This window comes from Zingiber officinale, chromosome 5B (genome assembly GCF_018446385.1).
Source record: "Zingiber officinale cultivar Zhangliang chromosome 5B, Zo_v1.1, whole genome shotgun sequence".
NCBI lineage: Eukaryota > Viridiplantae > Streptophyta > Magnoliopsida > Zingiberales > Zingiberaceae > Zingiber > Zingiber officinale.
This window is the reverse complement of record NC_055995.1, coordinates 2,153,996-2,298,174: the sequence shown is the minus strand read 5'-3', so window position 1 is coordinate 2,298,174 and position 144,179 is coordinate 2,153,996. Positions and strand designations below refer to the sequence as shown.

The 144,179-nt window shown below is 40.0% G+C and overlaps 8 protein-coding genes, 3 long non-coding RNA genes and 2 pseudogenes across 15 annotated transcripts; 7 read left to right on the top strand and 6 right to left on the bottom strand.

Moving 5' to 3' along the window:
- Positions 1-6,248: 6,248 nt before the first annotated feature.
- On the top strand, positions 6,249-16,451 carry LOC121983906 (kinesin-like protein KIN-7F). Of its 2 annotated transcripts, XM_042536594.1 has the most exons (15): positions 6,249-6,383; positions 6,829-7,085; positions 7,276-7,365; positions 7,443-7,543; positions 7,646-7,759; positions 7,832-7,913; positions 7,991-8,058; positions 8,163-8,228; positions 8,335-8,456; positions 10,634-10,961; positions 11,532-11,636; positions 11,718-12,614; positions 15,532-15,637; positions 15,734-15,860; positions 15,963-16,451. In XM_042536594.1, exons 2-15 carry the CDS (start codon positions 6,851-6,853, stop codon positions 16,276-16,278), a joined length of 2,757 nt encoding a protein of 918 aa, XP_042392528.1. In that variant the 5' UTR covers positions 6,249-6,383; positions 6,829-6,850; the 3' UTR covers positions 16,279-16,451. The 2 variants fall into 2 exon arrangements, with proteins under 2 accessions (XP_042392528.1, XP_042392527.1); XM_042536593.1 differs by having other exon boundaries at positions 15,532-15,860.
- A 91-nt stretch (positions 16,452-16,542) lies between these two features.
- LOC121983907 (Golgi SNAP receptor complex member 1-2-like) lies at positions 16,543-19,962 on the bottom strand. The gene is made up of 6 exons (XM_042536595.1): positions 19,727-19,962; positions 19,454-19,644; positions 18,184-18,273; positions 18,042-18,113; positions 17,796-17,925; positions 16,543-17,027 (listed from the first exon to the last, which is right to left on the bottom strand). The coding sequence occupies exons 1-6, from the start codon at positions 19,833-19,835 to the stop codon at positions 16,930-16,932; spliced, it is 690 nt and encodes a 229-aa protein (XP_042392529.1). The 5' UTR covers positions 19,836-19,962; the 3' UTR covers positions 16,543-16,929.
- Positions 19,963-45,686: 25,724 nt separating this feature from the next.
- On the top strand, positions 45,687-46,507 carry LOC121983905. The gene is made up of 2 exons (XR_006112732.1): positions 45,687-46,060; positions 46,137-46,507. It is a non-coding gene; the product is annotated as an uncharacterized LOC121983905 (long non-coding RNA).
- On the bottom strand, positions 46,334-65,267 carry LOC121983904. Of its 4 annotated transcripts, XM_042536591.1 has the most exons (12): positions 64,925-65,266; positions 63,871-63,946; positions 63,664-63,771; positions 63,002-63,118; positions 60,627-60,995; positions 48,244-48,557; positions 48,060-48,159; positions 47,930-47,989; positions 47,370-47,456; positions 47,075-47,215; positions 46,655-46,995; positions 46,334-46,473 (listed from the first exon to the last, which is right to left on the bottom strand). In XM_042536591.1, the coding sequence occupies exons 1-11, from the start codon at positions 65,008-65,010 to the stop codon at positions 46,666-46,668; spliced, it is 1,788 nt and encodes a 595-aa protein (XP_042392525.1). In that variant the 5' UTR covers positions 65,011-65,266; the 3' UTR covers positions 46,334-46,473; positions 46,655-46,665. The 4 variants fall into 4 exon arrangements, 3 of the variants coding, with proteins under 3 accessions (XP_042392525.1, XP_042392524.1, XP_042392526.1); XR_006112731.1 differs by lacking the exon at positions 46,334-46,473 and having other exon boundaries at positions 46,563-46,995; positions 47,355-47,456; positions 63,664-63,723; positions 64,925-65,267; XM_042536590.1 differs by lacking the exon at positions 46,334-46,473 and having other exon boundaries at positions 46,563-46,995.
- Positions 65,268-67,990: 2,723 nt separating this feature from the next.
- Positions 67,991-69,314, top strand: LOC121987199. The gene is made up of 3 exons (XR_006113436.1): positions 67,991-68,117; positions 68,336-68,744; positions 68,894-69,314. It is a non-coding gene; the product is annotated as an uncharacterized LOC121987199 (long non-coding RNA).
- Positions 69,315-71,813: 2,499 nt separating this feature from the next.
- Positions 71,814-72,905, bottom strand: LOC121987973 (E3 ubiquitin-protein ligase ATL4-like). The gene has a single exon (XM_042541671.1). The coding sequence runs from the start codon at positions 72,903-72,905 to the stop codon at positions 71,814-71,816; it is 1,092 nt and encodes a 363-aa protein (XP_042397605.1).
- Positions 72,906-85,834: 12,929 nt separating this feature from the next.
- On the top strand, positions 85,835-88,960 carry LOC121983903 (annotated as a pseudogene).
- Positions 88,961-90,472: 1,512 nt separating this feature from the next.
- On the top strand, positions 90,473-93,208 carry LOC121983901. Its single transcript, XM_042536588.1, has 7 exons — positions 90,473-91,075; positions 91,148-91,234; positions 91,306-91,524; positions 91,615-91,779; positions 91,860-91,913; positions 91,996-92,142; positions 92,637-93,208. The coding sequence occupies exons 1-7, from the start codon at positions 90,875-90,877 to the stop codon at positions 93,024-93,026; spliced, it is 1,263 nt and encodes a 420-aa protein (XP_042392522.1). The 5' UTR covers positions 90,473-90,874; the 3' UTR covers positions 93,027-93,208.
- On the bottom strand, positions 91,754-92,137 carry LOC121983902. Its single transcript, XR_006112730.1, has 2 exons — positions 92,029-92,137; positions 91,754-91,921 (listed from the first exon to the last, which is right to left on the bottom strand). It is a non-coding gene; the product is annotated as an uncharacterized LOC121983902 (long non-coding RNA).
- A 6,704-nt stretch (positions 93,209-99,912) lies between the features above and the next one.
- On the top strand, positions 99,913-100,305 carry LOC121987972 (annotated as a pseudogene).
- Positions 100,306-114,480: 14,175 nt separating this feature from the next.
- On the bottom strand, positions 114,481-117,192 carry LOC121983900 (threonine synthase, chloroplastic-like). Its single transcript, XM_042536587.1, has 2 exons — positions 115,456-117,192; positions 114,481-114,728 (listed from the first exon to the last, which is right to left on the bottom strand). The coding sequence occupies exon 1, from the start codon at positions 117,111-117,113 to the stop codon at positions 115,461-115,463; it is 1,653 nt and encodes a 550-aa protein (XP_042392521.1). The 5' UTR covers positions 117,114-117,192; the 3' UTR covers positions 114,481-114,728; positions 115,456-115,460.
- Positions 117,193-122,191: 4,999 nt separating this feature from the next.
- On the bottom strand, positions 122,192-123,106 carry LOC121987971 (zinc finger MYM-type protein 1-like). The gene has a single exon (XM_042541670.1). It carries the CDS (start codon positions 123,104-123,106, stop codon positions 122,192-122,194), a length of 915 nt encoding a protein of 304 aa, XP_042397604.1.
- A 2,843-nt stretch (positions 123,107-125,949) lies between these two features.
- LOC121983899 (guanine nucleotide-binding protein subunit beta-like protein A) lies at positions 125,950-129,241 on the top strand. Its single transcript, XM_042536586.1, has 2 exons — positions 125,950-126,879; positions 128,909-129,241. Exons 1-2 carry the CDS (start codon positions 126,004-126,006, stop codon positions 129,005-129,007), a joined length of 975 nt encoding a protein of 324 aa, XP_042392520.1. The 5' UTR covers positions 125,950-126,003; the 3' UTR covers positions 129,008-129,241.
- Positions 129,242-144,179: the final 14,938 nt, after the last annotated feature.

The following is a 144,179-nucleotide window of genomic DNA, read 5'->3' as shown; positions in this document are numbered from 1 at the left end:
TCAAAGACAGATCAACTATTAATTTTATTCGTCATAAAGTAAAGTTGACGAGATAATAAAATTAATGAATAAAATCTCCTCTTCGATTTTGTATACGTCCACACTATCGTGGCATACAAAATTCATGGGGATTTTTAAGGAGTTGATCTTGACCAAGTATTTTTGTGATTCTTAGGATTTAAAATGTTTATCAATCCCCTAGTAGTCATACTATAAGAAAGACTTAGTAATCTCAATTGTACTGATTGGAAATAGGATTTGGACATTAAGGTAGACTGTCTTCTTAAAACTAAGAACAATATAGGTGTATTTAATTCATTAGTTGAAACATGTTTAGTGGTGTTATCTACCAGAACCTGGAGTGTAGATACAGATGTCATTAATCATGTCCGCAATTCATTGCAGGGTTCCAGGAAACCCAGCAACTAAATAAAAATTAAAACACCGTCCACATGGGCACTATTGTAAAAATGGTAGCTGTTGCAGTGGGAGATGTTTATCTTTTGATAAGAACAAAACATGGATTTTTGAGTAATTGTCTTTACGCACCAAGTTTAGAAAGAACTGGTTTTCAGTTTCTAAACTATTCAAAGAATTTGATATTCTGCCTCTTTTAATAACAAAGTTGTTATTAAGAAAAAGAGGGAAGTTATCTGTTCTGGTACGTTGGTTGGCAATTTATAAATCCAATAACTCTCACTATGCAACAAATAGAAATTAGTAACACATCTTCTAACTTTAAGAGAAAGTAACCTTCGAAAATGAACCAATTATATCTTTAGCTTCTAAGGCTAGGTTATATTAACTTGAGTAGGATTCATTGGTAGCTGATGAACTTTTGGGTTCATTAGTAGTGGAAATCTTTCCAACCTACGAGTCTTACTTGGAAGGAAAAATAACTAAGAAGCTTTTAAGTCTAAGGGGTATGGAGTCAAAGATATATTGGAATTAGTTCATTCTGATTTGTGTGATCCTATGAGCATCCAGGCAAGAGGTTGTTTCAAATATTTCATCTATTTTATAGACAGCTATTTGAGATACGGATATATTTACTTGATGTGCCGCAAGTCTAAGTGCTTTGATTAGTTCAAAGAGTACGAGGCTGATGTGGAGAAACGACAAAGTAAAAGTCACTATGGTAAGAACATAGTGGCAAGTACCTCTTGGGAGAATTTAGGAGTCACTTATCAGAAGTAGGGATTCAATCCCAACTAACTGCACCTGGTACACCCCAACAGAATGGTGAAGAAAAAGGAAGGTATAGGACTCTTATGGAAATAAGTAGATTGATGAGTTATTTAGAATATTACCAAAATCATTTTTAGGATATACTCTGAAAACGGAAGTGAATATAGTACCTTCCAAAGTCAGAACTCTCTACTCATATAGAATTGCTGAATAGGCGTAAGCCTATTTCGAAGCATATTCGGATACGGGTAGTCCAGCACATATGCTGAAGAGAGACAATGATAAGTTGGACAAGAATTCACTTGTTTGTGGGTTATCCTAGAGAAATGAAAGTAGGTTTATAGTCTTAAAAATCAGAAGGTCATTGTTAGCATCAATGACCGATTTTTAGAAAAGGACTATGTAATAAACCACGTGCCCATAAGAAAATTTGTTCTTAAGGAAATATTAAAAGGCATGTCTAATCTAGTACCAACTGTACAAGATGAGATATCACAAGGAAACTGCAACACGTATCACAAATGATACACAATTGCAGAAAGTGCCTTGTCGTAGTGGGAGGGTTGTTAAGCAACCTAAAAAGATTCATGTTTTGGGAGAGTTTTTGGACTCGATCCCTGGAGGACATGAACCTGATCTCCGGACATATGACGAAACACTCCAAGATAAAGATGCAATATCTTGGCAAAGAGTAATGAATAACAGAATTAGAATATATATATTCTAATAAAATCTGGAAGCTTGTAGAACCACCAAATGGTGTAAAAGCCTTTGGGTATAAAAAGGTCTATAATAGGAAAAGAGGGATAGACAGGAAGGTAGAAACTTTCAAAGCAAAGCTAGATGAAAAAGGAAACTTTTTCACTGGTAGCCATGCTTAAGTCTATCCGGATTCTTTTATCTATTTGGTAAGTGGATGTCAAGACAGCATTCCTTAATGGAAGTCTTGAAGAAAGCATTCATATAAAGCAACCAGAAGGGTTCATTGCAAAGGGCTAAGAGTATCTTGTGTGCAAGCTCAATCAGTCTATGGACTGATACAAAGCTTCAAGGTCTTGGAACATCCAGTTTATCAAAGTAATCCAGACCTTTGGATTCATTTAGTAACTGGATAAGTCTTGTGTATACAAAAGGTGTGATGGAAGCGTGGTGGTATTTCTTGTACTATATGTAGATAACATTTTTGGTAGTTGGAAACAATATCAAAATGTTGTCAGAAGTAAGGGTATGGTTGTCCAAACAATTCGATATAAAGGACTTGGAAGAATGTATATATTCTTGAGATCAAAGTAATAAGGGATCGCAAGAAAAGAATATTTTACTTATTCCAAGCTTCATACATCAGAAAAATCCTTGCTCGTTTTAAGCATGCAAAACTCCAAGAAAGGTTTCTTACTTTTTAGGATGGAGTAACTTTATCTAAAGATATGTCTCTGTAGACATCAAAGGAAATAAAGGCAGTTCTTTATGCTTCGGCTATCGGAAGCCTAATGTATGCTATGCACGAGATCAGAAATCTGTTTTACCAAGGGCATAGTTAGCAGATATCAAAGTAACCCTAGACAAGGACATTGGACTGCAGTAAAGCATATATTAAAGTACCTTAGAGGCGCTAGAGATTATATGCTAGCTTACAAGGCAGTTAATTTGGTCCCTGTGGGTTACACGGATTTTGACTTCCAATCGGATAGGGACAATAATAAGTCGACCTCGGGGTTTTGTGTTTACTTTAGGAGGAAAAGTCATAACTATGGAAGAGTGATAAGCATAGGTGTTTTTTCTGGACTCCACTATAGAAGCAAGCCTCGAGGTAGCCATAAAAGTCGAATGACTTAATTACCTCAAGATAGACTTAGATATGATTTCTAGTTTGTCCAAAGATTATTACAATTTATTGTAATAATAATGGTGCAGTAACAAACTCGAAGAAACCATGAGTCTATAAGGCAAGAAAACACAATAGAGCGCAAGTACTACCCAATACAAGAAATTGTATAACGAGGAGAAGTTGTTGCCGCCTAGATTGCATCAGATGATAACCTAAGGTCCTTAAGGCAAGAGCTTTTTGAAAGGCCTGGGAATCAGATGTATGGCAGCAGATATGACAGCTTAGTCTTTTAGTATAAGTGGGAGATTGTTAGAGTGTATACTAAAAGCCTAGCTTTTGGTATGAACATTTATCTAGAAATAAGAATCACATTGGTCAAATGTCTACATTTATGATAAATGTAGTTGCTCAATTAATTTATATTGTAGATAACATGGTGTGTGGTGTCACACACAGAAGATCATGTTATCGGTTCCTTATAAATTATAAACAGTGGCTCACGACCATGATGGAAAGGAACAAACCATTTGAAGGTCGTAGTGTAATTAGGTGTTAGTTTATCTTAACTATATAATTACACTAGTACACTTAGAGTGTATTGAGTAGGACCATTTGAGGTCGTTTCTTTTATACTGACTTTATAAAGAAACAAAGACCTCGGTTATTATGGAAGTGTGTGCTCTTAATCCTAATATAATAACAAGCACATATATTTGATATTTATTTCTTTAATTTATCAATGGGTGAGATTTAGTTCGATGAATCAATAAGCTCAATAAGTTGAGAAATGATATCACTTATAGTGTGTGTTGTTGATTATAGAAGGAAACTGTGTCCTAGTAATCTAGGTTGAGAATGTCCTCAAGAGGAGCTCATAAGGATTGTCATGTTAAACCCTGCAGGTGGACTTAGTCCGACATGACAATGAAGTTGAGTGGTACTACTCTTGGAGCTAGATATTAATTAAGTGAGTTGTCAGTAACTTACTTAATTAGTGGACATTTGTTATCTTAAATACAGGGAGACTAACACACTCATAATAAGGAGCCCAAAATGTAATTTGGGATTGGTGCGGTAGTTCAATAATAGTTCTCTAGTGGAATGAATTATTATTGATAAAATTAAGTTGTGTGTTCGGGGCGAGCACGGGATGCTTAATTTTATCGGGAGACAAAAATCAATTCCTCCTCTCGGTCCCTATCGTAGCCTCTTAATTATAGAGTACTATACCCACCTATAGCCACCTTCTTACCCATCCTATAGGGGCCGGCCAAGCTAGCTTGGAGACCAAGCTAGGGCCGGCCATGGGTATGTTCATGGGTGAATTCATGTGGCCGTCCCTATTAAAATAAAAAGGAATTTTAATTTTAAAATTTTTCTTATGTGGATAATATAATTTAAAAGAGAGTTTAAAAATTTAAATCCTTCCTTTTATAAGATTCTACAAAAGATTAAGAGAAGAGTTAAAATCTCTTTCCTTATTTGTAGATTAAAAGGTTGATTTTAATTTTGGTAAAAACTTTCCTTTTAATTATATTCATGATTTAAAGAAAGTTTAAAAATTAAAAATTCTCTTTTATTAGTTTCTACAAAAGATTAAGAAAAGATTTAATATCTTTCCTTATTTGTAGATTGAAAGGAGATTTTAATTTTTAGAGATAACTTTCCTTTTTGGAAATTATCCACATGTTTAAAAGAAAGATTTTAATTTATAAAATTTCTTTTATTAACCAATCATGAAGGATTAAAATTATTGGAGAAATTTTATAAATTTCTAGAAACAAATTAGGAAGTTTTAATTTTGTTTTAATTAAAACTCTCCTTGTTTTGGGGAGAAGAGTGGCCATTATAATTTAAAAAGAGAAAATTATTTTAATTAAATAAATTTTCCTTTTCAATGGCAAAAGAATTAAGGAAGTTTTTATTAAATTTTCCTTATTTGCCAAGACCAAGGATTATAAAAGAGGGGGTAGAGGAGGCTTCAAGGCTAACGACTCTATTCTATTTTTCCTCTCTTTTCTCCTTGGGTGTGGCCGACCCTTTCTTTCCTCTCCTCTCCTTTGTGTGGCCGAAACCTTCTCATGGTGGAGATAGCTTTGGTGGCCGGATCTAAGAAGGAGAAGAAGGAGAAGCCTCTTTTCTAGCATCCCTTGGAGCATGGTGGTGGTGGCCGAACCTCTTCATCCTAGGAGAAGTTTTGATGGCCGAAACTTGTAAGGAAGAAGAAGGTGCTTGGTGGTTCTCATCTCAGAAGATCGTTGCCCACGCAACGTCCGAGGTTAGAAGAGGAATACGGTAGAAGATCAAGAGGTCTTTCTAAAAGGTATAACTAGTAATTTTTGTTTCCGCATTATACTAGTTATTTTTGGAAATAATACTAAATACAAGAGGCATACGATTCTAGAGTTTCGAATTTGTTTTCGATATAGTGTTCTTTTGTTTTTCTTTCCCTTGTGATTTGATTGTTCTTTTCAGTTAACCTAAAGTTATTTTAGGAAATTAAATATTAGTTTTCCATAAAATGTTTTGTCTAGTCGGTGGTGGTTGCTCCCATATCCAAGAAGGTCATGTGCCTCGCCACGTCAGTACTGGGAACCAATTATGGAAATTAATATTTAATGGAATTAATAACTTAAGGTGATTTGGGTCGAACGTGTTAAGTTCCGCAGGAGACCCAAGTCAAAACTTAAAAGAACGAATAGATTAAGTTTTGGATCAAACGTGTTAAGTTCCGCAGGCGATCCAAAATTTAATTTAAAAGAACATATAGTAGCTAGGAAAAAATTCAAACCTTTGTACGAAATTTTTGTAGCGAACGAATATTTTTTATTACATTATTGGGATATTGTAAAAAGAAGAAACATATATTTCTTCAAAATCTAACGAAGTCTCTCCCAAGCCACCTGCCATTCTACTGGATAAAGCGCAGGGGTCCCACTTCGCACCTGCCCGCATAGGTATTTACGTGCGGTACTCGCACCCACTAACAGGTACTATCTTCTTCCCCCCAAACATACCCGTCCGACTGAACAGGATGCGGTCCCCACATTCAGTTAACCACTAAACATCCACGGAAACCGACAAAAACAAAAACAAAAATCTGATTAAAAAAGAATTATTAAATATTTTTAGATCTCCATAAAAAAAATTATTCTTTAATTTAAATATTATTTTTTTTTAGTTAGAACCAATATCCAAATTACACGAATAATTCTGGGTGGCCGGCCGAGCCTCGAATTTAAACCTCCATTGCATCAGAACCCAAGGTAGCGAAGGCGGTTGCTGCTACTTCACCGGAGCGCAGAAGAGACGAGGCGGTTTCGGCCACGAGTTCTTCTTCTCCGAAGCCCGAGAAATCTCGTCGTTTGTAAGATCGAATAAGCTCTTCTTTCAATCGAAAGCTACTTCCAAGGGACATGTTTTTGATTCTTCCTAGTAGGCTGTCTGGGATGCCTGCCCCTGTCCATGACCTATCTGCTGATCCCTGTATCCTCGTTTTATGCCCAATGCATCTTCTTGTTCTGCGCGCTGGTTCTGCCGGATTTCGTTCACAAAACCCCCCTTCTAATTCGTCCTCACAGTGAAAATGAGTCAGACTGATTTAGTTTCTTTAAGCCGGCGATTAATCGAGCAGGATGTTTAGAATGTTTACTGTTTGGAAATAAAAAATAGGACCTTTCAGTATGTCAGTCTTGATCTGGCTCCCTATTTACAGCGACTCCTCAATGAGCCTTCACCTTGAGACTTGTTTGTTCTCAACCATTTGTTGGCTATTTTTTATATATCTATGGCTTTTTGCTAATGGTGTACAGGTGTAGAACTTAGAGGCGAGGAATGGGAGCGGTCGGCGCAGAGGAGCTGATTGGGCGGGAAAAGGTGGAGTCGGCTTCTGGTGACGGAGGTAATGGCAAGGCGGAGAAGATTTTTGTTTCGGTGCGATTGAGGCCACTGAGTGAGAAGGAGATGGCATCGAACGATCCTTGTGATTGGGAGTGCATCAATGACACCACTGTTATCTTCAGAAGCAGCCTACCGGAGCGGTCTATGAGTCCCACGGCTTACACATTTGGTGAGCTTGATTCGTAAACATTACTTTTCACTGTCGTTGTTGCTCCGGCTAGTGAGGTTCTGCACATTCTATTGGATATTATCGCGGCCTGTCTATTTTGATTTCTGACGATATACATTTTTTGCCTGGCATGGTCAATGATGAAGTTCTTGATAATAATTTATTTTCACCTTATGATTCTTGCTAATAGACAGAGTGTTTCAAAGTGATCACACCACCAAGCAAGTGTACCAGGCAGGGGCTAAAGATGTTGCTCTTTCTGTAGTTAGTGGTGTTAACTGTAAGTGGACTGGATTCAATCTGTTTTCTCAAAATTGATTACATAAATGTTAAGATTTTGGTATGCATGCTTTCCAGCTGCTATTTTTGCTTATGGTCAAACAAGCAGTGGGAAAACATACACAATGACTGGGATAACTGAGTATGCTGCACAAGATATATATGAATATATTCATAAGGTAGTGCAGATTATAGTATTAGCACTCTATCACCTAGTTGTAGACCTGCTGCTCTATGGTTCTGGAAGAAAAATCTGACTTAATAGTTTGGCCTTTTTTCAGCATGATGAGAGAGCATATGTGCTGAAGTTTTCAGCAGTAGAGATCTACAATGAGGCTGTAAAAGATCTATTAAGTACAGATTCTTCTCCCCTAAGGCTTTTGGATGATCCAGAGGTGAAGTTTCTAATCTTGTTTGTGGTTCATTTCCCCTAACTGAAGGGTTGAAAGAAAATGTTTCTTTTGCAGAAAGGAACAGTAATTGAGAAACTTTCAGAGGAAATTTTAACGGACTGGAACCACCTTAAGGCACTCATTTCTGTGTGTGAAGGTAACTTAGGCAAAGTTCAGGAATATCACTTTTGCTAGCTCAGATTTAATAACTTGTACGGTCTTTATTTTCCTTAGCTCATAGAAAGATAGGGGAGACATCTCTAAATGAAACAAGCTCCAGATCTCATCAAATTCTTCGATTGGTTTGTTATTCTCTATTTTCATAATTTCGTTGAGACATAAGAATGTCCCATCAATACTGCTTTGGGAGTCATTGATATTTCCTTTGATGGACTGAAACTTGCAGACTATTGAAAGTTGTGCTCGAGAATTTCTGGGAAAAGACAATTCAAGTACACTCGTAGCTAGTGTGGTAGGCTGATAAACTTTTTATTGTGTTTTGTTTATACATCTGTAGACGGTTCATATGTATTACAGGGTGTTTATTTTGGAAAGCTTATTCTATTTGTTGGATGCAGAATTTTGTTGATCTAGCAGGGAGCGAACGTGCATCTCAGGCATTATCTTCTGGTACTAGGCTTGAGGGTTACCACATAAATCGAAGCTTGCTGACACTTGGATCTGTTATTCGCAAATTGAGGTTGTTGAACCTTGTCTCTTCAGTCTTTTCTTTTCCTCTGAATTTTTGTTGGTTTCACTCCTCTGAAGTTAAGTTGCCTTTCCTTTTGACATGCCTCATTAATAATTTTTGAGTTATTCGAATGCTTTAAGACCTGCCATATTGACTTTCTTTGTTTATATTTATCCATGCTGGTTGATTCAGTTTTTTGAATATCATGTGATCCATCCAGAAACCAGACTTTATTTTACTTTTTAAGATTATTATTTGTTTTACCTAGGAGAAGAGCTCTATATAAGGTAGATCAATCCTTGGTGGCATTGAAGCATTATGGCTAGTGCATGTGGAACCGGAAGATGCATCCTTGGTAACAAAGTGAATTGAGGATGAGATGATGGAAGTTCTGATCATTATATCCTATCCCTTCACTAGGGATATTGCTGCAATATAGAACAAGATGGGAATTGCAACAAAGAGAATAAGAGCGTTGCGAAAGCATCAGGAGATAAAGTGGGAGGTGGTGGTGATGCCGAAGAGAGGGGAAGCCAATGTTGAAGGGAAGAGGTGGTTCAAGCAACAAATCAGTGAGAGAGAATGAGCTGAGTTGGCTTTGGTACCAAGTTAGGGGAAAATTTTGTTAGGACCTTGGCGACCGGCTAGAGGGGGGGTGAATAGCCCTGCAAAATAAAACAAAAAGACCTTCCTCTACTTATAGCTTTATCAAGATAAACACTCGCATAAAATAATTAACAGACTAAAAAAAAAGAGGCACAAAGAAATTACTTGGTTACAACCGGGGAGATTGTTAATCCAAGGAAGTTAAAAGCGCACTAAACAAATTCTCCTTCAAGCGGAGAAGTCTCTTACAACGTTGATGGCTCACAATAACAAAGCTAGAATCAAGTAGAATCAATTATAAGTGTTTTCTAGTGTTATTCTTGTTCTGGGACCAGGGTTGTATTTATAGTCTGGTCGGGGCACCTGGAAGGGTTCCAGGCGCCTGGAGGGGGATAAAATTTTATTTCCGTCGCAATGGATCGCGTTTGACGCGTTCCAGATAAAAATTCTGGTCCGGGAGCCCTGAAGGGTTCCAGGCACCCAGAGTCCGACTAATCCGGGCACCCGGACCAAGAAAGTCAGCATCCTGTTGACTTTCGGTCCCGGTATTCCACTCTTGTTCCACTCGCCTTGGTCTGAGTCTTCCACTCCGACTCCGCTCGTTTGTGTGATCTCGGCCATCTGGAATAGGGCTCACCCGAACCCAACTGAGCAACCTTCCGCTCCTAGCTTCTCATCCCCCGGAATCGCTGTGTGCTTCCTTCTCGTCGGCCGACGTATTCTTCCGCAACGCCTCGTCCGTCGGATGCACTGACCTCGTCGGCTCTCTCCCGTGTCGTCCTTCTCGCTAGCTGCGTTTTTTACTTGTCTCCTCGAGCAATCTTCCGTTCCGGCTTCTCGTCCCTCGAAAACACCGCGTGCCTCCTCGTCCGCCCGCGTACTCTTCCGCAGCACCTCGTCCCTCAGATGCACCGAGCCCGTCGGGTCTCTCCCGTACCATCCTTCTCACTAGCTACGTCTTTCGCTCGACTTCCTGTGCTCCTAAGTTCTTGTACACTTAGACACAGAATTAAAAACCAGGACCTAACCTAACTTGGTTGATCACATCAAAACTACCTTGGGGTACTAACAAATTCTCCTGTTGATCGAAGAGAATAAAACTTATTAAATAAAATAATTGTCTAAAATATGAAAATGAAACTCTAATAACGATATGCCCAATAAAATTATAATATTCATTTACATGATAAATTGTAAATATGCAAATATGTATAACTATATATGGTACCCTTAGCTGAATATGCAGTCCCAATCCCCTTCAATACTTGTGATAGGTATCTACCATTTCACGAAACCTTAGGCAAGAATTCCTGTCTATGCATGCAAAGTTATGCTATATTATGCTAGTATTTAAAGATTGAACATATGATTAATAGTGTCGAAATTGACAAGCTATACTTGTGCACTCTCAATGCTTTTTCGAAGTGAACTGATATTGTGGATTTGATGATCCATAATTTGGTCATTTTCTAGAATGTCAATAACACTTAAAATTGATATACTTTTCATTTGCAACTTGCAACTCTCCTTTTATTAGTTCATAACTTGATCTACCACTGTACCTGTCTCGGTTTGCACAGCAAGGGAAGAAATGGATACATTCCTTATCGGGATTCAAAGCTCACACGGATATTGCAACCATCACTGGGGGGTAATGCAAGAACTGCCATCATTTGCACAATAAGTCCTGCAAGAAGTCATATTGAGCAGTCCAGACACACTCTTCAGTTTGCCAGTTGTGCAAAAGAAGTAGTTACCAGTGCCCAGGTGAATATAGTTATGTCAGATAAGGCATTAGTCAAACATTTGGAAGAAGAACTCGCAAGGCTGGAGAATGAATTGAGATATCCAGGGATATCTCCTACCGTTGAAACAATGCTGAGGGAGAAAGACCTAAAAATTCAAAAGGTAATAAATAGTCTTCTAATTTTTCATTCAAACCTGCAAATACACTGTTATGTATGATACATGCTTTCGTATACTTATCCTATGAATACAATTCTAAGTTGGTACAGTTTGAATAATTTCTTTGTATTTCTCTCAATTGTTTGAATCAGTTGCATGGATCATTGTTCTCCATTGATCTACACAGAGTGCATGTTTTTAAAATAATATATAGTGGAAGCCCTCACTTCTTTTATGACAATGGGTTCCAAACAGACCAAGGTAATAACTCCTAAGACTCTCACCAACTAAGCTAGCTAACATAGGGTCCATGCTTGTCAGTCTAGGATAGATTGGATCTGTCTTTCCCATTGAAATATGATGCTCCAGCTTTCTTTTCGTTTGTCAATAATGTAACATTTTCAGACTAGAAAGTGATTAGAATAGAACATGCATTCATTTTGGGATATTCTGGTAACTTAAGAAAAGCCATCTATATTTCGATAATATTACATAACAGAAATGATAATAATTTGCTCAGTACATGGCTGCAAGCTTAGAAATTAATTGATGTTGTAATATATATTTTTGTAGATGGAGAACGAGATAAACAAGTTGATCCAGCAATTGGATATAGCTCATTCTCAACTAGAAAATTCGCCGCAAGTTATTGGAAAGGATCCTTCTTCAAGACCATGGGTGTCTATTCTTCCTTCTGTCCAAACTTAACTTTTATCATATTTAAGTTTTTTTTAAATTTATTTCTCATTTTTCTTCCAGGAGGAGCCAAGCAGTACCTCACCACTCAATGGACATTATGTGGGTCATTATTTACCCCCAATGTCTGAGCCATCAGATAGCACTGATCTCTGTACTGTTTCTGCCACCTCAAGATTTGTAGCTTCATACAACCAGAGCTGCTTGCAAACAGGAAACTACACAAATCCATCACCAAGACACTTAGGGCAAAATCACAAGTTTATCGAGTCAAATGGGAATCAAGGTGGTCAGTGGATTGGTGAAAACTTCAATGATGAATTTGAGCAATTGTATCAGGATGTTCACTGCATTGAAGTGAATGGTGCGCATATGAGCGAAGATTCAGAGTCCATCTTAACTGAAGGAAGCAATAGCCTCCAACGGTTGAGTGTCACAACTCCAGAGCACATATATGGGAATTGTGAACCAGAGAGACAAAGGGATCTGGATTTTATGAATGCCAATCCTGTCACTTTGGAACAACATCTTCAGAATGTAAAGAAGACACTTAGCAGCTTTGTCGAAGCACATCCAAATAGATTCCATCCATGTTCAACATTGCAGGATCCTAGATCTAAAGATGTTCCATTAAGTAGAAGTATAAGTTGTAGGTCAACACTGATGAGCTCTCCAACTTGGCTCAAAGTAGATAATACATCACCTACTATATCTTTAGATGGATTCCATGGAAGGCCTGAAGAATTACAAAAGAAAGGATTTGCCTGGAACTTCAGAGATACTATTAGAAAGTTATCAGCAAGAGGATCTCAGAATTCTGGAGATAGCACATCTTTTAGTGTTCAAAAGCTATTGAACACAGAAGCTACTTCCAGTGGCAAGATGGACAGATCAGTTGACTACACAGAGCTCAATGAAATGGTTCAAGTTGATGAACAAAAACAATCAACTATTGATCAGGTATGATATCCATGGTGAATGAGTAGTGTTATTTTTATTGAACACTTCATGTTTCATTACACAATGTCACCGTGTACGTATTATTGTTAGGATATAGCCCACCTCATTTTTGTTTTTGTTGACTACATAACTTGTTTTCTTAGGGGAGATTCCCTAACTATTTAACATAACAGTAGCATCAAACATGCTATTATGCATTTAGTGTGTTATGATATATAGACTTGCAAAATAGCAAGGAAATTAAAAAAAAATTAAGGTCTTTGATTGTTTTAGTGCATTATGGTATATAGACTTATATTAAGACACTTATTACTATGCATAATAGCACGTGATGCTATTCCCACGGTCTCTAAAGTTGTGTAATCCCTAATCAATTGAGAGTCTTTGATTATTTTGCTTTATTCATATTCTTAGGATAGTGATATGACAAATTGAGCCCTAGCTACATTTGCTGTAGCTACAAGTGAACGTGAAGACACTATATTTCTTGGTTTCTTCATCATTACCTCTTGAAACCTAATTCATCTTTTTTATGAGTTCATAATATCCTTGTTATTTATGAAGGTTCAGTTGACACCTCAAAGCTCTTTGAGATTCCCATTAAGGTCATAAATTAAGAAGATGCTTGTAGTTATACCAAAGAATGTAGAAAATTCTTCCTCCACACACAGGTTATGACTTATTTCATGTAGATAGATGGGTGTTCAGAGGCTTGTTCCAGATGTGAGAATAAAATGCTCAAATCTTTGCATGAAGGAATGAGGATTTATTAAAAGATGGTGGTACCAGAAAAAAAACAGCTTATCCTCTTGATTGTACTCGTATGTTCATTATCTGGTCTGCATAAATCAATTCATCTCTTATCCTTAACATTTCACTATGGAGAACCGTGAATTAGACAACAACGACAACAACCAAGTCTTATCCCACTATGTGGGGTAGGCCATATGAATCCTTTTACGTCATTGAACTCTCTTACTATATCATCTATACTTAAATAAATTTTATCTTGTTTTATTATTGTTAACCAAGTCTTTTTTGGTCTTCCTCGTTTGATATGCGTGTTTGTCATAGTTTCATATCACCTAACTGGAGCATTAATTGGTCGTCTAAGTACACGCTCATACTATCTTAAATGCGTCTCTCGGAGTTTTTCCTTAATAGATACAACTCCGACTTTCTTTCTAATGCTCTCAATTCGTATTCTATTCATTCTCATATGTCCACTCATCCACCTTAACATCCTCATCTCTGCAACTCTCATCTTTTGCTCATGTGTTCGAGTCATAGCCCAACATTCAGCTCCATATAACATAGCAGGTCTAACTACGATTTTGTAGAATTTTCTTTTAAGTTTTAGAGGTACTTTATGGTCGCATAAAACACTCAACACTCTCCTCCATTTCAACCATCCTGCTTGTATTCTATGTAAGACATCTTTCTCAATCCCTCCATCATTTTACAAAAATGATCCTAAATATCTAAAGCTCTCGGTTCTGGGCAACTCGTCATCTTCTATCTTAACAATTGTCTCATTATATCTAATATTGTTAAACTTAAATTCCATATATTCTGTCTTTATTCTACTAAGCCTAAAATCTTTCCTTTCTAGTGTTTTCCGTCAAGATTCTAGTTTAGCATTTACTTCTTCTCATGTTTCATCTACCAAAATAATATCATCTGTAAACAACATTGACCACGGTACTATGTCTTGAATGTGTGTAGGAAGTTCGTCCATAATTAGTATAAAAAAATAGGGACTTAGAACTGATTCTTGTTGTAATCGTATCTTTATTGGAAATGCTTCAGTTACTCCGTCTGAAGTTTTACTCTAGTCGTTATATCCTCGTACATATCCTTAATTAGTTCAATATATGTTATGCTAACACCTCTCTTTTTTAGAATTCTCCATATAATTTCTAGACTCTATTATAAACTTTTTCTAAGTTAATGAATACCATATATAGGGGTGTAGCTATATAAGGCTCAGGAGGTGCGGTCGCACCCCTTGGAATTCAAGGAAAATATTAATACAGTGGGAAAAAAATAACAAAAAAAAAATGTATAGTCATAAATTTTAAAACTTTCTCGTCTTTTTAGCAAAAAAATTCCAATTAACACCCTTTCAACCTAACCCATTTTCCTCTTTTCCCAAGTCAATTTTTTTCTTTATCCCTTTTTCTTCTTCTTCCTCTAATCCCGAATTTTTATTTTCCTCTCTAATTTTACCCACAAAATCTTTTGCGACATGTCGCTACCGTTATAGCCCAAGTCACTATCGTTAGACACCGATTGCTACCATTGCCACTGTCATTTGTTGCATGGTCATTATTTTCATTTGGCTAACGTCGTCGCTTCGCCAATGCTCCATAAAAAACACACCTTTTAATTGAGGTGAAATTTACTTAATTGATTTCTTTCGCTTAGCCGACACCGTTGTTTGCTGCCAGCATCACCGTCATCATTCACCGACTCTGTCGCTTTGCCCCTCCTGAGTGAAAATCCTAGCTACGCCACTGACTCCATATGTAGATCTTATAAACCATGAATTAGAGATGCAAATTAATAACACATCTATAAAAAAACAAATAAATCTTTAAATTGCTTGGAACCGAAGATTGTGGCATCTTACCATGTTATTGTAAATTCTTTGATCTTTATTTTGTGCACATATTTCTGAATGTTAACACTTTTGTTTTGCAGAACTTTTTCCATTGGTAACTGCCATCTAAATTGGTTTTAAATTTCTCCTCAATACCAAATAGTCATTTCCCACAAAATTTCCTTTTGATGCGAAGATGATGAAACTAAATTACGGGTCGTGTTATATTTAGTATTTCCAGTGAGCAATGAACATGAACTGAAGTTGCGGTAATCATTTTAATAAGCTTCCTTAATATTTTTTTGCCCCTCTCAGGATACTGGAAAGAATGTGTTTCAAGAATTGGGAGCCAAGGATACCGCAAAGTATGTGGGTCAGAAATCAACTCTAGATTCACTGCAACCTCCTACATTATGGCCTCGTGAGTTCGAGAAAAACCAACAAGAGATAATTCAGCTTTGGCATGAGTGTCATGTTTCCTTAATCCATAGAACTTGCTTTTACATGCTATTCAAAGGTGATCCAACCGATTCTATTTACATGGAAGTGGAATTGAGGAGATTATCCTTCTTAAAGAGCACAGTATCTCGACAACACATCGATAAGGCATCAACAGTCGGTCAACATTTTACTTCTGCGCCAAGGTTATACTGAATGTGCCACTTTTTTTTCCCCCCATTCTCTTGAACATGTAAAATCATAGCTATAATTGATAACTAAAACAAGGTTGGCTTCCCCTCTGACAGTTTAAGATTGCTTCGACGTGAAAGGGACATGCTTTGCAGGCAGATGGAAAAGAATTTGTCTGGTGCTGAAAGAGAGAGCCTGTATGCCAAGTGGGGAATTGAATTGGACTCGAAACAGAGAAGACTGCAGCTTGCTCAGTGCCTATGGTCAGAGCCCAATGACATAGAGCATGTTAGGGAGAGTGCAGCCGTTGTGGCAAGCTTGATTGGACTCCTGGAACAAGGGCGTGCCCTCAAAGAAATGTTTGGCCTTGCATTTTCACCTCAAAAATCTAGTAAAAGATCCAGTTGGAAATATGGATTGTCATACCGTTAAGTAGCTTTTGTTTTCTTTTTGCTAAATCGTTAATTCTTTTCCTGTCTGAATGTTCTGCCGATGGGAAAATAGATACAGTTTACCTCCTTTTGCGATAAATGGTCAGTGGTACTTTACTGCTCCTTGTTGTTTTATTAATGGCAGCAAGTTTCAGTGCTGCGACCCTCGCAAAATTAACAATGAAAATGGTTATGTTTCATTTAGGTCAAATTTCGTTGGCTCTTGTAAAAGAGAGCGTGGTTCATAAGTACCTTTTATCACTGCTTGTTGAAATTTATCATTCTAAATTCACTATAAAAAATTGTTCAGTGCTGACGGTGCCATCATTTCAAGCCACTCAATTCTTTCGTACTCAATAAACAAACTATAAATTGTATCCAATGCGTCAACAAAGATTTGAAGTAGGAACAAAATTTCCATGAGAAATTGCCAGAATCTTTACTCCATGAGACTGCTATAATCTGAATCCATGCTCTGATAAGAACCCTCGGACACTCAATTCAGAAATCATTTGAGAACTTGAAACACCTGATCCATTGACTAGCAAATGTGGGCCTGTTGAAGATTGCTTCTGCAAGCCAATCCTAATTCTGAAACCACTACAAATAGGCCCATGTTTGGAGTTGACTGAAATACGAAGGTAATAAGATATCACTTGGAGAACCAGTAAATGACGATGAATAATGTACATCCTGCAATGACAGCAGAGAGAATTATCGTGTCCTTTGATTTCTTCCTCTTTATCATTCCTGCAAAACACAATGAATATCAGTTATCCTTTCCAAGTTAACCTGCGTCTCACTTTCATTCTAGAGGAGATGTTATTCTCCCATGATGTTATCTTCTTCTTTCAAACATGTGCAACCTAATTCTCTAATTTTATCAGCCATTGAAGCTCCACCTAATTTCTTTTGAAAACTAAATTACCTAAACTTCTAATAATCCTCACCTATAAGATATTTTAGATAAAAGAACATATCAACACAGCCTTTCTTTTTCTATAATATGGTCATAAGAAGACTAAAAAAATTTGATCAATTATAAGAATGAATACATTCAATTAAATTTCATTTGACAATCATGATCTTAATCACAAATAATTTATGTTTATCATCTGTCAAAAAAATAAATGTAGCTCATTTTAAATACAATTTTTAACTAACTTTTGAATAGCATAGTTTTTCCATGTAATATAAACAACTAAGTGTGTCCTAATCATAGTGTTTCTTAAAATTTATGCCTACATAATGTTGGACTGTTTGTTTAATACAATAATATAGGGAGTTTATCACTACTACTTTTAAGGATTTATAGTCCATAACTCCATATCATGTCGGACTGTTACAATAATATAGGAGTTCAGCTGCTTTCTATCTACTTGCATGCAAAGATCATGCATAATTCTGATCATACTGGCCATTTGCAAATAGACATTATAGTTCAAATTGTTCTACACATTTAGTTTATTTAATTTCAATAAATTTGTAGGAAGTCGTTACTTGAGGAAAGATAAAGACCTAGTATATTGCGAATCATCGGGAATCTGTCGCTAAGTTGCTTTACTTTTCCCTGAATGCCACTGAAAGTACTTCTCTGAGCTAACAAAATACCCTTCATTTCCTCAGCTTGACTGGTCACTTCATCAATCTAATAAATGAAAGAAAGCATTCAAAATATTTTCCTCTTCTATATACAAAAATAATAAAAATAAAATAAAATACAATTGCTACTACCATCTTTGAATATTATATAAATCCACTTACCTGAGAAATACTTCCATGTATAGCAGCACGCTCTCTCAGTAAATTTGGTGCTGATTGTGTGCTGCCTGATGCCTGCTCATTAATAGTTAGCCAACATAAGAATTGGAATTTGAATTTTCTCTAGTTTAAACTAGAAGGAAACCTTGTGTTCATTTATATCATTGCGCACTGAAATAAGTAGCTCGGCATGCTCCCTCATCGACATTATGTTACCCCTTGTTCGCTTGAACTCCTGATTAATGCAACGAACGTGAAGTTGGTGAAAATTACAGTCCTAACAAGGTAAGAGGACTGACTACAGGTGAAGTTTTCATTCTTGTCAGCATCACAATTTTATAACCATACATAATTCATATTTTGAGCGTCTAATTTCATAAAGTTGACAAGATACGGGAAAAACTAGCCAATGTACTCAAAGCATGGATTTTCCATAGGGCAGCAGATTGAATATCCAAGAACTATGAATAGAAGAAACAAGTTATTTACTGATAGTTTTCATGCTGAATTCACAAGCATCAGCAAGAATATTTAATTCTTTAGCCAGTGAAAGAAATGAGAATAAACAGTTCCTACTATGCACTGATATCTTGCACAAAATCAATCTGTTTAATCAAAAATTGAGTGAACGTACAAAACATATGCAATAGTATGCCAAACCAAATGTGTCATGATCACCGCAAAAAATTAAAATAAAATCTAATTGCACAAGATTTCAGAAGGAAATATCAGTCCATATTCGACTCTAATTTAAAATTTGCTGCTTCACCAAAGAAATATAACTTGCTGTCAAATGTAAACAACATGCACCTTATTCCATCAATCTTATTTTCCTCAGACCTTAGTCCTACAACGAGGGCATTTTTGGTGTCCTAGCAAGGTAGTATATATCTCTTAGCACCTTGTTTGAAAACATAATGAAACAATGAATCCCTAAAAGGAAAAGGGTTCAACTAACATTGTTAATGCAATATGGCTAAACTCTTAAACTTGATCAACAGTGCTTTTTTATTTTTACAAATTTAATGGCATAGCAATATTGGATGAAGCACAATACGCCAAACCATGAGTGTGATGTAAATTGTAAAGGCACATTCCATTCTTCTTCTTCTTCTGTTAACAAGGGATGTTAGGCATACAAAACTTCCCTTTCCAACCTCCGATAAGGTGTTCATGCGATGGTTCAATTCGAATCAAAAAATAATTTTTTTCTAAACAAGTGAGTGTCAAACTCTCCTATTCGCTCGCCTAAAAAAAAAAGATTATGGATCCTTTTGCTTACTTCATCAATAACCCTAATCACAAAAAAGGGATAGGCCAATGATTCATTTCCTTTCAAAGGAATAGACTTCGATTAATTAGAAGGAACCAAAAGAAGAAAAAAACGCAATAACGAAAATGACATGGAATTCAACCTGGGTGAACTCGTGAAGGATATCCCTATGCCTGGTGAGTTTCTGGGCCACAGAGGTCGTTGGCGCGGCCGCTGAGGCACACCTGCTCATCGCCTCGTTCACTTGCGTCAGCCTCGCCAGCAGCATCTCGATCTCCATCTCCATCGACTTCCAGTGGGAATCGCTCGCAGGGCTTCTCGGATCCGAGTAACCTACAACCATTAACGGAAGCAAGTGCAATCAAAACCAAGAAACGAGAAGGGGGAGGGGGGAAAGGACGGGGTTCAACCCCACCTCCGAGCTTCGCGTAAGAGGAGAGGCGGACGTCGAGGTCGCCTTCGATCCGCCGTGCTTCTCTCCGCAGCTCGTCCCAGTCGGCGACGGGCGACGCTGCGCCTGCCATAGCGTTGGCCGATCTGTCTCCCGTCGCGTTATATCGATTTCGGTCCCGTGCCCCAGATTTGTGGCTCTTCCTCTCTCTTCTCGCTCGGGCTGTCCAACGAAATAGGTGAGGAACCAGACGCGCTAGCCGACTTTTTAACCCGCTTTGTGGTTCGACTGCCCCCAACTGATATTTTAGGGTGTATTAAACTAGACTTTTAATGACTCTTCTAAAATTTAAAATTCTAGATATATTGAAATTAGATTTTTATAAACTCTTTATAAATTTAGTGATATTCAAAATAGATTTTCAAAGAATTATAAAAAATTATGTGGTATTCAAACTTGACTTTTTAAACTCCTTGAAAGTTTAAAGGTATCCAATAATAGATTTCCAAGGATTCTTAGAAAATTCTTTAGTATATATTTAAATGCCTTAGTTATTACCATAAAAAGTAAAAAATTATCTTCCATTTTACCTAGAGATTTTGACAAATTTTAATCGCACTAAACTCTCTCAAGACGTCTCGGGTTGTCTCCTCTCACGATAAAAAAAACCTCCTCTCACGACCAAAAAATTCTCCTTCAAAAGTATGATTGTTACTGTTTCGATTGTTCGTCTACAATTTTTCTCTTATTTCATAACGATTGGTACTGTTTCAATTGTTCGTCTATATATCTACAATTTTTCCTATCCCGATTGGTACCATAAACCTATATATCTGTCTACCGTCTCTAACACAATCTCTAACGATTAGTATATACTTTTTTCAACTCTATGGGTCAACGTAAGTAAATATTGAATTATTATATGAATAGTGGAGCAAAATTTTTTGTTTGATTTCATTTTTTAATGGGTGTTTGATTTTATTTTTTCTTTTACAAAGCACAATTTGTATATGGAAAATTAATAGTAGTATTTATTATATCTCTAACGATTACTATTATATGAATAGTGGAGTAGAATTTTTTATTTGATTTCATTTTTTAGTGGGTGTTTGATTTTATTTTTATTTTATGGAGCACAATTTGTGTATAGAAAATTAATCGTAGAAACTTCATGTAAAATATTTTTCTTTTGTGGTTCATAGGTGGTTATTTTTGCATCATTCTAACTCAAAATCGACTTTGAAATGTTGCTGGTTTTGGATTTATATAATTTGGGAAAAATGGAGCAGCTGCTCTATGTTCTGTAATTTCCAATATTCATTTTAGCAAAGAACAAAGGATCAAAGAAAATATCAATTATTTATTAATTTTTATACATGATGGCTTGCTTTTATAAACATGTGCAAATATCTAACCGAGAATGTATGAACTTTGAGGCATTAGGGAGAGCATATAAATAACATAGTATTTTATTTTCATTGAAGGAGTAAATGAAAATCTTATATAATTTAATAGTGAAATTAATAAATTAAGAAGCATTTGATTGTTGAAATTTTCTTTTTCTGTTTAATTGGTTGCATAAGCCAAACTTTTATTATAAAATAGCAAAGAATATTGTTATATATGTGCTCATCCACCATTTTTCTATCTTATGCATGCTAAAGAAGTACTATCAATGGGAGATTCACAAGCAAAATATAATATATGGACTGCGGAGGAGAGCAATGAATTATTAAGACTTATGGTTGATGCTGCAATGCGAGGATGGCGTGATAGGAATGGTGTGTTGAACAAAAGAACGGTGGAAATAAAAATACTTCCCACTCTTAATGCAAAACTTGGGTGTGAAAAGACTTTTGCACAGTATCAAAGCCGTTTGAAGTGGTTCAAACAACGATATAAAAGTCTTGCAAAAAAAAGTCAATAAGAGTCTATGAAATTCTGTTTATAAAAGTCTGTGGAATTCTATTAAAGTCAATAGAAATCTATCAACTCTATAAAAATCTATTATTTTAAAAACTCATTAAAAGTCATTAGAAGTCTAGAATGAATACACCCTCCTTAGATTATTCTGGGCTACCCAGGACCTACACTGTTTTAGTATTTAGTTTTAAAATTATTAAATTATATATCTAATTCTATTTTTATCTCGGTTATGACAGATAGAATTAAAGATATCGGATATAAAATTAGATTTTATGTATTTCTTTAATTTTTTTTATTATATAAATATTATCAAATATAAATTCGACTAAATTATAATGAGAGCAATGATTTTTTAAATACGAATATATCTGAAAATTAATTTATCTTCAAAAAGTCACTGTTCTAAATATATTAAGTCAAATTGATATTTGAGAATATAAATATAATTAGAACAACTAGATGAATTTATAGGACCTAGTTTCATATCATTCTGAGCTATATAGGTCTATTAACCAATTTTGACAGAAACTCTTTAGGTTCATTCGACCAAAATCGGTTGGTGAACCTAGGTCCTATGAGGTCGTCTAATTTTTATGATTATATTCATTCCCTCAAATATCAATTTGACTCAATATATTGAGAATAATATTTTTTTTAATATGAATTAGTTTTTTTTAGACATATTCGTGTTCAAAAAATTACTATTCTGAATATATTAGGTCAAATTAATATTTAAGAGCGTGAATATAATCAGAAAAACTAGACGAACTCATAGGATTTAATTTCACGTCATTCTGAGTCCTCTAGGTTCATTAATAGATTTTGGTCAGAAAAACCTAAAGAGTTTTAGTTAAAATTGACTGATAGACATAGAAAACTCAGAATGATATGAAATCAGATCTTATATATTTGTTTAATTTTCTTAATTATATAAATATCCTTAAACACCAATTTGACCTACTATATTGAAAGTAGTGATTTTTTTAATATGAATTGATCATTTTTTAAAAACTATAAAATTAATTGATTTGACTATTGTAGCAGTCGACTGGAAATAATAATAGGGGTAAAAATAAAATTAGGTACGTGATTTAATAATTTTAAAACTAGGATCCATGATTGAATATTTCAAAAACTTTACAAACATTCACATCCTAATAACAAGTAAAGAAATAATTAAATTAAATTAAATATTACTTTATACTAATATGAATAACTTATGGAACACCACATCATATGTCCTTTATGCCAAAATAATAAGGATATTGCCATATATATTATATTAATATATTCATTTTAATATTAACATTCATTATTTATGATCTTCCACTCATTCATCTTTATTCTTATTTTATATTAAATAAATATAATTTTAATTTTATTTACACAATTTAAATGATTATTATTTAAAATAAATATTAATAATAATTTTAAATATATTTATTACATAAAATAATTTTTTCTTATTTTATGAGTATCATTTATTTAAAATTAAAATATTATTATAAATTTGAAATAAAAGAGTACAACCTATAAAAAAATCACACTTATATAAAATTAAAAAATAATATTTAAATTAAATGTAAAGAGAAACTATAAAATACTAATTCAAGGATTATTATTGTAATATGATCATATATGTTCAACTAAGTTGGTATGAAGTTGGTAATGCACATTACTGTCACGTAGTTCAGAATTTATCTGGAGATAATCATAAAATTCTCGATTTGAGCTTTGGATGGGTTGTGACGATTTGTCACTTTCATTGTTGTACCAATTTATCACGTGACCCCTCCTTATCTTCAACAAACATGTTTTGTAAAATAATGCATGCTAACATAATATACCTTTTTCTGTACCAATAACGAGCTAGAATTCTGACAATTATCCATCAAACTTGGAGCGCCCCAAATATTCATTCAGCATCTTTTCTTACAACCTCTTGTCTTTCCTTAAACAACCTCCTCTTGGGATCCTCTGGGCAAGGAAAAACCTTCATGAAAGTAGCTCATTCCAGATATATTTCATCTGTTAGATAATACCCCTTCGTATATTGAGTCTCATTGACCATGAAATTAATCTCCAAAGTATTTCCTTGCAAAACGTTATTGAATATGGGAGATTCATACAACACATTAATATCATTACATGAACCTACGATACCAAAGAATGCATGTTATATCCATAAGTTTTGAGACACGATCGCTTCAAGCACGATTGTTGGTGATCTATAACCTGTTGTAAATTGGTTTTTCCAAGCAACTAGATAATTTTTCCATTCCCAATGCATGCAATGGAAGTTTCCCAACATTCCAAGGAAGTTGTGCCTCTCATCATGCATTTGAAGAAGATGTTGAACATCATCGGTATTAGGCATTCTCAAGTATCAATCACCAAATAGTTCAACCACATAATTGTGAAACTTTTTTTTGATGAAAAGGTAAATATATATCATCAAAATGCACAAATATACAAAAGTGATCGTAGAACCTCTTATGTCATGTCTGATGAAGTATCAGATCTGGAAGGGGTTGATTCACTTGAAAAGACACTTGGTGGTTGATTCACTCATCCATAGATACTTGTCAAGATAGTCGGTTGGGACTCTAAGCTAATTGTCGAATCACAGTCGTACATTTTTATAGTGGTGACATGCCTTTTCTTCTCACAACATCGTCCCTCTACTGAAAATACGATGAACAACTCTCAAGTGCTTTCACTATATGACAAAATAATTCTCTTTGCATGCGAAATCGTCTTCGAAATATTTAATCTGGATACACCGAGTTTTTGGAGAAATAATCATTAAAGAGCCTCGCATGCTCGGCTTCATGATTTCTTTGGATGAACCTTCTTCTTTGCCGCATCTTCTTATTACTTTGATATACTTCAATTATTTGCCATCTTTGTTAAAGTATCAATGATATTAGCTCATTCCCTAGATCATAACCTTCACCAATAACTTCAACTTGAGCTTCGTTTTCACTTGTCGAGTCAGAGCTAGTGCTACTTGAATATTAAGATATTTTGGCGAAAACGAATTCAAGTCTATGTGTTTGCCAAATGGTATGTTCTTAGAATAAAAAATATAACTGTAGAGCATAATGTGTCTATATTTTTTTTTTCTTCTCAATGATTATATTCCAACGGATATATTATAATGACTACTTTGTAACAGTGATATTAATTGACTAAGAATTGTACATTAATTGAAAAAGTACAATAATAGAAAATTACATTAATTGAAAAGTAAATTAACTAAAAATTATAATAAATGAAAATTACATATTCCATCTCTTAATCTTGACAAAGATCTTCGTGGGTGATAAGATACTCCTGTGTCATTTGCGAAGTATCCTTCGAAAGGATTACGTATTCCTTTAGCTGAACTTTGGCTAAGAGGCAGCTTTTGCTTTCATCTCCTCAACTTCGAGTTATTTTTGTGCTATTTCAACTTCAGCCATTTTAATAAAAGGTAAATCTATTATCTTAATGGCCCCTAGTGTCAGCCCCACAGATATAGAGGGAGGTAAATACAGGTACATAAGCATTAGACGCATGGTGGGGTAAACCCTAGATCATCAGTTCCTAAGAATCGACCCCTGACCATTACGCTAGAGATACTATGCGTCCATCGTCTACACTATGCCTTGGGGGCAACTTCAGTCATTTTTTATGTTTGTATACTCAATAAACTTTGCAAACATATTGTCCAAATTTATCGTCATACTTTCAATGTCTGATTTTTTTTGTCTTTTCCCTTTCTTTTTGCTGCCTTTTGACTCATTGGATGAGTTTCTTCTTCGTTTAGGTCTACATGTAGACTTACATCTTTGGTTATGTTGGGACACTCAGGGAGTTAGAGAAGGGGTGAATAGCTCACTCACTTCATCGATAATGCTCTTTTGCATCGAAAAACACAAAGTAAGCTCCCCAATGATAACATGAAAAATTTACTTGGTATCCACCTCAATGAGGTAACTAATCCAAGGATTCATACACGAGCATACTCTCCACTATGAAATATACTCCTTCTTGGAATAATCTGGAGCTGGAGAAACTTTGTACAAACTCATACAAGAGTATAACTCAAAACAAGAAGTAAATACACAAATACAAATGAAAACCTCTTCTTACTTGATCTCTTGTAGCTTGTAATCACCCCTTGAAGCTTGGAAGTGCAGCAACACTTATATCCAAGAAGATTCAAGAACCGGCGACAATGGCAGAGAAGATGTACGTGAGAGCTCTTTGTGCAACGGTCACGAAAAACCCTTTTCTAAGGCTTCTTCGGTCGTCGTAATTAATTAGGTATTCTCCTAATCTCTTACCACGTCAGCAGCTCGATCTGAACCTGCAGAACAACTATATTTTTGAACCTTAAGTATTTACCCAAATAGCTTAAGCAAGGCGTAATCGATGTCATAAGTGATTAAGCAATCTTACTTAATCGCTTACCAACATTTCTGTTTCTTCATATAATAACCTTAAGTGATTACCCTAATAGCTTAAGAAGTGCGGAATCGATTAGCCTAATTGATTCCACTCTCTTTTGCTTGATCGCTAGAGACGTCGTAAGAAACTAAGCTTCCCTGCTTAATCACTTACCCTAGCTTCTGTTTTGAATAGAAAGTATCTTAAGTGATTATCCTAATCGCTTAAAGACTACTGAATCGCTTACCCTAAGCTCAGCACCCTTCTATTCTCACAATTTTGAGCCTTAAGTGATTAAGCTAAAGCTTAATGCTTAAGATCTGCTAAATCGATTGTCCTAATCGATTTGGCAACCCTAGCTCCTAAACTTGAGTCCTAGGGTTCTTTACCCAACATCCAATCACCCTTGACCTGCTGGGACTTTTTCACTAAGTATCCAATCAATCCTTTGACGCACTTGTACTTTTCTCCTTATACCAAGTGTCTAATCGACCTTTGACCCACTTAGACTTTCCACCATATATCTGGTCAATCCTTTGACTCACCTAGATTTTCCACTGTCTGGCTTCACTCATCAGGACTTACTCACTGCTCAGCTTCACTCACTAGGATTTTTCAATTGTTTGGCTTCACTCACTATGACTTTTCAACTATTTGACTTCACTCACCAGGACTTTCCATCTATCTGGCTTCACTCACTAGGACTTTCCATAAACCTGACTTTAGGGGTGTAATCGAGTCGAGCCAAGCCGAACTCTTGGATGTTTGAGTTTGGCTCGTTTATAATCAAGCCGAGCTTGAGCTTTATTTAACGAATATATTCATGGCTCACGAGCTTATTCGAGCTTTTATCGAGCCTAAACCAACTTAATAAATATAAATTATAAATTTAAATATTCATTAAAAACTAAATTATATATTTTAAAAAAATTATAATATTTGGGTTAAAATTTATAATTTTATTCTAATAAATAAATTTAATATATTTGTCTATGTTTTTCATAAGTAGGGTGTAAAATCTATAAATTCAATATCAAAACTATTATTTTTTTATTTAAAAGTTAATTTATGAGCTTAACGAACATGTTCACGAGCTAACGAGCCAAATATTGTGAAGCTTGAGCTTGGTTTGTTTATCTTAACGAGCATCATTAAACAAGCTCAAACGAGCTTTTATCAAATCGAGATTCGAATAACTCATGAGCGGCTTGGCTCATTTACACCCCTACCTGACTTCACTCACCGGGACTTACTGTCCGTCTTCACTCACCAAGATTTTTCAATTATTTGGCTTCACTCACTAGAACTTTCCATCTGCCTGGCTTCACTCACCGGGACTTTCCATCTGCCTGGCTTCACTCACTGGGACTTTCCATCTACCTGGCTTTACTCACCAGGACTTTCCATACCAAGTGTCCGGTCCTCCATGACCCACTTGATTTTTCTTCTTCTATCAACCATCTTGTTGGCCTTGCCCTTGTCTAACCTCCAGTTAGAACTTTCCCAATCAAGTATCTGGTCAACCTTTGACCGTCAATCTCTTAGATGGATAATTACACCAGCAATCTCCATATATTGTCAAATATCAAAACTTAAACATTAAAACTCAAACTTGAGTCAACTCAAGCTGGTCAACTTTGACCCAGGGGAAGTTGAACCAACAGGTTAGATGAGGTGTGAGGTCCTTACCTTCTTCATGCCAATAAGGTGATCAATAAATTGTGGAGTAAACATTGGATGGTCTTTTATAATTCTCTATGTTGGTCCCAATGGGCCGACAAGAGAGGGGTGAATTGCCTGTTAAAAAATGAACCTTTCTCGTCTTTCAACTCAGATTAGTAGCAACGATATAATTATAGCAAGTAAATTAAACAACTACAAAATGAAAGAAGACACTGTTGGAGCAATCTAGGTGCCCTAGGTTTTGATGTTTAGGCAAAGGTTTAAGTTAGGTTTATTGCTGTATTTGATATGCTTTGTGAGTGTGCAGGATACAGGTATAACAAGAAAAGTCCAAGTGTAATCTTGGCAGAGGAGAAAAGTCCAAGGATGAGTCTTGGCGGTGTAAGTCTAAGTATGTAGTCTTGGCAATGTAAGTCCAAGTGTGACTTGGCAATGGATGAAGTCCTGGAGGTGAGGAGCCTCTTGGCAAAGGAAGACCCGACAATAAGGACAAGGTCGAAGGAAGCTCCAGAAGGCAAGACGTGAAGGATGGGAAGATATCCGAGGGATACAAGGTTGATGGAGGAGGCTAGAAGGCTAGGTCTAGGTTGGTCGGCCGAGGACGAGTGTTGAGTGATTGTACTCGGGGTAAAATCTTATGGTTTTAGGATTTACTGTAGCAGCACTGTTGTGGCACTGTAGCAATCGAATGGTTACTGTAGTAGTCGACTGGTACATTATAGCAGTCGACTGGTAGTCGACCGTTGGGTAACGATCAGCTTCACTTAAAGTACCAGTCGACTGGTGCATACACCAGTCGACTGGTAGCCGGAAAATAACTTAGTATTTTCCTCTCGAGCTCTATTTAATAGAGCTCGAGGCGCTTGGGCATGGTTGACGAAAATAGATTTGGTTAAAGCCTATTAGAGTCTCCCAAGCCTTCGCGTGATCGGTGTGCTTGTATTCAAGTGTTTGTGACGAGGTTTCTCCACTGACAAGGAGCTTGAGCTAGCCGGAGATTTTCTGGGGAGTCATCCACAGACGGATCGGAATCGTCCACCTTACGGACAGCCGTGGAGTAGGAGCTTTATCTCCGAACCACGTTAAATCAAAGTATTAGGTTTGCTTTCTCTTGTTAGTATTTGTTTTTGTATTTCCGCTGTGAACTAACCTTATAGGAAGCAATCGATTTGGGTGAGACGCTATTCACCCCCCCCCCCCTCTAGTGGACGTCAAGGTCCCAACAGAGACAAGGAATTTTACTTGGTTACAACCTAGGTGGTTGTTAATCCAAGACAAATAAAAAGCACTAAAAGTCTGCTTCGATAAAGGTGGAGAAGCCTTTTATACTCATTGAACGCTCAGACAATTGATAGGAAATGAATACAAGAGTTGATATCTATTTCATATCTTTAGGGGTCTTTTTATAATCCTTGAAAAATTCTATCCGGGGCTGGAAGGCGCCTCCAACAAGCTAGAAGGCGCCTCCAGCACAACAAACAAGGATAAAACTTTATCTTCACCAACGGCCAATTTTTGCCCAGTCTAAGGCACCTTCAAGTGATTAAAGGTGCCTTTCCTAAAGGCTTGAAGGCACCTTCCACCAAAAAGGCACGAGGGTGCCTCCAACAGCATTGGAGGTACCTCGAGCAACTTCAACAGCTCAATTTTGCTCTTCCGCTGCTCCGTTCGCTTGGGTGATTTCGACCAACCGGAATAGAGCTCACCCGAACTCATTTTTCAACCTTCTCCTCGAGCAACTTTCCTCCTCGGCATCTCATCCCTCGGATTGCCATGCGCGTCCTTCTCATCCGCCGATATACTCTTTTGTAGCACCTCATCCCTCGGATGCACCGAACCCGTCAGCTCCCTTCCCGCGCCATCCTTCTCGCTAGCTACATCTTCCGCTTAACTTCCTATGTTCCTAAGCTCCTGCATACTTAGACACAATGATCAAATACAAAGACATAACTTAACTTAGTTGACCACATCAAAATTACCACGGGATACTAACAATCTCCCCCTTGTTGATGTGCATCAACCCAAGTTAAAGTTAGGGTCTTACAGAATAATAACAGGTTGCAAAAAAAAAAATCTTGCAATATAGAGAATTAACTAAGTTAACAAAAATTGCAAAAAGTTGAAAAAATAGTAAAAACATACTTACTCCCCCTTAACTTATACTTATCTCTCTCTTTGATCACATCAAAAAAATATATAAAACACTTTTTTAGAGGTATCTTAAAAAAAATTATAATCATTAACCATCTTAACAGTTAGATAATTAAATATTAATTTTAATAATTGGCTTCTAGCTGTGATGAGACACTAGACCTTCTTGAGTATTGGAACAACAACCACTTCTAGACAAAGTCTTTTAAAGAAAATAAATATTTAATTTTCTTTCTAAGACTTCTAAGTGTTTTTTTTATTTTATAAAAATTGAATGATCACATTTTAATCTAAGTATAATCTTGGAACCCAGTGCAGGTTCCTATCTACTGGATTTACTGAAAATTTGGGAGGTACGTAACTTTTGGGGATTTTTTCTATTTTATCCCAGGTGTTTTCTAATGTACCAATTTAGCCTACCATACTTTCTAAATTTTAGTTTTTGAAAGTTATTCAGTTTCAAACATGCATATTAATTTTTCAAAATTTCAATTTGTATTTTCAATTTATCGTTTTCTAACTTTAAATTATCAAATAAATCTAAGGGGCATGCATTGGCTAATTGTTTTTTCAAGTTTATTTTTTTTTTATAATTTTACTAAATCCTTGTAAAGAATCTTAATAAATTGAAATGACTTTTCAGGAGATAAGGCACGTGCCTGACTTATCTCGTATTCTGATGCTCCCCCTTCATCACAGCTTTCCTCTGATAATCCTCCCCCTTCATCAATGCTCATCTCTAAGCTGCTTTCATCTTCCTTTTGATGGTCTGCTATTAGGGCTAGTCTGGCATAGGCTTCAACTTCGAATTCTAATGATGTTGTTTCATCCCACGTCGGCTTCAAGGTTTTGAGCTTAGATTTCATTAGTCTTTTGCCCTTGTCCTTCTCCTTTTTCTTTAGTTCTGGGCAGTCGTCTTTAATATACCCTTCTCCTTGGCAGTTGTAACACCGGACCTTCATTTTGCTCCAAGTTTGTTTCTTTGCCTGCAACTTATTAAATTTATTAGATTTAATAAATTTATTGAATTTTCTTACCATTAGGGCTGCTTTGTCTTCATCGATTGATGCTTCAGAGTTTGGATCTTCCTTCTTGGCTTTCAAGGTAAGATTGTGTTTAACTTTTCGATTTCTTTAGAATCTGCACATTGAGCTTCATGAAGTTCAAAAGAAGAAAACAAATTCTCTAGTGTACCAACGTCGAAGTCCTTAGAGATGTAGTATGCATCTACTAAGGATGACCATTTTGGAGTTCTCAGGAAGGTGTTAAGCATGTATCGGATTGAATCTCGGTTCATTACCGATTCTCCGAGATTATTGAGCAGAGTGATGAGTTCTTTGATCCGTGCTTGGAGTTGCGCTACCTTTTCTCCATGGTTCATCTGTAGGTTTGTTAGATGGGTTTAGAGGATGTCTCACCTTGCTAACTTTACTTCTGAAGTACCTTCCTGAAATTCTAGGAATTTTTCCTAAAGCTCTTTGGTGGATTCATAGCTGTCGATTCGATTGACCTCCTCGGGCGGAAGGGCGCTCAGCAGATGGAACTCTGCTTTACCATTCACCACGAAGTCAGCTTGTTCTTTCTTCATCCATAAACACTCTTCTTTTCCAGCTCTATATTAGTCCTTGGGGATTATAAAACTATATTTCATAATAAACAGGATCTCAAAGTCTGTTTTAAAAAATACCTCCATTCGGTATTTCCATTGCACGAAGTCTCCCTCAAACTTTGGTGGATGAATGCTTAAACCGGCCATCGTTTCGTTGCTTTAGTGGCGACTAGTCCTTTCTGAAGTGACCTTGCTTTGATACCACTTGTTGATCTCGGTGGACCGGCAAGAGGGGGGTGAATTGCCTGTTAAAAAATGAACTTTTCCCGACTTTCAACTAAGATTAATAGCAACAGTATAATTATAACAAGTAAATTAAACAACTACAAAATGAAAGAAGAGACAAGGAATTTTACTTGGTTACAACATAGGTGGTTGTTAATCCAAAACAAATGAAAATCACTAAAAGTCTCCTTCGATGAAGACGGAGAAGCCTCTTACACTCGTTGAACGCTCAGACAGTGCTAGGAAATGAATACAAGAGTTGATATCTATTTCCTAACTCCAAGGGTCTTTTTATAGTCTTTGGAAGATTCTATCCGGAGTTGGAAGGCACCTCCAACAAACTAGAAGGCGCCTCCAACGCGGCGGGCGAGGATAAAACTTTATCCTCGCCAACGGTCAATTTTTGCCCAATCTAAGGTGTCTTCAAGTGATTGAAGGCTTGAAGGCGCCTTCCACCAGAAAGGAACGAGGGCACCTCCAGCAGCATTGGAGGCACCTTTAGCAGCTCCATTTTGCTCTTCCGTTGCTCCGTTCGCTTGGGTGATTTCGGCCAACCGAAATAGCGCTCACCCGAACCCATTTTCAGGCCTTCTCCTCGAGCAGCCTTCCTCCCCAACTTCTCATCTCTCAGACCACTACATACGTCCTTCTCATCCGCTGGTTTACTCTTCCACAGCACCTCGTCCCTTGGATGCACCGAGCTCATCGGCTCCCTTCCCGCGTCATTCTTCTCCCTAGCTGCGTCTTCTGCTCGACTTCTTGTGTTCCTAAGCTCCTTCATGCTTAGACACAAGGATCAAATACACAGAACCTAACTTAACTTGGTTGACCATATCAAAACTACCACAGGATAGTAACACTCCATGCATGTTCGAGATTAAATGCAATATCGTTATTTTCCTCACGATATTTTCCATACACAAGCCGTAAAATATCCTTAACACTATGATTGCTATATTATGCACTATAAATACTATTGTAATTTACTTTAAAGCAATATACCTTTTTTGTATGTATAGTGATATGAGTTATGATGGATCGGCCTAGAAAATGAAGTAGAGGTCATGGTCGAGAAAGATAAGAGGGGTATATAGCTGAGTGAATGTATGATTAATAGAATAATAAATGACCAATTAAAAGGCTTTTTCAGGCACTCGGTTAGGCAAAGTCTGACCGAGCATAAAAGTATTTAGCCTTATAGAAGCTTTTAGTATATTACCAGCCGAGTGAAGGTCGAGCGAGTACCAATGTACTTACACACGCTTGGCCTAATAAAGCTCATCCTAATGTAAAGGTATTTAGCCTTATAGAAGCTTTTAGTATATTACCGACCGAGTGAAAGTCGAGCGAGCACCAATGTACTTACACGTGCTCGATCGGACAAAGCCCAGCCGAGCATAAAGGTATTTGGCCTTATACAACTTTTAGTATATTACCGGCCGAGTGAAGGTCAAGCGAGCACCAATGTGCTTACACGCGCTCGACCGGACAAAGTCCAGCTGAGCATAAAGGTATTTGGTCTTATATAGCTTTTAGTATATTACCAGCCGAGTGAAGGCCGAACGAGCACCAATGTGCTTACATGCGCTCGGCCAGACAAAGCTCGACCGAGCATAAAGGTATTTATCCTTATACAACTTTTAGTATATTACCGACCGAATGAAGGCTGAGCGAACACTAATGTGCTTACATGCGCTCGGTCAGGCGAAGCTCGACCGAGCGTAAATGTATTTAGCCCTATACAACTTTTAGTATATTAACGGTCGAGTGAAAGCTGAGCGAGCACCAATGTGCTTACATGGGCTCGGCCTAACAAAGCTCGGCCAAGCGTAAAGGTATTTAGTCTTATAGAAGCTTTTAGTATATTACCGGCCGAGTGAAGGTCGAGCGAGTACCAATGTGCTTACACGAGCTCTACCAGACAAAGTTCGGTCGAGCGTAGAGGTATTTAGCCTTATATAGATTTTAATATATTACCGATTGAGTGAAGGCCGAATGAGCACCAATGTGATTACATGCGCTCGACCAGACAAAGCCCGACCAAGCGTAAAGGTCTTTAACCTTATAAAGCACATAATACATTCCTGGCTGAAACATGCTTAACAGAAGGTATTCTTAATATATATACGACTGGCTTGAATGACCAGCCGAAACATGCTTAATAAAAGATATTCTCAATATATATGCAGTCGGCTGAGACATGCTTAACAGAAGGTATTCTCAATATATATATATATATATATATATATATATATATATATATATATATATATATATATACAGTCGGCTTGAATGACCGTCCGAGGCACGCTTAACAGAAGGTATCCTCAATATATATATATATATATATATATATATATATATATATATATATATATATAAGCGTGCCTCGGACGGTCATTCAAGCCGACAGCATATATATATATATATACACACACACGACCGGCTTGAATGACCGATTGAGACATGCTTAACAAAAGTACATAAGTATGGCAGCCTAGCGAATTTGGTCGAAAATATCTTCTAGAAGCTTCTTTAGTTGTAGTGACGTGTTCTTATGCATACTTTATCATGAATATGAGTCACAAACAACAAAAAAGGTACATATAGGGTACAAAAATTATTCCTTAAAGGATTATTACACGAAGTCTAGAGGATGACTTCATCTTCTAACAAACTCTAATAAACTAGGGACCACCTCATGACTACGAAGGTTATATGAGGTAGTATAAAAAGGAGGATTCTCTCCGTTGGCAAGGTAACCAAGTTCTAACATCCAAAACTTTGTTTCCAAGTACTTGAGTTACTTTGTTTCTTCTTCTTCTTCTTCTTCTTCTTCTTCTTCTACCTTCAAGAGAGGAACTGACTTGAGCGTCGGAGGGTCTAACCAGGGATCCCCACTCTAGTGCTAGGTCACTAACTCTTTGTTGGCTCATCTCACTGTACATAGGATCGTTGAGGAACTCTTCTGGATCTTCAGAAGTTCATCTTCATAAGAAATCACTGTTCATCGAGGTCAGCGCACCACCTCGCAAGCTTCAGATAGGATCATATAGCATTGTGCTAGTGTGATCGTATGACACTTGCAATTTTATTAGGTGTACCTGAAGGACAATTCTCATTGTAATAGCTTTCAACACGCCCCCATAAAGCATCAACCTTCTGATTATTGTCGATGATTGGATCATTACTGATAGTGACAAACGATCTCGCTAAAACCTCATCTTCAACCTCACTCCATATTGATCGCTTTCTTCTACCCGTAGTGCTAGAATCTACCTTCACCAAATTTGTGAGTTCAATTAGGGATTCATGATCAAACAGTTAAGTCTCTGGAACAAAAATCGAAGTAAACGGTTCATTTTCCATCAGAGAAGTAAAAAAACATACCGGTTGCATATGGATTAGATAAATAATTTTGTAGATACAAATTATTTGGATAATTTGATGGATATGGATCATATAGATTATTTGGTGGGTATGGACTATGTGGATAATTTAGTGGATATAAAAAATATAGATAATTTGGTGAAATTGTAAATTTTGGGAAGAAATATTTTCTTCCAACAATTTTTGGTAATTTATGAAATTTCTAAAAAATCCTCGATTATTTTCATTTATTTTGAAGGAAAATAGCATTATAGAAATAAATATTCAAAATAAAATTGAGATGATGTAAATAGTCGAGAGAAGATTTTTAGAGGGATTTAGATATTTGAATGATTGAAATAAGTTGTGTAAGGTAATGAATATTTATAGATGAAATTTTGATTTTTTTTTTTTATTAAAATAACTATTAACTAGTCATTTAATTTTTTTTTATTTTAACCTCATCAAAAAATACTTTGGCAATAAAATATCATCAATTCAATTTTATTTGGTTGGTTTTTAATTTTAAAATTTATAATTTATAATTATTTTTAATAAACAAGCATGGGAGGGTCATGGGAGGGCATGGCCCTCCCATCTCATGATTTGAACCCATATCCAGTGAGCCAACTTTGCGACCACCCTCACACCCTCCCATCAAGAATGGAAAGCACATGGTGGGTTTCTCTCTCTAGTGTGTGCATTTACACACTAGAGTGAGAATTTTTTTTATAAAAAAAAATATTTTGAACGTGTTCAGTTATATGATGTTCTGTGAGTGTTAAACACCCACTGATATTGGTTTTAACATCAATTGAATGTTATAACACCCAACAAATTCCACCAATGTAGAAGCCTTAAAAGAATTATATACAGCAACTGCTCCACTTTTGTAACCATGTTAGAGCTAGTAGCGAGTCTAAAAAATTCATATAAAAAAATTATAAAGCAGATAACCAAACTTGGGTGACTAATTCGGTTCTATGAAAATTTTTCATTGTCGCCAGGATAAATCAGGAAGCACTCATGGTGGGGGCCCAGAAGCCAGTATCCCGTGGTTACATGTCCTATTTAAAGGAAAAATTCCTACAAATGTGTCATAGCTGGAATCAAACCGTGAATACTTGAGTGATAACTTGGTACCCTTCCATTGTACCATAGCCTCTGGGGCCCGAAAGAATCATATGAGCAACTATGAGAAGATTATAGAATTTGATATTGAAAATCTAAATCAATCTGATGCGGATAGATTTTCCTTCTTTGAGGCTCTGAACTACCAGGCTTGCCACCAAGTTGCGGATTCTTGCTAGCAAAGTTTCTTCTACTTCACCTTAGGCTACTCTTCAATAGCAATTCAGCGAGACTGAGCAATACCTCCCATATGAGAAATTAATACACATCAATGGGGGTTGGTGGGGTTGGTAGTACCGGTTTTACCCCTTCGATGCTTAAGTCAGCAAAATGCGGAAAAACATGGTTTATCTTCTCTAAGAGAAAGGCTTGAGCTAGGAGAGAAAGAGTCTTCCGCGGAGAAAGAGTTGTTAATTACAAGCCGCCGGAACAATAACCTTATGTTGGGGAAGGGATTTTAGTAGAGTAAAGGGAAAAAGAAGAATAGTATTCAGGGGAGTCAACCACCACGTTGACTGGGAAAAATTCATAGAGTCCGAGGTGGAGTTGAAGAGAGAAAAGAGCTTATTTGGCCAACATGTAATTGGTTATATAATTCGTAATGAAGTCGCCACATAAGTTGTTAGTCCAGTTATCATCTATCCCCTTGGGCATCGTCCATCAGGTGAGAAGGAGTGGGTTGGACATGCCTTGTCATGTGTTAGGGGAAAGACCTAGTGTCACTGCCATATCAGTTGCCACCCATCCCTTGTGTGTTGTCCATAAGGTGAGAGGGAGGAGTGGGTCAGACATGCCCTGTACGTGTTAGGGGAAGAATCTTCTTCCACTGCCATGTTAGTGAATGGACTAGAGTAGGAAACTTGTGGTTGGGTTAACTTTGGATTTAGACAAAACATTACCCGTCACTGGCACACATCATTTCTTTCTATTAGTATCTGACATTAATCCTCTATTTACTTGGAATGATAAATTTAGAAAACTGAGGAAAGTTTTTCGCAATGAAAATGTTTCATTGTTTATTTAGTAAGAGATGATGGATTATTTATTTCTTTGTTGTTTACTTGGTATGAAATAATAGATGGACGGATTTATGAATTCGTCCACAGATTGATTTTTAGACTTTTTTTATCTGCCCAAATCGGAAGAAGCAAAGTCATTTCTCTCTCACCCTCAATCGCACGAGCCATTGGTGTCATGTCCACCTCCTCGTCACCGTTGGCATCCTACACTCGAAGCCTAGAATGTCATTTTTGTCTCAAGCCTCTCTCAAGTCCCAACTCAGGTTCCTGTAATTCTCTGGCGTCGAGCAACCTCGCTCCCTCATGCATGTCTCCTCCTAAGGCGGATTTAAAGTATGACCTGGTCCAACACGAAGAAGAGACTGTGAACGTTGAAGCGTCCAAGGCAAGCCTTGAGAACATAGGCGGCTACGTAGATGAAGGCGATGGCATTTTTGGAAACCAAATACTTGAGCAACGTTGTTGAGAGAGCATTGAGGGAAATCAAAACAGAAGGGAATCAAGTAAAACCAAGGATGGTAATTGATTTGGTATTAACCTGAATCCGGAGAGATGTCATTGAACTCCACCTTGTCGTAGACATTGTTGTCTTGCCTCTCGGTGGCCATCAGCCACAGAGGCAACAACAAAGAGGAGCACTATGAGACTGAGAGAGAGAGATCCAAAGACCTGAAGCATCTCATATTCCAAAAACTCACTTTGTGGAATAATGAACGAGATGGAATGCCTCTATACAGTCAATGGGCATCCGCTCTCTAACTCTAGGTCGAGGAGGTCCACAGGCGCATGCACGGGCGACGGAGAGAGGAGGGTGATTTCTTGTTCAAGTCTCTTCATTATGGAGGCGAGATCATGCACATCCGCTTCCACTCCTGCCTCTGCCTCTGTCTTTGCCTCTGCCTTTGCCTCTGCCTTTGCCATGCTCAAGTTATTTTTTCCCCCTTTCGCGAGTTTTTCTTTTTTCTTTTCCTTGAGGATTCTCTTCTCTCCCGTCTTCTTTCCTTTATTTTCTCTTCCTTCACATGAAAGGATTTTTTTTTCCATAAGAAATCCTTTCCTTTCTCAATCCACACCTCATAGTAAACAGATCCTAATTACAACTAATAAGAATAATTGAATCTATTGATAGAAAGAACCCAAATTCTGACATGAATTCCTCAGCCTGTGGCGTAGTCACGACCTAAGAATCAACACCACCTGGGGGGGGGGGGGGGGGGGGTGCTAACTAAAGAGATGTGAATGCAAATGATAATTGTTAATGAGAGTAATAAGATAGAATGATCAGAGGGGTTATAAGTTAGAGGGCACATTTATCGACGACATAAGACAGTCGAATCTAGGAGAGATCTCCATAAGTAGGGAGGATCTCATAGCCTAGGATAGATGGATCTAGAGGAGATTTCCACAAGCAAGGAAGCTTCACAGCCTAGGATAGTCAGGTCTAGGGGAGATCTATGCAAGTAGGGAGGCTCTCGCAGCCTAAGAAAGACAAGTATAGGGGAAATCTTCACAAGCAAAGAGGCTCTCGTAGCCTAGGACAGAAAGTTAAGGCATTCCCTAATCAGGGTGTTTCTATGCTACGTTAGTTGACGGATGATGTACTCATAGGTATTGTTCCCAAGTAGTGACATCCAAAATTGGGGGAGCCTAGGTCTTTCCAGGGATGTACCCAATGAGGTTGTTCCCAAACTGCAACATTCGACGTTGGGGAGACCTGGGTCTTTCCGGAGATATAACCTATGGGATTATTCCTAAACTGCAACATCTGAGGTTGGGAGGCCTGGGTATATTAGTGCGGGAAGCATCCGACGATCGAACCTGTGTTTTGATTATGTCAAAGGGTCCAAAGTTAAGTTGTTTTTGTTGGATCATGAAAGTTCGTTAGAGGGGGGTGAATAGCGATTAAAAACAAATCATAGTGAGTACGTAGTGGAAATAAAAAGCAATGCTAACACAAACCAATTTTACTTGATTCGGAGCTTTTGTCGACTTCTACTCCAAGGCCCGCACTCGTTGAGTACTTTCATTGGGAAATTACTAATAGTTCGTAAATAGAATTACAATATCAAGTACAAGAACTATTAAAAGATAATACCGACAACAACAAGGACGCTGCGAAGCCTTATAGAATTTTTTCAGAATTTTTAGAAATTTTCTGGAAATTTTTCGGAGCTCATGCGACGTATTTTGAGGGGACGAAATTACGGGTACAGATAAGGCATGTTTGAGATACCAGTTTAAATGAGGAAATATTTAATTATTTATATTCCTTTTCTTATTATTTTTCCCTAACGCCGATCCCGACCCGAGTTCCTCACCTCTCCCGAACCTTTTCCTTTCTTCCCTTCTTCCTCTGTTCTTTCTCGCGGACAACACTAAGGCGACGGGCAACAAAGTTCTACCTCCGATGATCGTCGACGTCGACTGGTAGCATGTCGCTGGAGCTTGCTAGAGATCGAAGCTCGGATCATCCTGATCTCTTCTTCTTCTCAACTCTTTCCACCCGAGCCCTAGGTTTTTCTGTCGCCGAGTCCTCCCTCTCCTCTCTCACGCGATGCCGACACTGCCGAGCTCTCCCTTCCTTCGCAAAGCCGTCATCGCCTTGGCTTGAGGACAGATCGACAACGCCGTTGATCGAGGGAGTGCGTAGGTTCCCTGTGCTCTGATTTCCCCTGGATCGTCGCCGACGTCTAAGGTATAGCCGTGCCCTAATTTTTGTTTTGGTGCCGTGGGATCAAGCTAGAGCCATCCGATCACCGGCGTGAGGTTGCCTTAGGGCTTCGAAGGTAAGCAACCAGCCCTAATTTTTGTTCTGGTGCCCTAAGAGCTCCCACCTCCCTGCACCAGCCAGTGGGGACGCCACCTAAGACCGAGCAATCAAAGTCAACCCCTGGCCACCGTGCCACTGCTAGGGACCTTTGGACGTCATCGCATTGTCAAAGAAGAAGAGTTAGGTAATGAATTTCCTTACTCTTATACTATTGACCTACTCTCTCAGATTTGGAGATGTAATCTATGTGTGATTGATTATGTTAATTAGAGTCAGATGGTAAGGATATGTTGATTAACTTTCAAGTATTGAATAGGTTGGGTGGAGCTAATTAGAGTTTTCTAATTAGATTAAGATTAGGTTTTGTTAGGTCTCTAAATCATTTTATGCATTTTTTAACTTACTTTTGGACAGCGAGTTAGTTCTTTTGATGGAATTATACATCTATGATGCTTAATTTGGGATTGTAGCCTACTTTTTGACCAAAGAAGTCTAGATCAATGATAGATTGTTCACCTTACGGGTTAGGAAAATTTTACAATTGAGCGCTTCTTGTTATTTTTCTTTCTCCATCCTTTTTATGATTTTCTTCCTATTGATTGTGAGGTTCATGTTCTCTGCAAGATTATTTTTATGGTGCAGTTTTTTTTCAAAAAAAATATTGTACTGATGACATGACCATATATATGAGTGAAAGGTAAGTATTTGTTTGGTTTAGCGGCGAAAATATTACACCACTAATGAACAGTTTTATTGTGGTGTTGTTTGGTTATTCATTGAATTTTACCTCTGCATGCATGATATTATCTCGTTCTTTGAATGTCTCAACATAAAGATGAAATTTTTCAGCTATTTTTTAGTTCACGAACAGAAGCTCATTATTGTTGAAATTCCCCTTTCTACTGTCATTAGGGCTGTAAATGAACCAAGCGTTCGTGAACAAGCTTGGTGTTCGGCTTGGTAAGAGCTTGTTTATGTTCGTTCAATATACATTAGATTAATTAAACAAACAAGCTTGAACAGCTCGTTAAGCTAAACAAACAAGCTTGAACACATATGTGTTCAGCTCGTTAACGTTCGTGAACAATGTTCGTGAACAATGTTCGTGAACAATGTTCGTGAACAACGTTCGTGAACAATGTTCACGAACAATATTTATTAATAAAATTCTTTTCAATATGATAAATAAATAATAAAATAAAATAAATAAATTTAAATTATCAATCTTAATAACCAATTAAACAATTAAAAGTTTCAAACAATCAAACAAGCTTGAATTGAGAGCTTGATAACATCTAAATGAGCCAAGCTCAAACCAAGCTCAAGCCAAGCTCGAACCAAGCTCAAGCCAAGCTTGAATTGAGAGCTTGATAACATCTAAACGAACCAAGCTCAAGCCAAGCTCGAACCAAGCTCAAGCCAAGCTTGAATTGAGAGCTTGATAACATATAAACGAACCAAGCTCAAGCCAAGCTTGAATTGAGAGCTTGATAACATATAAACGAACCAAGCTCAAGCCAAGCTTCAAACAAGCTCAAGCTCATAAAAAATAAATCAAGCCAAGCTTGAACACTCATTTCAAAAGCTTGGTTCATTTTAAACTCGGCTCGGCTCGGTTATCTTATCAAACAAGCTTGAACACCCCAAAGCTCGGCTCGGCTCGGTTTGTTTACAGCCCTAACTGTCATCATTTTTAAAGTCATAATTCTCAGACCTTTGGATTGCCTAACTATGCTACTGTGGTTTATGAAATAGACAACTCTTATTTGGAAGCTTACACTCAAATTGACAACAAGTTAAAGTATGTACTTGTATGTTTTACACTACCAATCACATTGCTTGTGTTTGCATATCACTTGACAGTCTTTAACACGTGTCTCTATTCATCTAGTTCTAAGGATAAATAATTAGTTTTTTTGTGTTCTTGTACCATATAAGAGTTTTGTGTTTTTTCTTTCCCATTTACATTGAGTTTTTGAAAATCAAACTTGGCTTGTAGTGATAGTATCAAAAATTATATCAGTATACTTTATCTAAGTGATTGTTTGAACAGTTTTATAGCATGCATCTTGACAATTAATATAATTTTGAAGATCACTATCAAGGAAGAATGTTCAAAGGAAAGTAAAGGCTAAGGAGAAGAAACCATATACTCCTTTTCCTCCTCAGCTACCAAGCAAGGTGAAGTTATTGTTGCAATCTGTGAACATTAAATCTCATATTAGACCTTCACACTTATAGATCATTAGTCCTTTTATTTTCCTTTACTAGTTTGAGAAAAAAGAATTATTTTTTGTTGTATTGCAATATCTGTAGTGCTGCCTCTTCATCGACATCTAAGTAGAAAATCTCATTCATTTCCTTCCTCATTTTCTTAATTAACAATGCTTATAGTCTACCTTTGATGTAATCACCCACGCATATTCTATGCTTGCAGCTAATGTATTTGTTCTTTGGTCTTATTTCTAAAGTTCATTTCTTCCTCTTAGGAACATCATGTGTTGACAAGTAATGACCCTATTAATATTTCAGTTTCTGTACATGGTGATCTAGAAAAGCTTACACTTATTACTTCTCTAAATCTAGAATTAAATCGTAAGTTAGATTAAATTACAGTTACTTTATCATTTCTTAGTTTTTTTTCTAACTTACATTTGCAATATTTGCATCTTGATTCATTCGATTATGTTCAATTTGTATTCAACATGAAGCTAAAAGGTGTTTTGTACATATTAAAGGCTCTTTGGTGGTTTTTTCAGTTTCAATCTACTGCTCTTTTTAGCATCTTTTTTCTTGCTATAATGTTATTCTTTAAGATTATGTTGCATTGATTTCTAAAAGTTGCATGACATCTCTCTACTCTGCCTTCAAAACTAACGATTTATGTTGTTTCAGGTAATTACTGCAGTCATTCCTACTATTGTTTCAAGAGGTTACCATTTATATTACATAGATAACGCTTTTTGCACTTCTGTTAGATGACTATATCAAATGGTTTTTATGATTATGTAACATTTATGCAGTGCAATTAGAATCACGCGTACAGTTTAGTTTCTAATTTGTAATATATATCTTTATTTGAATAGGTGTCCTCAAGAGTATTGGGAAGAATGCCGACAAGCTAAAAAAATGGAGAGACTTTAACAAATTAAGGAGCACTAGGAGCAGCAATCCCTCTTCACCGACATCTAAGTAGAAAATCTCGTGTTATATTGTTCTACCTTTGTTTTAATAGTGTTATCATTTTGTTGGTTGCTTATGAAATTTTGTTGGTTGCTTATGAAATTTCTTCAGAATATTATAGATATTATTTTTGAATGTTAAAAAATTATATATTAAATTTTATTTTGAAATTTAGTATTTTGAATGATTTATAATATTAGAAAATTGTGTATTAATTTTTTTTATTTTTTATCTAAAAAAGACAATGGTTTTTCACCGTTGTCGTAGATAGTTTAAAACTGTTGTTGAAGACCCTGTTATTAAAGGTAGACGCTCAAAGACAACGGTGAAAAACTATTGTCTTTGGGCACCCCTTTTAACAATACGATATTTAACAACAACTCTAAAGGGGCTACGACAACAGTGAAAAATCGTTGTTGTTAGGCTTTTTTCTTGTAGTGATCCTGGCATCACTTGGGCCTAAACTAAACCTCAATTTCAAATCTCGACATCATCCAAGCATCAGTCTCAGTTTCAGCTACCGACATCCTTTGTCTCAGTCTCAGATCCCAACATCATCCAGGTCTCGGTCTCAACTATCGACACCTTCCACGCCTCGGTGTTAGATCCTTGCATCTTCCATGTTTCAGTCTCAATCGTTGATTTTGTCTATCCTCAAGGTCACTCAACCTCGACCTCATTCCGTCATCATTGGGTTAGGCCTACACCCTATGATAGTGCGTACGTGGAAGCGGCATAATTGCCTCATTGCAGACAACGATGAGGAATATTCCAGAACACATGTCACCATGTGAATGGAAACATGGTTATATGGTTGTCAAATCTGGTCTTTTAGATGTTCTCCTTCCAACACGCGACGCTTGATGAAAGGAAGGGCAACCAACGACTATTAGATCTGGTCCTCCATCAACCCATATAAGGATGGTGCGACATCCAAAGTGGAGATGCTCTATATAAACTCCCGAGAAAGTAAGTACAAGAGACTAATTTGAGCATCGGAATGGACTACCGAGACTCCTCGGCGCCAGTCTAATCCTCTTTTGGAGTGTCTTTCATATTCTCTCATCTCCCTCACAGAAGATCTCTAGGGAACGTGTGAGTCAATCCATTCGTTGACTGATTGCTCGACCATCCATGGTATTTGACCTAAACAAAGATGATTACGGAAGTGGAGATCGATGGCAGAGGGATTTGAGCAGCTGTGAGAGGATTATAGAGTTAGATATAGAAAATCTAAATCAGTCATTGCACTTTTGCTGATAGCTAGTGTCATTCCCTCCAAAGTCAATCACTAGCTGGGATTTGATCACTTCGCTCTGTTTTCATTACCGAGATAAAGAAAAATGCGAAGGAAGACTAAAGGATGCATCTGTGAGTCTCTTCCCTTTCGATCAAATGGCGGACTTATGGATGTCGCTCTCTATGCTCCGTGTGCCTTCACCTAGACAAGTAGAGAGAATGACATATTTGTCATGGAAAAGTTGTGGTGACCAGACCAGAAGAAAGGTCGTATCTAGGAAGATACCCAAAAGACCAGACTTGTAAAGCACGCAGCCATACGATAAGATCCAAACTAGAAGTTAAGGAGATCATCGACTCTGACTCAACGTTGACAGGTTTGATTTCCGGAATTGAACTCGCCTCTAGCTACATCACAATCGATAGACCGTGAAGATGACGAGGAGCATAGGCAATCCGTGAAGTGATTTCCTGACTTGTTGTATGTTGAGAATTTTAAAAATGATTATCTCAGCCGCCATGGACATCAGCTCTGACGCTAGCTTGAAGCTACCGCCTGCACCTTCCTTCTTAGCGTGTTCTTCTTGTACTCCCAAGCACCGATCGATGACTTAGAACGCACAATTTCCTCTGTTCTATCAACACCAGTCCAATTCAAATATCTTTATGTACAGTTAGTGACACTGATGTATATCTATATAGGAAGAAACCCTTGCGTCTCTTCCACTGTGATTAACAATATCCACCAAGTATACTTCAAATTCTTATCTACACCATCAACGTCAACGTCAACGGCACGGCAATTCTTATCCAACTCTTGCCTTTGTGGCCGCCGGTGATCTTTGGGTGTGGCGCCGACGACATCTCCGCCTCCACGAGCTGGTTTAGCTGGAAATCGGGGTTGGAGCCGTAGAGGGCCTGTGCCCCCTTTATGTCATCCACCTTCAGCTCCACCTTCCTCGTCCTCGGGTGCAGGCTCGGGAACATCACTGCTTCCCTCGCTGACGTGTGGCCTAGCCCCAGCACGTGCCCGATCTCGTGCGTCGCCACCGATTCCAGGTCCACTGCCTCCGCCGCCTCCACCTGCCTCAGGTCCACAGCCCACCACTCCGCCGCGTCCAGGTGCAGCCTCCCGCTCTCCGGCGAGAACGCGTGCGCCAGCACCCCCAGCTGCCCGTCGAAAGGCTCCCCGTCGCCGTGGTCGCCGCGGTAGAACCCCACCCTCACGTCCGCCGCCCTGTAGTCCGCCGTCTCCACGAAGCGCACCGGAATCACCTGCTCCCACCGCGCGAACGCGCGCCGCAACGCCGCCGCCACGTCAGCGCGGCTTATGTAGGTAATGGTGTGCGCCGTCGACAGGGCGTAGGTCAGCGTCAGCGGCCTCTGGCCGGCCCAACGCGGCTTGCCGGGGAAGAAGGTGAACCTCTCGGTCAAACCGGTTCGGTTCGGCGCCGTCGCGGCGACCGCGTCAGGGACGCCGCAGCGGGGGGTCATCAGTTGGGAGAGCGTGGCGGCGTCGAGCTTGCCGGTGACGGGGAGGCCGTGATTAGTCTGGTACAGAAAGACGGCGGACTCGAGCCGGGCGTCGAAGGCGTCGGAGTCCAGCTCGGCCCGATCAGGTAGGGTCAGATAACCGAACCGGACCAGGTACCGCTTGAGGCCGGAGAGTCCGCTGACGTGGCTGCCTCGTTGCAGGTCCAGGAGGTGGACGAAGGAACCCCACGCGTCGTTTGTAGTGACGGATTTGAAGACGGTTCTCTGTTCGTCGTGTTGGAGCTGATCGTGGAGGGGTCGAAGCGCCGCCGAGAAGGGAAAGTAGAATAATAAGAGAGGCAGAAGAAGGGGAAGACGAGGAGGCATGAGAATAGAAAGATAAGAGGAGAGAAAGATTTGGGGTTTGGATTCTGATCGACGGAGGAAGAATCTAGAGACACACTTGATGGTTAATATGGTTGGAATTGTGTTCGTCGATGCTGACTTCTTAGTTTTGTCGTTGACTCCTCAATCATGTGATCCTTCCTGACCTGGTTAACTGTCTTAAACAACATCGAATCAGATTCACAGTATGCATTGTTGCACCAATCAAAAATACTTCTGCAATAGACTTGAAGTAAATGGGACTGAGAGCAACTAAATTCACTAATATGATTGAACTAATTGCGGTCGCCAGTTCGTAGACATATTGATTATTTAGATACGAAATACTACGTTACCTACACCGTCGTCACAATTTACAGGGGGTTTCTACGGATTCGCTCGTGAGAGCATAACGGAATCTCGTGTCGTAGGGCAGCCATTCGATGACTTGCGAGGCCTTCCTCCTGCAGTTGGAATCTACACACCTGTGGATTGCATCCTGCTGCTTCTTGTCCATGCTCTCGCACACCCACATGAGAAGAGAGTCATAGTTGGTGCATACCTCTTTAGCGTATCTATCGAGGACTTTTGGCAGAAAAACTTTGTTAGATTTCTTGACCACAACGTGGGATCGAAGGAATTCCTTCTTGGCTTTCTCCAGCTCCTCTGTCACATTCTTGGCACTGTAGACTCTTAGCTGCAGCAAGATTGAATGAGTGTGTGAATTTATATCTTGAATGACATGAGCAAGCGAGCGAAGTGAAAAAGATGATTACGATGGGGTCCGAGGAAGCTCCGGTGCAGATTGCAAAGAAAACAAGGGGATGGCAACTAGGGAGACCCATTTTGGACCAGATAAGCTGCTTGTCTTCCCCAGATTTCTTCCTCGTAGCATTTGAGAGTATAGTTTCAAGCCACTGGTGAAGAGAGAAGACAGTGATGTGGCTAATGAGTGATCATACTAAACATACAATTTCAGAGTAGATCAATAACGACAGTTAGAAGTTATTGGCACGATGAAGTTGATGATGAAGAATATTGAATTTCTAATCATACAAATTAAGATCATACACGACCCATCCGAGATGTCCGGCAACCCAAAATGGAGTACTCAATGCAGTTGGCAGTAATGACTTGCCCTCCAATATTATATGCAGCCTGAAAATGCACAGAAATGAGTCGGGTGCAAAAAAAAAAAAGACATAAAAATGGTGTTTGCACTTTTTGGTGATTCCATGAATGGTTCACACGATATTTCGAATAGATGAAATATGAATATGTGCTTCGAATTCTAAAGTAGACATTCAATTCTGTATTTTTAGAAAGAGAAACTCATTTTAATGGGCATATTCTAAGAATTGCATCACTATTTTGAGGAAATCTAATCTAGGAAAAGTAACTTCTGCTTGAAAATTGCACTGAGAGTTGAAAACAAACCATATACAGAAACAATGTATATTGCAATGCAGAAAGCAATGCTCAAGTTATATTTTAAGCAAAGAATGAAACGGAATGCTATCTTGCTAGTGATTTAATGCTTACAATCTAAGCGTTAGCAATTAAGCTCGAGGAATATCAAAATAGGAAAGAAAGTTGAGTATGGTTCTATGAAGAAGTGCGTCTTTCAGTACCTTATTAAACAAAGCAACTCTTCTCAGAGAACTACTTGGAACCCCATACACCAGATATGCCTGCAAAAGAACAAAGATGGAATGCAATTCTTTTGTGTTGAGAGAAGCAAGAGTGCTAGGCAATACTTACGTGCATTATAAGGGAATTATAGACATTGATCCAAAATGCCAATTTAGCACTGTTTTCCATAACACTCAAGTCAACTCTTTCCAACTGTTCCACCAGAAATCTAAACTTAAACCAGGAATTAGATTCTTGAACAATTGAGTAATGGCAAATCATGCAGATTCAAGAAATCTTACAACAAAATTACCTGTAGTTGCTTATTGTGTAAGATGCACGGGGGCAACGTTTGTCTAATTTTATTGATAGCACTTCGATGATGGATCTGCTAGGCCATTCATGCTCCTCTCTAATGGCTTTTGGACCAAGAACGCTGCTGGTAGATGATCTTTGCAAGAAAGGAGCACGAGATTTACTTGTCTTCTCACATGAGCCACTGCACATCAAACAATATACTGAAGCCATGCACCTGACCATTTCTTCAGATATTCTGCATGGACACTGGTAGAGATGATCTTTCAACGTACGTGCTAAATTACTCCTTCCAGAAGTTGATAACTTCTCCTGGAAACAATTATAGTGTTAGAGGAGGTTTTTCCCCATTTTTTAATAAAAAAATGTGTACTCAGCTTCTGGTATAATATTAAAACCATCCTGAAGAATTTCAAAAGTCCATAATTGGATATATGGTGCGGGTTCGAGAGAGCAATCTTCTTGAAACTATAACTTTTGACTTGAAACTTGGAACTTGGAATCAGACTTTGTTTGTGCTCACGCGTACAGAATTGAGAAATCTACGTTTGTTAGAGGGGAACCTGTAACGCCAAGTTTCAGGCCCAAAAAACACCGTTTAGGCCCTTTTCTAAGTCTCCGAACATATTCTTTACTATTTTTAATAATTTACATTTTTATGGTATTTGAGATATTTTTCATATTTATAGGTTAGGATTTGTCTGTATAAGTGTCATGTTTAATATTTTGAAACAATTTTTTATTATTACTATTTCTAGCTACCATCTCTTGCTTGGAATATGGTGTTCTCCTATTTCCTGGTATTCCCTTCCAAATTAACAAGTTGTAGAAGATCGCTTCCCGATATTCGTGAGTGAATCAACGGATTCGATAGTTATCCACTGTGTCAGTTTGGTATCAAAGTTGAAACTAATCTTGTGAAGTCATGCTGCCAAGGAGACAACAATGTGTTGACGACATCAATATGGAGCAGGAACTTGCTATTGGCGAACAGATGGAATGGATGAAATTGGCTCTAGAAAGGATGGCTGCGATGTTTGAAAATCAAGATAGAAGAAAGCCAATCCGACGCCATCATCAGGCAAACTCGGATCTAGAAACGGGTGACAGAGAGGAGGATGATTCTGAAGAGGAGATTCCCCACAGACAACGCAGAGCAATATGGGAGGACGATCACAGGCGTTTTCTAGAAACGGGTGACAGAGAGGAGGATGATTCTGAAGAGGAGATTCCCCACAGACAACGCAGAGCAATATGGGAGGACGATCACAGGCGTTTTCCTTGATTGGCTAGCCTCTACGGAGGAAATCTTGGAGTTTAATGAGGTGCCTGAAGATAAGCGTGTGCCCTTGGTCGCAATTAGATTGCACAGAAGAGCAATTGCATGATGGCAACAACTAAAACTGACCTGAAACATATTAGGTAAGACAAAAATTACCAACTAAGAGGCGGAAGAAACTCACGCGGGAAACCTTTTTGTCATACAACTTACAGCGATTGGTGTATCAATGATTGCAGAATCTGAAGCAAGTCACCCGCTCAGTAGAAGATTATACCTCTGATTTTTTTCAACTAATTGCAAGGAATGAAATTCATGAAACAGAAGATCAGTTGGTGGCGTGGTATATCGGGGATTTGAAATACTAGATCTAAAATATTGTCAATATGTTTAACCCTATTTCTGTATTTGCTACACACCATAGGACATAGTTGTGAAAAAACATGCATGTCAAAATAGTGGAATTTTCCCTATAAACGCTGCTAGTGGGGGTCCAAATAAAATATTGGTTGTCATAGTGGTGTGGGAGTGAACAAAGATATTGGGCAATTTAATAGAGGAAGTGACAGAAGCGGCGATCTAAAGTGTTTCAATTGTAGAGAGATCAGACACACAGTTAGGCTCTAGCAAAGAAAGCATTGTTTATTGACAATGAAGATTGTGAAGAGGAAGAAGTAGAGGTCTCAGGAGACCCAGTATATAACGACGAAGCCGTAAACGAAATATTGGTGGGAGGAGATGTTAGGACTGCATTGGTGGTTCGACGCTCTTGTTGACAACGAAGGTGACACCGGACAATGATTCGCTTCGGAGTAATATCTTTCACTCAACTTGTACCTGTAGGGGATCTAGTGTATGGCCGGCTAGAAAGGGGATTGAATAGTCGGTGCCCCCAAGTTGATAGCTTCCTACACTTGTCAGTTTGCGCAATGGAATAATACAAAATAAACAAGCTGAAGACTAAGGAAAGAACAAGCAAACCATTACTCGTTGTTTAACGTGGCTCGGAGATAAGGCTCCTACTCCACGACTGTCCGTAAGATGGATGACTCCCCGACAAACTCCGGCTAACTCACGTAGCTCCTGTGGGTGGAGAAACCTCACCACAACTCTCACAAGAACACTTGAGACGATAGGGCACAGGTAGACAATTAATAGGGGTTAATCACCTCTATTTCGTCAACCTTAACCAAACTTCCAAGCCTTTGTTATATAGGCCACGGGTTCGAAAACCCCGTCTACCAGTCGACTGCTCCACACTAGCCGAGCGAACAGAAGCATTCTGTTCGCTCCCAGTCGACTATACCAATCGATTGTCAGTCGACTATACCAGTCGACTGTCATTTCCATCAGTCGACTGTTACCCCGAGTATTGTCTCTCAGCACTCGAACCCTCACCCTTACGACTCACTTGACTCTTCGTTGCAGCCTTGACCTCTTGCCTTCAAACCTACTTCCTTTGGCTCTTGTCCCTCGGATGCACCCAAGCCCGCGGCTCGTCCTAATGTCATCTTTCGCGTATGCCTCGAAGTTGCTTCCGTCGGCCCTTGTCTTTGCTGCCTTGTCCACGATCCCTCGGATGCTTCATCCTTCACCAGCCCTAAAGCCATCAACCCGAGTCATATGTGTATCTTGCAAACCTGCACAACTCAAACACACAAATCAAATACAAGGATGAACCTAACTTAAACTCTTTGCCCAAACATTAAAACACATAGTCGCATGGACCATTGGAATTGCTCCAACAATCTCTCCTTTTTATGTTTAACAATACGTTTAAGTTAGGGAAAACATAATAACAAATAAACATACTAAAAACAATAGACTTACGTTGCCAAGGATACACACTTGGACTTACACCGCCAAATGGACTTATGTTGCCAAGGCTACATACTTGGACTTACACCGCCTGATACACACTTGGACTTACACCGCCAAATGAACTTACGTTGCCAAGGCTACACACTTGGACTTACACCACCAAATGGACTTATGTTGCCAAGGCTACATACTTGGACTTACACTGTCGGATACACACTTGGACTTATACCGCCAAATGAACTTACATTGCCAAGGCTACACACTTGGACTTACACCGCCAAATGGACTTATGTTGCCAAGGCTATATACTTGGACTTACACTGTCGGATACACACTTGGACTTACACCGCCAAATAGACTTACGTTGCCAAGGCTACATGCTTAGACTTACACCGCCGAATGGACTTACGTTGCCAAGGATACACACTTGGACTTATACCGCTAAATAGACTTACGTTATCAAGGATACACACTTGGACTTATACCGCTAAATAGACTTACGTTATCAAGGCTACACACTTGGACTTACACCGCCAAATGGACTTACGTTGTCAAGGCTACACACTTAGACTTACACCGCCGAATCAAAAAATGCAACCATGCATTGGAACCTATCACAAGGCTCCCCCTACACCTATGCATATGTTCCCCATTGAGTTAGGAATTTTACCACATGACTATTTAAGAACCTATCACAATGCTTCCCCTACACCTAAGCTCCCAATCTAATATTTTCACCACCACAAAGGTATTTTCAGGTTTTCCCAACTAAGCCTCTTCTCCCCCTTTGTCTAATATCAAAAAGTTCCAACAATATCCCAATTGTCAGAAACTTGATCACTGAACTAACCCTAAATTCATGTATTTATACCCCATGGATCTCATACACCTATATGAGTTGTTTCGATCAAAACCCAATGCTGAAAACAGTTTCAGGCTAGTATCAAGCGATTGCCAGAAGCACCACTCGACTGCCCTTATCGAAACAAACCGACAGAACTATTATGTGTTCAATAATCAATGTTACTAGTCGACCGGTAACTGTACCAGTCGACTAGCACCCTGATTTCAGCCCATTTCAGCATTTCTGATCCAATTTCAGAAATGCACCAGAAATTTCACAGACATCCAAAAATCCCCAAATTTTATAGAGAGGTTTACCCATGTCTACTTGGGAAAAACACATTCAAAAATGTATCTATAATCAATACCAAGATTGACACAAAACCCAAAATTAGCTAAATGGTTAAATTGAACCTTGACCTAAAGTCCTAATTTTGCCTTCTTCTTGATGTATTTGCTCATACTAAATCACAATGCATCCCTAACATTGATTTATATGGCATCTATACATCCAAAATCAATTATCATGCAATATGACCCCAATGTCATATTTCCTTGCATGAAACATAACCAAATTGTGTCAAATCCCTAAGGTTGAGACTCAAATCCGTCTCCAAACCTTTTGGCACATTTCATGACCCAATTTAATCCCAAGTAAAATCCACTTAAGATTCATTTACCATGGGTCCCAAATTGGCTCTTTGAGCTCCCCCTAGATCTCTTAGCCTTAGCCACCTCCCTAAGTGACTCATCCACAATCGCTAGACCACATCGGTGCACCTCCGGTGGCACTTGGCCTATAAACCTAACCTTTTTAACCTTGGACATCATGTCTTTGGTTAATTTCTTCTTACCATTAAATGTTTTTCCCTTGCCATTTATTGACTTCTTCTTGATATAGTCATATGCAACCCTAGCATAAGACTTTCCCTTAGCCTTAGAGACACTAGATCGGTATCCTAAACCTGATCTATCATTGTTGGGTCTTTGACTACCCAACACCATACTCAACCCACTAGATCCAATCGTGAATCTGGCTAGGGTTTTCTCCAATTGATCAAGCTTTGCCTTCAAAACTTAATTTTCCCTTTCTAGGTTCCTAAACCTAGAATCAACATGTCCACATTTGACATTCCTAGACCTACCCTTCCTAGGCATATGTCTCCCCTTCTTAGGATTAATGCCTAAGTTTTCCTTAGGTCTACCATTTCTAGTGTTATCATGAATGGGTCTCCTAAAGTTATGATCTACATTGACCCTATTTTTATCATAATATCTAAAGCCAAAGTTATGCATTGGCCAAATAATGAAAATTATTTCTAACATGCATGAAAGAATTCAAATTTGAATTACACTTTAACTTGGGGTATAGTTCCCTTACCCTTGAAGCTCCCCCTTGACTTGAGTTTTTCTTCTTCTCCTATTTCTTCAATTACTCCAACTTCTTGAGCTCTTTCTTCTTTGGGCATTTTTTGTGGTAGTGTTCCATTTCACCACACGTGAAGCATCTAATGTGCTTCTTCTCCTTCTTCCTACAACTCAAATTAAATTCTAAAGAAATTGAATTGAGTTTAGGAGATATTTTCTTCTTACCCAATGGACACCTACTCTTGTAGTGTCCCTTCTCATTGCACCCGAAGCACACAATGTGATCCTTTGACTTGTCTTCGGTGGAGATGTTCACTAGGTTGACTACTTCCAACACCTCTTCTTCATCCGTCTTGGCTTCTTCTTCAACCTTTGAGAATGTTTCCTCATCCACACTTGCGAATGGTATTTCTTCTTCCTTCTCCGCCTCAGAAGTTGAACACACGTCATCTTCCAGTTACTCCTCCATTTGAACCACCTCATCCTTTTCTTCAGATTTTTCTTCCTTTTGTTCTTATGTAGGCATAGGTTCTTCCCAAGGAATCTTCTTTATCGTGCTCCACAAATCGTGGGCGTTCTCTTATTCACCTACATGGCTCATCACATCATTAGGCAAAATATCAATCAAAGTAAATATTACCTTATCATTTGCCTTTGATCGTGAGGTTTGCTCCTCCGTCCAATGACGTGGTCGGAGTCTCTTTCCTTTCTTGTCTCTTGGGACTTCGAATGGCTCCTTGACCACCATCATGATGTCCCAATCCGTATTGAAGAAGACCTCCATCTTCATCATCCAATACGTGATGTCCCATAAGCCTCCTCCTTCAAACTTTAGAGGTGTTATCAAGTCGGCCATCTTCTTGCTTCCTTGGCAGTTAGTCCAATAGAGAGCGTCCTCGCTCTGATACCAATTTAGGGTATGGCCGGCTAGAAGGGGAGGTTGAATAGTCGATGCCTCCAAGTCGATAGCTTCCTACACTTGTTAGTTTGCGCAGAGGAATAATACAAAATAAACAAGCTAAAGACTAAGGAAAGAACAAGCAAACCACTACTCGTTGTTTAACTTGGTTCGGAGATAAGACTCCTACTCCATGGTTGCCCGTAAGGTGAACAATCCCGATCCTTCGGTGGATGACTCCCCAGTAAACTCCGGATAGCTCACGTAGCTCTTTGTGGGTGGAAAAACCTCACCACAACTCTCACAAGAACACTTGAGATGCTATGGCACAGGTAGACTACTATAGAGGTTAACCACCTCTATTTCGTCAACCTTAACCAAGCTTCCAAGCCTTGGTTATATAGGCCACGGGTTGGAAAACCCCGCCTACCAGTCGACTGGCGAAAGTGTCAATCGACTGTCCTCTGTGGAGATTTGACCGTTACAACCCAACGGCTTGATACCAGTCGACTGGTGAAAGTACAAGTCGATTGCTCCACTGGCCGAGCAAACAGAAGCATTCTGTTCGCTCCCAGTCGACTGCCCAGTAGACTGCCCATTCGACTATACCTGTCAACTGTCATTTCCATCAGTCGACTGGTACCTCGAGTATAGTCTCTCAGCATTCGGACCCTCACCCTTACGACTCACTTGACTCTTCGTTGCAACCTTGACCTCTTGCCTTCAAGTCTACTTTCTTTAGCTCTTGTCCCTCGGATGCACCCAAGCCCGTGGCTCGGGACTCATTCTTCGCGTATACCTCGAAGTCGCTTCCCTCGGCCCTTATCCTTGTTACCTTGTCCACGGTCCCTCGGATGCTCCATCCTTCACCGGACCCGAAGCCATCAACTTGAGTCATGTGTGTATCATACAAACCTGCACAACTCAAATACACATATCAAATACAAGGGTGAACCTAACTTAAACCCTTTGCCCAAACACCAAAACACATGGTCGCACGGACCATTGGGATTGCTCCAACAGTATTGTCATGGGTGAGGTATGTCGCTTTGTGATCGATACAGGAGACTGTGAAAATATTGTGTCTACAGAGGCTATGTAAAAACTGAAAATCCAGATTGAGAGACATCCTAAACCCTAAAAGGTGGTGAAGTATCAATATCTACGAGGGCTCTTATCCATTTTCTATTGGTCTGAAATATAAGGATGTTTGGTGTGATGTAGTAGCGATGGATGCATGCCACTTGTTAGGTTGACTGTGGCAATATAATAGAAGCATGCATCATGATGGGCAAGCCAATACTTACAGTTTTGTGTACGAGGGAATCAAAATTGTGCTCCTACCTTATAGACAGTCGGTGGAACAACCCAAACCTATAGGTGAAGTTGCTGCTTTATTGTCTCGGGCTCAAGTTGATGAGGAGGCCGAATCTAGCACTATTCTAGAATATGTGGCTCCATTGATTATCAAATTTACTGAGCTTTTTCCCACGGAGTTACCAAATGAAGTCTCCTTTGTGCAGCATCATATTGATTTGGAGCCCAGAGCGACACTGCAGAACAAAGCACATTACAAGATAAGCCCATGCGAGCATGAGGAGCTGAGAAGAATTGTTGGTTAGGGATCATATCAAAAAAAGTATGAGCCCTTGTGTTGTACCTGCCATTTTAATACCAAAGAAATACGGTTCTTGGCGTATGTGTGTAGGCAGCATGGTCATCAATAAGATCACTGTAACGGTACCGTGTTCCCATTTCTCGATTAGATGATTTGCTTGACAAGATTATTGGATCTGTTGTGTATATGAAATTGAATTTGAAGAGTAGGTACTATCATATTCGTATCAGGCATGGAGATGAATGAAAACGGCTTTTAAGACTAGGGAAGGGTTGTATGAATGGCTAGTGATGCCTTTTGAGTTATTAAATGCCCCTAGCACTTTCATGCAGGTGATGAATCAATTGTTGCGGTCATTTATTGGGAGGTTTGTTGTAGTTTACTTTGATGATATTATGATCAATGCTGTAAATGGCGATAAGCGGTGGCGGGGCAGTTAGTGACCGCCTACCCCATCGACTGCCTAGGCGATTGAATATTTTTTACTTTTTTTATACATAATATTATAAATAATTATTATTCTTTATAATATTTACTTTTAATCAAATATATTAATTAAAAATTAAATATTTAATCTAAATATTTAATATATATATATTAAATTAATAGGATAATTTTATTAGGTTTTAATTAATTCTATTTAAATTATCCCAATCATAGTTAAGAGTTAATCAAAATTATTAACATAAAGTAATTTAATTAAATCTTAACTTACAACTTACCCATGTACTCTGTTTCAGTCGAGCGACGAGTTTGACACATTACCGGGATCGCGCGATGAGTTCTGACGCATCACTGGGCCTGAGCAACGTGTCAAGGCCTATTGCTAGGTCCGTCACCGAGCTCGGGCGACAGGTCCGGCCTTGCGTGACGTATCCGGATGCGTTGCAGGGCTCGGACGGCGCGTCTGGGCTCACGCAACCCATCTGAACTCATCGTCGAGCCCAAGCCATGCATCCGGACATGTCGCAATGGCGAAACGATAGCAGCGGCGACTCCAGGCATGGCGGTAGCAAAAAAGGTGAGTTACCACCTAAAGCACCGCCTTAGGTGATGCGGTTGATTCCTGCCTCCCACCTAGGCAGCCGCCTTGACTGCCATTTAGAACATTGATTCTGATATATAGTGCAACCCCTGAACAACATTTCCAACATGTGCGGGAGGTTTTTAGCGTGTTACGTTGGGAGAAGTTCTATATTTCTATGAAGAAGTGTATTTATATCCCTAAGGTGTTATTTTTAGATTATGTGATCTTAGGAGCAGGTTTAGAAGTCGATGAATCTAAGGTACAAGCTGTGAAAGACGGGCCTCCACTGATGACCTTAACCGAAGCAAGGAGTTTTCACGATTTGACCTCGTTCTACAGACGTTTCATTACTTCTTTCAACACTATCATGATTCCCATAACATGGTGACAAAAGGCGATCTGCTCGCCTCCAACGCCTCCGCCAGACCGTCCCTAGGCTAACACGGAAGAGATAAATCACGGGTGACTACTAGCCTTAGCAGTTTAATAGCATATGGGGGAGGGCAAGCACCCGGCTACTATCATGACTCCCATAACATATTGCATGAAGGGTAGCCGATTTGAGTGGACTGAGGAGGCGGATTCAGCTTCCGATTGATTAAAGAACAACTCACAACGACACCAATCTTAGTGCTTCCGAATTTTTCTCATCCTTTCAAGTTACGCACGGATGCTTCTAAAGTTGGTATTGGCGCGGTACTCAATCAGAACACTTGACTTATAACACTTTTTTAGTGAAAAGTTACCTGGAGCAAAACTGAATTACAATGCCTATGATGTTAAATTTTATGTTGTCGTGCAAGCAATGAGACATTGGCATCATTATTTATTTCAAGCGAATTTATTTGGTACATGGATCATGATTCATTGAGACATCTACACCAGCAAAACAAAGTGTCGCCTCGACATGCGAGGTGGGTTGCTTATTTGGAGCAATTCACCTGTGTGGTTAGACATAAAGCACGAGTTGTTTACGGGTGATAGATGCTTTGAGTCGCAAGAGTAGCTTACTGGTTCCTATGTGGATTGAGCTATCAGGTTTTGACTCTTTTTGTGATTTGTTGGCGGTTGATGCTTACTTTTCAATGATAATGTAAGGTCGGGAAGAAAACAAAATTTTTACTACATTATGGGTTCTTGTTTAAAGGTAATCAATTATGCATTCCAAATTGTAGTCTCCGCTTGCAAATAATTAAGGAGTTGCACAATGAGGGGTATGTTGGCCGAGACATTGCAATTGTTAAGACTTCCTACTTCTGGCCTTCACTACGGCGTGAAGTTGAGAAATATGTGCAGAGTTACAAAATTTGTCAAGTCTCTAAGGGGATAGCCACTAATGTAAGTTTGTACATGGCCTTGTCGATCCCTTCTCGACCTTGGGTTGATATTAGCATGGATTTTGTGCTAGGCCTACACGTACCCAGCGAGGTAGTGATTCAATCTTTGTTGTAATTGATAGATTTTCTAAGATGGTTCATTTTATTCCTTGCAAGAAGACTACAGATGTTATGGTAGCACAGCTGTTCTTTCAGGATATCTATTGTCTTCATGAATTGCCAACGTCCATTATTTCATATAAGGACACTCGTTTTTTTAGCCATTTTTGGCGTAGCTTGTGAAATATGGTTAATACACAGTTGAATTTTAGTAGTGCTTATCACCTCAAACAGACGGGCAGACCGAGGTTGTGAATAGGTCTCTTAGAAATTTACTGCATTGGTTAGTGTGGAGACCATGTGAAAAGTTAGGACCAGAAGCTGTGTTAGGTGGAATTTGCTCACAACCATGTCGTGAAACGTAGTACTGGTTTCAATCCATTCTGATTTATTCAACTCAGCCTCATGGTCCACTAAATTTGTTGACATTGCCTAATACGGGTCCAATACATAGAAGGGCAGACTTCGTCGATTGTTTGCAGGAGATCCATAAAACGGTACACGATCATTTGTCCATCTCTAATTCCAAGTATAAAGACAAAGCAAACCAAAAGAGGCGATACTTGGAGTTTGAAATTTATGATCACGTGTGGGTGGTTTTAATGAAGGATCGTTTTTCCACTAGAGATTACAACAAATTATCAGCCAAAAATATTGGTTTGATAGAGATTATTGTGAATATTCGCACTGCCAATGTTTTTTATGTGAAGTATTTAATTCTCTTCCATGGTTATTCTTCTAACGATGAAGTGGTCGACAATTCGAGGGTGAATTTTCTCCATCTTAGGGAGAATGATGCGGGTTCGACAGAGCAATCTTCCAAAGACTTCGTCTATGCTCACGCGTATAGAATTGAGAAATCTACGTTTGTTAAATGGGAACCGCAACCGCCAAGTTTCGGACCCAAAAAGTACCATTTAGTCCTTTTCGAAGCCTCCAAACATATTCTTTACTATTTTTAATAATTTTTGTTTTATGATATTTAAGGTATTTTTGATATTTCTGGTATTTATAGGTTAGGATTTGTCTATATAAGTGTCATGTTTAATGTTTTAAGATAATTTTTTATTATTGCTATTTCTACCCGTCATCTCTTTCTTGAAACGTGGTGTTTTCCTATTTCCTGGTATTCCCTTCTGAATCAATAGGTTGTAGAAGATCGCTTCCGGGTATTCGTGCGCGAATCAACAGATTCAATCCAATGTGTCAATATATAATCCGGCTTATCATAGGTCAGATGGAATTTACATGGAGAACAGGGAACACTATGTTGTCAGTGCACAATCATGAAGTATTTGTATATTTAAAAGCAATATTGTAGGTTCATAATGGCTAGCTAGAGAAAGAGTGCAAAGCATACTCAAATGAAAAGATTACTTCAATGTACGTGTGTGTAACAAGAATAATCGTGATAGCGAAAGTGAAAATATAATGTGAGCAGAAATGTGAAATCATTACAAATAATGCTAACACAATTACTTAGCGTGGTTCACACTTCTACTTTACAACCTATAATGTGTACGGTGCGTCACTCCTCGCAACAATCCACTAAACCACTCTTTCACAGAAAACAAAAAGATAAGCTTCTAGAAATAAGGATAACACCTCCCATGTAAACACCTTGACCTGCACCAATGAGATTTCACAAGCTCACCACAAACTTAATCCTCACCAAGATTTCTCTTACAAATAATGATTCTCGCTTATACGTAAAGAAAAAAAGTGCAAGAACAAGGGAAGAGGATAAATTACCAAGGGCTTGAGAAGTTAGAATCTTTCTAAGCTTTATCCAAGCTCTTGCATTCTCTATGGGTACTTGATCAACATGAACACAGGAAACTGATGCAATAAAAATAAGTTTGATGCACCAACTTATTTATATTCTTTGTTGTATCCTTACACTTCACATTCTAGGGTATATGTTATTTACAATTGGGTCCCTAACAGAGCATAACTAGGATTGACCTTGGTTTTGATACTTAAACTTCTTCGTGGCTTGATGGAATATATAAAGGAACTAAAATATATAAGCAACAAAGTTTCTTAAGAATTATAGAAATGGAATCAATCTAATTAGACGATTAATCGTACCTTTAGAGTGTCAGCAAAGCTTATTCCATCATAGAGATTCATGTTTTCTCTCAAAAATGGATCATGAACAAACTTTGGTGGCTTAAGTAAAACATTACTTCGTCCAGACTCTCTTATTGAAGTCAGAACTTGAAAAGGTTGCAATCTGAATTTCTTTGAGGAGCAAAAAGAACTTGATATTATACTAGGATGCTTCCTGGATCCAGTCTTTGGGTTTGAGTGTGCAGGAGAAGTCATGCCAGAACTATGAGCTGATGAAGGTTGACTAATACATTGATCAAAGATGCTTCTGTAGAGAGACAACACGTGTTGCTCACGATTTACTATTTCTTCTTCAAGCAGCTCAATCTCTGCAATTAATTCCCTAGTCTAAATGAAACAACGAGTCATTTATTTTGTACAATTAACAAATGCATAAACAATGAAAAGTCAGAAACAATCCTAAGCTAGTAATCAGCTACTGCAGTTATGAATTTTCGCCATAAACAAGCTAATATCAGCATATTAGAAAATCATCTTTTGGTTGATTCAGATGCTACAAGTAACCAACAATATTCAAGTAAACTGAATCACTTTCTGATAATATAATGTCGTGCTTTGAGTATGGAATTAGTTGTAGACTCGTATGTTAACATCTCATAGAGCATTGACAAAGGTGGTTCTGCAAATAATAATAATATTTTGAATGAAAGGCAGAAAACCTACAAAAATTAATTCAATATAAAAAGGCGTAGTGTACGGTGAGAGAGCAAGTAACAAGGCCAAGATCCACAACCACACATTTGTGAAGTTCTTTTCAACAAGCTCTTTCAAGTATTGAGACCAATCTGTAAGTACCCCGTGGTAGTTTTACCGTGATCAACCAAGTCATGTTAGGTTCTGTTATGTTTGGATGCCCTGTGTCTGAGTGTGCAGAAACTTAGGAGCACAAGAGGTCAAGCGAAAGACACAGCTAGCAACAAGGACAGCACGGGAGAGAGTCAACGGGCTTCGTGCGTCCGAGGGGCAAGGCACTGTGGAAGAGTACTAGCGGACGAGAAGGAGGCACGCGACGTTTCCGAGGGACGAAAAGCCGGAGTGGAAGGTTGCTCTAGAAGGCCGAAAAATAGGTTCGGGTGAGCCCTATTCCGAATGGCCGAAATCACCCAAGCGAGCGGAGCCGGAACGAAAGACCGTACGAAAAGTCAACTTCAGGTTGACTAGAGTCCGAGTGTCTGGAGCCATTCTGGGCCAGAGTCCGGGCGCTCGGAGCTACTCCGGGCACCTGAACCAGCTTGGTCCAGCCGAGGCACCTTGGCAACGCGCCCTTGTGCGAAAGCAATCTGGGCGGCCAGAACCCTTCCAAGCGCCCGGACCGGAGATTTTATCCAGATCCGTTGTGACGCGATCCGCTGCGATGTGGATAAAGTTTTATCCACGTCCAGGCGCCTAAAACTCTTCCAAGCGCCCCGATCAGGGCTATAAATACAGTTCTAATCTAGTAGCTAAACAACAACACTTGTAAACATTTTACTTTCAATTTAGCTTTGTAATTGAGTGCTTTCACTGCTGTAAGAGGTTTCTCCGTCCGAAGGAGACTTTAGCAGGCTTTCAAACGTCTTGGATTAACAATCTTCTAATTGCAAACCAAGTAAAATCTCTGTGTCTCTTTCTCTTGTTAATTTGCTTGTTATTTCCTTTTTTGTACAAGTGTATATGTTGATAAAGCTATAAGTCGAGAAAGGTGTTTGTATTTTTTTTCAGGCTATTCACCCTCTCTAGCCGGTCGTAAGGGACCAACACAATCAAGAGCCAATTTTATGTCCCAATGCTTCCCAAATGCATGCCATAATTAACAATAAAAAAAGAAGATGGATATCAAAATCATAACCAGAGGGCAAACTAAATCATGCACATCTTAGATTATAGTTTTATATATCAAGTATTAACATGGATAACATACAGTTACTGGCTATTCCACTTATGATCACTCAGAGAAGATGGAAGTTAAATTTTATATGACAAACTTTTACAGAGGGAAATCAGGAATCGAAATACAACAACATAAAAGTTCTTTTAAGACATTTAGAAACAAGTATGAATTTCATTGTAAATAAAGGTTAGCAACTTTCAAGCTTTCCCCAAAGAAAATGAATTAAATCTGTCCTATGATTTGGTTTCTAAACAAACTAATGTATGGAGGAACCAACATATCATGTCTATGATCAGCATTATTGCTGATCGGTCGCGTGAAGACATTTAGGATGTCAAAGGTAACTTATTTACATTTCCAGAGAGCAATTGCATGAAAATTACATAAAAGCATTTGCCCTAATGAAAGCTTTGCTACCATCAAATATAAATTGTCTAAACAAGTGAAACTTATAGTTCATCACCTGAGCTGAGAAATGTCTATGTCCTGGAGATAAAGTGCTAGAAGCTCGACCAATCGCCTTCTCCAATAGAAAGCGAGTAGATTTTTCTTGATGCAAATGCATCTGGAGTTGTTTGATCTGTCAAAATGCAAAAGACTTCAGGACATCTGGAGCAATAACTTGAACTTAATGTTTGTCTTTAAAGGTTAAAAATGTTATAATTATATGAAAATCCATGAAGCCTCACATCTCTCTTAACTCGGAAACCACTAGCATATTAATTATATTAATAGAAGGTAGTTCATGGCATCAAATTCTACAAGAAAGATTAATGCAATTGTTTGCTGCACATACAAAACTGCTTTTCTTATTGGATTACTGAAGCTAACAAACTAAGCATGATCTCTAGCACCATGCATGCCTTGGATTTTTTTTTAATACACAATAAACAATGACTTACTGAGGTTCAACATACAAAGATTGTCATGAAATTATAAATCCTTTTGAAAATCAAGTAAAATCGGTTAGCCAGATACATTGAGGAAAAAAATAAATAAAGTAAAACATGGGCTATTTTTCCTAGTTAGAAGTTAGAACGTACTTTTCTCAGTTTTGTTAAGATATTTGCACACAGAAATTTATTTCAAAACTAGTAGTCAAGCACGATTGAATATAATCCTTACATCATCTTCCAAGGAGACTCTACTGTTCCTCGTAGTATTTGTAGCACTTTCACTTGAATTCTGAAAATTTCGATGAGAGTTCATTATATTCATAACATTATTTGGGTCCTGAGAGGAAAGAAAGATGGAAAGGAAAATTTTTATTTGATAATCATAGTTGATCAATAAATCTTAAAGATTTTAAATATAATTCAAAATGATAAGTACCTGAATGTCAGCACGCTCTTTCGGCATGCTGTGTGAATTTACATGTTTGTTGAAATCCAGGTTTCTATCAGAGGCACTAGAAGAAAATTCATCGTTACAGAAAATAAATTTCGAATGGACATGATTAATTGTAGGAATGATTCTTGAAAGAAGAGCATATGCAAATGCTTGTATGTTATATTTAGCTGGTAAATGTTGGATTCTAGGGTTTCTCTTCTGTTGTTCCCCTCTCTCTTTTTGTTCATTTATACCATTTTATATGTTGGCATCTGAATTTTGCTAAGGACAAATGAAACATAGACAATACTTGAAAAACAATTATTTTTGTTATTTTTCTCTGTCGCGATTTCTTAAACCATAACTGGAAAAAAAAAATATGGAGGTCAATATAAGTTCCTAAATGCATTAATCTCGAGCACACGGTCATATCGAACTTTCAAGTCATTTGAAATTGAGTCATCCAACTATTTGGTCCCTGATCCATAGACTACATACTCTAAATTCTCTCCAACAATAACGACTTCCAATTAGAACCTCTGTATCAAAGTTTCATTGTGGTACATCTCAAACATGCAAACTTACTCAACCAGCATTTAAGATGCTATGCAAAGAAGAAAAAAAAAAAAAAGTCTCACATTATTGTTAAGGTTCCATTTAATGTCAAGCAAGGTTCACATTAAAGACCTTATTCAGATGTCAAACAGAAATAATAGCATGGAAACCCCACACTACCAAACTACACGCTTACTGATTTGAGTGCTATCAACAGGAAGCTAAAGACTTGTTCGCAAGACAGTTCAAAGTAATTTTTTCAAGACACAAATTTAAAAGCAGACTCAGATCTAAAGCCACTAAAAGAGCACAGAACTAAAAACTTTGTTTCTTGTGATCATGAACTCCACATCATCGCTAAGTTCTAAAATACTAAAGCAAATTTAGTATTTAAGCGACAAGTAATTATTTCAATTTTTCAAAAAAAAAAAAAAGGTCACATATCTCATGTAGACTGACCAAAGAACCCTTTACAAGAGAGATTTCAGAATGCTAAGCATACCTCTTGGAGCGCCTGTGGTGAGTACCAGAAGTAGCAGGGGAGGCTTTGGAGGAAGAAGCTAAGCATCCTTGGCTCTTCACATCCATCTCTCCCTCCTCCTCCTCCTCCTCCTCCTCTTGTGATCCCACTTTCCTCTCTTTGCTAGGGTTTCGTCAGCATGCCGATGACGGTGAAGCAACTAAGTAGAGGCCTCTCATTAATGATGTCGTCCTTGAGATCGTGGGGAACGCGAAATTAATTGTGAGCATGAGCAAGAAAGGGATCTCGCAGCCGAATCGCCGAGACGACTGAATGCTGCCCGAGAGCGGGGCCAGCGGGTAGTTGGAAGAGTTATTAAAACAGTTAATGTGGGGCAACGAACGAGGTCGATTATTTGTAGAAGATTCGCATTTATAATAAAATCGGATCAGATTTTTCATTAATAAGAAAATTTTATAAAAAAACTTGAACTATGGTTAGATTAAAATAAAAAATAATAATTAAGTTATTTTCATTATTATTATTATTATTAAAACACTTTTTTTATAAATAATTTAAAGGACAAAAATAAAAGGGCATGTTACAATTCAACGGCTGTTTTTCCAAAAACAAACAAAAAATAAATGGGCATTCCTTTATCTCGAAATTATCATGTGATCCAGCCTATTATAGAATTTATGGGGTAGTTCCTAAAATATGTAAAAGTTACTGAATACCATAACAAGTAATTACTATAATATATTTAGGATAAGTTTAAAATTTAGAAAGTTGTTACAAAGCTACTCAATAGTACTAGTGTAAGTTTTGAATTTATAATTTTGGGTTTAAGATATCTAATATTATTTTATTAAAATAGCTTCTATAACTATTTTAAAATTATTTTTGATGAGTTTTAAATAATTTTAATTAAATTGATAAAATAGGATTTAGATATAATAGTATTCATATATTTTATGTCATAAATTCAGGGACGATCTAGGATTTTAGATTTGGAGAGATCATATACTAAGTGACCAAAATAATTATTAAACACATTATATAATAATGACATCTCTAAATTTTTAAAATGTATAATGTATATTTAATTAAAATGTGAAAAATAAAGAAGAAAAAAATTTAAAATTCAATCTAAAGATTCGAACTTTAGAAGTGTGTTAAAATAAAAATTAAATTTACCATTAGACTAACTATACATATTTTTCAAGTTGGGATAAAATAATATATATACTAATAAAATTCAAAAAAAAAAATCTCTATAAAAATATGTTATTTAAAAAAACTTTTGGGGCTTAAACTTACACTAAATATATTATAACAGGAGTAGTTTTTACAAGTTATAGTGGTTATCAAATAATTTATATAAGGTATACATTTTAAATCCTAAATATGTTGTAGTAATTATAGAGTTCCTCTACACATTGTAATAACTATGAAGCAGCATTCACGCTCCCAGATGTAACATAGACGGTGGGCGCATGATATCTCTGGCGTAATAGTCAGGGATCGATTCTCAGGAACTGACGACTTGGGGTTTACCCCCGTCATGCACATAAGGCATGTGTATCTGTATGAACCTCCTTCCATATCCGTGAGACCGACACTAGGGGCCGCTAAGATAGCGGATCTATATTTTTTATGAAGTAGAATCCTCTTACCTCATCATACGCCCATGATCTGTGTACCTATATTTATCTTTCTCTATATCTATGGGGTCAATACTAAAAGACCGCTAAAATAACGAATATACATTTTTTTATGAAATTACATCCCTATATTATAATAACTACTAAATAACTTCCACACATTGTAAATTATAAATATTAAGTTCACCTTAAACACATTATAGCTACATGCTATAAGGGTGCGTTTGGTTCGGGGTTATTCTTGATAACCTTGGTTATCCATCCAATGCTATCAACAAAAACCTTGTTTGGCTTAGATATTCGATGATTCCCGAGTAATGTTCCATGCCCGACACGTCAGCAAAAGGGTCATGCAGCCCGGAATCGGAAAACCTCAGAAAAACTAAGATTTTTCTTGATTCCGGGGTTAACGAATTTTTTTTACCAAAAATATCCTCCGATAAGAAAAAAACATGGAAAAATGTAAAAAAAATATAAAAAAATATTAAAAAATGTAAAAAAAATAAAATAAATGTTTAAAAAAATTTTAAAATTTTTGTAAATAAATAAATTTTAAAAATAAAAAATTTCAAAAAAATACAAATTTTAAAAATAAAAAAGGAAAAAATTAAATTTTTTAAAATTTAAAAAAATTAAAATTTTTTAAAAATTTAAAACATTTTAAAAATTAAAAAATAAAATAAATAAATTAAAATTAAAATTTTAAAATGTAAAAAAATAAAAAATATATAAATATAAAAAATATAAAAACATTAAAAAAAAAAAAACACATAAAAAAGTAAAAAAATATACAAGAAAAAGAAAAGTAAAAAAAACATAAATAAATAATAATAATATGTATAGTTGATTTTGTAACTAAGGGTAATACGGTAAAATATTAAACTAAGGTATTCATTAAAACCTTCAAACAAATAAGTTTTTGTTACATTATCTAGGTTAAACCAAACAACATTTGATTATGTTTTATTCACCATAACCAAAATTATACATGATAACTTGAATCAAACACACCCTAATAATTATCTAACAACTTTTATATGCTATAGAAATTAGCCAATTGTTATTATTAGAAGGTATTCCATGATTTCTATAACAACACTTGTTAAAGGATAATTTTGAAGTAAATTCATGTCTATTTTTTTTTTAAAGAAAAACAAAGGAGGCTCAGTTGATATTTCTGACCGTTTTAATTTTTGCTCCAATTCAAATGATTGTTTAGAAAGAAAAAAAAATATTTTAATAAAAAGATAAGTCCATTTTGTGTTTAGTTGGTGCATTTTTTTTTTGAAAAATATGTTTTTTTTAAAAAAAAATAACTTTTGACATTTTTATTTTTCAAAAAAATACTATATATTATTTTAAAAAATAAACATAAAAAATACAAATCAAACATTATTTTTCAAAAATAAGTATTTAAAAAAAAATAAAAAAACACACACACAACCAAACACGCACCTCTGATCTGCAGCCACGGATCGTACCAACGGCGACCTCGACGACCTTGGAAGACTGCCGCATCCTCGAATCATCCCTAGCGCGCCGTCTCCGATAGAGAAGGAAGATCCTTTCTGGTATATCGATTCCTCCTTCGTTATTGTCCGATCAGTTTTCTCATGAGATATTTTCCGGTTAAAATCGAATAATTTATGGGTATGCAGTCACTTCATGGCACTTGGCTAATACCGAATGTTTTTTTTGTTTTTTGCTACAATGATCGTTATCGACGATTCTTTTGTGATGAGTTTAGTATGATTTTTTGTTTTGATTGTTTTTTTTTTTTTTGCATCAGCTTATTGCTGTGGTACGCCCACTAAAAGAGGGCGCTTTTAAGACTGCACATTGAATCTATTCATGGCGTGAGATTTTAGTTGATCGGATTGAGTGAAGTGCAAAGCTTACAGTTAATTCCATGCTCAGCTTTTAGCTGCCGCGACAATGGCCTTCTCTGCTGCCTTCTACCGTGCCGCTTCCATTGCCTCTCAGCTGCCCGCTCCCTTTCCAGGAGTCTGCACCCTCGCCTCTCGGCCGTTATCCATCCCCCCTGTTTAAGGAATGTCATCTCAGAGAGAACTGCATGGTCCCTTCCTTGTACTGCATATTTCTCTTCTGTTACAACGAAGCCAGCCTCCGACTCCAACCTCCTTCAAGGCGTCGACTCTGAGATCAAGTGCGCACTGGAATCTGACGGTTATGACAGGGTGTGTCAAGCCAGGAATATGTCTTCTTTAGGAATTCAATCCAGTCTCAATCAAAATGTCGCTAATTTATTCTCTCTCTTTAAAAAAAAAACAAAAACACATTTCTAGCCAATTAATTCATGTTGTTCTTGATATGTGCATGGGTTTAGCGGGTGGAGGAGATACCAGGTGGCTTTGGCTTTCCTTTACTCTGAAGAGAAACTATCATCGAGAGAGAGTATCGAGGTCATAGTTTCCATGCCTAGCCTTGTCGCTGGTGAGGAACTAGATAATGAACCTGACAACAATGATGAAGACGGTGATCAATCGGAGAGACCTAGTCAATCTAGCATCCCACTCACCGTTGTCGTATCTAAAGGAATTAAGGAAAGGGGCTAAGTTTGGAGTTCTCATGTGCTGCCTATCCTAATGAAGTTACCATTGATAGCATGTCTGTCAGAGAAAACAAAGAATCTGATGATGAGATGCTTGTCTATGAAGGACCTGATTTCAAATTTGTATTCTTTTCCTTCATTTTGTTATTTTGTATGATTATATTTAGGAACAACAATACAATATTTTTTTTGTGCAGTGATCTGGATGAGAATCTGCAGAAATCCTTTCACAAGTATCTAGAGATAAGAGGAATTTCTCCTTTGACAACCAATTTCCTGCATGAGTACATGATAAATAAAGACAGTAGTGAGTATTTGTTGTGGTTGGAGAATTTGAAGCGGTTTATCCAAAAGTAGAATATTTCAAAAAATTTCAATAGATTTTCATTTAATATAGTCTTATCCCGAACTCATGATTCTTTATCAAGTTTTACTACCAATGTGTTGTATGAGTTGTTTCTGGATGGTTCAGTGTAGGGAAAGATGTTACTTGACAAAATCAATTTAGCTCAGCAATCTGGTTTTAACAGTGAAATACATTGCTGAGTTTTCTTCTTGTTTCTTGGTAATCATGTTGCTTTCTTTTATGGACCATATATTCAGTACAAGTGGAAGCATTTTCCTTCCATCTCTGCTTTTGTTCTAATTAAAGGACACAGTCTCTCGTGCTAATCATACAAATTAAACTGAATTGAAAAGCCTACAAGCTAGCACTTAAAATGGTATTTGTAAACATTTTATACAGATTCTTAGCCAAAAAATTAGCAGTTTTTGGTCTCTAAATTTGCTGATGCTAGTACTAGTCATCTTTAAAGGCGTGTAATAGCAAGGTTTTATGTTTATGAATCTCAATTCTGTGATGTTGTTATACTACATCTCTTAGATGGTGTGGATAAGACATGTAGATGCATAAGAAATAACATACTTCTGTGGTATCTCTAGGGTTCTACAGATGAGCATTAGCAATATGACAAATATCTAACTTATGTAGCACCAGTTATCTTTGTTGGAAAAACTGCATTTGCCAGTATTATATTCCTTTTTGAACTTACTGAAAGCCTGATGTTTTAATTGGATTCTTTTTCTTTAAATAAAAAAGAAATCAAGAAAAGACAAACTTGATTGGTTTTGAAAATATTTTGTCTTTTAATAAGTTTACCAATGATCATTTTTTTATTAGGACTCACGTAGCTCTTCCTCATCAATGTATCATTTATCCTTGAGCTATGAGTTAAGGTATGTGCAATCTCTGAATATAGTGCTAAGGTACCAATAGCTTCCTCTCATCCCGGATGATAATGAGTAAGTTGATAGGATTTCATATTCTCCGTACTTATCCTCATTTATTATATCTATACCTATACTTATCCCCATACCAATCAGGTATTTAACTTTCATACACATCTCCATACCCGTTGGAGTTTCGGGTATCCATATCCTATCCATCATCCTATTATTCCCTACCATTCTCATTTAAAAAAATATTTCAATGTACTTGTCAGCTCTTCCTCGTCTCGCGCTCCTTCGATCAGATGAACATTTTTCGTGAAAAAGAAGATGAGATGCGTGTTGATAATAGGATAAAGAGATAAACTAAGTTTTTTTTTCTAAGACGGAAAACGGGCTTAAGTTTTTTCTTTCCCAATAAAATATGAGGCTTATAAATAAATAAATAAATAAATATATCGGGTATCGGATAGGGTATGGGTAAGATTTTACCACATCCGCCTCCATACCCATACCCGAAATACTCATATCCAAATACTCATTTACTATAATCGGGTATAAAAATTCCTTCTATATCATTCTCCATTCGGATTGGATGTCAAATTATCCATCGAATTCAGATGAAATTACCATCTCTACTCTCATCTCAAGATAATGCAACAATGCTTCTTGAAACTAGTGTTAATGATATGAAGGCCTACTTGTAATCATTGATGCTTGAAGTTTGTTGGTTTTGGTGTTGTTTTATTGTTTACTTATGTGGAGGGGCTGTGCTGTCAATCTTTATGATTCCAGAGATTCAGGCATTAGTTAGATCATCATTGACTAGTGATTAGATGAACTACTCATTCATTGCATAGATTGGATTAGGTAAGTTTTACTCTGTTTTTAATTAGTCTTTTTTTTCTTCAAAAGTCAGTAAAGTAGTCTGTCTAAAAGTCACCTGCAAAGTAGTCCCTTATGAGTTTGGTCATCTGAACTTTAACCTCTTCCATTGACACTTGAGCATATAATCTATTTGACTAATTTATGGTTGAATGCTAGATTTTAACTATCCTTAATAACTATTTCTTTTCCATTTTCAGGAATAAGTTGGGTGAATTATTGAATGTTATTTAGCAGCATATTTTATCGCATAGAAGCACATAGTTGGGCAGTTGGTGCACTGCCACTAACTCCCGTCTGATGGTCCGCATAATCACCCAATTTTCTATAATTATTCCATAAAGTGGAACGATACGAGTTCATTTTTCCATTTTAAAAAACAAAGCGGATCCGGATAGCGGTAAAGGTGAAGATGACCCGGATTGATTGATTGCCTGGATCGTAGCCGTCCAATTTGGTTACCGAGGGCATCGTCGTAATTTTCTTGAAAGAAATGGGCGTCTTCGTTTCGGGGCAAATCCCAGATCCCTTCCAAATAAACGTCTAAGGAATCTTCTGCGCGGAGATTATAAGGGATTGACTATCATGCCCCTACGATCCACCGGTAGACGGCGGAGAGGCGGTCCTCCTCCTCCTCTTCCTCCCTGTTCCAGAAGAAAAGTCGTCCGCCTTCTCCGCCGGAGTCTTCCTGGTGGTCGATCGACAGACCGGACTGACGGAACGACGAGGCGGCAGATCGGAACGAAGAGGACCGAGTTGAGAGTCCTCGGTCCATGGAACCCATCAGATTCCCCCTCCATCCTCCGCTGCCCGTGGCCGCCGGGATCTCATCCCTCAGCGGAGATGGCGCCCTGGAGACGGAGGCGGATGCTTCGTAGTCCACCTGCGTCCAGATTCGCGCCACTGCCGTCTCCACATCGTCTTCCATTGGGTCATCGATTGACGACCCGATCGAGAACAAGAGGCGGCGGGGCGGCGAAGCTAGAAGAGGGGGGAGGGATATGCTCCACGATTCGTCTCGTAGCGAGCTTCCTCCTTGGCTGGCGGTGGTCGACATCTTGACGGGAAGTGCCGCCCCCGAAGGTGGCGTCGGCGGCAGGAGGACGGTGGCGCGGCAAAGAGGGCAGGACGGGGAGTTCTGGATCCAGGTGTCGACGCATTCGGCGTGGAAGGCGTGGCCGCAAGCGGGGAGGCGGCGGATGTCTTCGTCGGGGAGGAAGGGGAGGAGGCAGACAACGCAGTCTGGGGAGGATTTGGAATCGTCGGAGAGGGAGGAGCTGAGCTCGAAGAGTGGTAGCTGTGAGTCGATGGGCGCCGCGTTTTTGTTTTTCTTCTTATTGGTTAGCTCGCCGGAGGTGGGGGTGGATAAATCGCGGCGAGTGAGGACGGAAGCCGAGGCGACGGATGAGGAGGAGCGGCGGAGGCGGCGGCCGAGGCGGATGAAGAGGCAAGCGACAAAGCTGAAGCTGGCGACGGCGGTGATGATGAGAAGCGTCGAGCCCAAAGATATCGAAGAGGAGAAGGAGTCGGCGGGCGGCGGAAAGTTGTTAGGATCGACCGCCAGCGGCAGGGGATCGATGAGAACGATCGGTGGCGGAGGCGGCGGAAGGAAATCATCCATGGCGGAGGCGGAGGCGGAGGCGGAGGCGGAGGGGAAGGCACAGGCTTCGGGCATTAAATACGCATATAGGATGCTTCTGCTTCTTCACTTATTCGACAACCACTTTGCCGTTTACGTACTAAGCCGCATTTTACTTACTTCCTCTCTGATAAAAATATTTATACATGAGAGAGACAACCATCAAAATTCAAAATGATCCAAAACAATTTAAAATTTTATTTTTAAAATGGATATCATTTTTATAAATTTAATATATACTTATTTATTCAAAATTATAACATAAGCCTATGGAAATTTTAAAAGGAAAATTTAATGAGAAATTGTTCTAAAATTCCATGCAAACCTAAATATTTACATTCAATACCTGTGTCAGACTTTTTTTTCTTACTGATACTGACCAAAGTGATTTGCTCAAATTGATACGAAATCGAATTAAATTAAAATCCTCAAATATTACTTATTTCTTTCTTAATTATCGACACACTCTCTCTCTTTACTTCGTGCCTCCGTGATTATGAATCATCGACGATGCAATCCATGACTTCTCCTCTAAACCATCAGCGACAACCTGACCTCCCCTTACTTTGATCCTAAAGCATCTCCATCGACGTTGAAGGTAGAAATTGGAGAACCGACTGAACTCTACTTTCACCTTCAACCCAAGAATCATCGATAAGTTATAATTTTCTGTCCTAGATTTCGACTAATTTATTATTCTTGTGCGGAAAATCGAAGCTTTAGATCATGGGTGTTTTAATTCATGGGTATTTTCGATTTTGTAAATTTGAGGTTGAATAAAATTTGATTTCTGCTTTGGAATTATAAATTTATGAATAAGTTTGTATTACATCTTTTTCAATTTAAAGAAAGAATGAGATATGTAGATATTTTATAGTGATTATAAATAAATAGAGTATTATACCCAATTTAAGTAGTATGTTGTTCAAAATTTGTGAGGTTGAATAAAACTGGGTTCGTGAATGAGATAAGATTTGGAGTTTAGTTTTCTAGTTGGGTTTGTGTTATTTAGATGAATTAATAACAAATTTTTATTGTTTAGTTCTTGAATAGAAAAATTCTTAAATCATTAGGAAATCTGTGGAAAAAAATTCTTGAATTGTATATGAATGAACATTTGATCTTCAGTTTATATATGATTGAATCGAATGTTATATTTTTATGGATTAGGTTAAAATGGATTCTAAAAGTGAACTTTGCTACCTTGCATTTTTAGATAGTTGTAAGTACAAGAATCAATTATTTGTGATTTCAATTTTTAGTGGTTATAGTTTGATGGATATATATGTGAATTTTGGTAAAAAAAAATGTGCTAAGATTACTCCCAAATCTATAATTCTACAATAGCTAGCTCCACAACATAAGATGTATACGTCTTTGAACGATAATGATAATGTACTCAATATGATATATTTTCATATATGTATGAAGCTAAGCATGATCAATTTGAGGGTAGAGAGTAGAAACGAACATGTCGACGACAACCTAATTTTAGGGAGGTAACATATATTATATCCCTCTTCATATTATGGTTTTGATAATATTATATGTTACATCTAACACAAGTGCATATGATATAGTTAAGTTGACACTATTAATTGTATCAAACTGATAAGGGTTGAGGAGGAACATACACAATCAAAGAGTGATGAGGAAATCGAACAGACCCCCGTCGCATAATACTATAGATGCTTGGATTAATTACATCCATGGTGAAGGACAAAATTTCAAGGATACTGTTGATTTTAGAAGATGTGTTAAAAATTATGCTGTTGCTACAAGACGTTCATTTATTTATAGAAAAAATGATCACGAGAAGGTACTCGCTATTTGTAGGGAAAGAAGTTGTGGATGGAGAATTTATGTTTCAAAATATAAAGCTGATAGTATATTTGGGATTCGAAAATGCAACCTCCGACATACATGCGGTGAGAATAATCTGCGAAGTAGAGGACATCCTAAAGCCGATGCAACTTGGATTGCTAATGTGGTGAAAGATAAATTGAGAGGAGAGTCATCTTATCGTGCTTGTACAATTCAGAAAGACTTGTAAAAAGATTATGGGATAGAGTTAGACTACCGTACCATAAAGTGTGGAAAGGCAGGGAGTTAGCGATGCATGATATCCATGGCACAGAAAAGGAATGCTACGATATACTAAGATAGTATTATCCTGATATTTGAGAAACAAATCCTGACAATGTTGCTAAGTACGAGAATGATTTCATAACATATAAATTCAAATGGTTATTCATTTGTTTTTATGATGTGCAGTTGGCTTTCTTACTGGTTGTAGGCCATTGATTTTTTTAGATGGGACTCATATAAAGAATAAATATAAAGGTTGTATCCTAGTTGTTGTGTCAAAGGATGCCAACGATGATCTTTTCATAATTGGTTATTCTATAGTGGATGCGGAGAATGACACTAATTGAGAATGATTTTATTATCATTTGAGAAGTGTCCTAATTTGATGTCAAAGCATTTCATTCAACGAGTTCACTTTTTTCTCCGACCGACATCTAGGGATTATGAAGGCAGTTGAGTAATTATTTGTGGGTAGTTATCATTTCTATTGTTTGAGGCATTTAGTGAATAATTTTGTGAAACAAGTAAATAATTAATTACTTACTTTTGTCCATATACATGTTTTGAATCTAAAATAATTTATTTGTCTCATTCTAGGTGTTGCGAAGTTATCCAAAACATAACAAAATACACTGGTCTTCGGTATTTAAGAAAGGTGCATGTACTCCATCTTTACAAGAGCATGAACAACATATAAATAATATCATCGACTCTATGCCACTTGCGAGAGGGTTTATTGTACAATTTCATCCTCAAAGTTGGGCAAATACTTTATTTCTTGGTGATAGATGGGGTGTTATGAATACTAACATAGCTGAGTTTTGGAATAATTGGGTTAACCAGCTTGTTATCCCCCTATTATAGCTATGGTAGACCACATATGTATACAGTTCATGAACATAAATGCACCGGCGATGTGAATCAAAATTGGCGATGGTTAAAGAATTAAATCCAAGAAAAGAGAAGGCTATTGCTAGAGTATATCTTGAATCCTGAAATTTGATAGTGCATTGGCTATGTAATTGAATCCTGAAATTTGATAGTGCATTGGCTATGTAATTGAAGGTTTAAGGTAGTTGATAGTGAAAAATCCGTTGTTATTGATTTAATGGATAAGAATTATTCATGTAGAGCTTGGAAGATCAATAAGCTTCCATGCAAGCACACTTACACCGCTATTGAGTTGATGTCGTTGTCGTTGTATGATTTTTGTGACAAATATTTGAAGACTGGAATGTATCGTCAAGCATATAAATGAATTATTAATCCAATCCCAACTTTTGATATTAACGAGTCAAATCTTGATGAAGGAAATATAATAACGTTCCTAATGTGCGCATATCAGCCAGGTCGTAGGAGGACTAAGAGGATATCATCTCAAATTGAAAGACGTGCGTCAAAGTATAATCGTTATCATCAGAAAAGTCATAACGTAACTAAAAAAAACTATAAACTAATTATTGTTTCATTAAAATGATGTTTAAATGTTTAATTTATCATTTGATAGTAATATATAATACTTAATTTATTTGTGCGTAGAACTAATACATTTTTTGCGGAGGGTACGGAAGGCTCCGGCCGCCGCCGAAGCCAGTGGGGCTCGTTAAAGGTGAGGGCTTTATGATTGCGTTTCGTTTTAATTTCTCGTTTATTGGATAAAGTTCAGATTTTGATGAGTGATTTGGTTGGATGTGTTGGATATTGGGGCCTAAATGGACCAATATGATTGTGAGGAGGAAAAATCGGAAGCCATCAATTGTTGAAAGTCGTAATTGACTTCAAAATTGAAATCTACGTTTCGCGTAGATAGATTTAGACTATTAATTTGCTCAAAACCGATTAAGGGTGAATGAGAAATTAATGTTCAAAGTCGGCCCAAAATAACGTTGGTTATTCATTAAGGAAATGCAAGGGAGAATAGTCCCACATCGGAAATTTCCGATGTGCATTCCTTACTTATTAATGATGTTGAGTTATTGGAGTTAACTCAGAAAAGTACCAGGTACTCTCTGCTCAGGGGCGAGCAGGTGCTCGCACCTGTGAGCCCGCCACCCGCCACGTGCGCACGTGCGCAATGAGCGCTTTGTAGGCGCACTTTGCACTTTGTAGGCGCACTTTGCACTGGGCGCTTTGTAGGCGCACTTTGCACTTTGCACTTCGCGAGGAGCATTGAGGAGCTTAAATTTATGCTCCAGGTGACATTACAGTGCCTACATGGCACTCGGGTGACGTGTCAGGCTAGTACCTGATATGGCAGTGCCTATGTGGCATCCTCGTGGGCAAAGGGAGATGACTGGACAGTTGGTTGGGCGAACGGATGGCAGCCGTTGATCAACGTTGATCAAAGAAGTATGGTGGATCGCTTGTGATGCGATCTAGAGCGTTGGATCACAATGAGTCACGATCTGACGGCTTGGGATGAGACATGATCTGAAGCATCGGATCAATGGATCCAGATCCGATGGCTGATAGATCTGAGGGTCACAACTCTTAGATCTGATGGATGAGATTAAAGGGGCTATGTGAAGGGTTATAACTCTTCAGTCCGGACGGCCCAGATTAATCCACCCAAAGGTCACACCCCTCCCTAAAGCCTCTTCCTTCTGTATAAATAGAACCCTCCAGATTGGAATCAAATCACTCAACTTAATCTTCTTTTCCTCAAGTATTCACTCAATCATCTTTTGCATTCAAGAGTCCAAGAAGCCTACGAGAAGATTCGCTGGTCTCGGAAGTCGGAGTGCTACGATTCCGAGACGATTGTCGTCGTTGTATCTTGGGAACGAATTGCAACAATCCGTTAAGTACCGTAGTGGAGCAATATCGTTTACGGAGATAGTGTCGAACACTAGCCTCGACGATCAGTTTGCATACTCCGAAATTTACCGGAAACAACAGTCGTAAACGATATTCCGTACAAACTGATATGGCTACCAACGACGTTCCAACCGCCATTCCGACCGCTGTTCCGACGGCCGTTCCGACCGCCGTTCCGACATCCATTCCGCACGGAGAAAAGCCGGAGAAATTCACCGGAGCCGACTTCAAAAGATGGCAGCAGAAGATGCTGTTCTACTTAACAACGCTAAACCTTGTACGGTTTTTGCGTGAAGACCCGCCAGTCGCTACGGACGGTAGCAAGGCTGCTTGCGATACGTGGACGCACGGAGATTTTCTGTGTCGCAACTACATTCTCAACGCCTTGGACAACACGTTGTATAACGTGTATTGTTCATTGGAGACAGCGAAATCTTTGTGGGAATCGCTTGAGAAGAAATACAAGACCGAAAATGCCGGACTGAAGAAATTCATCGTCGGCCGGTTTCTGGATTTCAAGATGGTGGACTCAAAGAGCGTCTCATCTCAAGTCCAAGATATGCAATTAATACTGCATGATCTGGACGCCGAAGGAATGAAGCTGAACGAGTCATTCGCAGTTGCTGCGGTAATTGAGAAGCTCCCTCCGTCATGGAAGGATTTCAAGAATTACCTAAAGCACAAGCAAAAGGAGATAGGGCTGCAAGACCTGATCCTGAGGCTACGAATAGAGGAGGATAATCGAAAGTTATCCGACTGCAGAGGAACCAAGCGGACTATAGACGATATGTCCAACCTGGTCGAGCCGAACGCTAAAAAGCCGAAACAGTTCAAGAAGAAGGCACAAGCAAAGAAGTTCAAGGGATCCTGCTACAACTGTGGAAAGGCAGGACACCTGTCCAAGGACTGCAGACGCCCAAAGAAGCCAACCAAGGGGCCAAAGGATGCTGCGAACCACGTCGCAACCTCTCTTGAGGACTTGGATCTCACTGCGGTTGTATTTGAAGCCAACTTGGTGGATACCAACCCGAAGCAGTGGTTCATTGATACTGGAGCAACTCGTCATATCTGTTCCGATAAGGCGATGTTCTCCAAGTATACTCCGATAAATGGCAGGAAGCTCTATATGGGTAATTCCACGACGTCGCCAATTGTCGGACTCGGAAAAGTTGTTACGAAGATGACGTCCGGAAAGGAGCTAACACTCATTGATGTACTCCATGTTCCCGACATCAGTAAGAACCTAGTTTCTGGAGCGGCACTAGTTAAGGCCGGATTTAGGCTAGTGTTCCAGTCAGACAACTTTGTACTTACGAAGAATAATATCTTCGTAGGAAAGGGGTACCTAGAAAAGGGTCTATTCAAAATGGTTGTAATGCCTGTACTCCGAAATATTGATGGTAATAAAATAAATGCTTCCAACTATGTTGTTGAGTGTTTTAATTTGTGGCATGATCGACTCGGACATGTGCATAATAATACTCTTAAACGTCTCGTCAAATTAAATTTATTACCAAACGTCAATGTTGACGGAACACACAAATGTGAAGTGTGCGTGGAAGCAAAAATGACGAAACTACCTTTTCATTCGGTGGAAAGGTCAACGACTCCTCTAGAGTTAATACATAGTGATCTATGCGACTTGAAATTTGTGCAAACTAGAGGAGGTAAAAAGTATTTTATTACTTTTATCGATGACTGCACAAAGTTCTGTTATGTCTTTCTTTTAAGAAGTAAAGACGAAGCCCTAGAGGCATTTAGAACTTATAAAACAGAAGTTGAAAATCAACTTGACAAACGAATTAAAATAATTCGTAGCGATAGAGGTGGAGAATATGGTGCACCGTTTAATGAATTTTGTTCAGAATCGGGCATTATTCATCAAACAACGGCACCTTACTCACCTCAATCGAACGGTGTTGCCGAACGTAAAAATCGGACACTAAAAGAGATGATGAATGCCTTGTTGATAAATTCAGGCTTACCTCAAAACTTGTAGGGGGAAGCAATATTATCGGCAAATCACATTCTCAACAAAATCCCTCATAAGAAAAGTAATAAAACTCCTTATGAACTATGGAAAGGCCGCGAGCCATCGTACAAATACCGAAAGTGTGGGGTGCTTGGCAAAGGTCAAGTACCTAAACCAAAGCAAGTAAAGATCGGACCTAAAACGTTCGATGCGGTATTTTCGGATATGCCCATAATAGTAGTGCATATCGTTTCCTAGTTCACAAATCGGACATTCACGATATTCATGTGGGAACAACCATAGAATCTCGGAATGCAATATTCTTTGAAAACGTATTCCCAAATAAGAAGGAAATGTTGAAAATGATAACAACGGAAGTTCAAACGAGAATGTCGCTACCGAACTTAGCTGTTATAAAAGAACTATTGACGATCAAAACAAAGAGCCACGTCGTAGCAAACGGGCTAGAGTTGAGAAATCGTTCGGGCCGGACTACATGACTTTCATGTCAGAAATGGAACCAAGAACATTAAGTGAGGCTCTCTCTAGTCCCGATGCTCCAATGTGGAAAGAAGTTGTCAATAGTGAGATTGAGTCTATCATGAATAATCATACTTGGGAATTAGTAGACCTTCCTTCTGGTAATAAACCATTAGGTTGTAAGTGGATACTAAAACGCAAGTATAAAGCTGATGGATCAATTGACAAGTATAAGGCCAGACTTGTAGCCAAAGGGTACAAGCAAGAGGAAGGCCTTAATTACTTCGACACCTACTCACCGGTGACAAGGATTACGTCCATACGAGTGCTAATAGCCATTGCAGCACTGTATGACCTTGAAATACATCAAATGGATGTTAAGACTGCGTTCTTAAATGGTGAGTTGGAAGAAGAAATTTATATGGAGCAACCCGAAGGATTCATAGCTCCAAGAAATGAGAAAAAGGTGTGTCGACTTGTTAAGTCGTTATACGGACTTAAGCAAGCGCCTAAACAATGGCACGAAAAATTTGACAAAGTAATGCTGTCAAACGAATTCAGAATAAATGAATGTGACAAATGCATTTATGTCAAAGACACACCCAAAGGCTATATAATCGTCTGTCTGTACGTAGACGACATGCTAATAATGGGTAGTAATCATGATGTAATCATGATGTAATCATGACTACAAAGAAAATGTTGACCAAAAATTTCGATATGAAAGATATGGGTCAAGCAGATGTTATATTGGGAATTAAAATTCTCAGGACATCAGAGGGGATAGTTCTAACACAATCCCATTATGTAGAATCAGTATTGAAAAGATTCAATGCGTACGATCTTTCTACTGTAAAAACACCTATGGATCTAAGTCAACACTTAGCGAAAAACCATGGTGAGACCATATCGCAGTTGGAATACTCTCGGATAATAGGCAGTTTGATGTATCTTACAAACTGCACACGTCCGGATATTGCCTGTACGGTCAACAAGCTGAGTCGTTTCACCAGTAATCCAAACGATGCCCATTGGAAGGCATTGATGCGAGTTCTTAGATATTTGAAATATACTATGAACTATGGATTACATTATGGAAAATATCCCGCTGTGTTGGAGGGATATTGTGATGCTAATTGGATATCAGATACCAAAGACTCCAAATCCACTAGTGGATATGTATTCACGATCGGTGGGGGAGCAGTATCTTGGAAATCCACTAAGCAGACGTGCATTGCTCGGTCAACTATGGAATCCGAGTTTATAGCACTAGACAAAGCAGCTGAGGAAGCTGAATGGCTGCGGAACTTCTTGGAAGATATTCCGAGCTGGGAAAAACCTGTACCTGCCGTACTGATCCACTGTGATAGTCAATCGGCGATTGGAAGGGCACAGAGTAGTATGTATAATGGGAAGTCAAGACATATACGTCGTAGACATAATACCATTAGGCAGTTGATCTCGAATGGAGTGATTGCAATCGACTATGTTAAGTCCAAAGATAATTTGGCAGATCCTCTTACGAAAGGGTTGAGTCGAGATCAAGTATACTGCTCATCAAGAGGAATGAGATTAAAAAATCTACAACTGAAAACGACTGAAGTGGAAAACCCAACCTTGTTGACTGGAGATCCCAAGATCTTAGTTCAATGGGACAACAAAGTTTCAGAAGTTGTGGTTCAGCACAGAAGATAGTTTATCTCTATCCCAATCCTAGGATGAATTTGTGCTGTCCTACCTCATGTAGTGAGGTTAAGCTTATGCTTTTAGTGACTTCTATACCTTATAAGGTGGAGTATGGTAGGATACTCTTGATAGAAGTGTCACCTATGTTTGTGTGAAGACAGGCCGCTTCAATGAAACACTCATGAATCCAAGATGGTGTCCATGGCCAAAACGGAACCAACCATGAGAACCTAAAGTATGTGAGATAGGTCTCTGTGTGGGTGTTATTGTCTTAGTATACACAAACAGCTGAGCAGTTCAAGACATCACGTTCACTGCGCAGCCTAGTATACTCGATAGCATTCCACTACGGAAGGTTCAAAGCCACAAGCTACCTCTCCCGATGCAGTGACTTATCGATTGGACTCTTGTAAAGTGTCAGCATGCATACACGCATTACATTAATTTCCATTCATGTGGGGGATTGTTGGATATTGGGGCCTAAATGGACCAATACGATTGTGAGGAGGAAAAATCGGAAGCCATCAATTGTTGAAAGTCGTAATTGACTTCAAAATTGAAATCTACGTTTCGCGTAGATAGATTTAGACTATTAATTTGCTCAAAACCGATTAAGGGTGAATGAGAAATTAATGTTCAAAGTCGGCCCAAAATAACGTTGGTTATTCATTAAGGAAATGCAAGGGAGAATAGTCCCACATCGGAAATTTCCGATGTGCATTCCTTACTTATTAATGATGTTGAGTTATTGGAGTTAACTCAGAAAAGTACCAGGTACTCTCTGCTCAGGGGCGAGCAGGTGCTCGCACCTGTGAGCCCGCCACCCGCCACGTGCGCACGTGAGCAATGGGTGCTTTGGGCGCTTTGTAGGCGCACTTTGCACTTTGTAGGCGCACTTTGCACTTCGCACTTCGCATCGTCGCGAGGAGCATTGAGGAGCTTAAATTTATGCTCCAGGTGACATTACAGTGCCTACATGGCACTCGGGTGATGTGTCAGGCTAGTACCTGACATGGCAGTGCCTATGTGGCATCCTCGTGGGCAAAGGGAGATGACTGGACAGTTGGTTGGGCGAACGGATGGCAGCCATTGATCAACGTTGATCAAAGAAGTATGGTGGATCGCTTGTGATGCGATCTAGAGCGTTGGATCACAATGAGTCACGATCTGACGGCTTGGGATGAGACATGATCTGAAGCATCGGATCAATGGATCCAGATCCGATGGCTGATAGATCTGAGGGTCACAACTCTTAGATCTGATGGATGAGATTAAAGGGGCTATGTGAAGGGCTATAACTCTTCAGTCCGGACGGCCCAGATTAATCCACCCAAAGGTCACACCCCTCCCTAAAGCCTCTTCCTTCTGTATAAATAGAACCCTCCAGATTGGAATCAAATCACTCAACTTAATCTTCTCTTCCTCAAGTATTCACTCACTCATCTTGTGCATTCAAGAGTCCAAGAAGCCTACGAGAAGGTTCGCTGGTCTCGGAAGTCGGAGTGCTACGATTCCGAGACGATTGTCGTCGTTGTATCTTGGGAACAAATTGCAACAATCCGTTAAGCACCGTAGCGGAGCAATATCGTTTACGGAGATAGTGTCAAACACTAGCCTCAACGATCAGTTTACATACTCCGGAATTTACCGGAAACAACAGGATGGACATCGACTAAAGAATGATTTTGTTCTTGTGGAAAAGGAGGAGAGCGGCGGAGGAAATGATGGCGACTGGGAGACCGTCGTCGGCAGGAGGAAGCATCCTCAAAAGGTATCGACTTTTTTTGATACGACTGGTTAATCCAGTAGCTAGGAGCATTGAGCAAGAGTACATGGCCGATACAGAGCATGCTGCAAATGTAGAACCAACAAGAGAGGAGCTCCATGACCTCTCGAAAGCTTGCAGCAGATTGTGGGAACTCTATATAAATCGACTGGTCCCCGGCAAAGACTTCGAGATCGAATGCGGCAGAGGAACCAAGGTCTACCGAGAGGAAGACATGGCAGCAGGGAGCCTATTCACCTGGTTGAGTAATTCTGTCCTCAGACGACCTACTTATTCTAGGTTTTGCTCTCTTCTTGATAACTACAATCCAGATGAAGGATACAGAGAAGTGGTCACCTCAGAAGAGAAGCATGAGGAAGCTGCATTTATAGAGGAAATTAGCAGGACTGCCAAGTTTGTGAGCAAGTTGCATTCAAAGAACTGATTTCTCTGAATTACTTCAACTGATCTCCACTGTGTGATCCGCAGCCAGACTCCGAGACTCAAGTCCTGTCGATTCAGTTTGAGTGGAACGACAGTCTGAAATCTGTCTCCACTGTCCTTGTTGGTGTCAGCCCGGAGTTTGAGATTGCGCTTTACACTCTCTGTTTCTTCGGTGGTGAAGAAGACAACCATCTTCAGCTAGGCCCATATTTTGTCGACATAAAGTGCTATCGACTGGGAAGAGACGAGATTGGATCGGCATTTCCCGTAGCTGAATATTGATTATGCATGAGTTTTTCTGTTGTATCAGATGGAATTGCTGCGAAAATTTTAACCTTTGTTTTTGCCAGATGATTGTGTTAGAATTTATATTGAGCTTTAGTATGTTAATAATGGGGAAGAAGAGAGTTTTACTAGTGATTTTCATGATTCTTCTATTAAAAAATAATAAAAGAGGTTTTGGACATAAGTCAAAAGAGTGCCTTTGTTGTCCCACTTTGATTTTTTTTTAAATTTTTTTTATGAAAAAGATTTTTCATGTCATATAAAATGACACAATTATCTTTTACTATACTATACTGTTCTTATTATTATCTCTATTATATTTTCTACCTAAATCCTTAACCTAAGATATATTATATTAGTTACTATTCCATAGCTATCATATAATTGTAATAGTTACGGTTTCGTAGCTATTATAATATGAGAAAAAAAATTTAAGACTAAAATTATTTGGAGCCTTCGAAAAGGCTTTAAATGATATTTTTTGAGTTGAAACCAAGCTATTACGGATTTCAATTTGTAATCAATTATAGATCTTTGAATGAGTTTCGATTTGATATATTACGTCTTATAATTTAATCCAAGTCAAAAGTTATAATCTCTCAAAATTTAAAATTTAACCGTCACATTGTGGCAACTATGGTTTTGTATCTACTACAAATAAGCTGCCACATAATTATAATAGTTATGGTTTCGTAGCTGTTACAAATGAGTTATCACATAGTTATAGTAACTACGGTTTAGTATTTGTACAACATGAATGCTAAACCCTCAACTTTAAGAAATTATAATTTTTTTACTTAAGTTGAATCACCGGACATGCAATATATTAAATTAAAGTTAATTCATAGATCTACAACTGGTTACGAGGTGGAACCCATAATAACCTAGTTTTAGACTCAAAAAATATCGTTTAAATTTTTTTGAAAACTCTAAATAATTTTAGTCTTAAATTATCTTTTTTTTTCATGATGTAACAACTACGAAATCATAGTTATTACAACTATATAATAGTTTAGTTATAATAGTTATGAAATTATAACTGTTATAATTGTATAGTATCTATGGACACATGACGATTAGAAAATATCTCAAATTAAGCGGAAAATATAAAAAAGAGATTAGGATAGAGTATAGATAATAATAATAATAATAATAATAATAATAATAATAATAATAAAAAGATATTATTGTTAATTTGACGTCCTAATTAATTATTTGCTAAATATCCTCTAATGATATATTAGCTGCAGCAATGTGGATAAGACAGGTGGGAGCTTGTGGTGCTGTGGTGGTCCTGCACTTGTTTTCCTTGAACCCAACCAAACCCTTTTTTTTTTTTTTTTTTTTTTTAATCTTATCTCATTCTGTCCTTCTGCTCCAATTTCTTTCGTTTCCCATCTACTCGCTCCATAGTAGGTGAAGGTAAGTTCGCTTTACCCTAATACAGCCAAGTTCTCATGATCTCTCTGTTCGGTTGTTATTGAGCTGTCCGTGATAGATCTTGCGCTAAGGGCTCCTTTTACGGCTGGAGACAGCCTGCTGATCTCGGCAAGAGGGCTTTGAGATTGGGAATCTTCTTGTCCTGTGCTTCCTTGGCGTTGATTTAACTTTCGTGTTCTTTTTTTTTTTTTTGATGTTCAGTTCTGATTTCGGTAATCAATGTGTTCGTAGCAATGAAAAAATGCTACTTTTTAAGTGTGGTGTTCTAAGCAATATTTCTGTGTTACAATTCTTTTCTTTGTTATCCCAAAGGATTTAAAAAAGAAAAAAATAAACAACTTTTGAAGGATTATCCTTTTTAGATTTGAATCAGATAGCTGAGGAATTTGTGTCTTGGGGTTGAAGTAATTGACTGATAGGCTACAGTGAATTTTTTTTGTTTAATTTGATCTGTGGCTAGACAATCATTTCGTCTAAGGCTTACATTCTCGACAACAGGAATCATGCAGAGGGCATTTCAATCACTCGGTTTGCACGGAAATGTTCTTAAACGAGCTGTTCTTCAACACATCCGTGTCTTGAACCCTTCAGTGCTACCCACTATGTTTTCCCGCTATGAGTCTGTTTCTCCTGCGCAATTGGAAGAGCATGGATTCGAAAGCACAACTATCCTGGATATTCTCACAGTTAAAGGGAAGCATGCTGATGGCTGATGCTATCAAATCTGTATGTCCATGTGACAATCCTTGTTTCTTTTTGGTTATTTGTTGTGGCAACTTCATAGGAACGTGAGTACCGGAGTAGACATATAGATAGTCATTACAGCCTTTCGGGGAATGCCATCTTTCTTTGAGTAGCTTTACGCAAATTAATACTTTGATGCTCTTCTAGATGACACAACACAATGTTGGAGCTTTGGTGGTGGTGAAATTTGTGGTAGAGAAATCGATTGCAGGGATTGTTACTGAGAGAGGTAATTGTTAGTCAGTGCTTTATTTTGTTTATTGTAAAATGGTACTTGAATAAAAATGTTGCTTGCAGAAGATTGATTTGCATTTGCTCGAACCTACCTTTGCATGCACAAACCTAAATATTTATGTGCCAACATAAGAGAATTCGTAAACCGTATTACCATGTTTCCACTCAATGGCACCAGCGAAATCAATATCTGAAGGGAATAAGAAACCCTGACAGTTGGCTTCTTTCTGTACATTCAATTCAGTAGATATTCAGAAGTTCCTTAGTTGTTTCAGTTTCTATTTCAAAATATGTTCTCCAACAGTTACTGCAATTATGTGGAACTATTATAATGCTATCTACTGCAAATCAAATTCATTCTACTTCAAATTATGATAAGCTTCGATGTGTCTAGCAATAAAGATGGTGATTTTTTTGTTTCGTGCTTTCATTATTCAACTTAACATAGATATTATAGTTTTCAAATTTTATGTCTCAAATTTGAAAATTGTATATCAAATAGTTAATTTGTGTTTGTTTTATACTTTTTATCTTTGTGAATTGATGCAAATCAACTGTCCGATGCTTAATGAGTGTTTTCCAATTCCATGCTTCTCGACACTTCGTTAATTGTTAATTGAAGAACTGCTTTCTTCCACTGAGGAAAGGGATTAAGAGCAAAAATATTTGTGGAAATTGGCATAACCAAGTGTTGTTACAAATGGGTATAATTAGGGACTACTATCGAGGATAGACTCATATATATATAACAGAGTATGGACAACTGAGTTTGAGTCTTTTGAGCATCCAATAAGAACAATTGATTCACAGACAAATTTATTCTGCCCTTATTCAGAATCAGTAACCAATTTTAATGATTCTTTTTTCATTTATGCGTTGCAATGTAATTGTGATTCTAATATTTGATTGCTTTGTTCTTCAGATTATGTACGTAAAATCATTGTCCAGGGAAGATCTTCCAAGGAAACTAAAGTCGGCGACATCATGACTGAAGAGGTATAATTGGAGAAGTTGCTTTGCATTCTCTTGCTGTCTATATACATACAAAAGCATAGTATACTTGACAACCTAGCTCATTCTTGGTTCATCGGCACAATTCTTACGCCCTCAAACCGTGGATCTTAGTTTATGGACACCGTAAATTTCTGCATTGCTTCACTTTCCAATCTCATGCAAATTCTTTTACTTGTATTCAGAATAAACTTATCACTGTGACTCCGGATACTAAAGTTCTGCTAGCAATGCAACTGATTGCAGGTTTGCAATGTCTTCTAGCTGAGTTTATTTAGCTCGACTGACTGAAACAGTGAATTGCAACCTCTTCTATTTGTAGAGAAACGAATTAGGCACATTCCCGTGGTTGATGACAAAGGACTGATTGGAATGGTCTCCATTGGTGATGTGGTTCGAGCTGTTGTTAGTGAGCACCGCGAGGAGCTGAACCACCTCAATGCTTACAGCCTACGGACAGCGGTTTCCTGTGAGTTGGTATTTCTCTAGTCATACAAACCTTCCTGTTTCCGAATAAATCTCCTTGGATACTTGAGATTTGGCCTTTTCAATATGCTTTTGAATAAAAACACTAGGAGACTCGGTCGAAGTGAATTGTCGGAAAATGTTGGAATTTCTTTTCAACAATGTCTCAAAAATTTTGAACAAGGCTGAGCTTTCCAGAACCTCATTTTTCATAGAACTGCCGCCGCCTCTTCCCTTCGTCCACCGTTGCCTCCATCGACCTCATTGGTATGGCGCAAGATGACTCATTTGGTCATGAAGTCCGATAGGGAAGTCGTCGCAAGACACAGACATCTTCTACATGATCCTGCTCTAGGTAATAGTCTATATATACAGGCACTCTGAATCTTAGAATTCTATAATGGATTGTGCATGCTTTCTACCTGGACGAAGGAGCATGATGATGGAGATACTCATAGTGTTGATGCAACATGGAACCATTTTAAAGTTGCTGGAGCAAAAGTGGTGTGGTCGGCCATGCGCAATCTTTTGGCGTGCATTAAATTATGCCAATGTTTCAGTTCATTTGGGCTCCTGTCTATTTATAATAAGATTGTTAGTGCGTTTATGTCACTGATCTTTAAACCTTTGCTAAAATGTATAGATTGCATTTCCAAATTAGATTGGACATTTCATTTTTTTTTTTTATTTTTTTTTGGAGGAAAGAACAAAAGAAAAAAAATCAAAATTTTTGTTTAAAACACAAATAAAAATGCATCTATCTATAAAATAAGATATTGTTTATATCGAGATTCGAATTTTAGATTTCATGATGATAATATCTATGCGCTAACTATTAAAGTATTCAGATGGGATAATATAAATGTGTTAGTTTTTACTTCAAAATTAATGGAAAACACCTACTTTTGAGTCAATAAAATTATGCAAATGGATTTTTGTGTTCTACTATCTTAAATCTCCAAATGGGCAGTGGTCAATCTATGGCAAATCTTTCTGAATAAAATCTCTGAAAGATAAGATCTCTCTTGAAGATTTCCCAACAGAAAAAGCTACTTTGTGCTGCCATACGATACTGATCAGTGGTCTAATTAAAACGGAGAGGTTTGGTCAAAAGTTCACGTTCATCATCTCTTCGCTCAGCAGAGAAAGAGACAATAAGCAGGCATGTGACGACGAACTCGAGCTTTAGCTCTCTGTTGCTTGCTTTTCTTCTAATTGCAACTCTCTCTTAATTATAATTATAACTAAGAGACTTTCAGCGAACAGAGAGAAGGTCTAATTACGAAGCTTCATTAATAAAATTCTTGGACAGAGCTACGCTTTGCCCATAAGCAACGCAGTTGTCCTAGTTCCCAGGTTTATCGATCAGCGCATATAACAAATTTCCCAGGTTCAAATTTATTCGATAGATAGATGAATTAGAGAGACGACAGTCAAGCTATCTTCTGATTAGTAGGCAAAATTTAAGCACCTACACTATTAGAAAAAATACTGATTATTTTTCAATTTCAAGTTCTTCCCAGATGGAAGGATCTGAACCATGATTCTTGATTTTGTCTGCTATTCAAACCTGCAAACTGAAGAAGCATTTTAATCTTCTAAACAAAGGGAAATTTGAATAATTATTCACCTATTAAAACATAAAATTTCCTCTTTTTTTTTCAAACAGTTCAACTCCACAAATGCACTGTACACTGATGCAGCCAACTCCACTGCGTCCCCCAGCAATGGGGAACTAAAAGCAGAATTAGGAATGTTCCATCAAATCTAAGCTAAATTGTACAGGAGGGATTTGGCATTCTTTTCAACAATTCAGTTATTTAAATTTTATCTAAACGATCTTCCCGGATCACTTTTATATATATATTCAAAAATTAATTTTTTAAATATTCATCCGACTCTAAATTCTTTTAGATGATTTTACCAGCCTCTAAAAGATCTTAACAATACCTGACACATGGACCTCCAAGGAAACAGTGACTGACACAGAACATCTAGGAAAATGAGAAAAGAAACATGGAGAAATGACCATAGGGCGCATTCAGACCTCAAGTGTGGAGTTGCCTCCTTTAAAATCCAAAAGAAAGGAACCCTAATTAACGAAAAGAAGAGAAGAGAAAGATGGAAATAAAAGATATATATACATAAAAAAAGCCAAAGATTCTGGGCATCGTTAGTTGTATTATAATGCCTTGGCCTCCTGCTTTTACTACACCTATCAATAAAATACATCATTTAGACACGAAAAGAGGAGGAGAGGAAAAGAGCGTGCTCGAGACACTTTAAGCATGGCGTCTTGATTACACCTCCCATGGCTGCAACATCCATCGATCATGCAAGCGGCAGAGCTCAGCATGAAGGGAGGGAGGGAGGAGGGAGGAGGGAGTGATGGTGCTGGGAGTTAGTGCATTATAGTTAATTGAGGAAACTTGGGAGGTTTCGTAGTGGCACCAATGGGGGACAACTAGTTTAGTGGCACAGGGCGTAGAAGACAAGGGGCACCCATGTACCAAGATAAAGACAGATATAGAACAGCAACAAGAAGAAGGTCCAAAGCTCCAAAATTCCACAAAAATGGCTGCTAGCCACCACAACTCCCTCCCAACTGTATTTGTCCCCATTCTCGCTCTCCTCCTCCTCCTCCTCGCCGCCGTCAGTCCCGTCTTCTCGGAGTCGAACAGCACGGTTTTCCGGCCGGGGGAGGAGATGAGGAAGTATAGGAGGATAAGAGCCCATCTTAAGAGACTGAACAAGCCTCCTTTGAAAACAATTGAGGTTGTTCTGTTTTTCCTTTACTTTACTTTATTGTTCTTGCCGCAAGATCTCACCTTTTTGGCTTGTTGACAGAGTCCCGACGGGGATCTCATTGACTGCGTGCTCTCTCATCTTCAGCCTGCATTTGATCATCCCAGGCTCAAAGGGCTGAAGCCTATGGTAAGTTTTCATTAGCATGGTTCTTGCCATCCTTCATCTGAAGAACTCAAATGGTTTTCCTGAATTTGCAGGATCCGCCGGAGAGACCAAAGGGCCATGCCCCTGATGACACCGCGGCCGCCGGAGACGAGTTCCAGTTGTGGAGGACGTCCGGCGAGTCGTGCCCTGAGGGGTCTGTTCCGATCAGGAGGACCACAGAAGAAGACATTTTGCGAGCCAGCTCCGTGAAGAGGTTCGGCCGGAAGCCTGCCGTGACAATGAGCCATGATTCCGAAAGCAACGACCATGAGGTCAGTTTTGTGTTCTTGATTATTCCTCACTTTCTTCCTCCGAAAGCATTGGATTTGTGCATGAACAACTCATACTTCACCCGATCGCAGCACGCGGTTGGTTATGTTGTGGGAGATCAATACTACGGTGCAAAAGCAAGCATAAATGTGTGGGCACCCAAAGTGACAAGCTCCTCTGAATTCAGCTTGTCACAAATTTGGATCATCTCTGGATCTTTTGGCACCGACCTCAACACCATTGAAGCTGGGTGGCAGGTACTAAATTTGGCTTAAAAAGAACTATGAACTTGAATAATACTGAGAAAGACATCTCTGTGCTCTTCTTCCTGCTTCAGGTGAGTCCGCAGCTCTATGGTGATAGTTCTCCAAGGTTCTTCACTTACTGGACTGTAGGTTCCTGCATATCTCAATCAATTTGATCGCAATTAACTAGATATTTTATACATTTAATCACTAAATGAAAATTTTCAGACTGATGCATATCAAGCAACAGGATGCTACAACCTTCTGTGTTCAGGCTTCATACAAACCAACAACCTGATAGCCATTGGAGCTGCCATTTCCCCTGTTTCAACACCCAGTGGTGGACAGTTCGATATCAGTCTCTTAGTGTGGAAGGTAATTTGCTAAACTAATTCCTAGTTCTTCAGTAAAAAGGAAAAAAATAGAAATTAAATCTGGGACTGTGATTGAATACATATCCACCAGCTACTACCTACTTCCAGCTACCTTAACTTAATGGCCTCTTGTCCAGACTTGCATGGCCTTAAATGCCTTTGGTAAGTGAATTGAAGTTGTCTGAAACGGAAACTAGAAAGAAAGGCATGGTCAGTGGTCAGTAATGATTTATCATCCACCTTTATGCTAATAATAATTCAAATGTTAGATTTGTAGGTAAATTCTTTGCAGATTTTAAGTTTTATCCTTTAGGCAGGTGAGGAAGCACGTACCAACTCTTTCACTGTGCAAGTTTTCATAATTAGCTCAGAACAACCCAGGACAAAATGAATTGAATGCGGCTTAATAATTCTCTGAAAATAAAGGTTAACTTGATGTGACATGAATTGTAATTATATTAGAGGTTAATTAGCGTATAAATATGTGGTTAACAGGATCCGAACCACGGGAACTGGTGGTTGGAGCTGGGGTCGGGGACGCTGGTGGGTTACTGGCCGTCGTTCCTGTTCAGCCACCTGTCGGAGCACGCGAGCATGGTGCAGTTCGGCGGCGAGGTGGTGAACACGCAGCCGATGGGGGAGCACACGTCGACGCAGATGGGCAGCGGGGAGTTCGCCGGCGAGGGGTTCGGCCGGGCGTCCTACTTCCGGAACCTGCAGGTGGTGGACTGGGACAACAGCCTGGTGCCGGCGCCGAACCTCCGGGTGCTGGCCGACCACCCGAGCTGCTACGACATCCAGGGCGGCATCAACGCCCTGTGGGGCAACTACTTTTACTACGGCGGACCCGGGAGAGACGACAACGACGACGACAGCTGCTCTTGAATTAAGACAATTATATATATTCATAAGCATTATTAATATATACACATGCAACCCCAAGTCTTCTTTCTTTCTTTCTTTTTTGTTTTTGTTTTTTACTTATGTGATTTATTGTTTGATCTTGTGATGGATGCAACCAAATCAATTAAGGTCGTTTTACATCTAGCTAGATAGATTTTGGTGAATTCACTTAGCTTTCTAGTTTTTATCCTTTTTACTCCCTTCTTTGGATTGATGTGGATTTGCCAGAAGTGTATACACAACTTCAGGAGCAGATGTAAATTTTGAAGGATATAATGGAATTAGTGATACTTCAAAGTTGGTGTGCCAGTTAGTTAGTTAATTTCCAGCAGGTTAGTGGGGATTCTTCTTGTAAGTCGATCTCCATTTCGTTCTCTTCATTTTCTTACAGAATTCATGATGCTGCCACAAGGATGAGAGAGTGAAAATTGATAGGTGCCACCGTGCCAAGATCCTTAGTTCAGCAGATGAACAAATAGTTAAAGGTCAAGGAAAAAAATTTTACCATGCATTTTGTTGGTAATTATTCTTGATAATTTTGATTATCTATCTAAGATTAGCAACAAAAATTCTGTTTGATTTAGATAATTGATGATTCCCGAATAATATTTCATGTCCGATACATGTCAACAAAAAGAACATACAATCAGAAATTGAAAGTTTTTCTTAATTCTGAGGTTAACTATTATTTTTTTACCAAAAATATCTTTTGATAAAAGAAAATATGAAAAAAAATATATATATAAGAAAATAAAATAAACTTTAAAAAAGAAAAACACGTAAAAAAATGTAAAAAAAATCGTAAAAAATAATAAACAAATGTAAAAAATAAAAAATAAAAAATAAAAAACGTAAAAAAAATTAAAAATAGGAACAGCATAACAAAAATTAAAAAATTTCAAAAAACGTAAAAAATAGAAAAAATGAAGAAAAAAATAAAATAACGTAAAAAAATAAAAACCATAAAAAACAAAAAAAATTAAAAAATGTAAAAAAAAATAAAAAATGGAAAAATGAAAAAATGAAAAAAAAAATAAAAAATAAAAAAACTTAAAAAGAAATATTTTTTAAAAAAAATGTAAAAAAAAAATAAAAAACACATAAAATTAAAGAAAAACATGAAAAAAACATAAAAAAGATAATAACAATAACAATAATAATAATAATAATAATAATAATAATAATAATAATAAGTATGATTAATTTTATAACTGAGGGTAATACAGTAACATATTAAACTAGGTTATCCATTAAAATATTCAAATAAATAAATTTTTATTGCATTACCTAGATTGAATCAAAAAATATTTGGTTATGTTTTATTCCCCATAACCTTAGTTATATAATTATCTGGTAATTACATAACTAAGATTATACATGATAACTTGAACTAAACACACCCTTAGAATGAGTTTAGTTTAAAATTATTATAAATAATTTTGATTATCTATCTAAGATTATCAATAAAAATCATATTTGATTTAGGTAATGAACGATTCACGAGTAACGATCCATGCCAAAAACATTAACAAAAGGGGCATGTGATCCAAAATGCAATTCCTTTGAAAAAGTAATTTTTTTTTTATTCCAGAGTTAAAAAGAATCAAACCGCGGTCATCAAGCAACAAGCGGTGCTAGCTCAACATTGCCATCATTCCCTCGTGTGGAACACTCACCAAGGGCCGGAGGTGACACTGAGTTGGCACCGCCGTTCCTTCATGCTGAAGGCTCGTCGGAGGGCAAAGGTGGTAGGTGGCTCACCGACGATCAAGCGCGAGCTGCTACACAACCGATCGTCACATGATTGCGTGCGCAAGGGACAACAATTTTTTATTTTAACTTTTGTTTTTTTTAAATAAAATCAATTGAATCAATCAACTCCTAGTGATAATTAAGATAAACTAAATAAACCTTATCTAAAGCTTAATAAAATTATCCAGAAAAAAATCTAAAATAAAAAAATTCTAAAATGTTATTCGAACTTATTTATTTATATATATCACCATTAATAATACTAATATTATTATATATATTTCATTTTGCTTTATTTTGTTAAACTAAGTTGTATACTAAAAATTTCAAATAAACAAATTTTTATTACATTACTTAAACTTGAACTAAACAACATTAAATTATACTTTATTCCGCATAATCTTAGTTATGTGATTACTTAATTATATAACTACGATTATACATAATAACTTGAATTGATCGTACCCTTAAAGGCATGAATCAAGGAGTAAACAAGTATTACATGAACATTATAGTTTCCGCTTCATCGAAGTAGCTTTGACAGCAAGGTTGCCGAGGTAGATACTATAGAAGCTCCAAACCATATCTTGCATTTTGAATCTTTCAGAATATGTCGACAATGTCATATGCAAATCTGAATTTTGTCAAGGTTATTACAGAAAGTGGAGATCTAACTATGCATAGCTTTTGGTGGTTGACAAAGAAGTAATACACGAGGCAGTAATATAGTGGAAGAACTTACTCTATATACACCAGCAAACTACAAGGTCAAACTTGCTTAGTATAATATAAAAACAACCACAAGTTTAGTAAGGTTACAGAAGCAACAAGTAGATTAGTAAGGTTGTGAATTCTCACATAATCTCCTGAGATTACAAAAGCAGAGATCTATCATTGTTATCTATAACTTTGGTCTCATTCTTAACCTTTACATTCATCTACAAATTGGTTGCTGAGTGAAAGCTAATAAGTGCATTGAATATCTCAGATCAGGTATCACATGAAACAACTTTTGCCAAGATCAACAAGAATGGAATTTTTCATCTCATCAAAAAAAGAAAAACTAGAATGGAATTTAAATGAATGGCATGGTGGAATAAACGCATACTCTCCTATACCAAAAATGAAAAACTAGAAAAGAAAACTAACATTATTGTGCAAATCGTGGGAAATTACAAGTATCTGAGAGAGTATATTTGAACAACCAGTGACATAAGGATACGCCCAGGAGAGAACGAACGACTGCGACAGAAGGAAAAAATGGAATGAAGGTTTAATCAGTAAACACATGAGCAAAAAAAGAAAGGGAAACGTAGGCATTTGTCAAGCACATTAAAAATGGAAAGAAAATAAAAGAACTGGCTTTTTCTAAGAAACAGTGTACTAGACTTGTGTAATTCAAGAAGTTACCAGAGGAAAACTGTCAAAAATTGAGCATAATCATTATTCCATGATCAACCTTACAACCGATGGGACTGCTACCATCTGCCATAGGCATGGGCTTGCGTATTTTGGAAGTACATGGTTAGGATTCAAAGTTTAGGAGTTAACAATCCCATCAAGTTGACAAAAAAGCCTAATTCATAGATATGACCTTCAATTCCATTCTTGATAGCTTATAAGGTATTAGCCTCTTCATGAGGCATAACTCCATTACGGCCCTGACTAGATTTTGCTTACAGTTAAACTGGTGAGTAACTTAAAACAGACCTTAGTTAATATCATCTAGTAGTGAAACCAGGCAAGGTATTCCAATGACTGACACATATAATTTGTTTTTTCTCAACTTTCAACCAAATCATAAACATTGCTGAAAGTGTTGCCACGAGGTACCTAGTTAGTTAGAGGGTGATAGATTTATTACAATAGAGCGGAGATTAATTTCCAGCGGGAGCATGCCCTCGAAAAAAAACTCCTCCCATCCCCTAGCCACTTGGCGGACAGCTACAAGTTGACCCCGTGATTTATCTCCCTTCGTATAACCTGGAGATGGACTGTGAAGGGTGAACGTAATTACCTTTTGTTACGATACACACATTGCTAAAAGTGATCTTGTTATCACAATCTACATAGAAGATGCAGACCAAAATAAGTTCCCTGTAAGAAATTTCAGTAATTAAAAAAAACAATTTTCTCCACTACAACTTCAGAAAATCATATGTCCAACCATCTCTCACAACATCTACAACAAAGGTTTTGCCTTCATTTAGAATCCTTCCGGGACATTTTTAATCTAATTGTATGTATCTTAATTACTTTAACTTTAGATCCAATATTACAGATCAAATATTAACATGAAATAAAATACGCATGATAATCACTTCAACAAAAAAACTGTTATCTTATTCTTTTATACTTTCACCAAAATTTTGTCAAAAATAAAACTTGACTAGTTACAAGTTCAATTGCTACTGGGAAGAGAAAACCAACCAATGTATGAACCTAAAAAAACATGGGATGAGAAAACCAAACCAAGCATATCCTAAGCAAACTTATGAAAGTACATAAATAAACCTAATCCTTCCCACCTCAGTATCAGGCACTGTAGTCAAATATCGTGTTAATTTTTTTCATCAGTTGCCATTACGTTTTGTCTTTTACATGCAAAGATGCAGCTAATAGAATAGTTGTATTCATTATTCATAACTAAAGCAACTAGTAGAGTGTTTGTCTACTGATCCTGTCCGAAGGCTGAATCAATGGACGCTGGGCACGGAACGCTCTTCGACTACTGACGTGGCTCTTCAACTGCTAGAACGAAACTCCGGCGAACCTGCACAGAAGTCGAGCCGGGAAGGGGGTTCCCAGCAGCAACCCTCCGACGCTCAAGTCAGGTAAGCAACGATGAAAAAGGTGGCTCCCAAAGTCTCAGAATGCGTCCCTCCGGCGAAGTCTGAGGCTCTTTATATAGAGTTGTGAAGGGTTAGGGCACGCATACCGAGGTGCATATGTGTCCTCTGTCCTTTCCTCGGTATGCGGTTGTCAGAAAGCTCACCTGACCCATACCGCTACAGTCAAAGCATGTCCTCGATGGGACAGCAGAATCCCCTGTCACAAGATTTGGAGCATGGCCTACACGTGAAACATACATGCTGTCAGAAAAAGACCTCCCTTGTCCTTTCCCCTTTGCTCCAGATCTAGCGTCCGGGCGGACAACTCCCTCAACATCCGGCCGGACATATGCGGTGGTTTACTTGGGGAGATTCTCCATCACATGCTTTATGGGGACTATTAGCAGTGTTACCTTATGGCTTTGGCCGAGCGTGGGGTCCGCTCGGCCCACGACCTTTTCCCCTGAGCGTCGGAACCCTGCTTTCGACAGGGCGCCTTTAACCATCAGCTGTATATCGTCCGGTCGGCAAGCCGATCGGACCCATCCCTCTCCGGGCGTTCGATTCCATCGGCCGGTCGGACGTCCGGTCGGACCCTGCCCTCTCCGGACGGACGACTACCACTATGGCTTCCACGTGGCGTTGACTTCCCATGGCGGGGCCCCCTGCTCTTACTACCGGATCACTTGCCTCCCCTTCAAGTCTAGTCGAAGGAGGCGAATAGTCCGACTGACTGGACTAAGAATCCGGCCGAGCGGTTCCTCCGTGCTTGTATCATCCGCTCGGCCAACCATAGAGGTAGCCTAAGCGAATCAACAATGGTCTTCACCGGATCTCCTCGTATTCTGCGCCAATCTTCGACATTAAGGTTGAGCACGCTTTCATTAAATGCTCCGAATGCTTGAATGCCACGTGGAGCACTGTCATCGGTGTACGGCGGCGGTAGCATGATATTTTGACGTGATCGAAGCAATTCGAAATGGACGGTTAGATGCATGCTTTGATTCCCGTGACCTGGATCCGACGGTTGAGGCCGCCCGGCCTTCACCCTATAAATTCTTCATTTCCTTCTCTCCCTCACTCGCCTCCGCGACTTCTGCTACTGCCCTCTGCGCTTTGGAGCTCCGGCGATCTTGTTTATGCCCTCCAACGCTCTCCGGCGCCTTTCCTTAATCCCTCTCCCTGCAGTAAGGTTTTATATCTTTCCTCCCTCTTTTCCGGTGTCTCATTCGCATTTCTCTCCCTAGCTCCAATCTTTGAAACTTCTTTTCTTCGTCAGTTGTTTTCCTCTGGCCTTTCCGCTCCTTTTTTTATTTCTTCCGACCGGATCATGGCCAGTTCTTCTTATCCCGAAGAACAATTCCTCGGCCCATGGTATACTACCATGCGGTCCCGATTCGAACAACGGGATTTCGATATTTTGACAGACAATTTCGAAATCCCCGAGGATTTCGAAGTTCGCCTTGCTGGTCCCTCCGCTCGGCCAAACAGACCGCCGCGCGGCGCTTTCTGTGTCTTTCGCGACCAATTTACCGCTGGTCTACGGTTTCCTGTACATCCCTTCATAGTAGATGTCTGTAATTATTTTGGTGTGCCGCTCGGCAGTTTAGTACCCAATACCTTCCGTCTCCTCTGTGGCGTTGTTGTTTTGTTTAAGATTCACAACATCCCCCTCCGACCGGAGGTCTTCTTTTATTTCTACTACCCTAAGCAAGCCGAGCCGGGCACCTTTATGTTCCAAGCTCGACCCGGCTTGGTCTTTTTCAACAAACTACCCACCTCCAATAAACATTGGAAGGACTATTATTTCTACATCCGCATGCCCAATCAGCCGAACTTCCCGACCCAGTGGCAGGTCAGTCTGCCTCCTACTCCCGAGTTGAAGAAATTCAAGACCCGACCGGATTATCTTCATGCCGCAAATGTACTAGCCGGTTTGCGACTTGACATCAACAAACTTCTTCACGAGGGAGTGATGTACATTTTCGGGCTGAGTCCTATACGGACCCCACTTCCGACCGGCTTCGATAAGAATTTTGCTTGGGCATTTGCTTTAATTGCTAACTGATTTCTTCTCCTTTCCATGCAGCTAACATCGTCATGGACTCGGTGATGGCCGGCGTTACGAAGAGAAAGCGTGGCGTTGCATGTTAAGGAAATGGGCGGGTATTCGGTGGTCGGTTCTCACGAAGGAAGGCGGCACCGTGAATCGGCCGCTCGAGCCTCTGGTGACGGAACTATCCTCAGGGAACCGGCGTGGTTCAACGATGAAGCCGTGCAACGTGATGCTGGACTCCGCCCTCAACGCCAAGCTGGGAGATTTCGGCCTCGCGAGGCTCGTCGGCCACGACAGGGGATCGCAGACGACGGCGGCCGCCGGGACGATGGGGTACCTGGCGCCGGAATGCGTCGCCGCCGGGAAAGCCGGCAGGGAGTCCGACGTGTACAGCTTCGGGGTCGTGATGCTGGAGATCGCTTGCGGGAGGCGACCGGCCGAGAGTGACGTCAGGCTAGTGGAGTGGGTGTGGGGGCTCTACGGCCGGAGAAGGGTTCTGGAGGCGGCCGACGGGAGGCTACGGGGTAAGTTCGACGGGGAGGAGATGGAGAGGATGATGGTGGTCGGCCTCTGGTGCGCGCACCCGGATTACGAGATGCGGCCTTCATGAAGCAGGCGATAGCGAGATAATTCCGGCGGTGGGCCGTTGCCGGAGCTCGCCAGCGATGCCGGTGCTGAAGTTCTACGCGTCGGCGAAGGAGAAGTGCAGGTCGAACACAGCGTCGGCGGCGAGAAGTCGACGAAGTCAACGTCACGGTATAATACCACCACTCCGGAAGAATCTGCTATCTCGGCGATGGAGAAAAGATTGAGGCGGGGCTGGAGTTGAAGATAAAGGAGCTGACGGAGCAGCTCGACCGAGAGAAGGTGGGCCGCTCGGCCGACACGGAGAAGATTGAGCATCTGAATGAGGCCCTCACAAGCTCCCAGGCGGCCTTCAAAGAATACCAGGATGCCGAGCCGAGCCGAGTGGCTGCTCTTCAACAAAACCACATCCGATCGCCTGAATTCTCGGAGAAAATTTGCGAGCGGATGTACTCAGCTTTCGACTTGGCCATTACGGCCACCATGACCTATCTGAAGTCGAAGGGCCTTCTTCCGGAGTCCACCAATATTCCAGCCGGCGATCAGGTGGAGCTCCTGAGCAATATTCCGAGGGACCTCTACGACTATATTGAGTAATTATTGTAATTTGGCCGCTCGGCTGAATATGAACCTTTTTTGTACTTAGGCCACTCGGCCCAAGGTTTTAATTTCAATGAAATGCTTTCCTTTCGTGCACTCTATCTTCTTGCACTTTGTCCCTTTGCTAATATGTGTGTTACCCGCTCGCCTATTATCCTACCTTCGGCATATGCCAAGCCCTTCCGATCGGACAACTATCATTCTGTGTTGCTATCAAGAGTCGCTCGCTATAGACCGACCAGAACCTTTGTGCCTTGAGTCCGAGCGGAACTTTGAATCGGTCGAACGATATCGGCGGAGAATACGGATAATCGCAGTTTCGACGATATTCCGCTCGGATTATTTATAGACGCCGGCTCGTCTCTCGGCATTTAACGTCGGAGCTCGACGGTCTTCCGTTCGGATTATTTATAGACGCCGGCTCGTCTCTCGATATTTAACGTCGGAGCTCGACGGTCTTCCGCTCGGATTATTTATAGACGCCGGCCCGTCTCTCGATATTTAACGTCGGAGCTCGACGGTCTTCCGTTCGGATTATTTATAGACGCCGGCTCGTCTCTCGATATTTAACGTCGGAGCTCGACGGCGCGGATATTTATAGCCGGTCGGCGCGGCTCTCGATCTTTAACGACGGAGCTCGTCGGTCTTCCGTTCGAATTATTTATAGACGTCGGCTCGTCTCTCGATATTTAACGTCGGAGCTCGACGGCGTGGATATTTATAGCCGGTCGGCGCGGCTCTCGATCTTTAACGACGGAGCTCGTCGGGCTTTTAAGCCTAATTTTGGACAACGTTTACCTGGCCGAATCGGCACAGGGTCTTCGGAATTGAGCCTTTGGCTCATACAATATACCTCCGGCTTAGCAGCTCAGGGCCTTCGTTGTCGAGCGCTTGGCTCAGATAATTTACCTCCGGCCGAGCGGCACGAGGCCTTCAGATACTATACCTCCGGCTGAGCAGCTCGGGGCCTTCGTTGTCGAGCGCTTGACTCAGATAATTTACCTCCGTCCGAACGGGCCTTCTATACCTCCGGCCAAGCGGCTCGGGGCCTTCGTTCTCGTCGGCGATGCCTTATATTTGTTCTCTTGATTTTCATTTCTGCATTTCAAGTATTCAGTTGAAAAAGCACAGGATGATTTACATTGGCACACCTTTCACCCGCCGGTAAAGTGGAGGCGGTTCGCTCCACGGCTATCTAGGCTGACCGTCTTCATCCTCCGGATAATCTGGCGGCGGAGTTTTCGATGACTTTGAAGGACCTACCCACGGAGCTTGAAGCTTGCCGCGTCGCCGGCTTGACTTTCTTCAGACGGATCATGACACGGAATGATACAGGAATAGCCGGTTGTAGTTTTGCTTCATCCGTTCTTGATCGCCATCACCGACGGATGCCTTGGCTCGCTCCTCGTCAACCAAATCCAGCTCCATGTTCCTCCGCTCGGCGTTGCCTTCATCGTAACTTAGGACCCGGACGGACTCGACGCCGACTTCAACCGGAATGACCGCTTCGCCGCCGTACACCAGATGGAAAGGTGTGACGTCAGTTCCTTCCTTAGGAGTCGTTCGGATGGCCCATAAAACGCCCGGCACTTCATCTACCCAACTTCCTCCTAAATGATCGAGCCGAGCGCGCAGAATACGAAGAATTTCCCGATTGGCTACTTCGGCTTGACCGTTGCTTTGGGGATAGGCTACAGATGTGAAGTGCTGTTCAATGCCGAAGCTTTGGCACCAATCTTCGAGAATTTTGCCTGTGAATTGCCGTCCGTTGTCGGAAATCAGTCGACGAGGGATGCCGAACCGACATATGATGTGCTGCCATATAAATTTTTTAACCATCTGTTCGGTGATCCTGGCTAGCGGCTCGGCTTCCACCCACTTGGAAAAATAATCAACCGCCACTAGCAAAAATTTCCGCTGCCCGGTCGCCATCGGGAACGGACCAACGATATCCATTCCCCATTGGTCGAACGGACATGAAACTGTTGATGCCTTCATTTCCTCTGCCGGTCGGTGGTAGGAATTATGGTACTTCTGGCACGACAGGCATGTTGATACGGTCCGAGCGGCGTCTGCTTGTAGGGTTGGCCAAAAGTATCCAGCTAGCAAGATCTTCTTATCCAATGATCATCCGCCCGGATGACCTCCGCATGATCCTTGATGTACTTCTTGGAGAATGTAAGCTGAGTCTTCCGAGCTTACACATTTCAACAGCGGACGTGAGAATGCTTTTTTGTAAAGCTGATCGCCGATGAGTGTGAACCAACCGGCTCTCCTTCTTAGTAGTTGGGCCTCATTCCGGTCGGCCGATGTAGCTCCCGAGCGGAGGAACACTATGATGGGTGTCCTCCAGTCGCTTGGAAACGTGAGGCCTTCCATCCGGTCGACGTGCGCCACCAGCCGTACTTTTTCAATTGGTTGCTGAATGGCGACCGACGTTATTGAGCTTGCGAGTTTGGCTAACTCATCGGCTGCTTGGTTTTCTGCTCTGGGTATCTTCTGGACGATAACTTCTCTGAAATTGACTTTAAGTTTCCCAAATGCATCAGCATAGTGCTTGAGCCGGGCGCTGTTAATTTCAAATGCACTAGAGAGTTGCTGCGTGGCCAATTGCGAATCAGAATGAAGCGTTACCCGACCGGCGCCAACATGCTGAGCTGCCTGCAATCCGGCTATGAGGGCCTCATACTCTGCTTCATTGTTGGTAGCTTTATAATCCAATCGGACGGATAGATGCATCTTCTCTTCTTGAGGTGAGAGCAGCAATACTCCAATCCCACTCCCGAGACGAGTGGACGACCCATCCACATATATTCTCCACATAGCTTCCGGCTCTGGCCTTTGCACTTCGGTCACAAAATCAGCCAAGGATTGCGCTTTGATCGCCGAGCGGGGCTGGTATTGGATGTCAAATTCACTTAGTTCTGTCGTCCACTTGGTGAGCCGTCCGGACGCTTATGGATTCAACAGTACTCTTCCCAGTGGACTGTTCGTCCGGACTATAATGGTGTGAGCCAAGAAATATGGTCGAAGGCGCCGAGAGGCTAGAATCAGAGCGAAGGCCAACTTCTCGAGCCCAGTGTAACGAGATTCAGCATCTTTTAAAATGTGGCTCAGAAAATACACCGGCTGCTCTTCGCCGCTCTCCCTCACAAGTGCTGAGCCTACAGCATGCTCAGTTGAAGACAGATAAATATAAAGTGACTCACCCCCGATCGGCTTAGCAAGTACAGGCAGGGAATTAAGATATGTCTTCAATTCTCCGAACGCTCGGTCGCATTCTTCATCCCACTGAACTTAGCCTTGCGCAGATCTTGAAGAATGGTAGGCTCGGTCGACGGTTTTGGAGATGAATCTGACAAAGCGGTTAACCTTCGCACTTCTCTTGTATTTCTTGGAGGTGGCATATCTTGTAGAGCTTTCACCTTCCTGGGATTGCTTGATTCCCGTTCGGTCACTATATACCCGACGCCCTCCTTTTGCTCGAGCAGGCACAGGGATTTAACTGACTCCGTACTTACGCGTTGGAAGGTTTCCTCCGTGTCCTTGAAGAGATTGGCGCTCGGACGGACTTAATGAGAATGTCGTCACATAAACTTCTAGATTCCGATCTGCTCTCTAAACACTTTATTCATCAAACGTTGGTATGTGGCTCCGCGTTCTTGATCCGACGACATCACATTATAGCAATAGGTGTCGGCGTCGCGGTGACTTTATCTTGATCTTCAGGCGGCTTGGTGATAACCACGGTAGGCGTCGGCGTCAGATTAATTCATGACCGGTAGTAGAATCCACCGGTGATCTATTCGAGCGGGGATAAAATCTTTGGGGCATGCTCTGTTTAAGTCCCGAAAGTCGATGCAGACTCTCCATGTTGCCGGCTTAGAGACTAATACTCGTTGCTGACCGGCTCGGGGCGTACTTCTCGTATATGGCTGCCTCCGAAGTTTCTCGACTTCCGCCGGATGATGGCATTACGCTCGAAATCCCTTTTCTACCTTTTGGTCGGCGTCCGGTCGGACATGTAACTCGTCTTCGCTATGCTCGGCGAAATTCGGCTCGTGTGTCGACCAGACGAAGACATCATGATTCTTTTGGAGGCATTGGATCAGTTCTTCTTTCTGTTTCTCCTCCAGATCGGACGCAATAAAAGTCGTGGACTCCAATCGGGTCGGATGAATCTGCACTTCCTCTTTTTCTTCATAAATTAAAGAGGGTGGCTTTTCAGTGATGGCATTCACCTCGATTCAGGGCGCCTTTCGAGCGGAGTTGGATTCGGCTCGGACCATCTCGATGTAGCATCGCCGAGCCGCTAACTGATCTCCCCGTACTTTTCCCACCTTGTCTTCGACGGGGAACTTCATCTTCTGGTGGAAGGTTGAGACGACCGCTCGGAATTCGCTGAGCGCCGGTCGCCCCAAAATGATGTTGTAGGAAGAGGCTTTCTCCAGAGAGGTAGCACAACTAACTTACCCGATTGACTGAACTTCATTCCTTGTAAACCCGTAGAGAGGTGTCGTCATGGATAGAACTCAGCCTCGATCGATTTGCGGTGATCAACGCCTTCTTGAATATGATGTTGACCGAGCTCCTGTGTCAACAAATATGCGGTGAATAGTGTAATTTGCTATTACCGCTTTAATGAACAGAGCGCCGTCGTGGGCACTTGACTCCTTCTAAGTCCCCGGGCCCAAAGTGATTTCCTGGCTGCAACCAACCGCGTGGATCTGGAGCTACCGGACGCCCGTCTTTCTGGCTCGGTTGGAGTCACCTCCGGTCGGCCCACCAGCAATAACGTTGATCTCGCCCCGAGAAGTATTGCTCCTATTTTGCTCTTCCCGAGTGGATGGTCGGGACCGATCTCTGGACGCTCGGCGATTCTCCTGTCTTGGAGATCGGTGTCGATCGGGCGTCTGTTGATGTCGCCTCTCGGTGCGGGTCCGGTCGGCTTCATGGATCCTTTGTCTCCTGTCGATGGAAGGAGACCGTCGTTCGACACTCCTGGGAACGGGATTAGCCACGAAGGGAAGACTTCGACAATCCCTCGTGTTGTGCGTGTCCGTCCGGTGGAAGGAGCATAACATAGGGGTCCATTTCTTCTTTGGCTTGCTCCGAGCGGCAGATACTTCTTGCACTTGGGACCTCGCACGAGGGGAGCGGATTGCTTCGACCCTTGGTCCTTTCGGCGGTTGATGAGCGGCGAAGGGTTTCCGCTCGGCAGGTGGAGCCCGTTCGGTTGGTGTTTCTTTTTTCCTGGCCGCTTGCGCTTCCTCCACGTTGATGTATTCATTGGCTCGGTGTAGCATGGGATCATAATCTCGGGGCTTTCGAATGAGTGATCGGAAAAATCGCCACCGCGACCTTGCGTGAAGGCATTCATCATCGTTTCCGGTGGCCGTTGGAATGTCCATTGCCACCTTGTTGAACCGCTGGATGCTCGCAGCGATTCTCTCGGCTCTTGCTTGATGGCGAATAGTCTCACGCTCTAACGTCTGCTGCTAGCGAAGTGGTGGAGGAAGGCCGTTCGAGTCCTTGAAGCTTGTGATGGATCCGTCAGGCAACCTCCGAAACCACCGTTGAGCCGATTCCAGAGAGTGGTAAGAAAGACTCGGCACTTTACTCCATCCGTATATTGATGGGCGTAGCTGTTATCAAACTTACCCGGATGATCATCGGGTCCGTTGTTCCATTGTACTCGCCCGATCGTCGGAGGCACGTAGTGCTAGGCGGAGGGTCTCGTAGAATAGCCTCGAAAATTGACGATTGATCCGCTCGGGATCGTCCGCTGGGGCTTTCCCTTTACGTCGTCTCGCTTAGGCATTTCATCGAAGAAGATCCTCTATCTCTTCGAGATGCAGGGGTGCGAAATAAGACCCGATGGAATGCGAGTGGCTTGAGGTGCTTCCGCTCGGCCACCCGCAGATGTTGCTTGTTGCTCGGCTCGGCGGATGCTTTGTTTTGCTCCCAAGTTTGCGGCCCTTATCTCGACGGGCGTCGAGTTCTTCCGTCAGCGTCACCGTGTGTTGTCGTCCGGCCTCATCCATTGTTTCGGTCGGATGCGAGGCGTTCCACAGGCGCAGTGATCTGTCAGAATTTGAATCGATGAATGACTGGCACGGGCGCTCTTCGACTCTTGACGTGGCTCTTGTTGCTAGAGCGAAGCTCCGCGAACTGCGAAGTCGGCAGGAAGGGGTTCGGCGGCGACCCTCCGGCAAGTCAGTAAGCAGCGATGAAAAGGTGGCTCCCAAAGTCTCGAACGCGTGAAGTGAGGCTCTTTATATAGAGTTGTGAAGGGTTAGGGCACACATACCGGTGCGTATGTGTCCTCTGTCCTTTCCTCGGTATGCGGTTGTCGGAAAACTCATACTGCTACAGATCAAGCATGTCCTCGATGGGACAGAAGAATCTCCTGTCACAAGATTTGGAGCATGGCCTAAACGTGAAAGAGAAAGACCTCCCTTGTCCTTTTCCCTTTGCTCCGGATCTAGCGTCCGGACAACTCCCTCAACATCCGGCCGGACATATGCGGTGGTTTACTTGGGGAGATTCTCCATCACATGCTTTATGGGGACTATTAGCAGTGTTACCTTATGGCTTTGGCCGAGCGTGGGGTCCACTCGGCCCACGACCTTTTCCCCTGAGCGTCGGAACCCTACTTTCGACAGGGCGCCTTTAACCATCAGCTGTATATCGTTCGGTCGGCAAGCCGATCGGACCCATCCCTCTCCGGGCGTTCGATTCCATCGGCCGGTCGGACCCTGCCCTCTCCGGACGGACGACTACCACTATGGCTTCCACGTAGCGTTGACTTCCCATGGCGGGGCCCCCTGCTCTTACTACCGGATCATCTACCATACTCTAAAGTAAGCAGTAGAATGCTTGTTTCATGATTGCACATCTTTTGACAAAGTTGTATTCTCCAAAACATCATTAATAGAAAGAAAGTTGTATTCAATGATCAAATAACTTGGTAAAAGATAATTTTTTTTGACGTGTATAGTAGTGCTAAAAATATCAACCTACAAACCTTAGTAAAGAAGATTGTCAAATTGAGCAATAATTTGCAATGGCATAGTTGGGAGATAACTTGAAGGTAGATAGGAGTAGAGTGTCAGTACAGCAAACTTCAGAGAACCACTAATGAGGCAAGAATTCTCATTGTCACTCTACAACTCAAGAAAAACTTTGTTGAAAGTCAAGTGTACAAAGTGTGAACCATCCTCAACCCCTGGCAGTTCAAGCTCTCCCAATTTCATAGACTAAAGAAGTTAAATAGATGCATATGCTAACAGAATACTTTGCTTGTTCCAACATAAATTCAGTGCAAAACCATAGGAAAAGTCAGCAAGAACATCAGCATACATTCTACTATATATATAAAAAAAAAAATACTACTGGAAGCATACCAGTAGTCCACCAAAAGCTCCATCAAGCAATATCCTGTTCCAAGAATCAAAGTATTTGTTGACAGAAAATTTTGCTTTGGCTGCCAGACACAAAGAAGCAGCTGCCATGACCAAGAAATAGAAGATAAATCCTGCCAAGCCAGTAAATCCCCATATCCCAGCAACCACACCACCTATGATAGACAAGAAGGTTCGACTGCAAAACAAATAAATCTATCAAACATCCGATGACATAGTGAACAATCCTATGTAGAAAACAAACCTTATATAAACTCGCAATGATATATTAACAGCCCGAGAAAAAGATCCCATTATAAAGGAATAAATATCACCTGATCAAATCCTTGCTGGTTTCCCACTATTTATCAAGGCATAGAGAAAATAGCATAGAACTATCAATGCAAGGAGACAAAAGGCAATGATTATTTTAAAATCCAGTGGCCGGAGAATTCCACCAAACTGAAACAGAGTAAACAAACTTCCAATGTTTCTAATAAATTGATTGAGAAGAAACATTGTAGAAGAATGCATTCAACGTCTAGGCCTCCATCGATCAACGGAAACTTCAGATTAAAAATTATCAAAAAAAAACTATGCATGTATAAGTTCTCATCCTGCTCTTCTTCCTACATCCACAAAAGGACTGAAAGCTGCAATCACATGCATGAATTTGCTGAAAAGAAAGAAAATGAAAACGTCATCCTATCACAAATATGTAAAATAATCAACAATAAAAAAAAACAAATCAAATTTTAACGCTCTTGGCAGATCTTAGTCGCAATCACAAAGTAGCCTGAAGGCATCACCTGTAATAGACTGACGATGCTGCTCAAGATGGGCAAATCATCTTCGGAGCCCTTGGTGGAGGTTCTGAGTTCTCCTTCCCCAGCCATGGCCAGTATTCACTTACCCGCAGTGGCAACCCAGGTTCAGAGACAGCGTACAGGTTTCGTCGACCTGAGAAGTAGTGCGTTGGATATGAACGACTCTGCCCTCGTCAGTGAATGACAGTGACGACTCGTCACTGTCATTCCCGATCCCCCAACTGGTTAGGCGTGTCAACCAAGGACACGACTCGCCACGATAAGCCTCTACGGCCCATTTAGTGCTAATCTAATATTACGGCCCAGCCCATGTATCTTGCTCGGCGTTAAACAGATTTATTTCCCATTTTTTTTTGAAAAAATGTCATTTAAACTTATTAGAAGTGAGGGATGGACAAAGTGAATTATAAATATTATTTTCCTTTTTTCTAGAATTTCTTTTAAAAAATATGAACTAAAATATCAGTAACCACTTTGCTTTAATAACCTTTTTATTAATAAACTCATGACAAAAGATGGTGATTCAAAATAGCATGTCAGAACCTTGTGTGCATTAGTGACCTTTGCCAATAAATCATGAGATTTTAATTAAGAAAATAGAAAATATTTTCTACACAGTATGTTCATTCCTATTTTTGCTAATCTAAATATCCAACTCTTCAACTATTTTAAAGATAGAACGATTTTAACTATTTTAAAGATAAAACAATCTACTCTATAAAAAATTTTTACCAACCACTTGGATAAATTGAAAAATGCTAAAATCTATTCAAGCAACTAGTTTTTTTAGAATTATCGTCCCATTGAAAAAATATATATATAATACGTCACAATTAAAATTTAATCCTTAAATATCTTATTAATTATCTAGAGGACTTAACCCGGGGAAAATATTTTCATTCCTAGCTTAGTCATCCCATGAACCCAACTTTGATTATGAAAGAGTTCATCAACTTTCAGTTTGTATCATCAATCGAACACATATCAGAAACACAAGTGCAAACCAAGTTACCATGGGGAACTGTTAGCTCCTTGATTTGATGGCATGGTTGGACATAAGGATTAACTCATTGCTCCTTAGATCCAGTATAGTGGACATGTGCGCAAAGCATGCCAAGCAACGGATGAATTTGTGGTAGCGCACGAGGGTTGTCCAAGCACAAGTCGAACAGGAGGTCGACTTGACAGTGGTGATCAGATGCAAAGGTTGGACGTGCGAAATCTGAACATTTGACCAAGCATGACTTGCGGAAACGTGAGACATGGCATGCAACAGGTGCATGCAATGCAGCATGAAGAATGATGCAACAAAGTGACTATTCAGCCCAAGCCCATGAAATAGAACCATGGACCAAGCACAAGAGTGCATGCTGGCCTTTGACATGGTGTCAAAGCAACAAATGATATGGATGGCAGTTTGGGACATGTGGTATGGTAGTTGAGAAAACTACCATGCAACTGCTTGTAACCGTCATGACAACTTCTGCCTATGAATTATAAATAGGCATGGTTGGGCAATGACAAAGGGACATGAAAGGAATGTATGAGCAATCTGTTAAAAAAGTTCACTTGTAATCCTTTAGTATTAATACAAAACGTTGGAAGTTTTTTCTTGTATGTTGACTTGTTTTTACTGGTGCTTATCTAGTGCATTTTCTAGCACATCGGTGGTGCAATTATAGGCTAAATCAAGAGGGGTACTTGGTTGCCGCATAGGAAATTTCTAAGGTAGAAATTACCCTGTGATAGAAACTCATCGAAAATGTGGAAGATTTACTTGAAACGTGCATTTCATCCACAAAAGTTTTAGATGCTGGAAAATTGTAACTAGACTACAGAGATGGTTCACTAAGATGGGGAGGGAGTTTGATTCACTGCTGGGGGCTTTGTTTCATAAGGTTTCGCAAACACCTCCTCCCTTTGGGGGCGGTTTGCATACAAAACCGAGAAGATGAACCGAGAAGATGAGACAAAGCTTGACTCCAGCGGAGATAAGGTCTAGTCCGGCATTCATCACGCGGAGATCAAGCTCCAGCTGGGGGCAAAAGAAAGTTGTGATCAAGTCAAAAGTTTCTTTCACGGATTGGCAGTTCTGAAGGCTGATCAGGAATGACATGTAGTGATCATGAGCGCAACTCACATTTACAGCTGCAGCCAACTGCTTGTAAATGTCGGGAGTCACCCTACCAGGAGTGGCACAGAGTTCTGAATCAGAGACGATGCAAGTGTAGTTTTGCCAAACCTGAAATCACCCACAAACGGATTGGATATGAGCAAGGTAATAACAGACAGTTTGTATGATCGTCAGAGTCATGGAAATCATCTTGAAACTAAAGTAATATGGATATGATTGCTACTGAATTTTCAAACACTTGCTAAATGAGAAAGGGAATAATTGGCAGCCGACACACATACCATTGAGGAATTCACCAATGAAACCTCTTCAGGATTGCAGTGTCGGTCATGAAGGCTAGAATCATAAGGAGAGCAGAGAGATGGCATCAGAAGACGATGGCATCAGAAAGATGTGGATCTAACTTAAGAATATATCACAGTGTTAACCACATTAACGAGCTGGACGATGACTTCTTTACTCTGGTACAATGTCAGATTTTTGGGTTGCTCATCAATGCAAGGAAGAATACTGCTAAGCGAAGTCTCTGCTTGAGAATTGTGGACCCATTCATCCATTGCAGCACAAGCATCCCCCACGGCACTGAGACGAAAGAACAGAAGGAAAGAGGAAATAAGCTCTCAAATTTCAGCTTAACTGGCTACTATAATTTTACTCAGACAACATATCATTGCTGCATTTGAAAAAAAAAACACACTATGTAACAGACTAGCAAAGTAGCAAGTGTATAAGGTCTTGATAGGAGCATGAAATCATCATCTAATTACAAAAGATAACTCAGTTTAGTATGAGAATCTGAAACATTAGGGTTTGTTTCATGGATTAATATATTCCCACATGAAATATATTAATGTGGGGCCCGATAAGACTAGGCAATCAAAAGTCAAGTGGACGTGACAGGCAAGGGCAGTCAATAGTCAAGGGAATCTGACAATCAAAAGTTAAGAGAAGGTGACAGTCAAGAGAAAGAGGGAGTTGTACCGCCTCACGTCATCAGACGTATAATTTCTAGTCGGGCACAAGCAAGACAGGTCCCCCAGATCTGAGATGTAAGATGGAACTTGTGCTATTCCTGACCTGTCCTCGATTTATCGGACCTCCCCAGCTCGGACCGTATAACCAGGCCTGGTACTTTTACTAAGATAACTCCCGACTGGCACTTTAGCGATCAAGTCGTGAAAAATAGGTTCCTCGTCACAGCTCATCCTCCTCATCAAGACTCAAGTCGGGTGACATATCTGAGCGGTCAGCCCGAGTTGTCTGTAGCTACACCCGGACGGGGTAGAAAGCACTAAGAACAACAATGTCAAGGAATAACTGTCATACGTCAGGGAATATTTCAATGGTCTGCTGTCACTTGCGAATGAAACCTCCTTCCACCAATAAGAGGCCATCGTACACCCTCTCTCACCCGACAGGTCCTGACACCCGATATTCTCTGACAACATGAAGGCTTTAAAGGTACTCAGCGTCATATAAAAAGTGAGGTCCTCTTTCTTAGCCAGGTACGCGCACATTCACACTCGTCTTCTACAGTTCTTTTTTCCTTTATACACTTTTCTTCTGGGGGAAAAGTACCTGACTAGAGCGTCGGAGAGCCTACGCAGGGGACTTTTTTTTTTTCTGATTTCTAGTCTCTAACACTCTGTATGCTTGTCTAAGTGTACGCAGAGTCTGAGTACCGCCGGTTTCGTCACCATTGTCCCTGTGTTCCATTTGGGGACCCATTATTCCGGTGCACATATGATAAGTGTGTCAAAGTCGCCTCTCCGTCAACACTAACACCATCTCAGTCGGCCTTCATTTGACTCAGATTCCGGATAGGATCAACCGTCCCCACCAAGTTATAGTTTAGATCAGAACGGGCGGTTAAATGTTGCCCAGAGGCCGCTGGAAGTGGGTAAGTGTCTAGGTTGTCGGACACTGAGCAGGGGCGGTCTCCAGCCGCCCGCTCTGACCCAAACTATAACCTAATGGGGATGGTAAACGTAAGAAGAAATCGTAACCAATTGTGATCGGATCATAGTTACGATCTGACCGCAATTAGGAGTAGTTCATTCCCTGGTCCACTTATTTGTGAACCAAGAGATCTGTTCCCGTGATCCCGGGCACACTAGGGCGTAGAAATCTCAAGCACAACATAAGTGACAAGATAATAATGACATTGTTAAAACATCTAGGGTTAATTTCCATCAAAGATATTTGTTCAGCATAATTAATTTCAAAAAATTCAGTTGCAATTGTTGAGCAACTTGGCATTTCTCAAATTTACTCCGTTGCTGACGAAAATTTTCTGTAAACCAATTCCAAGAGCTAGAAATTTGAATTAGAAAAAAATGACAACAACTACGATGTAATAAGAGCTATTTTATTAGTAGACGAAATATAAGTCAAATCGGTTTATTTCAGAATTAATCGAGTGTAAGATCTCGATATCTAATATAAAAAAAATGGAGATGAAGTGAGTAAGACTTGGATATCTAGGTTAACAAAAATAAATGGGGTTGAAATGAGCCCTTAAAAGTATAGTGCAACTATAAAAGATGAAATAGACTCCCTTAAATAATGATGGTTCAAATTTCACTCAATGCATATGAAAAGTTTGAAAAATTAGACCTAAATGTGATTTATTCTGATTGTTGATTAAAAAAAAATTCATAGAACGAATGAACACTTCCAAAACACATAATATTTTCTAAATTATAAAAAGAAATGAATGGAACATTCAAGAAACTCTCAATCATCTACATGAATTCAAGATGACAAAAAAATGAATCCGCTCGTCCTCACCGCCCCCGTCATGTGGACGACTAGTAATTACGCTACAATGTTGCAACGCAGCATTAACAAGATGCAAAGTGTCCCTTAATGCAGGAGAGTGATGTGATTATCTTGTGACAAGATGAGACTGACAATATAGCTTTGTGTTGCAAGTTAAATTCCTTGCGTGCTTGCAAGGATAATTCCAAGCCAATTCACATGACCATTCGATCATTTTTCTCTCCTACTTTTTACTTTTAGATTCATGCTAGAGTAACAGGGGAAAATCTCTACCAATCTAGCAAGATGATAAAGCTCTCGAAATTATTGAAAAAACCCAAGCTCAAACTTGTCTTCATCAAATAGGAGCACACTCCCATGTGTATTTTATATATTATAGATTCCTAGCCTTTGGCCTTTCCTTTTACTAAGAAAATTATTTATAACATTTTGTATTCATCATTTTTTTTTATTTAGAGCACACCACATGTATGAACTATTTTATAAGGAGAAAAAAAAACAGTTTACATAAATAGGTTGGAGAGCTGCTGATGAAGTGTTTTGCCTGTTGATGCCATTGTCTCAGTTAATTTCCTGCTCGAAATTAATATTACCTTATTTCATAGTTGAAGAACCAAAAAACAACATTTCATCTAAGCAAGCATAACTTAGGGAGAAAAGGTCATCAGATCACTACTCAGGCAGTCCATCTCCAACACCTTTTATCTGAGGAAACCTAATCAGAAATCATCCGGATCAGCAAGTGAATTAAGAATCAAATTAGCAACAGATTTATGTTTATTTAGCATAAGACTGCATAGAATATCTTTGGTATCACAAAGGCATACACATTTTAAAAACCATGAAAACAAGAATAAATTTGGTCTAGTTATAGTTTGGAATAATCAAAGCATCTTCTAAGCCTATCAGAGTTAGACATCCCTAGTAATGCCTCTAGGTGTTTCTGAGTTCAAGAACATGTAAATTCAGAGACCCTTGATTGGTGTCGAGTACATAGTCGATTGAAATTGAGAAAAACCTCGAATTGAAACTCCTACTTTCACCTCCGGTAAGGATCTTAAGCAGCAAACAGATATCACAATTAGTAGGGCAAGACTTCACTGAACAATGGAGTTTGGCTACTGCATGACTTCTCTATCTCATTGTAATCACTCCAATTATAATTAACACACAGATTAGAAGCACAATTCAGGTGAAAAGAGAAGGTGAAAAAGTGTTTCAGCAATCTCAAACTCAAAAGCAATCTTAATACTCAGCCGAAGCTAATGGTGTTGGAACATATTGGCAAAGTTTGAAAGAAACTCACCTAGATAGCATCCTAAAGTTATCTAACTCTTCATCTTAGAAGTCAAGAAATAATGGGAGATTCCTAAGCACTGGTGTCCTAGATCAAATTTCTTATTGAAAAATAAGACAAGGATCTGAGATTTGAAACAACTCACATTGTTCAAAGCCCAACCTTAACATCAAGCTTCTTCTTCAAGACATCCATGACGGAACCAAAATTAGCCTTCACATTTACAGGTGGATTCGCATACCGGCAAGCCATATCTGATATCTCCTTGGAGTGGTATTCAACTTTAGATTGTGCGAATTTGAGGCCGTGAGCAGTGCTAACTACTATGGTGCGGTCATTGGTCCCAATCACTCCCCTCTCCCTCAGCTTGAACAATGCAGCGAGAGCGACCCCGGTGTGAGGGCAGGCAAACATGCCGGTGCGGTCGGCGAGAGACATGGCGTCCATAAGCTCCTCCTCAGTTGCCTCCTCGACAATACCATCCGTTGCCTCAAGGGCAAAAACTGCACGGTCAATTGAGACTGGGTCGCCGATTTGGATGGCGGATGCAAATGTGTCTTCGGCGATTACCGGCTTGAAGTCAGCCCACCCTGATTTATAATGCAGGTAGAGAGGGTTGGCGTTGGCTGCCTGAGCGCAGACAAGGCGTGGCACACGGTCGACCAATTCAAGCTCCCGACACATCTCGAAACCTTTGTAAAAGGCGTAGATGTTGCCCAGATTGCCTCCTGGGACGATGACCCAGTCAGGCACCTCCCAGTCGAACTGTTGCAGGATCTCAATGGCGGCGGTTTTCTGGCCCTCGAGGCGGAGGGAGTTGAGAGAGTTAGCGAGGTAGATGGGGAGCTCGGCCGTGACCTCGCGGATAAGGCGCATGCAACCATCAAAATCAGTGTCGATGGAGAGCACTGTGGCGCCATTGGCAATCGGCTGGACTAGCTGGGCGAGAGATATTCGATCCGCGGGGAGGAAGACAATGGAGGGGATCCTAGCGGCAGCGCAGTAGGCTGACAGGGCAGCAGACGTGTCTCCAGTGGAAGCGCACCCGACGCCGGCAATCGGGCGGTTGAGGGGATCGCGGCGAAGGCGATTAACCTGGCTGACAAGGACAGTCATGCCGAGGTCCTTGAAGGAGCCCGTGTGGGATATGCCACAATGTTTGACCCAGAGATCGGGCATGCCGCCGAGGTGATCGCAGCCGAGGCGCTCTGCCCAGAAGAGGTTGGAGTTTCCCTCGAAGAGGGAGACAATGTGGTCCGGATCGATCTCGGGGAGGACGAATTCCTTCTTCGACCAGACCCCGGACCCATACGGCCAGGTGGTGCGGCCGACGCGAGAATCGAAGAGGTCACGCCAGTAGGAGCCCGGGAAGCGCTTTAGAGCCGAGAGATCATGTCGAACGTCTAGGAGGCCGCCGGAGCGACTGCGGTACACCACGTCGTCGAGGGAGTAGGTTTCGGTAGAGTCAGCAGGGGCGTTGAAGGGCGCGTAGCAAGCGGAGAAGCCCTGCGAGCCGCTCGCCTCACCGCGACGATGAGCCTCCTCGCGGATGTTCTCGTCCGCCGGTCGCCGGATCTTCAGCTGCTGGTGGTTTTCCCCGCTTCCACCAGCCGTCGTGGAGCACGAGATCACAACCGCTGGATGGCGGTGGCGGGGGGCGAGAAAGGGGACATTAGGGTTCCGGAAAAGGGGGGATGTAGTTAATGTCTCCGCTCCTCGAGCCCTGGCCTTGCTAGAGACATGACGGTGGCAACTGGAAGACGAGAACAAAGGCGAGGACACATCGGCCGCGGCGGCGGCCATGGTGGCGGTGGCGTTGAGGAGGAGAGAGTAGCTTGTGCGGGGAGTGGCGGCGTACGAAGATTAGGAGATTCGCATTGCGATCCGGGTAATTCTATTTATCGCTGGAAATACGGTCCGCTGCGTGGGTGGTACTAAGTTAATATTCGGACCGGATTTGCCATAACGGTATACATGGTTTCGTATCCCCGGTCTACAATGGTGTAGCCAGAGACTTTAAATGCTCTGGCTAAATTATGACAATAATAAAATATACAGATATACTAAACATTTAATAAACACATAATATTTATATCCCAATATCTTTTTACATAGTTCAAATTTCATACAAAATACTTCATTTACTTAAGCTGTGCTCGACGAGATTTTAGTATATAAAACTCATCTATTACTGATTCCAAATCTATTTTCTCAGACAATTATCGTTCTATATAGAGAATCATGCAATCAGAAAGTAAATCATCATCCATCTTATTACGACGTGCTGTTTTGAGAAATTTCATGGATGAAAAGGCTCTCTCTGCAGTTGCAGTTGATACAGGAAGAGTTAAAACAAGACGAATCAATCTCTGAATCATAACATAACTCTCAGCCTTTTTAGTCACAATCATTTCTCTATATAATGCAGAAAGAGTAGAAATTTGTTGAAACTCATGATCACAAACTATGTCAAGTTGATAGTGTTCCAATTCAACTCTCAAAGCATGAATTTCTTGTTGACTAAAATCAGCCGGATAAAATTTTGATGCAAGCTTGCAAATATCGCCCATATTAAATTTTTTAAATGAATCAGTAGGATCCAAAGCTGAACAAAGAGCAAGAAGTTCCATTGTTGCCTCACTGAATCTACAATTTAGTTCCATCACTTGAAAATCTATTGCAGCATTAAAAATATCATAGTGATAGTGATGCTCAACTATAACATGATCCCGTTGTTGACAATAACGATTAACTTTATAACCACAGCTCATATCAGGCATCTCAATATTATGTCGTTCAAAAAAAAACCTTTACTTTCACAAAAAATTCATCCCAACCATCTTCTCTAAATTTTAGAAGGATGACTGTCACGCCCCGAGGAAGTCCATGTCCGAAGAAATTTCGGCAACACCTCCCCTGTACGGGTGACAATCTGAAGCATTTCTACATATACAATATACATCAGCCACATGCGGCTGGAATATATACACAACCACGCAGTTAACAATCTCAGCCTACACGGCTGGACAAGTATAACAACAATCACGCAGTTATATATATTTTAAACAGCCCACTCGGCTGAAATCAAAACCAATACAGCGGAAAAACATAAAATACTAGCCCATACAAAACCAAATAAATCACTGCTAACTGGCTAGGCTTACACCACACAACAACACAACACAACAATATAACAATTCCAGAAATAAAATCGGAACACAAAGCTAAATAAACCAATTATAAATACCGAAGTAAAAGTACACAAACGCGTAGACATGTCTTTTGATGTGATGTGGGGACCGGCAGCCAGGATACTCCAAGCGTCTCCATAAACAACCTAGTACCTGAAAAAGATAGTGTCCACGGGGTGAGTTCAACAACTCAGCAGATACCTAGTTGACATGTATAGTAAACTATAACAAATAGTAATAACTATGGAGTACAGTCTAGTGAACAAAAGAAGGTAATGCATAATGGAAGAGGGCTGAAGAGAACTGTACTCACCAGGTCCACCTATCAGAAAAATCAGGTCGTCAGACCGAAAGTGTCATAAATCCTGTATGCATGTCAAACATATGCATCCATCCAAATGCAGTATATAAGTGCAGCAAACACAAGTAATAAATGCAATAAATGCATATGGTGACCGTGCACTCTGACATCACTGCTCCTGATGAGCGACCGAGTGGACGGGATGCTGTCGGAGTACTCCTGTCCTCTGACCCCAAATCATAAATGGGGGAGCTCAATGCTCTCATCTCCCGGTACACGATGACGGGGAGGATATCTCTGCCGGCTACCACGCTGAGTGCCGGCTACCACGCTGCTACACTAAATGCCAGCGGAGCCAAACAGAGCGGAATTGACTGCCGGCTACCACGCTGAGTCACCTGACCAACGGAGCCAAACAGCAGAACCGCCACACACCTGCCTGATATACCACTAACCCATGGGTGGTGATGGTGTATGCAGTACATGTAACTGGCGATGGGCTCAACCATAGAGGAGCCGACAATCGCACAACATGTAATCATGATGTATGACACTAAGCATGGCAATCTCATGAATAACATAGTAATGACGATATAAATAATACAAAGTGTGTACCACTGGAAGATGTATCAGATAGAAGGTACACAAATCAGATAGGGCATCAAATAAACCCTAGATCCAGAAGATAACATAGCATGTGGTTGGGTCACTACCTAAAGCATATATGATCAGGTAAATAATATGCAGTGCAGAATAAATAAACAAGCAACCATGTAACTATCATGTAGTGACCAACCGAAACAAAATGATTACACAATCACTGCTATATGTTAAACATATTATTATGCATATCAAAGACATAAGTCAAAGTACCCGCCTCCAATAGGAAAATAAGATCAGTCCGGTCCAACTCGGACGTCGAGATGCTCGTCTTGAATCAAAGTCCTGTAATAAACCGTATAGTTTAGCTAAATCTACCATACCAAAATTAGCCAAATTAAATTCTAATACAATTTAAGAAGTTATAAATTGGATCCAACTAATCCACCCAACACAATTAACGAACCTTAATTAAATAAAATCAATTGGTCAACTAGGGTTAGTTCCTTAACCCTAATCATTTCTTATCGCCCCAATAACCCTATCCTTTTCATAGCTAGAATTAAATCTAGTTCGTATTCAAAATTACCTCCTCCACTTACTTAATTCTGAAGCCACAACCGGTAACGTGGCTGCCGGAACAGAGGTAGTTGCTGGAACCCAAGCAATAACCTGCGGTTCACTGTCTATATCAAAATAGAGCTTAAGAAATCATCACACTAATGATAACATAATTCTAGATCAATCTGTGCACCTCACCTTCAATCACAGCCAAGGCAATTTACTGCCGAAGAGGATTAGCGCCTGGAAATCAGGTACTCCACAGCACAAAATCTTGGTAGAACAAACCCTCAGTGCTGGAATCAAAGGAATCAAGAAGAAGATCAAGACTAGGGCTCGGCAGAACCTGGTGGCCGGTGAAGGTGGGTCGGCGTCGACAGAGAGGCTCGGTAGTGGTGAACCAGCAGAGGCGATACCTAGGGCACGCGGTGGCCGGCGCTAGGGCTATGCCCGCACGTTGCCGGCGCTTGGACAGGGAGGAGGAAGGAGTGTCGACACTGGAAAGGCGGCCGGTTGTCGACTGTGGTGGCGGCGGCGCATCGCTCGACGAGGAGAAAGAGCACCCGACGGTGCTGTCGGGTGGAGAAGGCGCAGAGAGGAGAGGAAGTAAACGGGGCCGAGAAGAGGAACGAAGAAATGAGAAGAAGATGTCGCCGAGGGTTTTTGCCGCGAGAGGAGGAATGAAAACTGCTCGGCGTCGGTTAGGGCAAGGGAAGAGGGCTTCGGCACGCACGGGGAAGGAGTCGGGAGGAAAGGCACGGGTTCGGCGTGAGGAGAAGAGAATAAATAAAAACAAGTAAAAGAAAATAGAAAAAGGAATTAAGAAAAATCAACTTTTCCTCATTTAAATGGGGTAGCCAAAACAGGCTTTCTCAGGGCCCTATTTTTATCTACGTAAACTCGTCCATACGAGCTCCGAAAAATTCCCGAAAAATTTCTAAAAATTTCAAAAAATTCCCTTATTAATATTCGCCTATTTTCGGTATTTTACATTTTCCCCCACTAATAAAAATTTGATCCCCAAATTTTGTTATCTACCATCAGTAAGTACTAACAACATATAAATAGTATAAATGCTGAACGGTAAATTAAATCACATACCTCAAGTAAAAAGATGGGGATATCGAGCTCGGATCGTATCCTCAAGCTCCCAAGTAGCCTCCTCGTTTGAATGATGCTGTCATCCGACTTTAACCAGCCGGATAGTCTTGTTCTGCAACTGACGCTCTTTCCGGTCGAGAATCCGTACCGGAACCTCCTCATAAGTAATGTCAGGCTGAACTGAAACTGGAATATCTGCCAGCACATGCGTCGGGTAATAAAGTCCCGGAACAGAACTCTGAGGTGCTATGGAAGCACTGGAATACTCCTGTCCAAGCATACCAAATGTCGCTGCTGCAGGTGAAGCACTCTGCTGCTGGCCAGGTGAAGGTTGGGCTCTTCGCCCTCCTCGATAAGTTCTGGACTGACTGGACTGTCCTCCATGATCAGACCCTCCGGAAGTCATATGCTGAGTCCTCTACGGACAATCTCGGCTCTGGTGTCCAGGCAGTTTGCAATGAAAGTAAACTGATTGTCCCAGAGAGCAAACTGAGGTGATATGATCTCTGGACCCACATCTGAAACAACGAATGTCGCTGGCGGGTTGTTTCCGGTTCTGCTGGGAAAACCGGGAACGTCCTGAAGAAGACTGTCATGATTTCTGGGGTTTACGTGATCCCCGAGATGTACCCTGATCTGACCGACTATGCCTGCTCTGCTGTGGTGTAGCCTGAGGCTGCTGGTTATTAATAGGTGAATATTAATAAGGAAATTTTTCAAAATTTTTAAAATTTTTTTGGGAATTTTACAATGACTTTTGTGGTTGAGACAAATTTTAAAGCATTCACAATGTCTTGTGATTTATTTTGTAGAGCTTGACAAAGAATGTCAGTGGTTTCTAAGATCTTTTCCATCAAAAACAACACAAATACAAATTCAAAACTCGTAATCATGTTGCATAAACCACAAGCTTCACCACGTATTGTACCATTTGGCCCATTTTCACTGAGATTTCCAAGGATCTTACAAGTTGCTGCATACATGTCTATCAAGTTCCTAACAGAATCATAATGAGAGCTCCAACGAGTAGCACCAGGTCTATGCAATGTACCAATTTGATTAGCTCCTGTACCAGATTTACACTCACCAATAGCCAACATATATGCAATCTCTTCTTATTGAGCAAATTATAAATCACTAAGACGTTTAGGAGACGAGGTGACGAAGTTTACAATGGAAGTCAAATAAGAAAAGAATTGCCAAATAGAAGGCACATCCTTAGCAGCTGCAACCAATGTTAACTGTAAACGATGAGCAAAACAATGTACATAATATGCATATGGATAGTCTCTAAGAAATAATGCTTGAAGTCCATTCCATTCACCACGCATATTACTTGCACGATCATACCCTTGTCCTCTCATGTTGTGGATTTGAATATTGTGTTGAACAAAGATATCAGAAATTGATTTCTTAAGGTTTGCTGATGTTGTGCCCTCAACACTCAAAATCTCAAAGAAACGTTCCACCAAAAATCCAGAATTATTAACAAATCTGAAAATAAGGGACATTTGCTCTTTTTTAGATTCATCTTGAGCTTCATCAACAAGAATACAAAACTTGGCATCTCCCAATTCATCTCGAATCATTGTTCTCACTTTATTAGCAAGAATATGCAATATTTCCTTTTGAATTTGAGGAGAAGTGTATTTAGCATTTTGCGGGGCATTATGTAACACAACTTTTGCAATTTCATCATTTAAATGTGCTTGAAATTTCAACAATTCAATAAAATTTCCACGATTTAAGGAATTCTCTGATTCATCATGACCTCTAAAAGAACATCCTTGAGTTGCAAGCCATAATAAACCTTTAATTGTTGCCTTTAAGCGCAACCTATTCTTTATAATTTCTTCCGTAGATTGAGCATTCAACACTTTGTCAATATTTTGCTTTGGTTTCATCAAATCCTGAACACATTTCACACATCTATTATGTGATGAAGACAATGAACCAACATGAATAAGAAATGCACATTTTTCTCCATCATTAACTCTCTTCCAACTGTTAAACCCTTCAGAAACAAGTGCAGAACGAGCCATTGGATTACTTGTATTCTCAAAAAGAAAGCATGGAAAACAATATGCTTTGTCCTTTGAAGGTGAATATTCTAGCCAAGGAAATTGTTTGAACCAAACATATTGAAATCGCCGGTTTTGCTTTCCAATTTTTGTTCTTAGATACTCAATAAGTTTGGGTTGATAAGGGCCTGCTTTGATATATGCTCTTCTAATCTCATCCCGCTCATTAACAGAGTATTCACAAATCAATTTTCGTAATCCTGAATCTCGTTCAATAGAAGAAATATCAAATTATTCTTCTCTTTGTTCTATTGGCCTATATACAAAATGAGGCTGTAAATCGGAAGTAGAGGATCCAACTGTTGATCTAAGAGGTATATCACATTGCAATTGATTATCAAATTCAGACTAATCATCTCTTTTCCTAAAAAATGACATTAATGTTTTTGGCTTTTTATTTGAAGGTTGTTGGTGTTCCATTTATAACCTAAGGAAAAAAAATAACTATAAATTAATTATTTATAACTTAAGAACAAAAAAACAACTACCAATCAATTATAACAAACTCAATCATATTATTCATTTTATGATAAACTCAAATACAATAATAAATCAATTTATAATATCACAACTTTCCCTAGTATTAGAATCATAATTTTCAGATAATTTAAAATTTTAAATAATTTCAAAAAAATCACAACTACAAATCTAAAATTACCTCTGAGACTATGATTTGTCACTTTAAGATAAAGAGAAGTCCACTGCCTACCCGTAAAATCCGGTGCTATGCTAAAACTTGAAATGCCTGAAATCAAAAATAAAAATAAAGGACTTAAAAAGGGAACAAATGTGGGAATTTAGAAGTAAACTTAGGACCTTTCACTTTTTTTTTTCAACCACAACAATCACAAATAATAATGAGTATTACATATTCACATTTAGATTGACAGAATGTTTAAATTTTTCAAAAATTTAACCTAGGTTGGAAAAAACTTTCCTAAAAAAAATTAGGGCAAATTAAAGCAACTACGATTCTATGAAGAACAATTTCTACTGTTATTCTGGTAAATCCATCATACACTACGATCCCCAGAACGTCAAGACTAAACTCACACAAAACATTCTAAGAGCCACGAAATTCCCATAAGGGTGAAGCAACTAGCAAGGAAGACAAAGGAACCAAATTACCAAAGAATTCACAAATCATAAAAAAAAAAAAAAGAAGTGGAAATTGCTGTTATAGAACAGGAGAGCATTGGAGATTTGGAGATCTGGAGAGGTTGGATTTTGAGTCTTGACGAAGGACGAAGAAGATGTAGATGGAGATTAGTAGATTACCACTTAGTAGTGCTTGAAAAGGTATTGCAAGAGGAAGAGGCTGAGCGAGGACTGAGGAGAATCGGTGCCTCGGCAGCTCAAGATTTGCAAGAGGCTAAGCGAGGAGAACCGGCGGCTGAAGAGTTAAGAAGGAGATGATGTGCTGACTGCTGAAAGATTGAAGAAGGACAGAAGGTGGCAACGATTACTGCCTCGATGTGTTCGTCGTGCTAGAGGAGGAGGGCGGCGAAAAAATTGCTAGGTTACCACTGTGCAGTGGGCTCGATGTGTTTACTGCACTGGGCGGTGAAAAAAAAAACCCAGGAATTAGGGAGTTAGGTGTTAAAAATTGCTGGGCTGCACTGGGCTGAAGCCCAGTGCAGCCCAGTACTGGCTACGCCATTGCCGGTCTAGAACGTCTACTTAGAGCTAGATCTAGGTCCATAGATAGCAACACGGATCCTCTGGACCACACTTGTGATCAGAGGATGGGCCAACTTATTCATAGGTGAAGTTTTATGGACCCCATCTATTATAAAAGTGGGATCCATAGATAGCAGTCCAGGAGGCAGGATCTCTTGGACCACTTTTTGTGGGCCAGGAGATGTGTCATTCCCATTTGCGGCCGGATCACGACCGCGATCCGGCCGTAAATGGTTGCGATCCCTTTTTGGATTCATCGTCCCTAGTAGATTATAGTTTTTGTTCAGAGCGGGCGGTCGGAGGCCACCCGAAGGACACCCTCGCTTAGCGCCTAGTAATCTCGCCACTTATTCACCACCGGAGGCCTTCGGGCGACCTCCGACCACCCACTCCAAATAAAAACTATAACCTGGTATGAATGATGAACCCTAGAAGGAATCGTAACCATTTGCGGCCGGATCACGATCGTGATCCGACCGTAAATGGGAGTGGCACATCCCCTGGACCACAAAAAAATGGTCCAGGAGATCTGTGCTCAGCGGTCCAGAGGATCTGGACTACATAGATAGAGGGTAGATCTATAGTAAAAAATAAAAAATTATAATTATAATTTAGCCGAACTCTGAGTAGTAACCTGATGCTAAGTGGGGACGACCTCTGAGTAGCCTCTGGTCATTTATCCGAACTCAAATTATAATTTAGGGATGGTAAATTCAAGAAGGATCACAACTAATTACAATTAGATGACAGTCATTATCTTACCATAATTATATGTGATTTATTTCTTAGTCTATTTTTTTTTTATGGACAAAGAAATTTGGACTTCCCACATATAACCATAGTTAATATTTATATAGATAATTATTTTAATATATTTTAGGACCGCTCTGAAAGGACCTCTTCTAAAATGTATAGATCATTTTGAAAGAATCACTAAAATGACGATTTCATTTTGTTTTTTATGTCAATGGGTCCAGTTTGTGTTAGATTTCATATCTCCATCCCATATCTATATAGAATGGGCCGGGCTTAATAGGCCCGATAAAGTTCTAGTATTTTGATCCAGCTCACCGTTTCACAACCCTAGCCGATACACCCTATAAATAGTCATCGCACACCTGAATGGCGTTTACGCCTCTCTGGGACTGCCGCCGCCGCTATCTTCCGCCGGTAGCAAGATGGCCGACACCCTGGTCCTCCGCGGCACGATGCGTGGCCACTCAGACGTGGTTACAGCAATCGCCGCTCCCATCGACAACTCCGACATGATCGTCTCCTCTTCCCGGGACAACTCCATCCTCGTCTGGCACCTCACCAAGGACGCCCCCGCCGCCAGCCTTGAGGGTACCGGAGGGGGTTCTTCCTATGGCGTGCCCCGGCGTCGCCTCACCGGCCACTCCCACTTTGTTCAGGATGTGGTCCTCTCTTCCGATGGCCAGTTTGCCCTGTCTGGCTCCTGGGATGGAGACCTTCGCCTCTGGGACCTCGCAACTGGCCTCACCACCCGCCGCTTCTGTGGTCACACCAAGGACGTCCTCTCCGTCGCCTTCTCCGTCGACAATCGCCAGATAGTGTCGGCCTCCCGTGACCGCACCATCAAGCTTTGGAATACTCTTGGGGAGTGTAAGTACACCATTCAGGATGCCGATGCACACACTAACTGGGTCAGCTGCGTCCGCTTCAGTCCCAATGCTTCACTGCCCACCATAGTCTCTGGCTCATGGGACCGCACTGTGAAAGTCTGGAACTTGACGAACTGCAAACTGCGATGCACTCTTGCTGGCCATGGTGGCTACGTCAACACAGTTGCCGTTAGCCCCGATGGTTCCCTCTGTGCTAGTGGTGGCAAAGATGGAGTCACGCTTCTCTGGGATTTAGCTGAGGGGAAACGCCTTTATTCCCTTGATGCAGGGGCCATCATTCACTCGCTTTGCTTCAGCCCCAACCGTTATTGGCTTTGTGCCGCCACTCAGGAGAGCGTCAAGATTTGGGATCTCGAGAGCAAGTCCGTTGTGCAGGATCTTAAGCCTGAGACCACTTCCACCAAGAACCAGGTAATTGTTTTTTCATTGTAATTCACTGCGAGTTTAAATTTTGTTCTGTTTCTTTGTTCTAGTATAATCATTTTTATTTGTTTAGGTTGCTTACTTGCTTTGGTAACAATACACTCAGTTAGCCACTTTCTAGTTCATTATTTTATTAATTATAGGCAAGGTGTGATTGAAACATGTGTGGAAACTGGACTTGTGGATGAACTAGAAGCCTTGCTAGTGGTTGTTTTTTCAATTTAACCGAGTCAAATCTTGAAACACACAGATTTTTTGTTCTGACTAACTATGGAATCCACAAATCCTTCCACCCTGCATTGAGCGTTGGACCTTAAGTTTGGTTAATCTCGAATCCTTATTGAGCGTTGTGATCATTGACTATGGTTTCACAAAATATAAATGAAAATGGAGGCATTGATTTTCTTATTCCTATGATGCCAATGTGCTTATTTTATTAGTTGTTAATCTTATATTTTATACACTTTTATTTTCTTTCTATACCTTGGAATCTGCAATATTACTCTTTATTGTCATTTATGTTTTAATATTCATAGTTTTGAATATTATTACGTGCTATATTTCTTTTGTTTCTTTTGAGCTTTTATGGTTTCAAATCTAGAGCACAAAAATTTCCAATGGCTGTCTCAAGCCTGGCTGAAAAAGGTTGAAGCATTAAAGCTGATTGCTTTAAACCCTAGCAAACTTAGAAAATTTGTAAATCTTGTAAGCATGAATATTAATATTATTTGTTAGCATACTATTTAATACGGGAATAGGTAAGTAGCTGGGTTTAACTTTGTTTGTTGATGTTGATGTGGATAGTGTGACAAAAGTATATGAAACTAAGTATTAACTATTCAAAGTTGTAGGACCTTAGATAAATTCGGAAGTCTTTTTTGTTTGTGATTTTTTTATGTTTATTCAGATCATTTATGATTTTCAAATATGGATAGTGCAGCGTAAGCACATGAATGACTACTAAGCTTTCAAAATTAAAGGATCTAGGTAATGGTTGGTAAAGATGGGAAGAAAGATGCATTTATTTTTTTTAAAAAAAAATCATATCAGAAGATGGCAGATTAAAAATAAAATATTTAAGCCAACAAATAAAATGTTCATTTATAAGCTTAATAAGGCATATTTAGGCCTGAAGCTCTTTTTTTCTCCCTCCACCTGCAACTCAATAGTTTCTCTTACCAGCAAGGGTTTTAACCTGAAAACATTTACTCTCTAAAATCCCAATTAACTTGCTTTGAACTAAGAGCATGGATTCATAGATGTTTTTCAGTCTTCTAATCTGGTTGTTAAGTATTCAAATAATGCCTTTCCTCCTTGAGCCACATAATAAGTAGTGTTATTAAGATTGCTTTTTGATCGAGGCTAGTGTTTCCAATGGTTGAGCCAGTAGGTCGCTGAAAGGCATCCCGTGCTATAGCTTAAAAAACAATTAGCAAAAATGGGCGCACGACAGACTGATATTTGCAAATATCGAAGTTATGTTGATCTCATGATAGATGTTCAATTTGTTGTCCTTTTGTTATTTGAGGTTGAATACTTATTGGATTCTGATTTTCAAGATTTTGTATGTAAGAGTTGAGGATTTTCAGTAAGTATATATATATATATATATATATATATATATGCTACCCTTTGATCAATTTCCCTGTTTCAGTAATGCTGATAGATCAACAAATATTTGAGAATTTACTAACTTTGAATCGGTTATAAAATTTTCTATTTATTATATTCCAGTTCATAATTAAATTTTCATGTCAAAACTTTAAATTGTGGTTGGCGAATTATTTCATCAATCCTTTCATGTAGCTGAAAAAGATTGTCAAAGTGATTTTTTGTCTCCTAACAAAATTTTTCCATCTTCAAACACTATATCATTCATTTAATTTTGTTTCTCATGTTTGTATATGTTTGGAATTTTATTTGACAGTTCATTAGTAAATGCAAAATAAGCTGTCCTATCTTTCCGCTTTGTGTTAGTTTGATTGGTTTAATTGTTAATGTTTGACTGTATACGCAGATGCTGTACTGCACAAGTTTGACATGGAGCGCCGATGGTAGTACTCTTTTCACTGGTTACACCGACGGTACCATCAGAGTGTGGGAGATACGATACTAGAGACATCGAAAGAACTTATCCATTTTGGAGTTGAAGATTTCACTAGCCGTAATTTCATTTTTGTATGACACTAAATGTTATCGATGCATTCCTAGCTTCTCAAGATACTGAGTCCGTTTTATGTTCTCTTCTGTCCGTCCATGTTATTTCAAGTTACTTTTGTCTAGCTGTTGACAGGGTTCTTGTAACTTAATCAATTGCTTGCTTTATAAGATAGTTCCTCTTTAGTTCCTAGATTTTAAGTGTCAACTTCCCCTTTTTCAGTGGTTAATAGGAATTTTAGTTATGGTGTCATGTAAGACATTTTTCTTTAGCGGGATGTTATTTTGGATGTGGGAATATTTTTTTTATGGTGAATTTTTTTTTAAACAATTATATTGACTGTTTTTTTTTCAAATAATATATTTCATTTATTTCTAAAATATTGATGTTAAATATTTTTTAAAAGATTCTTATCCTCTATAAAAATTAATGTTTTGAACTAGTGTAAATAATTTTATATAAGAATCAGTTAAGATCTTAGGGGTTAATATTTCTTATTTTGATTTTAGAAAATAAATGATAGAATATGATTTTTTTTTTTTTTTTTTTGCGAAGTAGGTATTATTGGGTTCTTTTAAAACAAATGTAGGGGGTTTTATCCATAAATTATATATATAGGGTGGAAAGTAACATCTCTCCCTATTTTTTCTTCTGTCCCTGTGGCCTATTCTTCATTCTTAGCTTGTCCGGCAGTCTCCGCCCATCGAATTGATCAAAATTATATTATAAGGAGAAGGTGAATTCGGGGGCGGGGGGAGGATTGGTGTTGAAATCCGGCCGGATTTGAGCAGGAGTTCGAATTGATGGTGGAGGAAAGTCAAGCTTAGATCCGGTCAAATTTCGATGTCAATCATGTCGACAGTGATCTCTCTGGGTCCATCTTTCCTTTATAGTATAGTTTTGGCCGGTCCGGCCGGCCGCCGCCGATGGACTAGGGGCGAAGAGTGGGACACGAGGACAGAAAAAAAGTGAGATAAAAGATCTGAACTCATAGTCTCTATGATATTGAAACCTACCGGTGGAACGGCGATACAAGTGGACACCATCTAAGTGGCTCTTTGTCCGAAACACTATATGCATTTTTCATATAGCTGTCAAGTACCTCATTCTCTATACATATCATCTCTCCCTTGTTGCAGGACAACTAAAGGGAAGACCCTCAGAGCAATAGTGAAGTGTTTGATATTTCAATGGTTAATCCGTCATTAAAGTTTAAATCTCAGTATGATCGCTGTAAGACTTTTTTTTTTAATGGAAGGATAAATTTAAAAAATTTAATCATTTTGGATGGACAATCCTGAGTGCATCAAAAATGAGTGATAGAATAAGTTTAAATAATTTTATATAAGATGTTGGGGTTAATTTATTTTATTTTTATTTTAGAAAATAAATGATAAGATAAGATATGCCTTTTCTTTTTAGAAAAATCCGTACTATTTGGCGGTTTTTTTATTATAGGGAGTTTATATATAAATTATAGAGGGGAAGATAAGGCGCATGATAAGTACTTGGATTTAATTAAAAATTTCGCTTGGAGGTAGGCATTGCCATCGAGTTGGATGCGAAGACGGTTGCACCCGGTTGCACCCTCGTCTTTTTCGAAGTGCCTCTCTATTAGAAACATGATCCGATTTAGATTTTCTGGTTCAATATACTTGTGTCTTTATGTCTTTTTATCGATCAAATGATTATAATATTCTTATGATGTACATTATATTCTTAAAATATGATCTAATCTGTTTGATTGATAAGGGAATATAAAAATATAAAAATTTTAAAAGAGAGGATTTGATCTCACATTATCCAGACCTTTCTCTTTTTTTTTTTTTTTTTTTTAAATAAGAGAACTAAAGAGAAGATTCATCCCTAAATAATGCTGAATCTAAATTTTGAATGTCAATTATAATGTATTATAAGATATTTGTTTAACGGAATGATAAATTTAAAAATATTGATCATTTTGAATGGATAATCATAATATTTTTAATTTATTTTAATAATCGATAAAAGAAAATTATGAGTTGGATTGATTCTCTAGATTTAATCGATTAAAAAAATTGATGTATAGATGTGATTTTGATGATCTGTAGAATAAATTAACAATTTATTGACTGTGTTTTTTTAAATAACGGATTTCACTTATTTCTAAAAATAATGATGCTAATTATTTTTTAAAAATAAACTTTTATCGTTTAAAAAATTAAAGATTTGAACAAGTTTAAATAATTTTATATTGAATCAGTTAAGACGTTGTAAGGGGTTAATTTAATTTTTTTATTTTAAAAAATAAATAATAAAATAAGATATACTTTTCTGATTTACAAAATAGATATTGATCCCGTGGTAAGATGGAGCCGCCCGATAGGAAGTTAAAGTGGTCAACATCCAGCGTATGCGTCCGATCGAGCAAGCTATCTTCCCGATCAGCGAGAAGAGTAGCCGTCTCGATACCTCGACAGCTCGATCTGACGCCGAGCTTCCGACGCTCATGAGGCAAAGCGGGAAGAGACGAAGGCCGAGCGGCCATCCCGCTCGGCTAACAAGGGACATGACATCGACCCGACAGTTAGGGCTCCCTCGCTCGACAGGGTGGAGTCGGACATCAAATCACCAGCCGAGCGGACATCCAGATTGGCTCGGCCTTGGTGTCGTCCGGAAGGCACTGGCCAAGCGGTTCCTCCGCTCGGCCTGGTAAGGGACAAAGGAAGCAGCAGACAGTATCTTCTTAGGGACCAGTGTTGCCGACAAGAGGCATGGTCGGCAGCATAGTCAGACAGAGAATCGTACGGTAGAAACTTCCACTATCACGTCAGGGATATGCTCGCACTGTTGAGGCATGACGTCAGACACACTTTTTTGACACGTCTATTCCGGCTATGCTTTAAGGAGAGTGCACGCCTAGGGGAGCGTGCACGTCACGGGGAAACGTGCACGCCTGGGGGAACATGCATGCACCTCTGAGAGCCCTATATAAGGACCCCCAAACTTTGACGGAGGTATGCTCACTTCTTCACTGTAGCTACAGTTCTCTTTTTCTCTTTGCCCTACTTCTTTCTGTCAGAGATCTTATTTAAGCGTCGAAGGGTCATCGCCGAGGAACCCCTCCCCGGCTAGGCGTTGTGGTCGCAGGTCCACGTCGGTGGGAGATCTACGCCTGCAGAGTCTTCGACCAGTCAACAAGATCGTCACATCCCCAGCGTCTATCGACTCAGCTTTCGGACATGAATAAATTTGGTATCGTCTGTGGGAAAGCACTTGAATCCGAGCCAAGGATATGGAAGAAGCTGGACGTCAACACACTGTGACGCTCTCTCAAGAGGAGCTCGACTCGCTCATACAGGCGCGAGCGGCCAAGATAATAGAGCAGTAATAGAAGGCGCTAGTCCATCGGCTGGCGCAACAAGCAACCTCAGCATCTGGAGGCCGAGCAGCGCTCGAAGACCAACCGGAACAACTCTCCATATGGGGACAAAACAAGGGTCCGACCGGAACCCAAGTAGAGGCGCCGCCCGTCCCAATTCCATTCCATCGGGCCTTGTTCCAGACGCCATCCGAAATTACGCAAGCGAATCGAGACCGATCTTCATCAGATGAAGCTCCCGCTCGGGGCGCGAGAAAAGGCAAAGCGCCCCAAGCCGACTCATCCCCTGAGGGGATCAACCGCCAATTCTCCGAGGCAATTCTGCAGGATCCTTTGCCAAGGCACTACGCACCCTTGGCTATCGGCGAATACAATGGGTCGACTGATCCGGACGACCACCTCGGTAAGTTTGATAATGCAGCAACCCTTCATCAATACACAGATGGAATTAAGTGCCGAGTCTTCCTCACTACATTATCCGACTCGGCACAACGTTGGTTTCGAAGATTGTCAGACGGGTCAATTCAGAGTTTCAAGGACTTTATGACAGCCTTCCTCCACCACTTCGCAAGCAGCAGCCGCTATCAAAAGACTAGCGCCAGTCTGTTCTCTATGAAGCAAGGGCCGAGAGAGACTCTACGGGCCTACATTCAGCGCTTTAACCAGACGGCCATGGACATTCCCACGGTCTCATCTGAAACTATGATGCATGCCTTCACACAAGGGCTCATCGACGGGGATTTCTTCCGCTCGCTCATCAGGAAGCCGCCCCATGATTACGAGTATATGCTGAAGAAGACCAGCGAGTATATCAACGTGGAGGAAGCTCAGGCAGCCCGAAGGAAAGAAACGCCATCAGAACCATCGGCGCACGCCGAACGAAGGTCGTCGATCAGCCACCAGCCTCCGAGAGGGCCCCGAGCCGATGCGACACGACCGCATCAGGAAGCTAGGTCACACGTCGTCCAACATGTGTCTGCCGAACGGCCAAGGCCCAAGGGAAAGGTATGGACTCCTGTGTTCTGTACCTTCCATCAATCGGCAACCCACAACACCCGCGACTGTCGCGGTGTACCTGCGGTCGCTCAGCCGACTCCCAGGAGTTACCGCCGCTGATCGCCTTCCCTCGAACTGTGATATAGGCGGTCGAGTGCTAGACGGTGAGAGGAGACCAGACGGTCACCCGAGAGGCAGCATCATCATCAAGCAAGGAGTGACCACCACGCCCAAGCCTCACACGAGCGAATTAGGCATTCCACTCGGGAGGTGGAGAACCGAAGCAACGCCGCTCGGGGTGAGATCAACATCATAGCTGGTGGACCAACCAGCGGAGACTCCAACCGAGCCCGGAAGTCATATGCTCGGTGATTGGAGATCCATGCTGTAGGATGCAACCAAGAGAGGGCGAACAGGCCTGAAATCAACTTTGGCCCCAAGGATCTTGATGGGATTGAAGTGTCGCACGACGACGCCCTCATCATCCGTGTTGGTGCAATATTCCCTAGGTCAAGGTTGACCTGGTTGACTGAGCTTGAATCGGGTCAAGCTTGAGTCTTGATGTTTGGGTTTCGATGATTGACAATACATGGAGACAAGACATGGAGATTGCAGGTGCAATTGTTCATGTGGTGAGATTGTGAAGGAGAGTCAAGTAGGTCAAGGTTGACTGGATACTTGATTGGAAAATCCTGGTGAGTGAAGTCAGGTGAAAGTCCTAACTGGGAGGTTAGGCAGTTGGAAGTCTTGGTGAGTGAAGCCAGGCAAAAGGAAAGTCCTGGTGAGTGAAGCCAGGCAAATGAGAAGCCCTAGTGAGTGAAGCTAGGCAGAAAGAAAGTCCTGGTGAGTGAAGCCAGGCACAGGAAATCTAGATGGATCAAGTTTGATCAGACATCTGGTATTGGGAAGTCCAAGTGGGTCAAAAGGATTTACCGGACACTTGTTGAGGGAGTCCTAGCAGGTCTAGGGTGACCGGATGCTAGGCATGATGTACCAACAGGTCATGATTGATCGGATGTTGGTTTAGGGGACTTTGGACTTGTTTTTGGGCAAAAATAAGAGCTGGATCGATTGGCTCATGCCTAATCGATTGGGAGAGTCCCCGCGACAAGCCTCCTCCCAATCGATCAGTGGATCGATTGGGGAGAAGTGTCGCGCGAACAGAAAGCCTCCCAATCGATCAGCTGATCGATTGGGAGCCTCCGATCGATTAGCCGATCGATTGGGAGGTGCGATTTCGCACGGTAAGCCCTGGATCGATCAGCCGATCGATCCAGGCAATTCCCGAGAGCACAGAGGCGCTCTGGATCGATCGGTCGATCGATCTAAAGCCTCCTCGATAGATTGGGAGCAATCCGATCGATCGGGATTTGACCGTTGGCGCAGGATATAGCTGTTGGCGTGCGTTCGTCTTCGGTAGAACTTCCAGAGCTCACGATTTCAGCCCAGATCTTCACAGTGACTCCACAAAGCTCTCACGCCAGATCTTGAAGGTTCTTGGAGGCTTGTGCTGGTGCACATCCAAGTCAAGAGGAGAGGAAGAAGCTAGGTTAGGGTTTTTGTGCATCTCTTGTAAGCTTTTGCTTGTATTGTATTTCCCTTCCCTTTCTTCTTGTACTGTGAGCTTGTAGGGCTTCTCCACTTTCGGTAGTTACCGAAAAGGAGTGTTTACATAGTGGAGGGTGCGTGAGTGTGTGGATCCTTGGATTAGTTACCTCTTCTTAAGGTGGATACCAAGTAAATCCCTAGTGTTAGCGTTGAGTGTTGTTTCTTTGTATTTTCCGTTGTACATCATCTCTAGAAACAAGCAACGACGAGCACGAGATCGCGCCGAGCTATTCACCCCCCTAGCTATATATTCGGTCCCAACAAGTGGTATCAGAGCGAGGCCGCTCTTCACCGGAATCGTCGCTGGAAGGGGCAACAAAGCTAGAGGGTGTAGAAGTTGGAGCAAATTCTATCAAGTCAAAGACTTCATCATCAAGCTCAACTTCAAATGGAATTCCAAGATGATCTTGGATTCGACACAAGGGTGCCTCCACCATTCACAATGATGAGTTTCGATCTTTGAAGATTAAGGATCGAGAATTTCTTAATGGTGGAGATAGAGCAATGATTTGCTATAATGGAAGGCTTCGAAGCTCCAAAGAATTCAAAAGGCAAAATTCTCAAGAGGAGCAAGTGGAGCCAAGACCAAATCCAAAGATGTGAGGCAAATGACAAAGTGACCAAGCTTTTGGTCAATCTAGTGCCGAGCAACATCTTGGAGCAAATTGGAGATTTTGAAGATGCTAAAGGGCTATGGAGCAAATTGGCCAAGATTCATGAGATTCCCTCAACTGTACCAAGCTAAGAAAAATCCAAAGAGGGTGACTCATTGGAGCAAGACCAAGAGGAGGAGAATTCCGAAGGTGAGAGATGCTCATCTTCTGAAGAAGAAGTCCAAGAAGCTTCATCTTCAAAGGAATGCAATGAAGAGGGCAAGGAGAGGGCATACTCCTTGTTCCATGAACAAGATGAAGATGAAGAAGCCTCCACCTCTATGATTGAGGGGGAGTGTAGATCATTGACACCGGAGTAAAAAGAAGACTCCACATCCGGGTCAAGAGAAGAAGAGGATGAAGAAACCTCCACCTCCACCTCCACAAGTCAAGCAAAATCAAATGGAGGATCAAGTGTCATCCCTACACATGAAGGTATAAATGTTTCAATTAAAAATAAAAATCACATTATATGTTTTGAGTGTAGGGAACATGGGCACTACAAGAGCAAGTGCCCCAAATTGGCCAAGAAAAAGGGCCAAGTGACACTAAAGGGCAAGGTGAAGTCCAAAGAGATCGCTCCCGGAACAAAGAAGAGCAAGGAGCACATTGTGTGCTTCTCTTGCAATCAAAAAGGACATTACCGGAGTCAATGTCCTAAGGGGAAGAAAGCGGTCAAGGCTCAAGGAGGAGGCATGAGTCAAGGGGGAGCCTCCCAGGTAAAACGAAAGGTATCATTTGTTGAGCCTACTCCTTTAAATAATGGTAAAAAGCATGTTAATTCTAATTTTTACCATTTTAATGCTATTTACCACAAAAATAGGAAGCATGATAGCATTAAAGAAAAACATGTAGCTTTTCATGCTAAAACCACTCAACTTAGGGTTAAGAAGGTAGATAAAAATTTAGGTAAGAATTCTAAGGATTTTAGTTATAAGCCTAGAAACAAAAATGCTCAAGGATTTAGTGAAAAATCAAAATCTAGGGATTTATGGGAAGAGAATCGAGTCTTGAGGTCAAAACTTGATAACATGGAAAAGACCCTAAAAATGATGGAAAATATCCTTAAAGGGCAAAATGAGCATAACCTAGGTTTAGGACTACAAAAACCATCCAATGGCCATAGAGGTTTGGGATACAAACCAAAGGCTAAGAAGGATGTAATTTCTTACCATAGGATTGCATATAGCTATGGAACCAACCCTAGGTCAAATGGTCGAGTCAAAAATACTAGGTGTTGGTGCAATATCCCTCAGGTCAAGGGTGACCTGGTTAACCAAGCTGAGTCTTGGTTAGGGTTTAGATGTTTGACAATAAGATATTGATCGAAGAAGAGTCAAGTAGGTCAAGGTTGACCGGATACGTGACTGGGAAGTCCTAACTGGCATGTTAGGCAGAAGGAAATCCTGGTGAGTGAAGCCAGGTGAAAGTCCTAGTGAGTGAAGCTAGGCAGAAAGAAAGTCCTAGTGAGTGAAGCTAGGCAGAAGGAAATCCTGGTGAGTGAAGCCAGGTGAAAGTCCTAGTGAGTGAAGCTAGGCAGATGGAAAACCCTAGTGAGTGAAGCTAGGTGAAAGTCCTGGTGAGTGAAGCCAGGCAAGGAAGGAAATCCAGATGGATCAAGGATGATCGGACATCTGGTGTTGGGAAGTCCAAGTAGGTCAAAGGGATTGACTGGATACTTGGCAAGGAAGGAAGTCCAGATGGGTCAAGGTTGACCAGACATCTGGTGGAAGTCCAAGTAGGTCAATGGAGTGACCGGATACTTGGCACGACGAGTAAAAGTCCAAGTGGGTCAAAGGGATTGACCGGACACTTGGTGGGGAGTCCTAGCAGGTCAAGGGAGTGACCAGATGCGAGGCATGATGTACCAACAGGTCAAGGTTGCCGGATGTTGGTTAGGGAGGTTTGGGACTTGGTTTTGGGCAAAACCAAGTCTTGGATCGATCCGTGGATCGATCCAGATGTGGATCGATCGGTGGATCGATCCATTCTTCAATGACGAAGCACGGATCGATCCGTGGATCGATCCGAGGTCCCGATCGATCGGCCGATCGATCGGGACGATGCTGCTGGAATAGCGCCGGATCGATCCGTGGATCGATCCAGCGCTTATCGATAGGCGCTGGATCGATCCGTGGATCGATCCAAAGCCTCCCGATCGATTCGGAACATTTGAATCGATCGGGATCCCACCGTTGCGTTTAAAGCCGCAGCGGCGTGGTCTTCGGCATCTCTTCACGAGCTCTTCAGATTCATTCCAGCTCCTCCACAGCTCTCTACACGTGATCGCCAGTTCTTGAAGGTTCTTGGAGGCTTTCCAAGTCAAGAGGCGGATCTATTGCAAGAGGAAGAAGTTAGGGTTAGGGTTTTTACTGCACATCTTGTAAGCTTTTGCTTAACTTGTATTTCCCTTTCTTCTTCTTGTATTGAGAGTGTTGTAGGGCTTCTCCGCCTTTGGTAGTTACCACAAAGGAGTGTTATTCATAGTGGAGGGTGTGTGCGTTGGTGTGGATCCTTGGATTAGTCACCTCTTGTGAGGTGGATACCAAGTAAAATCCTAGTGTTAGCGTTTTGTGTTTGTTTCTGTATTTTCCGCTGCACATCCAAGAAGAAACAAGCAACGCCAAGCAACGAAGCACACCGAGCGAACGCGACAAGCTATTCACCCCCCTCTAGCTACTTTTGGTCCTAACAAGTGGTATCAGAGCAAGGCCGCTCTTCACCGGAATCATCGCCGGAAGGGTCAAGCATATCAAGAAAAGCTAGAGGGTGAAGAAGTTGGAGCAAATTCTTCAAGTTCAAGACTTTATCAAGCTCAACTTCAAGATGCAATTCCAAGATGGGCTTGGATTTGACACAAGGGTGGCTCCACCATACACTTCTACGAGTTTCGATTCTTGGAAATCAAGAATCGAAAATTTTCTTATGATGGAGATAGAGCATTGGTTTGCTCTAATGGAAGGCTTCAAGGCTCCAAGAAATTCAAAGGGCAAAGTTCTAAAGAAAAGCAAATGGAGCCCGGAGCAAGCCCAAAGGTGCGAGGCAAATGACAAAGTGACCAAGCTTTTGGTCAATTTATTGCCAAGCACCATCCTTTGCAAAATTGGAGAGTTTGAAGATGCAAAGGAGCTATGGAGCAAATTGGCCAAGCTTCATGAAGAGATCCCCTCCACTGTACAAGATCATGAAGAATCCAGAGAGGGTGACTCTTTGGAGCAAGACCAAGAGGAGGATTCCGAGGTTGAGAGATGCTCAACCTCCGAAGAAGAGGAAATCCAAGAAGCTTCATCCTCAAGGGAATGCAACGAAGGGAACAAGGAGGAGCATACTCCTTGTTTCATATTCAAGATGATGAAGCCTCCACCTCTAGGATTGAGGGGGAGCAATCCTTGGTGACACCGGATCAAGAAGAAGAAGAAGCTTCTACATCCGGGTCAAGAGAAGAAGAGGAGGAAGAAGCTTCTACCTCCACAAGTCAAGAAAAATCAAATGGAGGAGAATCAAGGTCCGATCAAGAGGAAGCTTCTACCTCCGGATCCAAAGAAAAAGATGCCACTCCTACGAGCAAAGGTATAAATATTTCAATTAATAATAAAAATCATATTATATGCTTTGAATGTAGGGAACATGGGCACTACAAGAGCAAGTGCCCTAAATTAGCCAAGAAGAAGGGCCAAGTGGCACAAAAGGGCAAGGTGAAGCCCAAGGAGACCATCCCCAACACAAAGAAGAGCAAGGAGCATATTATATGCTTCTCTTGCAATCAAAAGGGGCATTATCGTAGTCAATGCCCCAAGGGGAAGAAGAGGGTCAAGGCTCAAGGAGGCACTAGTCAAGGGGGAGCCTCCAAGGTAAAGAAGAAGGTAACATTTATTGAGCCTACTCCTTTACATTATGGTAAAAAGCATGATAATTCTAATTTTTATCATTTTAATGCAATTTACCATAAGAATAGGAAGCATGAGGGCTTTAAGGAAAAGCATGTGGCCCTACATGCCAAAACTACTACACCTAAGGCTAGGAATGTAGGTAAAAGTCTAGGCAAGAACTCTAAGGATTGTAGCTACAAGTCTAGAAACAAAAATGCTCATGAACTTAATGAAAAACCAAATTCTAAGGATTTAATGATAGAAAATCAAGTCTTGAGATCAAGACTTGATAAAATGGAAAAGACCCTAAAAAGGATGGAAAATATCCTAAAAGGGCAAAATGAGCAAAACCTAGGGCTAGGAAAGTCAAAGCCATCAAATAGCCCTAAAGGTTTGGGATACAAACCAAAGGCTAAGAAGGATGTGCCTAGTTATCATAGGGTTCCATATAGTTATGGAACAAACCCTAGGTTTAATGGTCAAGTCAAAAATACTAGGGAAGTCATCCCTAATAGTATTTTTGCAACCAAAGTGACTAAGACTTCTAAGAAGACTAAGAAAGTCACTAACAAGGTCACAAGGGAGGCTATCCCTAGGGTTGACCTAGAAAATGTGACCAAGGCTTCTAAGAAGCCTAACAAGGTCACTAGGAAGGTATCTAGGGAAGTTATCCCTAGTGAGTACCTAGAGCATCCAAGGAGCACCAATAGGTGTTGGGTTCCTAGGAGCATCTTCTCTACCCCATAGAGGGGGTTAGAGAGTGTCAACTCCGATTGGAAGGGTAGTTAACCCAACCTTGAGGAAATTGACACTCAAGGAGCATTTTCAAGGTTTTTGTTAACCTTCGAAAATGAAATGGAACAATTATTTACTCCTTGAAAGAGTAAAATGTGCCTAGTGGTGAAAAATTGATTTTAGTCTTTAAATGGCACATATTGGGAAATTCATAAGAACTACCAAGTTGGGATTTTGGTATGTTCTTAGAAAACTTAAGGCAATCCGGGCCTTAATTTAAAAGTGCTACTCTTGTGGAAAAATGAAATATGTCAACATTTGAGGAATATGCTTAATTTCAATTGGCATAAATTAATCAAGGGAATTAGAAATGCCAATTTAGGCTTTGACAGTTTCTTGAAGCACTTTAGGGCAATCTAGGTTTAAGTTGTAAGTTTAGCTAAGGTTTTAAGGATACTTAGATAGTTAATCTAGGTATACTTTATTTATGCTAAATCTTGTCATGATTGTTTGCCCATCATATGCCATGACATCATGTCTACTTTTGCATTCATGACTTATTATGAAAAATACAAAAATACCATGTCATGACATTCATACATCATGTAGTTATAGGATATTTTCTTTTGAAAGTTATTTCCTTTTGATGTATGCCATAACATTATCATGCATTAGTTCAATTCCTTGTAATTAAGGACAAAAGGCATTTAACAACAATTATTAACAAGTGACATCCTTGGTGGATGTCTAGTATATATCTAAAATGCCTAGATAGATATGCATGATCCCTAGAATAGGGCAAAACCAAAATCTTACATCTCACAAGGACTATAAGATGACTTGTATGTGTTTTAGTGCACATTAGATACAAGTGAGATGTTAGGAAGATGAACAAAACTCAAGATGTTGATTTAGTGCATTCTTTTGAGTTTTAGGTTCATCAAAACACATAGTTATGTGTTTTCCCATCATTGGGAAAGCTAATGTACAAGTCATGTGCATTATGCCCAAGGAACATGATGGGATATTGGTTTTGAAAATGTTTTTAAAATGTTTTTGGAAAACCTTGGTGAAGGCTATCTTTTGATAGTAATCACCATTGAATAGTTAGACACAAACTTGAAGAAAACACTAAAGTTTTTGCAAGTTTTCAAGTTTGTGTCAATCTTTGAAAATATGATGTATTTTCATAGAAAACTATTTTTCCTTGATAATATATGCCCTAAACAATGTCTACACGAAATTTCATAATTTTTGGATTTTTGTAGAATTTTCTAGGGGTTTCTGAAGTTGACTGAAATGGAATTTCAGCAACTATCAGAGCTCCGATCGATTCATGGATCGATTGGAGTGCCTGAATCGATCCATGGATCGATTCAGAAGGCAAATCTCGCGAGCAGTAGCTCGCTGGATCGATCAGCCGATCGATCCAGGTAGTCTGAATCGATCAGTGGATCGATTCAGAAAGGTTCAATCGATTGGAACCCAACTCCAATCGATTCAAGTTGCTGATTTTGGCTGGGAAAGCCTGATTTCAGCACTTTGAACCTATTTTAGTCTAGGTAACCATTCCAAACCCTTAAAATACATTTGTATACATAAAAAGGGTGTTTTCGTGTTGAAAACAAGGATGGAATGGTAAAGGAAGGCTAAGTTGAAGTTTAGGTTGAGGTTTGTTTCAAATTTTGAACATTTGAACCTCAAAACTTCTAAATCTGGGTTTCCTAAAGGTTTAGGGATTCCAAGTCATTGTTGGTGCAATGACAGAAGTTACCACCATGTCTTTAGGGGGAGGGACTCTTTAAAGGCATGAAAATTATTTTTCATGAACCTTGGAAGGTGGTTAACCTTCTGTTGTGAACTTGCTCAAGGTTGAGCATTTAAACTTGAAATGGGGATAAATGGGGAGTGGATATCCTCATCATTTCAAGTGGCAACTCAAGTGGTTGAAAATGCTCAAGGTTGGGTATTTGTCAACATTGAGGGAAAAGTTAAGGATAATGAAGGGTATGAGACCTTCAATATTGAGTTGATCACAATGAGTGAAACTGTGATCACGATGAGCAACTCTTCAGGGGGAGAGTCTTCAACAAATGGAGTTGTTGAAGTGTGCCCAAAATTGGAGCATAGGTTGATGTGTGTCCAAAGACGGGTTGATGTTTTTGTAGGGGGTTGATGTGTGCCAATAGGGGGAGAATGAAAGGAAGTAAGTTAGGTTTTCATTACCTAGAGGGAGTTTGCCCTCTTAGGGGGAGAATGGAAAGCTTAATTTATGGGTTCATTACCTAGTGGCATGAAGAAGGAGGCTATAGGATTAGCCTAACTTACATGTGGGATTGTAAGTGTTATTGTGGTATTGTCAAACATCAAAAAGGGGGAGATTGTTGGTGCAATATCCCTCAGGTCAAGGGTGACCTGGTTAACCAAGCCGAGTCTTGGTTAGGGTTTAGATGTTTGACAATAAGATATTGATCGAAGAAGAGTCAAGTAGGTCAAGGTTGACCGGATGCGTGATGGGAAGTCCTAAGCGATGTTAGGAGTAAGGAAATCTGGTGAGTGAAGCCGGTGAAAGTCCTAGTGGTGAAGCTAGAAGAAAGTCCTAGTGGTGAAGCTAGGCGGAGGAAATCCTGGTGAGTGAAGCCGGTGAAAGTCCTAGTGAGTGAAGCTAGGCGGATGGAAAACCCTAGTGAGTGAAGCTAGGTGAAAGTCCCGTGAGTGAAGCCGTGCAAGGAAGGAAATCCGGATGGATCAAGGATGATCGGACATCCGGTGTTGGGAAGTCCAAGTAGGTCGAAGGATTGACCGGATACTCAAGGAAGGAAGTCCGGATGGGTCAAGGTTGACCGGACATCGGTGGAAGTCCAAGTAGGTCAATGGAGTGACCGGATACTGGCACGACGAGTAAAAGTCCAAGTGGGTCAAAGGATTGACCGGACACTTGGTGGGGAGTCCTAGCGGTCAAGGGTGACCGGATGCGAGGCATGATGTACCAACAGGTCAAGGTTGACCGGATGTTGGTTAGGAGGTTTGGGACTTGGTTTTGGGCAAAACCGTCGGATCGATCCGTGGATCGATCCAGATGTGGATCGATCGGTGGATCGATCCGCATTCTTCTGGATCGAAGCTCCGGATCGATCCGTGGATCGATCAGGTCCTCGATCGCGGATCACGATCGGTTTCGCGCGATAAGCGCCGGATCGATCCGTGGATCGATCCCGCTGCTACTGTGCTCGGGCGCTGATCGATCCGTGGATCGATCCAAGCCTCCCGATCGATTCGGAACATTTGAATCGATCGGGATCCGACCGTCGGGTTTAAAGCCGCAGGCGAGCGTGGTATTCGGCATCTCTTCACGAGCTCTTCTCAGATTCATTCCAGCTCCTCCACAGCTCTCTACAAGCACGTGATCGCCAGTTCTTGAAGGTTCTTGGAGGCTTTCCAAGTCAAGAGGCGGATCTATTGCAAGAGGAAGAAGTTAGGGTTAGGGTTTTTACTGCACATCTTGTAAGCTTTTGCTTAACTTGTATTTCCCTTTCTTCTTCTTGTATTGAGAGTGTTGTAGGGCTTCTCCGCCTTTGGTAGTTACCACAAAGGAGTGTTATTCATAGTGGAGGGTGTGTGCGTTGGTGTGGATCCTTGGATTAGTCACCTCTTGTGAGGTGGATACCAAGTAAAATCCTAGTGTTAGCGTTTTGTGTTTGTTTCTGTATTTTCCGCTGCACATCCAAGAAGAAACAAGCAACGCCAAGCAACGAAGCACACCGAGCGAACGCGACAAGCTATTCACCCCCCCCCCTCTAGCTACTTTTGGTCCTAACACTAGGAAGGTTATTCCTAAGAGTATTTTTGCAACAAAAGTGACTAAGACTTCTAAGAAGTCCAAGGAAGTCATAGAGAAGGTCACAAGG

What these genes read in the sequence shown, in the direction of transcription:
- LOC121983906 (XM_042536593.1), top strand. Translation starts at nt 6,851, where the DNA reads ATGGGAGCGGTCGGCGCAGAGGAGCTGATTGGGCGGGAAAAGGTGGAG. An exon ending in CTCATCAAATTCTTCGATTG is followed by an intron (nt 8,059 to 8,162) that starts GTTTGTTATTCT and finishes TGAAACTTGCAG; the next exon opens with ACTATTGAAAGTTGTGCTCG. An exon ending in CATTTTACTTCTGCGCCAAG is followed by an intron (nt 15,861 to 15,962) that starts GTTATACTGAAT and finishes CCCCTCTGACAG; the next exon opens with TTTAAGATTGCTTCGACGTG.
- LOC121983907 (XM_042536595.1), bottom strand. Translation starts at nt 19,835, where the DNA reads ATGGCAGGCGCAGCGTCGCCCGTCGCCGACTGGGACGAGCTGCGGAGA. An exon ending in TCCTTCACGAGTTCACCCAG is followed by an intron (nt 18,274 to 19,453) that starts GTTGAATTCCAT and finishes TGCATTAATCAG; the next exon opens with GAGTTCAAGCGAACAAGGGG. An exon ending in ATGATATAAATGAACACAAG is followed by an intron (nt 18,114 to 18,183) that starts GTTTCCTTCTAG and finishes ATTAATGAGCAG; the next exon opens with GCATCAGGCAGCACACAATC.
- LOC121983904 (XM_042536591.1), bottom strand. Translation starts at nt 65,010, where the DNA reads ATGGATGTGAAGAGCCAAGGATGCTTAGCTTCTTCCTCCAAAGCCTCC. An exon ending in TACACAATAAGCAACTACAG is followed by an intron (nt 48,160 to 48,243) that starts GTAATTTTGTTG and finishes GTTTAAGTTTAG; the next exon opens with ATTTCTGGTGGAACAGTTGG. An exon ending in GAGTTGCTTTGTTTAATAAG is followed by an intron (nt 47,457 to 47,929) that starts GTACTGAAAGAC and finishes GTGCATTTTCAG; the next exon opens with GCTGCATATAATATTGGAGG.
- LOC121987973 (XM_042541671.1), bottom strand. Translation starts at nt 72,905, where the DNA reads ATGCCCGAAGCCTGTGCCTTCCCCTCCGCCTCCGCCTCCGCCTCCGCC.
- LOC121983901 (XM_042536588.1), top strand. Translation starts at nt 90,875, where the DNA reads ATGGCTGCTAGCCACCACAACTCCCTCCCAACTGTATTTGTCCCCATT. An exon ending in CTCCTTTGAAAACAATTGAG is followed by an intron (nt 91,076 to 91,147) that starts GTTGTTCTGTTT and finishes GCTTGTTGACAG; the next exon opens with AGTCCCGACGGGGATCTCAT. An exon ending in TCAGTCTCTTAGTGTGGAAG is followed by an intron (nt 92,143 to 92,636) that starts GTAATTTGCTAA and finishes TGTGGTTAACAG; the next exon opens with GATCCGAACCACGGGAACTG.
- LOC121983900 (XM_042536587.1), bottom strand. Translation starts at nt 117,113, where the DNA reads ATGGCCGCCGCCGCGGCCGATGTGTCCTCGCCTTTGTTCTCGTCTTCC.
- LOC121987971 (XM_042541670.1), bottom strand. Translation starts at nt 123,106, where the DNA reads ATGGCTCGTTCTGCACTTGTTTCTGAAGGGTTTAACAGTTGGAAGAGA.
- LOC121983899 (XM_042536586.1), top strand. Translation starts at nt 126,004, where the DNA reads ATGGCCGACACCCTGGTCCTCCGCGGCACGATGCGTGGCCACTCAGAC. An exon ending in CCACTTCCACCAAGAACCAG is followed by an intron (nt 126,880 to 128,908) that starts GTAATTGTTTTT and finishes CTGTATACGCAG; the next exon opens with ATGCTGTACTGCACAAGTTT.